The sequence below is a fragment of the Schistocerca nitens genome, chromosome 6 (genome assembly GCF_023898315.1).
Source record: "Schistocerca nitens isolate TAMUIC-IGC-003100 chromosome 6, iqSchNite1.1, whole genome shotgun sequence".
In the NCBI taxonomy this organism is placed as follows: Eukaryota; Metazoa; Arthropoda; class Insecta; order Orthoptera; family Acrididae; genus Schistocerca; species Schistocerca nitens.
Window position 1 is genome coordinate 228610728 of NC_064619.1, and position 144179 is coordinate 228754906.

General features: G+C 41.9%; 1 protein-coding gene across 4 annotated transcripts; it reads right to left on the reverse strand.

The window, feature by feature from the left end:
* Window positions 1-19843: 19843 nt before the first annotated feature.
* Window positions 19844-121438, reverse strand: LOC126262918 (solute carrier family 52, riboflavin transporter, member 3-B-like). Of its 4 annotated transcripts, none has more exons than XM_049959835.1 (3): window positions 121347-121438; window positions 28968-30255; window positions 19844-20194 (listed from the first exon to the last, which is right to left on the reverse strand). In XM_049959835.1, the coding sequence occupies exons 2-3, from the start codon at window positions 30180-30182 to the stop codon at window positions 20000-20002; spliced, it is 1410 nt and encodes a 469-aa protein (XP_049815792.1). In that variant the 5' UTR covers window positions 30183-30255; window positions 121347-121438; the 3' UTR covers window positions 19844-19999. The 4 variants fall into 4 exon arrangements, with proteins under 4 accessions (XP_049815792.1, XP_049815791.1, XP_049815790.1 ...); XM_049959834.1 differs by lacking the exon at window positions 121347-121438 and adding an exon at window positions 31536-31655; XM_049959833.1 differs by lacking the exon at window positions 121347-121438 and adding an exon at window positions 31419-31622.
* Between the last annotated feature and the right edge of the window lie 22741 nt (window positions 121439-144179).

The window sequence follows — 144179 nt, forward strand, 5'->3', positions numbered from 1 at the left end:
AATTAACTGCTTGAAATAAATTTTGTCCATATTTGCTATTTGGCTTAGTTCTTCGCTGGTTTGCCTTTGATATTGAATAATAAAGTGGTGGAGAGAGAATATCTTTCTCTTCATACTCGTGGCATTTTCTGAGATTTTGGTTTTATTTTGCATGACACTTATAAACCTGTAGCACCATCCAACTCCACCCTTGAAGTCTGTTAAGCTCCACTGTAACGCTAGCTTACGAGCATTATTTGAATCATTTTTGTATTAATTCCAGTGCCATTTTGACAGTGTTCTTGAATCTATTTCAGTACGTCATCATGTAGTTTCGGCCATTTTGCAATCAGTTGTCTGTCTGTCCATTTAGTCTTCCTCAGTTTTTTCAGTTCTTCTTTACTAGCCCACCAATCGCAAATGGTTTTTTCTGTCAGTGGAGGACCGAAATGCTACTCAGCATTTCTGTTTCCATGTTTTTCTGCAAATGTTTCAATTTATAGCCTGCATCGTACGAATACCTTTTAGTTTTTTCCATTGTGAAACTAGCTGCTAACAAAAATACTGTACTGTTACCAATAACACAAATCACTTTCAATTCAAGTTCATTGGCTCCATAGACTGCAGTGATGCATCGTAGGCTAGACAGCGTTCTGGTTTTGTGTTGGCAGGGCGGGAAGGAGACAGTGTTAGCAAACTTGTGAATCCCTGCAAGTCATGTTCATCACATCAGTGCACTGCTGCTGCTGCCAGTGATACGTGATACGTGATATGTCATTTATTCATCTCATTATGTACAATTTTCAAATCATTTGATTTGATGTATAGGAGACTTGTCAAGGTTTACAAAAGAAACTTTTTTCACTTTTTTTAAGAGAAATACAAAAGTTTACATTATATTTTACATTTCTAAATTACAGCTACACATGTACATCAAATAATACATGTAATACAATCCCTGTGTACAGACTGTGAAGCTGTCCTCAATGAATTCATCGACAGAATAGTAACACTTTTCCACCAAAAGAGCAAAGAGCAATCTTTTCAGTGAACCAAGCTCTATTTTAAATATATTACTGTCTTTTATTTTATTGGAAATTTTTTTAACCCCATATACTCTGGCATTTAGGCATAAAGTTTTAAATGATGTGTTGGAAGTTTGAAGTTCTCTCTGTGGTGAGTGCTGTAGTTGTGGTCAAAACGGATAGTGCTAGTGTATGTTGATTTTTATATAGGAACACCACCATCTCATATATGTAAAGTGAGGGGACATATAGTATTTTCAAATATTTTAACAGTGGTCGACAGGATTCCCTTTTTTTTCTTTTTTTTTCCCCAACACATATTTCTAATCACTTTCTTTTGTAATATTAGTAGCCTAGTGACATTTGCTGAATGTCCCCAGAAGATTATGCCATAACGAGGAGTAACTGACTCAAAGTAGCAGTGATAAACTATCTTTCTGGTATCCATGTTTGTGGCACCTGACGAAATACACATTGCAAATGCTAAGTTGTTCAGTTTATTTGCTAAGTAATCTATGTGTACCTTCCAATTTAAATTTTTGTCAAGATTTAGGCCTAAGAACTTCATGTGGTTTGCTTCTGTGATATACTGGTCATTGCAAGTTATCTTTATTTCAGTCCTTTCTACTGATTTACCTTCAAATTGCATCATTTTGGTTTTAGTTACATTTAGTTTTAGTCCATTTTGATAGAACCAAGATTCAAGTTTTTCTAAAGTATTTTTGGCTTTTTCTGGAATATTTTCAGATACTTCATTTTCAACTAGAGCTGATGTATCATCAGCAAATAAGACAATAGTGGTAGGTCATTTACATAAAAAAGAAACAGATAGGGACCCAATATCGAACCTTGTGGGACTCCTTGGGGAACTGTTTTCCAGTCTGATGAATAATTGGTTCAATTTGAAGTTAAAATTACTCTTTGTTTCCTACCTGACAGGTAAGAGCTAAACCATTTTAAAGCAGTGTCCCTGATTACATACATCTGTAATTTGTGGAGGAATAATGCATGGTTCACTGAATCGAAAGCTTTAGTTAGATCACAGAATATTCCTGTGACCTTTCTACCTTTATCTAACGTGGAGCATATTTTTTGGATAAACTCATTTATAGCATTCACGGTGCTTTTACCCTGTTGGAATCCGAACTGGTTTTTAAAAATTTATATCATTTACAGTAAGAAATTTATTAATTTGTTTTGCTGCAACATTTTCAAACACTTTAGAGAAGATCGGCAAGAGGGAGATAGGGCGGTAATTCCCCATATCTTCTGTCGATCCTTTCTTGAATAGAGGTTTGATCTCAGCATATTTCAATTTAGTTGAATCCAGTGTTGCATGATAGAGATAGGTTTCCCACAGCATTGAAAATATGGCCATTTTTAAGATGGTCAGAAATTTTAAGTCAAACACTAGACTTTTTATATTAATTTCAAGTATAAGAAGCACCTGAATTTTGGAGGCAATTTTTTGAAGAAAAAATGTGTCTTATAATCTATAAAATACAGTATCAAGGGGAAACTTGTTTTTTCTATTCAATTTTTTGCGCAATACAATAGTTCCAACAGCTTGGGAGAATTTTTGTGTGCTGGAAATTGCATAACATGGTTTGTGTGTTCAACAGCTTCTCCAGACATATTAATTTTTGTAATGACATCATTTTGCTCCACTTCTTCCTTTGTTTCTTCCTGATCTTATTCTGTGTTGTGAATTTCTATTATATCTGTTGCTGAAGTAAAAGTGGAGTGAGTTGACAGAAAGCCATCACCTTGAATGTAGTTGTCTGCACTAAATGAAATGTTTTGCATTTTAATAAATTCGGCTGTGGCTGCCAATATTTCTTGTGCTGCAATGACTGCAGAAATGTCTCATTTTTGACCTCCAAGCCTGCTTTGTTGAAGCACTTAGTAACAGCCAAGCCAATCCAATTTACTCCATCCAGGACGAAAACTGACCATGCAAGAGCAAACACACTTTCTGGTTCATCAGCACTAAGAATAAGAGACTGCATGACTAATCGCCAGTAACGGACTTGAATGTGTAACTAACCTCTGGCACACGGGTTGTATAAGGCTAGTAGAACCTGATGGGAACCAAGCCAGTTTCTCTTTCGATGACTAGACTTTCAGGTAGCAGGAATAGGAGAACTTGGTGATTTCTTTGTTTCCTTTTGACACTGAAAGAGCCCAGCCATTGTTCCACGAGACTACTCATCATCCATGCCATTTTAATGCTTCACCATGTTACTAAAAGCTTACTGTTGTCTTTGTTTTTGAAACAATGCTGTTTTGCCACCTCTCCACCAGTATCTTCTACATTTTACCTAATTAATGTGTTTCCACACAGCCGTAGAGTTCTTGGGCATCTTTCCACCAGTGGACTTTTTTTATCTCAAACTGCTAGAGATTTTGAAGACAGTGCACAATAAACCAGTCTCATTTCATCGGCATTGAACATGCCTTCTGCATCATAATTCACAATTAGGTTGTACAGTATTGTCTTCCATTCTGTTGCTATATTTCCTGCACATCCTTCATTCCACATGATGATGTGCCTAGCTTTGAAACTGTCCAGCCATCCTGAGGATACCTTAAAATACATTTCCAAGCAAGTTAGTGACTTTCAGAGCTCGCTCTGCAACATAGGTCCAGACAAAGTAAGTTTTTTGCCCATGCACCTTTGAACCATTCCCACACTATTTCGTTAATTTCTTGATTTCTCATCTTCATAGTCCTTTTTTTCATTCGCCTGTTACCTTTCATCTATTCATCCCACATCTTATCATTTCATTAAGTGTTAGCGACTCATACTTTTTGTTCAACATAATTTTATCTCTTAAAGTGCTACTAGTCAATGAAACTAGCTGAAAATAATGCAGATAGTGCATTTTCTAGGAATGCTTGACTTTGCCATGTGAAACCATTGTAAATGGGACAACATCCAACTCATTCACTGTGCAGATTGCAGCAGTGTGTTCGTAGATACAGAAAAATGTTCTGTTGGGCACCCACCTGCCTCAGTAATAACAGAAAACTAGGAACACCAACAAACAGAGTGCTCGCCAATGAGCCATTTCCATTGATGTGCTGAAACTGTTTAAACTTTTTCGTTGTTGCAAGAGTGGCATGGTTTGATGTCCACACCCACAGCACCATGCTGCACCGAACCTTTTATCTTGATTTTGTGCTAATTAACAGCGTTGTCAGGGCTGTACCAACCTTGTAAAATCGAGATTAACTAATGTATACTGTAATACAGTATGACTGTATAAGCTCTTTTCTGCATTATGCAATGAATTAGTAATAAAGTCTTGAGATTTACATTCTGCTTCTGTGTACGCACATTCTGCTTTATACAAAAATATTGCATATGAAATTGTACTGAATTCATTGGAACTGAATTACTTTTACAGTTTAGGCTTACTTCCGAATTATACACATTCTGATTGATCAAGTTTTACTCTGTCCGAAACTGTCTAAACATTAGAGATGTTTCTGATTATTCAGAACACTAGCCACAACTGTTCACAAGCAAAAGAACAGAAAGTATGTAGTATAAGTTCAGGGCTGTATGGAGTCTGAATGATACCTTCATGTATTTATAGTCAAACATTGGATAGTTGTCAACTTGCACATGCTTGTTGTCCCAATGAAAGTATTGGGCAGAAATTAAGAAACTGCACTTATAATAGAAGTTCCATTTTTCTCTAAAGTACTTCGGGTCATTACTAGGATGGTTCCTCAATAAAACTATTCAGATTTCTTCCACAATACAGTACTTGTTCATCTTAGCAAGCACTCTGTTTCTACTGGTCTAAATGTTAACATTACATTCTGCTCTCTTCTTGCATAAATTGGCTGAAATGTTTGTTGAAGCTGCCACAAAATGAGGCCAGAGCAGTATCCATATGTTGTGGAATTGAGTCAAATGAACTTCAAAAGTTTCAGCAAGTGAAGTTGGGCAGTTTTGAGACACTGGATTCAGATCTGGAAAGCGTGTTTCGATCCCCCATTCGTCATCCAACGGTTTACCTAAATCACTTAATGTGTGTTTGGCCCTGCTCTTGTAACACCATAAAGCCAACTCTCCCACCCTTATCAATAAAAAAAAATGCGCTTTATCTTTATTAATGTGAAACTTATTTTGATTTGATAGTTAATAACAAACTTGTCATGCACTTGTTTACATTTATCACATTACTGCACTGAATATTTGTAGAGTTCAGACTAGATGCAACAAGTTACTTGATATTTGTAATAATATATATACATCATTCAATTCTACCTGGAAATTCATCAGTGGAGTATCAGGAGATGGTTACCAATAAATATTTTAAGCTCCTCTTAAAGTGAACTTTAACTAGTGGGGAAAAATGTTTTGACTGCTGGCAAGTTATTGAAAATGTGTGTCCCCGGATAATGGATACCTTTCTGGTCCAAAGAAAATTACTTTAAATCATAGTGAAGATTTCTAGTAATGATTCCTTGAGTTGAGCTTTTGGTTTGAAAAAACAGGTATTAGTCATGACAAATTCCATTAAGGAATAAATATATTGGGAAGCAGTAGTTAGTGTCCCAAGTTCCATGAACAGACCTGTGCAGGAGATTTTTGAGATCACACCACAAATAATTCATATTCCACTCTGTTGGACAATAAAAACTGTAGTATGGCTAGATGAGTCGCCCAAAAAATTATCCTGTATGACATTGTGGAATGAAGGTACTGGTAATTGAACTATGGTAGCATTTTTATTTTTATATCACCTGTGTTGACAGCATCTCCATTGCAAATAAAGATTTGTTTAGGTGCTGCAGCATTTCTGTAGTATGGTCCTCACAGTTGAATTTCTTATCAAGTTATAATCCCAAGAATTTATCATTGTCAGCCTCTTTTATCTACTTCTCATCGTATTTTAGAGGGATTCAACCTTTTACAAGTTCTGAAGTTTATATCGTGTGCTGCTACAAGATTTAGTGACAAATAATTGGCTAGAAATCATTGATAAATGTCCACAGAAACTCCATCAACCAATCTTTCTAAAACCATACTTTATTAGTTATTTGTTACAATGTCAGTATCATTTGCAAACAAAACAAACTAGGCATCTGGTGGCAGTACTGATGAGAAGTCATTAATATTAACAAGATAAAGTAGGGTCATAAGACAGTACTTGATGCTATAATTATACTGATTAGTTTATTTTTGAAACTGAAGATTAGTTTGCCCTAATCTTTCTCAAAATTTGGTATCTTTCTGCCCCCCCCCCCCCCCCCCCCCCCCGCCCTCCCCAGAAAAAAAGGTATTGCCCTGACACTTGTAAATACTGGTAATTTCAGCTATTGGCCCAACCACTTTACCCTTGTTCTTTCTGTTGGGTTGAAGGCCATGATTAGTCTAATTCCATTACAGATATGACATCAATGTGTGACCATGCACTCAATGTAAGCAGCTGTTCCAACTCAACCTTCACTGACAGAAGAGTCCAAGCAGGTTGGTCATGACATCTCAGAACAGATATACGTTCAACACTGGTATGTTAAAATGTTGATGCTATCATTACCAGGTCTTATTTTTCTCAACTAAATTTAGCTGAATTTTCATCACTACATTCACCAACTTGACATTAGTGGTGCACATATATTTCTCATTTGTGAATACTTGTGCAAAACGATAAATACCCTGCAGTGAGAAATGTGCAGCTACTCTGCCAATCTGTTGATGATCTTTCCCCTAAAATGGCAACTGTTGTATTAACTGATTCCCTGCAGTAGGCAGAACACCTGATACGTCAAAACATGTATGCTTAACTTGCTTAAACAACAAAACTCTGGTAGATTTGCACAAGAACGTACACCATATGTCAATGGTAATATTTTTTAGCTTTCATGGGAGGTTTCTGAGGTCAGAAATAAAACTATCCCATGTCCTGTAATATTACACTCACAGCTTTAATTCTGTCAGTACCACTCTTCTACTTTCCAAAATTCACTGGAGACTTGCTCTTAAGAAATTGGAAATGCATTATTGAAAAACTCTTGCGATGCCTTTGTAGTATGAGGGTTCAGTACAAACCACAAGATAAGTAAGCATACATGCGAATGAATTGTACTTAATTGTAGCACTTTTATTCCTTGCAGCGTGTTTATCTGATGGACTTCAGTTCTTTCAGGTGTTCAGAGTGACTTCCATGTGTGACTTTACATGTTTTTTCACTAGTGACGTTAGTGGTATATGCAGAAGATGCTTGGTAAGTCTTCTCTTCATGGTTGAATACTAGATGCAAGTTGTAGGAAAGCTGCAGCTGTAATACTGCAAAGCACTGTAAGCTGTAATTCTTGTGCAGATTTGTAAATTAGCACTCTACCATTTCAAAATTTACATTGTCCATTGTGTTTAGGCTTGAAGGTAATTGTTAGCCAAGTCACTTTCCTAGCATGTTTGCCATACTTAACAAATTAGTGAAAAAATCCATACTTACTTGGATGCAAATAAAAAGTGAAGCAGCAGAAATGTGCAAATTTGTGTAAACAGAACAATGTAGGCGGTTGCCCCTTTGCTGAGGAAACGTGTTGGCTAAATTCACAGTGACTTAAATTATTGCCCACTATTCTAATTTACTCATGAACTAAATTCTGAATAATGTACTGTTATGTGTATTACTTAATAGCTGTGTTTTGCCTAAAGTGAGGAGCAAGTCTTCCTGTGATCTAAATTATTTTTAGATATATCTATTTTATGTTAATAAAACTTGTGGTGTTCATTTTTGGTGATAGAACTTAAATGGCATGAAAAATCCACCTGTTTGGTAGTGAGGAAAATGAAGAAACCTGGCTGTTCTGGGAACCAATGTAGTCACATTATTAAATAGAGTCATGCTCCAGTTAAAAAATAGCACACCGCATTACAGTGAGAGCACAAAAAGTTAAAATACCTTCACGTGGAGCCCTGACAGCTTGCTGTTAAAGTAACTAATTCAGCTTACAGTGAGGGTGAGAAAGATGTCATTCATATTAAACTGCAATTTCTGTGATTGAGCCTGAATGCAATCGCCTGGTGGGGATTTCTTTTTCCCCACTGGCAGCCGGGCGGAAAAATCGACCCTCATCTAACTTCCTTTTGGACAAATCGTAGTTCCACCTAAGTAGATACATTAATTCACAAAATAACTGTTACTGGAGTTCTGAAAAGCCTAACATAATACACAAGGCATTCCTGAATGATTAAAAACTGGGAGCATGGTGTACTATTAGCAATGAAAGAAAAATAGATCCTTTTTTCTGAGGAAACCATTAAAAGTGAATGATATGGGTGATAAATATTTTGCAGCTTTTCCATTTTTGTCTTAGGTGGGAGATAATGTGCTTCCATGACCTTTCAGCAAGATTCTGGGATGGCAGATACAGTGAATTTCTCATTACAGAAAATTCAAGAAGTGTTTCAAGATAGTTATTGCTAACAACATATCAGCCCCTCCCCCCCCCCCCCCACGCCACACACACACACACACACACACACACACACACACACACACACACACTTTTCCTGATTTAACTCTGTGCAGTTTTTATTTCTTGGGGGTGCGGGGCACATTCAAAGAGAAAGCATAAAAATTGAATCTTCACACTTCAGATGAACTTACAACTGACATATGTCAAGGAATTGCTGTCATTTCTCTGAGGGAACTGCAGAGTGTAATGAGTAATTTCGTAAGCAGGTGTCAGAAATGCTTGAACAATGAGAGAAGGCAGTTCTGGTGTCTCCGTCCTTGATATAAGTGAGTAATTTACTTTTAAGTGTTTGTTTTGTTTAGAAATACGTTACACGACAAACCGTGCTATATTTTCTGGGGTCCTCCTGTCACCGCACCATGGGCACGCTATGAAAGTGGTTGCATTAATGACTGATCACCCTATATTATGAACAATAGAAGAAAATGCCACCATTCTTTAAAAAAAAAAAAAAAATTTTTTTTTGCAGCTTTTGTTGCACAACACTGGACTTTCCGAGTAAAAAAAATCTGAAAAGCTGTTCCATCTAAGGTATTTGATTTTAAAGTTACTGTGAGTCCTTATATCAGACAAGAGAACATACTTTCAAAATGAGCATACTGAATTAAATTTATTACTAAAAATGACACATCAGCCAGTGATTCATATACACTGCAATGTGTATAAATGTTGTAAAGTGACAGTGTGCAAAGAGTATTGTCAAACAACAGTACCAGGCATTGTTTCATTGTTGTGAATGCAGAGTTTAGTTTTGACTCACTTCACTTACGCATGGTCTAGGAAAGCTGAAATCTGGCATTTGTTAAGGAGCACTGACCTTCTCTTGTTCTTTGCATTGACAAAATGCAAGAAAGTAGTTCCTTTCCTGCTGCCACCATACCTTCAAAACCTAAATCCCATAGAATCGGACAGGATCTTGCAAAGAATACAACCCATAGTGATAGTAAAGTAGATCAATCAATCAATCAATCAATCATGCTCTCTAACCTGAAAAATATAATTACTAAAACTTTTGCTGCTAATAAATGAACCTTGTGACACCTAGCCCAGTGCAGGCCTCTCGATGTAACTCTACTTTGGTGACTAGTGAGTCAGTTTCACTGCTTTTATATTCAAACAGCTTTTCAGTTGCCCCCCCCCCCCCCCCTCACCCCCTCTCCCTCCTTTTATGCAGTGGTTTAACGAATGCATATCCAGAAAAATGCCCTGTTTCTGTGAGCTACAACATATGCAGCTGAGAATCTGTTTATCTCTTGGGAACAAGCTTTTAGTACTCTGTTGGAAATGCCATCAATTCCATGGGAGCTACTGCTTTTTAGTGAATTTATTATTTTCCTAATTTCAGTAGAAGAGGCAGGCTGAATTTCGGTTTTATCAAATTGAAAAGGTATTGCCCCTTCCACATACAGCCTTGCATTTTCTAATGGGCAGCTGGGTCCTATTTTTCTCTACAACACCTAAAAAATGATTATTAAAAATATTTTCTGCTTCTGGCTTTTTGTTAACAGGCTTTTCATTGAGTTTGCTAGAAATACAGTCTTCCTGTGCTCTTGGTTATCCTGCTTCCGTTTTAACAATATTCCAAATTGTTCCAATCTTATCATCAGAGGTACTAATCTCAGACATAATGCCCATGCTTCTGAACAATTTAATAACATTTCTTAGCACTTGCTGTAGTTTTTATTATTTATTTATTTATTTTTTTGTTTGACTGTTCCTGGATCATTACTCCTTCTAGCTATGACACATCTCCCTTTTTGTTCACAAAATATTTTTATCCTTTTAGTAAGATATTGCAGTTTAGGTGGTTTTGTACAATTATGGTTTCACTTTTTTTCTTAGGGAAAAAGTTTTCAAATGTACTCACGAAGGTATTATAAAATAGATTAAATTTTAAATTGGCATCAGGTTCCCTGTACACCTCATCCAAGTTTGACTGTTGCAAGCTTTTCCTAAAATTTGCAGTTGTTGAATTATTAATTGAACACACTTTGTGGAACTATGTCATACACTGTAACTAGCTGTGCATCATGATCAGAAAGACCATTTTTAACAGAAAACGTTTTTATTTGATTAAATTTATTCTGGTTTGTAAAAACATTATCAGTGTGCTGCTTTTCTGTACTATATGAGGAGGAAAATCAGTAAGTGATGTCAAATTGAAAGAACCAAGTAATAGATCAAGATAATTCTATCCGGCTATTTCAGAAAATCTGCATTATGCGACAAATAGCAGAACAAAGAATCCAAGTTTTTCGGAAATAACTGAAAATTTCCCAATGCGGACCTATAAACAGCTATAATTATAAAAGTGTCATTTTTAGTTTAAGCTTACAGGCACGTTTCTTTATGTTGCTCTATGCAATTTTTTTTTTTTTTTTTTTTTAAAAACATATATGGCAACTCCTCCTCTCTCCGTAGTGTCTGTACTTACATGTGTTGAAAGCTTACCTCCACGTACATTTACCTTTTCTACATCTGTGACTGTATGATGTTCAGATAGGTGTAGTACATCTGTTCCGCCCTTGGTTCCTAAACCTTCTGAACAAACAAGCAGCTCATCTACTTAGTTTCTTAATCCCTTGTGATATTCCGATGCAATATAGTAACATTATTTTTCACTGTTCTTTTATGAGAATCGTGCGATAATTTAACATGTCCAGTACTTGCCTGTCTGAGCTGATATTTAAAAATTCTGTTTTAATCTCTCCGCATGTACCTTCATTTCTTTGTTTCTGTTCAGTTTTATTATTACATTCGGAGTATCGACTTTTGCTACTTCATATGGCCCTCACCATTGTGATTTCAGCTTCCTAGATCTACCACACCGTACTGTCTCACCGTATAACAATACCTGATGACCCACCTTGAATTCTTTGGGATTTTGCTGTTTATCCAATTGTTCTTTGTTAGTCTTTTTGTTGTGTACTATTGACTTTATTGCTGACTTCAGCATAGCTGTTTAGGTTACTCAGCTTATAGATGACTTGATAATCGTATTCCTCAGTCTTCAATCTCCACTTCAGGAGTGTCAAACTAGGATCCTTTACACTGAATATCTGTGTCATGGTTTGTGGTCTGTCACCACTGTAAGTCATACAAATATGGCGAGTTCTGTTTTACTGCATATACTATAGCACACAATTCTCTCTCTGTAGTACTGTAGCTCATTTCCACTGGGTTTAACGATCTGGAAGCATAAGCAACTGGTAGATCTTTGCCTACTTTCTTTCCTTGGTACGAACTGCTCCTAGAGTTACATTCCTAGTGTCCATTGTTACTAAGAACAGCTTTGCAAAATCTAGGTACCGAAGTAATAATGGATTCACTAGTTTCTCCTTCAGTTCCTCAAAAGTGTTGGTTTGTCTTTCACCCCACTCATATGCTATTCCCATCTTTGGTAATTTGTGGAGTGGCTTTGGGATTTTACTAAGCTTTGCAATCCATAGTATCCATATAACCCTTAAAAATCCTTTTAATTCTTTTGTGGTTCTTGGCTGTGGAAAGAACTTCACCTCCTCCATTTTCACCATATTCAGAGCAATCTCCTTGTCCGTAGTACTATGAATCAAGGTAATTACTTTTTTTTGTAAGAACTCAAACTTGGCCAGTTGCAGCTTTAGCTGTTGCTCCTGCAACCTATCAAAAACTAGATGGAGCTTCTCATTATGCTCCTGTAAGTATCTTCCATAACATACTATACCATGTAAATAAGTAAAACATTTGATCTTCAGCAAACATGCGAAAGTTGTGTTCATTAGTTACTGAAAACAACTGGGTTCTCCCTTAAGTCCCAATGGCATACATTTGTACTTGTAATGTTGATAGTTACAGTTGAACATCATTGTATCTCTGTTGTTCTCATCTGTCAATATTTTACGGTTTCTGCTTGCAAGGTCAACCATCGAGAAGTACTTTGCTTGCCCTAGTTGGTCTAACGTATTAGCGATATTTGGTAGTGGAAATGCATCTCCCACCATAATGTTATTTAACTGTCTGTGGTCCACTGCAAGTCGCCACAGTGTCCCCATTCCTTTGGAACAAACAATAAAGATGCATTCCACCCACTTTTACTTTTGACAATTACGTCATCTTGCAGCACCTGGTCTATCAGTTCCTTTGAAACCTCCTTCTGTGCTTCGGGTATTCTGAATGGTCCAGCATTCACCCCCTTTCCTGCACACAAAAATACTGTTGGTATTCAATGCGTTATTGTGGACGTATGGGACAATTAGTCACCTGGCAGACAGAATATATCTCCATACTTTGTGCAACTTCTTCGAACCCTTTGTATAATTTTCTGTTTAGTGATAACCATTTCCTTGTCACCTTCTCATGATATCTTTCCTTCCTCTTTTAACGCCTTACTGCTAACAGCTTACAGTTATGACTAGTACAATTGGCTTTTGGTATGTACCACTTCTTGTGATGCTGCTGGACTGGTTGGCTGCAGTACGCTGACATTGTTGCTCACACCAGTGGTGGTGGAGGTGGTGGCGGTGGCGGCTGCTGCTGCTGCTGCTGCTGCTGCTGCTATCAAGACTGTACCCTAGGCCTTGTATCTGGATTTCCGGCTTGTCAGGCACATCCTTGTGCCTGCTGTCTGCTTCATGTCAGCTGTGGCTCTGCTAGACTGTACTGCCTGTCACTGCCCTGGGTGCCACTCCTGCTCCTGATGGCGTCTGCCCACTGGGACCTCGAAACGGGACCCATTCAAACTGTTGTTATGGGACATGATTTCTATCCGGCTGCAAGTTGCGACTTGCAACTTCACACTACATTCAACAATCACCGTAAAAAAAATCACTCGGGATGCCTCCCAAAACCCCTTCTGCATAACCCCACATTTAGGCATTGGGAAAAATCTTATTTCTCTCATGTCCCATATGTGTGTGCTTTCAGAGATTGAGCAACAGGGGCTTACTAATAATGACATAGCCAATTGGCCTATGTGAGAGGGAGTCTTGACTACACTATTCCTCCTTGCAAAATAGCACGAGGACTGGAACATAGCTTGAAATGATCTCGACAAGAAGTGTGTTACAGTTCCTAGTGTATTTCCTAAATTGGCTTCTCTTCTGCTAATCTTACTGGTTGAGCTTCATACCCACAGAGAGACCAAAACTGTATACAGAGACAGTGATTTGATGGCACCATTCCATCTATACTGAATATCACTTTTAACTCATACTGTACCCACTCTATGACTAACAGAGTTCCTCAATTCTAGACCGTATTGGAGTTTCTGGCAGCTCTGACTCTAATTCTCTTGCACTCTCTCAAAGATCACCATGCTCCCTAGTTTTGTTCAGCCTTTCACCTTCATCCCAATCTGTCTCTGACAGGATGTATGCTGAAGGTGTGTGGCCTTCTTATTGGTTGTAATTTGTATTCGTCCTTAGTAACTTTCCATAGGCTGAGTAGAGGTGGGGAGTCTGTCCATATACTGTGTTTCTAGCCTGTTATTGGCTTCGCACAATCTATAGATTCCCTTCCCTGAACACCATTCCCTGTCCTCACCTAGCCCTATGCTTGCTGTTACTTCAGAAACTTTCAGTTCCCTTATTTTTATCTAGATGTGAACTGAGTGTACTTGGCAAGGATACAATGTACTGCTGCTGTGTTCCCATCCCATCCTGTGGTTGCCACCATCCTGGTACCGGCTGTTTACTCATTGTCAAGTGACATGTGGCACCATGCTGCTACTGCATTGAACCTGACTTACTTTTTCTTTGCAGGATTTGTCCTTTTTTTCTCTGTGGGTACGACAATATGGTGTGGTACGGAAAGTATAAGAGTGAAGCAGAGATGTGTGGGTAATTGTTTTAATGGTGAAAGGGATTGCACATGGGGAAATCCACTGACGTACAAACTTTGACTAAGCGCTGACTGTTCTTGCCCTGCACCTGAGAATGAGCATATCTGCAATGGAGATGATGGTCTGCTGTTTGCTTGCTATAGTTGTATCTGTGGGATGTTGTTGAAGGATGGTGAAACCATGAGTACGCAACAAATTACTGGACATCTACATCACATGGATGTTGGAGTGCTGTTCACTCTAGAAAGCCTGTGTTGCCCTGATCAGTGGCAGATCTAATGACAGATTACAATCCTAGCGAGGCCACAAGTGTTTCAAACCACACCGTTCAACCTACAGTGCTGAATATGGGGGTCCACAGTAATTACCCCTATGTGTTCCCATGGTTACTCAGTGATGTCAGTTATGATTGTTGTTGGAATGGGATTATTAGGATTTGAGTTGGATCAATGGAAATGTATCGCCTGGTCAGGTGAATCAGGTTTCTTGTACACCAGGTCAATGTTTGTGTCCACTTACACTGACATCAGATGAATAGCTGCTTGAAACATGTTTCTGTGAGACCTGCGGCAGTAATCAAAGGCACTTTGACAGCTTCGGACTACGTTAACATTATTGTGGATCTCCTGTGTCCTTCATTTTTGACATCTTCCCTAATGTGATGGCATCTTCTAGCAGGATAACTGTGTGTCATGTGGTCAGATTTGTACTACAGTGGTGCGAGGAGCATAGTAGTGAATTCACATTGGTAGCTTGACCAAGAAATTCACCTGATCTGAACTCGATAGAACACATTTAGGGTGCTATCAGATTCCAGCTGCATGTCACAAACCATTGGCCCCCCAATTTATGGGAATTACATGACCTGTGCAAAGACATCAGCTGCTGCATATGCCTGGAAACTTACCAGTTGATACCAAGCAGAACTGGTGGTGTATTGTATTCTGAAGATGAACCAAATCACTATAAGCAGATGGTCATAATGGTTTGAGTCATCAGTGTATGGTTTTTCAGAAATGTGCTAAAATTGGTATTCCGCATCATGTCTCCTGACGACTGTTTGAAGTCAGACTTCAGTGTATTAAGGAAGTACATTGTATGCCTACGTAACACACTAATGTTACATGACCAAAATTATTAAAACTTACTGTTGCTAACAGAATTAATTTGTGTAGTTCAAACTAAGTAAGCTGTTAGTGACAGCACAGTCTTAAATTGTGTGTGTCAATTGAAGCCATATGATAAGTACTGATTTCTCAAATTTTGTCTGATTAACTCTGCTCATAATAAAGTAAAGGAATAAACAAAAGAATAGGTGGAAATATTACTGATTTTTAGTCAGAATTTGTGTTTTGAGCTGTTCAGTACTAGATCTTTATTACGAATAAGTTGCATTGGCAGAATTTTATTTTAAATCTTTCAGAAGTATCATATGTGAATTACTTTATTATAGCAAAACTTTTGTTCTTGAGTACTGCAAAAGTTCATTTTGTGATACCTTTGCAGTTGATTATGTTGTGTAACTAGCACTTACTAGGTAAAGTTACAGCGCTTTACCTTTTTTGTGTTATGTCATCTGGTGGTCTTTTCATTGTTGCAGAAGTTACAGCTAAGCAGATGTAATTTATGATCAATTTTACATTAAGTGAAGTCCAACAAACAGAACAATTTCTCTGTAGAAAGATCTGGGACAAACAGCTAGTCTGTTCAAATAGTTTGGCTTTATTGTGTGTGTTAGTCTGTCCCTGTAGCCAAGCAGTCAATGTAAATGACTGCGAAGTGGAGGACCCAGATTCATGTCTTGGTACTGCCAGCGATTTTTCCTTGGTGGGAGAACTGGAATGAGACCCACTCAGCCTCATGATGTCAGTGAGGAGCTGCTTGAATAAGAGGTAGCTGTAGTGAGGTCTGTAAAGCTGACAAGGGTTGGCAGATTAGTGTGCTAACCCCACACTCCTTCATGCCACATGCAAATGATGCCATTGGCTGAGGATGACATTGCAATTGGTCAGGTCCGATTGACCTGTCTGGGCCCATAGAAGCAAAGCTTTGTTTCTCTTTTCTGTGAGCTTGGCTAGATTATGCATGCACTTGAGACTTTCATTACAGCTAGCACATTTGAAAATTGAAAGGTGCCATTTGCCATTTAGTGGCAATGCTAAGTCTTTCAACAGCTAGCAAGGATCTTTTCTTTTGCATTGTTGACTGCTTTTCATTTTGCTGTTTGTCAGCACACAAATCTTCATCATAATTGCCAACTGTAGAGGTTTTTTGGAAGCATGGTGTAGTGAATTTGAATGCCAAACAAGTTGCTGCCTTTCCCAGCCAGAATTTAATAATTAAATCGTTTGCTATAGAGATCCAAATTCCTTTTGATTGAACGAGGAAGTGGAAGTACATTTCTGTAAATGTGTTCTAATAATTTCTTATTTTACTATGTATCAGTTAGTTGATGGTCCATTCAACGACTTGTATACACTGTTAGAAACAGCTGCCGTTAGCTGGCAAAAGTTGCTCTGGGATGTTTGAAGCACAGCAGTACATTCTAGACATGGTGTATAAATGCATCCCTCCTGACTGGTGCTAAAGTGTGTTGTACAGCAGGTTGTGTGTACTAACTGTTGCTAACATATTTGTTAATATTGTTCCACAGACACTGATAATAAAAGTATTGCTATGACAAGACATTTCATGAAGTAAAAAGTTGTGGAAATTAAGTTCATGCATATATAAACATCCATAGTATCAAATACCGTGATCCAACATTCCAATAACAATTCCGAGGAGGAGTGACTAGAATATAGTATTTGGTACCCATATATTCTCAACGTAAATTACATGATGTCTTGGATAAAGTTTTTGGGGTTTTTGGCCTGCACTGCAGTGAACTTGTCAGGTACTGCCAGGAAGAACATCCAGTAAATACAGCTCTCATTACATGAGCCTAGTCTGTCAGTCACTTATGCTCCCACATGATATCCACTGTAGACAAGATTTTGTCCACACCACACTGATATCTCCATACAGCTTCTTCAACTATCAGAACATCCTGATGTAATCCTATGCTCCTCAAGCTATTTCTCTGACACACAGTTCTCACAACATTAATTAGAGTACAACACAGTCTTACACAAGCTACCATTCACTTTTTAGGACAGTTGCTGGAGGATCACAAAGATGCTGACTAAAAATGTATGGGTACAGATGTGAAGTTTGTGTACAAAATAAATACTTCGTTGCAGCAAGTTACTCATAATCTTGACATCTTTTTCACTACACTGAAAGTTCACGCACTACTTTGCAGTAATAAGCTCTCAGAGTTTCACTGAAAGGAATGTAGCTGTATTTTCTTCTTGCAGCCTTCATGTCTTTTCTTCCCTCTTCAACATCTTTTCCTCTCTCTTACCACTTTTCTTGGCACTGTTTTGCCATTTTTTGATCTCCGCTCTTCCTCCTCGACTTTTCTCTCATCTATTTCTTTCACCTGTCTTTTCCTTTTGTTGTCTTTGACATTCTTTTCCTCCTCTCACCACACCATTATTTCCGCATTTTTACCCTTACAACTTTGTATCTTGTTAAACCATATTTCTATAAGTCCTATTTTCCCAGTGTTTCCTGTGTCTTTGACTTTACTGCAGTATATCTCTGCTGCATCTGCATAGGGTATGGGAAGTTCTGGCAGAGGTGATGAGTTGACGACAGGCATGTAAAAAATGAATAAAACTTCGTTAACTTTTGGACAAATTATTTTTTAGGCTAGAACACACATACATATGCTAGTATGCATGTACACAGGCTCACCTACGTACATCCGTACAGTCACAGTGGGCCACCTGGACACACAATGACAGGGCTGTGTGTGCATATATATGTGTACTGTAGCTCAAAAAAAGATTATTCGGAAAGCTAGCAAAGTTTTTTTTCTTTTTTGTGTGCATGTCAACAATTCCATAGTTCTACTATTCGGTCAGTGGTTTGTTTACTCATAAATTATCTGATACATGTGAGTTACCTAGACCTCATATATTATCTGTAGCTTTTTTTAAATTTTCATTCTATTGCTTCTCCCTTATGCGTGGGTCTTCAGTAGTCTCACTATCTAATGCCATTTGTACATCTTTTGTCAAAAAAAAAAAAAAAAAAAATCTGATTTTAATTTTTGACTTATGTCACTTGTTAGTACTGATGATGACAGATGAGTATCTTCATTTTCCAGTCTTTATTAGGTTATGGCTATGAAGTCCTTTGCAAATGGAGTACTTGGATAAAAAGATTTCAGTAACCTTGCTGCATCAAATACAGATAAAATGCCAAGCTTTCAATGACTATCTCCTTCATCATCGATGGGGCTAAATCTGCTGTCATGAAATGGCAAGGCTCACACTTCTGTGCTCAAACAACGGTATCTGATTAGCTGGAGTACATCATGATGACATAACAGAAATAAGGGGTACTGAGGTGGTGCCCACTATGTCCAAAGATGCATGCTTCCATGCATTGCTAAGTGCATAACTGCTTCCATGCATTGCTAAGTGCATAACTTCTGTCTCTACTGAATTTTTTATCACAGAGTCTAATTTCCATTGTGTCTAATCATAGTCTAAATAGTTTGAAGCATGGACCAGAATCCTCATACGTTCAAACATAATCTTGTGTCCATTTAAAAAGCTGTGCTCAGCCACCACTAATTTTTCTGTATTCCTCTACTTCAGGAGACAGTGATTTTCAACACATCAATTGGCGAAAGCCTGTATAGACTGGCCCACGTAACTGCTGCCACACTAGCAAGAAATATTATAAATTCGTGGCTCTCCCATGCTGAGATTGTATTTAACAGCTTGCAGTTCTTTAATTTTCCTGCTTGAATAAAACATTGTCTAAGTCCTTTACTTAACCTCTGACAATGATGGGGGTAGTCTCAAAAGCTTGGGATTTTAACCGAATTGTATGTGGCATGTTTACAGAGAACTTTTTATTGGGTTATGGCTTTCAGTTTGATAAATATTTATGCCATACAAGAAGTGTTTTTTCTAAAAGTTAGTTATACGTAGTTCAGTAGTTTCCCATTGATTTAAATAAGCAAATAGGTTGAGAGAGTAGAAATGATCTAAAAATGGAGGAACAAGAAAGGAATGCAAAAATAGTTTGTTAAATAATGCCATTATATAATAAATATTAGTCTCACATATAGTTTAGTAGATTTGATACAATGAAATACCTCATTGTGTGTGGCTAATATTCTGATTTGAATGTTATTAGGTCATGGAATGAAATAATTCATTTTGTGGATATTGAAAAAAAGTTTATATGGAAGAGTGGACAGATTTCAAAACATGTTTTTTCCAATTTTTCAGTATTTGCTGGTTTGTCTCACTAGTGTGGGTTATTACAAAGAAATATCATCGGAAACAAATTTTGTAGTTTTGAAGAATTACCCATAAGAGGTCTTTTTGAAATGGTACATGTTATTGTTTCAGAGTTCTATCTCCTTGTAAATCATTAACAACAAAGTTCCTAAAAAAGAATAATTTATTTTACATGTAAAAAAAATTTCATACACAACACACTACAAAAGTCATCGCATAACCAGTCATAATACTCATACAGGCAAATGTATAATACTGATCTTTGTACAGGAGTTTAAAACTTGAGACATAATTTCAACTTGGTGTCAGCATGGGCTGTAAGAGTGAAAAATGTCTGAATAATTAACTAAGATGAAAATAACAACAGATCCAACAGCAGAACCCATTTGTTGTGCTGCACCACACCAGACCAAAGCTCGACCTTCCTCTCGGCGAAACAGAGATGCTATTGACATCTTGATATAGGAAATGCCTCCCGTGAAAAGGATCCATGAAGTAACCTGAAAGAAACGAGAGGAAAAACATCAGGCTTTTACTTAACATTACTAACTCGATACAGATATGTAACTTCCATATTACAGTGTTGTTATCTGAGTGCTGTGTGAATCAGTAAAAATTTATGCACTGCAAACCTGTCTAACACTATTTTTTTTTTTTTTTTTTTTTTTTTTTTTTCCTATACACAGTAAGTGCAGAGCATTTGTGTAGTACTGAAAATGACACGTCAGCAGTCTCAGTGTTTCATTCTGTCTGTATTGTTGACCGATTATTGTTGTGCTTAGTAGCTTAATTTCCCACTGTGGTTTTTTGCAACACAAGTCAGTATTTTCTGGAAAGAATTACTTTTGTCTGAGAAAAGAAAGAACTAGAAAAACAGTAGTTTTGCATGGGGCAGAATGGTTCCATCATATACTGATAGTTCATAGTTCCAAATCTGAATGAATCTTTGTAAATGCTGAATGTGAAAGTACTTTTTCCTTTATAACTGTTGTCAAAGATACGTAAAATAGTTATAATAAAATTTTAAAATAATGTAAACAATAACAGAGCCTGGAATTAGTGATCAATTCATTAACTATGACAATATAAATATAATTAGTCTTTATAATTACAAGGCTGAATAGGTTATAATTATATTGCTTGATAACAGGTGTATTTGCTGTGACAATAGCTGCATATAGTCTGCCAGTTTCATTCAGCATTTATACCAGAAATGTGCACCAAGTACATGGCTCAGCCTGAGCTATGAACAGTTAAAATAAAAAGATTTTGTTGGTTATACAGAAAAAAATAGAAATTTTTGAGTGCACCATCTTATCTAAGTAAGGTAGAAAGTTTTAATACCCTAGTAAGGGTTTAGTTGTGTTTTTTTATGTTCCACAGCTCATATTTGGCATGGCATGATTCTCTGAGATCTGTAATGTGTCAGTAGATTTACAAAGAAGATAAATTTTCTCTATGAAAACATTGCTATATGCTGGCCATTTACATAATTGGATTTTTTAAAAATCTTAATCTACATCAAAAATTTGATAAATGTAAGCTAACCACATACATACTGTGTACACATAAATTTGTCTATGTTTTTAAAAATTATCTGCCAGCACACAGGTGGTAAAATATTTTTATAACTGCAAACTTTGTTTCTGTCTGTGCAAGAGTACAGTTATGGGTTGTGGGTAGCGAAGGTCATTTTTATTCTTATGTTCTATTTATGAATGATGCTATTATTTTGAAACTGTGCCTGATCGTTCCCATAAGAGAGTAAATGTACTGTGAGGGTGATGTGTTGTTATGTCTTTTTTTTACAGTAGGTAGTGGGTGGTAGGGATTAGGCTGACAACCACTGCTGTATTACATGTTCCATGGAGAAGACCTTATGGAATCCAAATTATGGCTGACGCAAAATCTTATATTAGCAGATACGCACCATTATTCTTGAATACATTAACTTTTCCAAAAGTTTTGAGAAAGAAATTAATAGTGAAACAGAGCAGTAGTTACTAATATCTGTCCTCCTACTTTCTCAAAGAAGATTTAACAACGATGTACTTCAGCCTATTGTCAGAGACATCTAGTGAAAGTTACACATTAAATATAAGACTGAGTACAGGAGCTAGATCAGAAAATTGTGCTTGTAATATTTTGCTTCAAATGTTACCGGCTCCATGATTTTTTAAAAATTTTTTTAGGTTTAATTACCTTCCCAATTTTCCTGGAACAAGTTTGAGTGGCCTAAAATTGATTGAATCCTTATGACACTGCTTGTCACATATACTGTGATTTTTTTTTTTTTTTTAACCTGACCATACAAAGTTTATCAGTTACATTTAGAAAGTGATTGTGAAAATAGCTTGGTATGTGTTTGGTGTCCATGGACTATCTGTTCATTACTTTCTACAATGTAAAATTAGTTGCATATATTTGTTTATCTTGGCCATTTTGTATCACTCTCTCTCTCTCTGAACTGGTAGGTGTTTCAATGCATTTTTTTTACTTAGGGTTCCTTTCATACGCCAGTGGCACTATTATTTCAGTTTCTGCTGGGAGACATCTGTTAAAGGCAAAGAGAAATTTGCTTAGAAACGTGTTAAAACTACAATTTACAAAGGTAGATGTCTATCATAATATACTACAGACACAAAGATGGTGCCCAGTGACTAGAAGGAAGCACAAATCAGATCGATAAAACTACCAACCAATACCCTCAATGTCGATTCATCTTAGAATTTTGCAACATATTCTGATTCAAACATAATGAGGTACTTCAAACAGAATGACATCCATACCAACCAGCATGAATTCGGGAAACATCTATCATTTGAATCCCAACTTGTGCTTGAGCATGACGACGTAAACATCGTAGGTCATGGCAACAAAGTAAATAGTATTTCTCGACCTCTATAAAGCATTTGACTCAGTACCACTCTTCTGCTTATTATAGAAAGCATGATCACAATGGGTGTGAAGTGAAATTTGTGACTGCATTAAGCGTTTCTTGAAGGGAGAATGTGAAACATTATTGTGGATGGAGGGTAATCGATAGAAGTAAGTCCAGATATGAACCAAGAGTGTGTGTTGAGACCCTTACAGTTCATGTTGTGTATTAATGACGTACCAGACAATATTAAAAGTAACATCAGACTTTCACATATTATGTTGTTATTTATATTGAAGTACTGCCTCAAAAAACTGTTGAAATATTATCAGATATCAAAATAGTGCAAAGATTAGTAACTTGCCTTAAATATTCATAAATATAAGATTATGCACCTTGCAAAGAAAATCGTAGTATCCAATGACCACAGAATCAATTATTCACAATTCGAGTCCTATCAGTCTACTCATACAAATACTAGTATGTAACAATTTGCAGGGATTTAAAAGAGGATCATGACATAGGCAGAGTCATAGCTAAGGCAGGTGGCAGATGTAAGTTCAGTGGCAGGATACTGGAAAAATCCATTGTCTGCAAAGGAGAATGTCAAATCACTTGTATATCCCATCCTAAAATATTGTTAAGGTATGTGTGACCCATACCAAACAGGGCATAGTGAACACAGAAAAGGATGAGTGTCATGAATGACCATAGCTTTTTTTTGCCTCATGGGACGGCATCACAGAAATGAAAAACCTGAATTGGCAGTGAAAATTATCCCACAAAATCCTACTTACAAAATTTCAAATCCAATATCAAGTGCAGAAGCTACAGACATTATTCAGCTCCCTACATGTTGCTCTTATAACCACTGAAGTCAAAATTAGACTAATTACAGCATGCACAGGGGTATTTAACCAGTCATTCTTTCCTCACTCCATATGTGAAGTGAATGAGAAGAACCCAAACATGTCGTACCATGCTGAGTACCATCTGCCATGCACTTTACAGTGGTTTGCAGAGTATGTACGTAGATGTAGATGTAGATGTAGAGGGAGAGAGAGAGTGAGAATTACAAAATTTTCACTCCACTCATTCATATGTCACCCAAATGTGAGGGTAAGTTTCCAAATGCAAAGGTATCCTTTTGTTTACGTATCAAGCACAAGAAGTTAAAATGAGTTGCACTAAGACTGGTATACTGTAGTTTCTGTTAACTGATTTATCATCTCTCCAGAGGAGTTAAATTTGGATTACAGGGCAGTGCCCTGTCTTTAACTTTGTTAAATGTACATCTTGTCTTTTAATAGGCTAACATTTCATCCTCTAATGCCTGAAAATTGATTTTCAATCTTAACTTGTTATAATGTACTTTCAGACACTGTTGATAAATTTCTTTCATCCTCAACGATGGGATTGTATTTAACTGGGACTAGCTCACCAGGCTGAAATACATATACATTGTGAACCAGATCTAAGCCTATAAAATTTCATTGTTAAGGGATATTTATGAAATACTTCGGTTTAAGGGACTTTGGTTTCCGGTTGCTCATTACAGAGTAAATCAATGTTGTTTGATTTATTATCCCTTGTATTGATATTTCATTTAAAATATCTGCACAAAGTGCAAATGCCAACAGTGTGTGCTGTGTCTTGTTTGCAAACCAATTTGTTCTGTTCACTCACGATGCTTGCTGTCGAGAATAGTAAGACCTACTTTACTCTCGGTGCTCAATCTTGCATCCAGTACTGTCTCAACTTGTGTACAGTGATACAGTGTATTATGGTAAGTATACTGATGCCAATGTGCATCTCACCTATGGAGTCACTCAATGAATTGGGAAAGGAGCACAATGACACTACTCTCAGCTGCACCTGCAGTGATGGCAGCCACATCACAGTGGTTTTTCATGTGTACATTGTTTCCCACGAATAACCAGATACTTTTGTGGTACTGTGTTTTGGCGATTCCATATTACCCGTGTTTTCACTGTTGTGGAAGTATTTTCGCAGAAACAGTGATAATTCTGGTAGCAAATACAAATAAATCATTATTATTTTATTATTCTCTAATGAACATACCAGAGACCACAGGTCACCCAAAATATAATGCTTGTATCATTGAACACACTCCAAAATTCTGTCTGTGCAGTTCTGATTCACCCTGTATATCACCAATGCGTTGGTTTCTTCGTTGCTTTGGATTCCTACAGCTCAAGGTACCCAGCAGAATATAAATTTGCCTTATTGCTATAAACAAGAGCGTTACTATGTGGTGTACCAGTATTATTTGCTGGATACACTTTTATAGTCTGTCATACCATTGGAGACTATAAACAGATGAGATACTTATTCTTTCAATCAGTTATTCGTTCTTGTCTAGACTAGTTTGTTGAAAATCACATGTAGCACTACACATAGTAAAGTGCAAGACAAATCCAAATGGTGCGACATCAAGTGGAAATAAAAAATAGAACATAGTATCATGATGGAGGCAATAATGGTTGATAAATTTTCAAATATGTTTATTCACTGATACAATCACCAATTAATTAGTGACTGAAAGAATGTAAGAGTAATCCTCCGAATTACAGACCTATATTACTGAAGCTGTTTTGCAGTATGATTTTGGAACATATACTGCATTCAAACATTATGAATTCTCAAAGAAAACGATTTATTGACAAACACATATTCAGAAATTATCATTCTTGTTGAACACAACTAGCTCTCTATTCTTATGAAGTAAAGAGTGCTGTTGACAGGGAATATCAAATTGATTCCATATGTTTTTGATTTCCAGAAGGTCTTTGACACTGTTCCTCAGGTCTAGTTAAATTGCTTGTCTGTGGAGTATCTTCTCAGTGGTGAGATGGGATTCATGATTTCGTGTCAAGAAGTAACTAGCAGAAAGTGATGAAGTAAAATGAAAGTATAGTAATATCTGGCCCCAATGAAGTACATAGGCCTGCTACTGTTCCTGCACTCCATTTTCAGGCCACAAGTGGCCCATCGGGACCACCCGACTGCTGTGTTATCCTTTGCTGAGGTTGTGGATAGGAGGCGCTTATGGTCAGCACACCGCTCTCCCGATCATTATGATAGTTTTTTTTTACCGGAGCCGCTACTATTCGGTCGAGTAGCTCCTCAATTGGCATCACAAGGCTGACTGCAACCCAGAAAATGGCAACAGCTCATGGCAGACTGGGTGGTCACCCATCCAAGTGCAGGCCATGCCCGACAGCACTTAAGTTCAGTGATCTGACGGGAACCGGTGTATCCACTGTGGCAAGGCCATTGGCCCCTGCTGTTCCTAATCTACATAAATGATTTAGGAGACAATCTGTGTACCCCTCTTAGATTGTTTGTAGGTGATGTTATTTACCATCTTATAAAGTCATCATATGCTCAAAACAAATTACAAAACAATTTAGACAAGATATTTGTATGGTGCGAAAGTGACAATTGACTCTAAATAATTAAGAGTGAAGTCATCCACATGAATACTAAAAGGAATCTGCTAAATTTTGGTTACACAATAAATCTCCCAGATCTGAAGGCTGTAAATTCAGCTAAGTACTTAGGGATTACAATTATGAATAACTTCAATTGGAGCACTCAAATAGATCATGTTGTGGATAAAGCAAACTAAAGACTGGGATTCATTGGCAGAACACTTAAAAAATCCAACAGGACTACTATAGAGACTGCTTACACTACACTTGTCCCCCACACTTCTGGAGGATTGCTGTGTGGTGTGGGATATGCATCTGGTAGGATTGTTTGAGGGCATCAGAAAAGTTCAAAGATGGGCAGCTCGTTTTGTACTAGCACAAAAGAGGGGAGTGTTTGCAACGGATATGGTACATGGATTGTGTTGGCAATAGTTAAAACAAAGGAGTTTGTCACTGCAGCAGGACTTTCTCCTCAGAGTGTGAAAATATTTTGTTGGTAGCTGCCTACATAGAAAGGAATCGTCATAATAAAATATGAGAAATCAGAGTTCGTGTGGAAAGATTTAAGTGTTAAATTTTCCCACAGGCCATTCAAGAGTGGAAAAGTAGAGAAATAGCTTGAAGATGGTTCGAGGAGCCCTCTACCGGGCAATTAATTGAGAGTTGCAGAATAATCCTGTAGATGCAGGCAATGAATACATTAAATAATTGTTACAACACTTATTTTCTGGAGATGATCACTGAACTATGGGGTCGGTATATATATATATATATATATATATAAAAAGAAAGATATATTTTTTCCATCTTTCTTTTTAGATATATTTTTTCCACGTGGAATGTTTCCCTCTGTTATATATATATATATATATATATATATATATATATATATATATATATATATATATATATATATATATATACGCATCAAGTAATTTTGAACCGACCGACCCCATAGTTCAGTGATCATCTCCAGAAAATAAGTGTTGTAACAATTATTTAATGTATTAATTGCCTGCATCTACAGGATTATTCTGCAACTCTCAATTAATTGCCCGGTAGAGGGCTCCTCGAACCATCTTCAAGCTATTTCTCTACTTTTCCACTCTTGAATGGCCTGTGGGAAAATTTAACACTTAAATCTTTCCACACGAACTCTGATTTCTCATATTTTGTTACGACAATTCCTTTCTATGTAGGCAGCTACCAACAATATATAATCAGTGATTTTTTTTTTTTTATTGGTCTTAGTGGGTAGTTTCTCTACAAATTCTTACAGTAAAACTTTCAGAAGTCAGAAAAATATGGTTGCTATCTCATATGAAAAGTGAGTTAGATAAGTGGCTAATAATAAACAATGTGTCCCACAACATATAACATTAAAAATTAGCAGTTTCCTTCCAGCGTGATCATGTACAAAACAGAATCTGATGCAACCAATACTTGTCTAATGATAGCAAAGGGTGTGGTTGCACTCGACAAGTCTTCCACAATAGAGATGAACTCATAATGATTGACATTTCTTCACTCTAGTTTTTGTACTTTGTACATGACTACATATGAAAATTAAAACCAAGCAGAAACGTGGTGTCAAGCTAACCGAAGTATGAACAGTTCCACAACACCTGCAAAAGTTGGTGCAGCATGTACAGATCACAGGTACATGCATCATAAGTGGCAAGTGCCACAAAATGGCCATAGGGTTCTTTTTTAATTTTTTTTATCTAAATAACGAATTGTATCACCTGAGAAGCACATGACAAATGTATTGGTGATGGAATGTATGCTCCATTATTACTTTGGTATGTGATGACACTTTTCACATGTATACAAAGCTTATATATTTTAGAAAATCTTTACATATCACGTTGGCCAACAGCCTCGCTGCAGTGGTAACACCAGTTCCCTCCAGGTCACTAAAGTTAAGCACTGTTGGGCTTGGCTAGCAATTTGACAGGTCACTGTCTGGGTCTCCCGAGTGGTGTTGGCAAGCGAGGTGCACTCTGCCCTTGCTACTTGATTGAGAAGTTGCAGCACCAGCCACGAAAACTGACAATGACTGGGAGAGTGGTGTGCTGACCACCAGCCCCTCTGTATCTGCATCTGGTGATGCCTAAGGGTTAAGAATGACATGGTGGCCATTCAGTACCATTGTGGGCCTTCAGGGGCTGTTCGCATGGCGGTGTTAAATATTACGTGTGACCTATTTGGAGAAGTATGTTTTTGTTCATGTGGAAGATACTTTCTCACAGTCTGAGGGCACATTCATTAGGACATGAGAATCAAATTTTATAGGTTTTGTGTAGATGATCTTGTCCACTGAATGCTTTCTTAAATTTTTTTTTTCAAACTGCACTTGATACAGCCAATGTTATCTTGTCTTTACATTTAATTTCTCAGGAAGTGTTTAGTGTGGTTCTTTTACCAGTCTGTTTTCTCCTTTATTTTCATTGCTACAAATGTGTACGTTGTTAACATTGCTTCTTCTCCGCACTCATTGATAATCCTATATTAGAGAACATATCATTACATGCAACACAGTAGGATCAGTGTTTTGAAGATATCAATGTAAATATTTGCTAACTTTTCAAACTGTGGCACCTCCAATTCTTATTTGCACATTTACGTCAAGTAATCTAATATGAAAATAAGCTGCTTCAAGAATAAATGCAGACATGTGTTCGGATAGGGCAGATTGTTGATTGCAGGATGGATGCTGTTTAAGGGTATACTTCCAGATATTAAGCAGAGTTGTTGTTACCATTCTTGGACAATATTTGACAACACACTGTGACTAGTGAAGTAGTACACTAAGCATAAATGTTTATAACATCAGTTTTTGCCAGAAAAGAAATTTACTCAAACATTCTTTAAAGAATTAAAGAAGTTTAATTACACATATTCAAAGAAGGGATAAAAACATGAAATTAGCTTACTTACCACAAGGAATTCTCCACTCGGATATCCAACTAGCGGAGGTGTAGGGCTCATGACTGCAGTAATACCTATGTATATTGCAAAAACAGTACTGAATGCTGTTAGGAATGATATCGCCCTGATTGAGGAGTATGGCAGGAAAAATCCGAGAAAGCATGCCACTGGATTAGCCATGCTTGACAATGTGACAGACAGATGGTACGCTATGTTGCCATACGGTAAGCAAGAATATGACTGAATGCTTGGGAATATTCCATTTCCAAAAGCACAAACCCATGCCATCAAGAACATCAAACAATAATAACTACAGGGTGATAATGTTGCTGTTACTGCCATCATCTCTCTTGGTTGCTGGAACACTTCTGTTGTAGGTGTTGTACAGAGATCTTTCAATTCTTCACATGCACTTTGTTGACTTAATAGTCCATCATTAAGACCTGACTCTTCTTGTGTATCTGATGCTTTCTCTCTCTGTCGTGAGGTGTTTTTATCTGGAGAAGGAACTTTCTCATCTTTGCACGTCTGTAGATTATTCAGTAATGCGAAAGAAATAGTACTGATGAAAAGTGTTCCAAAAAGGAAGAAAAGAAAAGCTGTTGTCGAAAAATTTGGAGGTGGCGTGTATGGAACAAGAGTAACCTCTGAATTTCCATTTTGATTACTTGAATTTGTGAGAGTCTGATTCACGCAAATAGGATTTCCTCCTACCCCTTGTACTAGAGCCACAATGCTTGGTAGAAACCCACTAAGTCCTTCTCCAACAAAATAAGAAATCAAATACATTTCTTTATAGTTTCTCATAAAAGGCATAAAGAGTACTGAACTTGTACAGCCCACTAAAGCAATAAAAAATGAAAGTGCAAGCAGTGCTGTGCTGTGCTCTTCACCATCGATGTAAGTAGTCTCTTTGTAGAGGAATGGCAGTAACAAAAGAGCAACAGTTCCAATTAAGAGTATTGCATATATTATGATACTATCCCTTAATACTCCTGGAAAGGTTTTCTGCAGAATTGCATACAATAAAGGTCCAATGTTTGCAATTTGTATAATAATACATATGTATGATGGGAGATTCCATCCTTCAGGTTGTGTCTGCACAAGCAGAGGCAGCTGGACAAACAGTCCATTTACTGCAATCCAGGTTCCAATGCCAAAAAGAATGGCTAAAATATCCACCAATATCTTCCGCTCAGAAAGTTGTCTTGCACAGAACTTCATGTTGGGTTTCTGCAAGTCTGTATTATTAGGGCTGGATGGTAGAAGTGGTAGTCTCTTTCCACATTCGTTGCACCTGTGGGTTAAGAAAAAGAGCATACATTTAAATTAGTTCAAATGTTGTACAATAATACATGGTTTGCAAATAAGTAATAAGTAATATGGGGGTTCAATTATATCTCAAATCATAAAATACATAACACTTGTTCAAGCAATGAATCATATGAAGTAAATTAACACTGAGTGAGTGTCTTCTGTTTGGAAATAATGATGCAGTGGATTCATTACGATGGGATAACATACCAGTAATTTAATAAATGAGTTGTCTGTCTGAGATACCTTGCACAATGGCACTGTGTAAAGTGTTATAATTTGGAATGATGAGAGTTGTGAAATCCCACATATTTGACGTCTGTGTGCTTTACCTCACTGTGAATGTATTAACTGCTGCTAAGCTGAATGGTACAGAAATCTTGCTGAAATACACTTCTGTTGCTTACATTAAAATGAACACTCAGTAACATGGTTCTTCACTACACAGTAGGTGCATTTCCTTAAATCTAAACAAATGAATTTACGTACTGATAGCAACATCTGAGGCAAAAATTGTGCAAACATTTATAACCAGAAAATCAAGAAGTAGTGCTTCACACGAATATTTGTGGTAATAACTAATTAAAATGCTTCTAATGTTAATGTGGCAAAAGCAATGTGCACAAGATAATGTGTTACAGTTAAAACTTAATTCTATACTGAAGATTTCTAACATGTAGAAACAAAATGTTCATAATCCATAACCCGAATTTTCAGTGCCCACATTCTATACCGAAACCTGCCACCCCAAGTCATAAGAATACGTTAATTTTTATTTCTCGCAACATCTAAAAACCTTGAAAAGTCCTTCCTAGTTAAACACGACGGAGACTGAAATGCATGCAAATATCTTATTAAGGTTATTGGCAGTTCACGATCTTAATGGTTTACTCTGAAAATTTTGTCAATTATGTCAATGAACTGAATTTCAGTACCGATATTTTAAAAATGTGTTACTTCGGCACAACTTCGTTAAATAGGACACTTCGGCATAACATGTCGGTCCGACATCAGTATTATCATAACTTATGAAATAGGGCCCAGTGGTTAATAGTACAATTGCTTATTAATCAACGAAAATATATCTGTAACTTGACATGTGTAACAGGAATTTAATCTATTCAAAAAGGCGCATCACTAGCTTACGTTTGACCGATACCCGACGTGGCAGAATTGCAACTGCTTTCGTTCTGCCATTGAAATTCGGCATGGACGGGAATATTAATACTGGCTTCTTATACAGCATGACCTGAGTTTACATACGCTACGCAAACGGAAAGGCGTAGCCTAGGTTCAACATCTGGGCGAGTCTTCCATCGTTTGCTGCTATCCCGCTGATACCAGCTGAGAGTGACGTCACTAGTATGGTGAAGGTTAACTACATTGATCGTGCCAAGTTCGCCGTTATGATCACGATACGACAGCATTGCATAACAGTTGCTTAAACAATTTGGTGTTACTAAATTAGGCTAGAGAATTACTAGTGCCGCCAGGTAGGTGATGGGACGTCTATGAAATATATGAATTACACGATAGTAAGAGTGGTCAGTACCGGCATTGGGTAGAAGCGTAAGCCTGCATTTAAACAGAATTATTCGGTGCGGAAAAACGTTAAAGTAAGTTAATGATCCTGAAATAAGAAAAAGTTTTTTTAGGCAACTTATGTCGTTAACTTTTACTCTAGCAGAACGAATACGTCAACATACTTGTAGTAGCAGTAGTAGTAATTCGGTTTGATTTTGTAGTCTTTGGCTTGCCTGGGGGACCGACAGAGAACCATAAAGCGCATTAAGGTATACATGCACATACATTATCTGCGTACAACTATAAAGTGCATGGCGGAGGGTACTTCCATCAACACACAGGGTTTCTATCCATTCCATTCACGCACGGAGCGCGGCAAGAATAACTGCTTAAATGGGTCCCAATGGGAGGACATAAGTCTAAAACTTGTCTTCGTGATATGTACGAGGCTGCTGTGTATTCGTGGCTGGCTCGCATAACATTGATTATTTAAGATTTGTACGTAGGATTTCGAGAGACAGTTATCGTTTATCCTCAAGCATTTGCCACTTCAGATTTTTTCAGTACTTTTATGACACACGTCCTTGGTTCAACCAACCTGTGACATTCGTGCCGCCTTTCTGTATATGTGTCCATGCTTTGTAAGACTGATAAGGGTCCCACGCACCTCAGCAACATTTTAGGATGGCTCTCACGAATGGTTTGTAAGCCATCTCCTTTGTAGATTGACTGCATTTTTCCAGCATCCTACATCTGAACTGATGTCTGCCGAGTTCGTTACCAATGATGGAGCCTGTTTGATCATTCTGTTTAATATCTCTAAAATTGTTACACACAACCCCTAGCGGTAGGCATTAGTGAACTGAGTCCGGTGTTGACTCACTGATATTACTGTCACAGTTCCCGTTTTCTGAAGCGTAAAACTTACCTTTCTTAAGTTTCCAGTCAATGCACCACCTTTAAATCCTAATAATTTGCACCAGTGTCTGGAATTAACTTGGCCCAAAAGCCTTTAAAGAGACGTATGCAAGGACATTTTACTTGTTTGCATGTCACAACTCAGATGTACATCTACGTGACTACTCTCTCGTTCTTACAAGTGGTTTGCAGAGAATTCTTTGAATCAACATCAGACTGTTTCTTTGGCGTTCCAATCTCGAACAGCGCGCGGGAAAAAGGAACACTTAGTCGCAATTTTTTCTTTCGTTATCGGAAAACAGAGATAGGCAACGATAATCTTTAAGTTTTGTTCTGCACTTGACCGTCTTCCCGGGTTTCTGCTTCAATCAGTTACGCTGCAGCAGCAGCAGCAGCAGCAGTATTGCAAAATTGCTTCCTAGTTATTCAAAGTAAAAGAATTCCGGAAAACATCAAATTTTGAGCTGTGGGAAGTATCAAATTACTGATTTATCATTTTTTTCTAATATTTTTAAGGACAAAATTCTTCGAGTTCTATTTTATTTATCTGTTTACTTACTTACTTACACGTCTAGTTTCGTAGAGGACTCAATCTTTACGGCCATGGAACGAATCAGTACATGAAATTACAACAGAAAATTTAATAATAAATAAAATAAAATGCATTCGAATCCTTTGCTGACAACTAGCTGCTCATTATATTATCATAATCAACAATGTAACACATGCTTATGCTTAAATGCTTTCCAGGAACTCCCCGACAGAATAGGAGTGAGCCATGAATGAGGAACTGTACAGATGATGACTGAATTTTGCTCTGAAATATGCTGTGAAAATTATAGCTGTGATTAAAATTATATATACGTAAGAAATAGTAGTGATCCCAGCACTTGACGTATGAGGCATTTCCCTCCCCCGCCCCACTTAATCGCTCCAGTCAGACGCCACTTCACGGGCTTTTCATTACTGTGGAGAATGATATTTTGCTGCCTCTTCTTGAAGTACGAGAGGAATAACTGTGACTTACTTGTATTCCATAATGGTACCAAACTGATCTTCGTTCATCTTTAGGAGAACAAAAACATCAATTGCTCATACTCATTCTCTCTTCGTAGGTGCTAATGCTAAGCTGTCATATCGCTAGTATTTAAAAATGAGGTAAATGGTTTGGCGATACAGATAATCTACATCTATACCTGCAAACACTGTAAGGTACATGTCGGAAGGTACTTCCCTTTGTACCACATATTAGAGAGTATTTCCGTTCCATTCATGTATGGAGAGCGGGAAGAAGGACTCTTTACATGCTTCTGTGCGTGCTGAAATTAGTTAAACTATTTTCGCGATCTCTACGGGAGCGATACATATGGGGTTCTACTAGATTCGTCTCTTAATACTGTTTCTTGAAAACTGTTAAGTAGGCTTCCGCGGGAAGGTTCGCATCTATCTTCAGGCATCTGCCAATTCAGTTTTTCCAGCATCTCCGTTACGCTATCCGATGGATCAAACAAACTTACTACTATCCGTGCTGCCTTTCTTTGTATGCATTCAGTATCCCTTATTAGTCCTATTTGGTGTAGATATCCCACACTTGCGCAACATTCTAGCAAGGAACCCCTTGACTGCGAGATCGCAAGTTCAGTCTTTAGTAAGGCTCATTTGAAAGTGTTTTGTTAACAATTATGACAGGACAAATATTAGCTGCTAACGACTCACCATGGGCGTCAGGAGGGCACCAGAAAATGAGTGTCCGGCGGGTACAAGATCAACCTTCTACGGGGTGTAATGTATTACACTTCACGAAACGGACGTTGTCGGCATTCAAGAAATATTTAAAAGGAACCGTTAACTTGCACTATGAAAACCGAATGAAAAATGGCGCGCCACAGTGATCACGAAGTTTCACAGTATCAAGATCGAAGGCGGACTCCTTGGGAGCTACAAACCGTGCAGGAAGTTCAGCTAGGTATCCACCTTTAAAAATAATAGAATCATACTCGTGTAATGAGTGATGAGAACCGATGGAATGTGATGGTATGCAACCAAGTCCGAAACAATCTGTCGTGGAATTTATCGTGAAACTGGCTATCTTTTAATGCGTAGCTGTAGATATCGCAATAATAGGTTTTATAGGCACGGAAAAAAAACATCCAGAGGCTGAATTTGTCCAGTGGTTCCAGGTGGTATGAACTGCAATGTCACACATTTTTCGGAAGGGATACTTTGCTCTAAAGCAGTATAATTTTTATGCACATACCAGGAATCGAGCAAAAGCAAGTTTTGTTGACCAGATATTGCTCAAAAGCAGTTCTTATACCATAGTTATAGTTTTCTTATGCCCATTATCCCACTCTTGCTTGCTACCACCTAAGTATATCCTACTGCCCTTGAAGATTACGCACACGAGAAAGAATTGTAGGGAGCAGAGCACCTCCAAATTCTCGCAACTTTCCAGCCAATTTACCATCCAGATTAACAGTCGACATATTTGTACAAAAAATGTCTTAAGGCAGTGATGTTAGTTGATCTTGATACAACTCTCTTGGTACCTCTAATTTCCAGGGTTCCTTTCATATGAATTTTCTCTTCCAATCCCCACTGGTCGTAGTTGAAAATAAATTCCTTACTCAAAGATAGTAGTGGACCAAATCCGGCACAAGTCCAATTTGTTAATGCAGGTTGCCTACATCAGGGGCAGGTATGCACTCGGGGGCAAACCTATTGTTCTTGTTTGATTGACAGGTACTTAACCTATTGTTCTCCTTTGATTGACAGGTAATTCACCTATTTTTCTGCTAAAAGGATCCTTCGTTTTCATTGACAGGCACTTAACATGTTCTTTCCCAGCCCCCTCTCCCCACCCCTCAGGAAATCTCCCCGCTCACTGCTACAGGTACCCTTTCAGGTCTGAGTTATTGGAATTGCCCCTCTCACTTTTATCAATTTTATTGACTACTTAATTAAATCGATCAATTAATTAACTTAACTGCCCTCTCCTCCCCTCCCCTTCTCCAAAAATGGCGGGAAGTTCAAATTTCATCAGGACAATGCAACACACCATGGCTACCTCTACTATACTAAGAAAATGGTGGGAAAAAGGGCACTTGGGCTATCTAAGTCATCCGACCGTCACCTCTTCCTAGGAACTAGCGGGAAAAGGACAGCCTGTGCTGGATGTATATCTCTGGACGTATATCTTTATTTAAACAGTCTTTATTTAAACAATTTGAGGCAGTACCTCAACATAGTGTGCCCACTATGAGGTCTGGAGTCCAACTGACCTAGTACACAGTACTGCCACCAGATGGCACTGTTGTACCTCCTGTGACTTAATCCAAGATGGCGGCTTGGAGTGGGGGAATGGTGGGAAAATGACTCAGCCTTTCTGGGCTGCTGGAGAGAGAAAGGAGTGTACTTTATTTATTTCAGAACAATTTATTTAGTGACGGATTTGACACAGTATATTTATTACACAGACATAAAACACTCACCCTGATGTGCTTGAGGTCGCAGTAAATAGTCTACAGACCTGAAAACTACTCGTAAATAATGCAGTACACTGATGTGCAGAGATGCAAACAACTCTGGGGCAAACATCTTGCAGAACCCAATGTTCAGAACTGTACTCTGGGTGTCTTTATGTAATCTTTGGCCCTTTGTCAGAACTTAACCTATTGTTCTGTTAAGTGGTTTTCCATGTCACCCCCATTTCCTTAAATTATTGTACTGCCTTTGATACCAAATTATTAATGTCCTCCCACCATTTTCTGGTACACTTTTCGTATTCCAAATGCTTTCGAACGTCATTTCTGGCGCATTCTTCTTTGTCACCCACGCCCTTAAACTATTGTAGTGCATTTTACATAAAAATTGTTCAAATTAACATAGTGTTCTGCACTTAACCTGCTGTTTTGCTCTATGTCACTCACCAACACACATCTTCCCCTTTAATATTGTACTACTGAAACCACTCTGATATAAAAAAATTATGCACATTAATTAACTTGATATTATTCACATATATTGGGTAGTCTTTTCTTAATTCATGGCATCCTATTGGTCGGTGAAATCGATGGAATATAGTTTAAACAAAAGATCACTAATAAAAAACACATCCTGCCACCCAACGCCCAACACCAATGCCTGAGTCAGGGTGAAACGGCAGCTGCCGCAAAGTGACAACATGGCCGTCAGCTGCCAAGCCACGCACAGGTGTCAGTTCGGGTCCCACAAGGATGATGCGGCAGCATCTCTTTGATACATAACACCTGAGAAATACCTGTCGAAATACGTGTTCACGTAGGCACCCGAGAGAGATGTTGCAATGCTTCCCAGAATAGCACAGGGTGCATTCTTCCTAGCAATCCTAACAGGACAGCCCATCTGTCACTGAATTTACCTGTCAAACTGCTGGTGGTGGTGGTGTGGGAGCACTGTCCGCCATTGTTTTCTGCAGACAAGGCTTTCAGCAGCAAAAAATTATTTTGTACATATCGCCATATTGCACTGACAGTTAAACCCCTCAAAAGTTGTCTATAGATCATCAAATACACACAAGAATCACAAGAGTATTGGGAATCAGGAACATATTTACTTGTGTAACTACAATTAAATGGTGGTGGTGGTGGTGGTGGTTAGTGTTTAACGTCCCGTCGACAACGAGGTCATTAGAGACGGAGCTCATGCTCAGGTTAGGGAAGGATTGGGAAGGAAATCGGCCGTGCCCTTTCAAAGGAACCATGCCGGCATTTGCCTGAAGCGATTTAGGGAAATCACGGAAAACCTAAATCAGGATGGCTGGAGACGGGATTGAACCGTCGTCCTCCCGAATGCGAGTCCAGAGTGCTAACCACTGCGCCACCTCACTCGGTGACAATTAAATATTACGATTGCTGTTGCAGTCTGACACTGATCGATGTACAGGTAATGTCTCCTCTTGATGGCTGTGGTTCTGGAATGAATCTCAGTATCTATAGTGCACATAATTTTCGACGTAAAAGAAATCTCTCATACCCTTGCGGTTATTGATGTGCTTAATCTATACATCCCTCACGATAGGACACACACTCATTTTCTCTGGTCATGCCACAACATAAGCCACAGTAACATTACACTGCAGTATATACACATTTTACACAAACACTGCAGTTACCTTTTATATCTGTACAGCACCCGAAAAAGTTATGGTATACCTACACTCACACTGGCTATATGTCTCGATTCTCGTCAGTCCTAGGAAATTATCTGACAAAGTCTTGGAATCAGTGATTCTGGAAGATGCTGTATACTGCCAGGATTCTCTCAAACAAGTGTTATGAAGGACAAGCGTCTGGCACTATGTGATAATGAATACCGCACCAGTGAACGTAATGCTTGGAAAGACATCACCGACATGGGTTGGTGTACTGTAATCAACACTTATTATTATTATTATTTTGAGCTTTTCCTCATTACAGAGGCTTATCTCCAACACAATAATTTACTTGGAAATTACAATACAAACAATAAACGTTCTTAAACTATATTCTCAAAATATTCCTCCAGGTGTTTCGATCTTGTGTCTTCTTCCTCTGCGCCCATTCTCCTCATTGTGTGCTGTACATTTTGGAGCCAGGTGGTCATAGGTCGTCCTCTTCTTCTTCTCCCCTCTGGTTCCCACTCCAGTATCAATTTTGGTATTCTGGTTTTCCCCATTCGTCGTACATGCCCGTACCACTGTAATTTCTTCCTATCCATTACGTAATATATTCTTTCTATCGATAGAACAACAAGGAAAATGCGAGGGTACGTTTGGGGGTGCCGATGAGGGGTGTATTGTTACAGCCGTTTTGCCCGTCCTTTTTGTACACTATAGCAGATCCAGTTGAACACTTGCATTGCTATATTGTGCAGCTGTTTACAAAATGAATCTATCACCACTTACGTTCGGATATACTCCACAGTGCGTTGAAACCGCAATTCACAATGTCCAAACTATTCTTCCATTACGACTACACATATGTAATTATTTTGTTTTTACGTGAATATCAGTTTGATTACTTTGCATAAACATGTCAGAATATAAACCACGGTACCTTTACGTTCAAGCAGCAGCATAACGTTCCTGAGTATCAATTAAAGGTGTATATAACAAAAAATTGTGGTATGTCCACACTTGCACCAGCTGGTTGTCATTTACACACTGCAGAAAGGCCTCCCACCATTACGTATTTGTCGATGAATAAAGGATGTAATTACAATTAGAAAAGCCGTAGACTCTTTTCGGTGTATCGATTTTACACTTCCACGAAATCTTTTGGTATTTCTAATACTTGTAAGTCCAGCCAACACACAGTTTCAGACTGCCAAGTTGGGGTTTGTGTCAGTGCATTCCATCCATAGATTCCACCACCCAGATCAAACAATTTTGCCCTGACTAAAAAATCATTGTGAGCCATTGAGTAACTAGAAACTTATCCTGTCTGCGAAGACCTTTACGTGAAAACTCAAAAAAATAGAGGAAACTGATATTTCCACTCACGAATACCAATGCCGGTGATATAACAGATTCCAAATCATCCTTATAATTTACAAAGTCAACTAAGATGTTTCTCATGTTTAGAGAACCAGCAAACGTGTCCTCCACCTGTGTACCTGCTAGATGCACTCGACGCACACCACAATCGATCTTCTCTCAACCAAATAATGACAGGAAATATGAAGAAGCAGGCATTCAGACAATTCCCACGGGAGGGAATAATGGTCCAGTGTGAACACATGTCCATATTGACTATTCTCAAATTTCCACGTGATCACGAAAGCTGTCCAACACATACTAAGTATTAGTATGCTATTCGGCCATCTAGAGGACGACATGGTTAAGTCAACCACATTCCTGCATCCCAAAAGGCCTTCAAGTATATTTCGTCAATAACTGATTGCTAGCGATACGAAATAATACTGACCGAAAATCAACGATGGATGGACGTGTCTCCTAAGTTTTCTTGTGAGTGGTACCACTGTGTCTTAGATAGAGAGGCGTAATCATCTTACAAACTGCCTGATGTTAAAAAACACAACCATATTATCATCACAAGCAGTCTTGATTCTACAGGTGCAAACAAGTATCCATGTTAAAAGCTATACTGGCTTTATAAATCTACATATGGCATTACCTCTGAATGATGTGGTTTTTTCCAGACAAATTCCACGACACTGAATATAGACAGTGATCGCCAGAGTGTATCAGACAAACAGTGCAGTTACACGTCGCCGACATTATGGAGAAGTCCTTTAATGATTTCAGCCACAAGTTTATCATATTTCTAGCCTGTCATATCTCGAAACAAGTCACCTTTCTCGAATCTATCTGCTAAGTAAAATTCCAACGTGATTTTAGGTGTAGTCCCTATGCATCTTGCAACAGCTGCCATTTCTGCAGCTTTACGCGTATTATCATTCCAATGTAAGCTGGAACTGAGTAGAAGTCAGAGAAAGCTGTATCTACCGCCTTCTGCAACCCATGTAGAAACAGGCTAATCTGAGTTACTGCGGCAGGACTGTCTCTGCCAACTGTGCATGCTGTGTAAGGTAAGTGCCAAATGAAGCCTGCTCCTGCAACTCGAGATAGTATGAAAGACAGGGGAAGGATGTGGTTTTTGCTACTGCATTGTGATGCTACTACAAACAGGTACTACAGATCCGCATCCCTCAGGGCCCATTCACGTCTATCACCCTAACATATTATTCTGTACCATCCAACAGAGAAAAGTTACAAACTATAAAAGCTCCATTAACTTCATCCGATAGAGAACTCGATAAGACTTTTACCACATCTCTTTCCTCCTATATATCGAAAACAAATACCGCATGCATGCCGGCATCGAGCACATGTGACGATCCTATTAAATATAAAGGTATTGAACAACTGCACAGACCAGTTTAAAGTTTCATCACCTGTACTGTAGGGGGACGATCGTATCCCGCAGACCATACTGTAAGTCGCAAGAGAAGCTCAATGTGACCGTGTCTCGTTGTTTGAAACACTGTTCTTTTTCTGCTGTAACACGCTTTGTACACTGCCATACATTTTGTATTTCCGCCACGACTTTGAGGTGTGTGTCTGGTTCTAAACTGACATTAACACGTTCTGATCCACTGTCTCTCGCAGAAAACTAGACGTAGCTCAGTATAAATCATGTTGTTACTGCTGCTACCATAACACACCACATACAATGGATGATTTTAAATAAAAGACAGTTACAACATAAAGAAACTGGAAGAGTTTGGTGGCATTGTGGAGAGTTTCCAAACTGCAGTCCGAAGGTGATTCGCGACCTCTACATTTAAACTCATCATCTGTCACAGTGATGGAATTGCTGATGGCTCTGCATTCCGTTTCGGCTGATTCCTCATACTGCAGTCATGTACGTGATTACAGTTTTGGTGATAGCCATCCCCAGAAGGTGTTGCCCCTCCACAAAAACTCTTTCTCCAACTTAAACAAGCAATGTTAGTCATTATTATGTGGTAACCAACAGTGTGCCAGTGGACGGATGGAATGGAAAAAGACACCGTCGATGTACTGTAACAATAAGCATCAAGTTGATAGTGCTTAAAATTTTAGCAGTTTTACAGTAATTTCAACACTACCCAATGACGCGACAGCATGTTTCCTAATTTCAGTGTCATAGCTAAACCGCCCTTTCTCTACTTTGCGAGTATCATTGTGAATGTAGATAGATGACTGTGCAGTATGTCCATTCATTGTTAATTCTAGAACACATACATCATCAAAGTATACCAGACAGCGCTTTACATTATTCTAACACCTCGAGCATAGTGCTTAATCTACGCTCTATCTCTATGCGGATAGGAGTCACAGAGCATCCCCGGAGTCTTATGATAAAATTACAGACTGAAAGACCCCTCGCACTGTCTTTAACCAGCCTGCCCTGCAGCACCATTACCGATTTCATCTGCAGCTGACCAGAATTAGACCGCTACATTCCGTGTCTCGTGAATGAATGGAGCTTGCCGAGTCCTCGCCCATCCGAGTGCACAAAATTTCTCCAGAAGCGCTCATGTCGAGGAGGTTAGCACCCCTTATCGGTGTGTAGTAACAGATTTAAAAGTGTTGTGATGTAATAGCAGAAGGTTAAGAAGAACAAGAAACGGATGATTTTTATGCATGGTGGAGCTCCAGGCGGATGGAGTTCAAAGCATTTTATGTAAATCAACTACGCTATCCATTTTAAAGTGTTGTTCTAGTGTCTGGGATCAGTAACAGGAGGGTATTGCTAAGATAGAACATAAACACACCGACTTCTAAGGCTACACAGTTCTACACTTAAAACAGGCTATAATGTTAGGTCGCTTGAGTTCCCGACCTATCAGTCATGCGGAATGCAGCGCTGTCACTATTCCAATGTAAGAAATATATGTACAGCGCATGACATACAGCCTTCTTGCAGGTTTCTCTACGATAAACTATGGTAACAAACCATAAAACGAAAAAAAATTCCTTCCTTAAAACTGTTGCTCTGTGTGATACATGCACAGTGTATCTCTCCAGAGATCTATAGCGTCCAGTGTTCACATCCGATCACGGTTCATAAATTATACTACGCTCGCATCAGTCCTATCTCCGCCCCCGGTAGCTGAGTGGTCAGCGTGACAGACTGTCAATCCAAAGGGCCCGGGTTCGATTCCCGGCTGGGTGGGAGATTTTCTCCGCTCAGGGACTGGGTGTTGTGTTGTTCTAATCATCATCATTTCATCCCCATCGACGAGCAGGTCGCCGAAGTGGCGTCAAACCAAAAGACCTGCACCAGGTGAACGGTCTACCCGACGGGAGGCCCTAGCCACACGACATTTCATTTTATCAGTCCTATATAAAATGATTGTTAGTAACGGAGAATACCTCTTACAAAGAAACAGATAAACACATAGCAGCAGCATCCGACATGTGAAATTACACATCATACCGCCACTAACTCTGTATGCAGGACATCTGTCAAGCAGATGTATACGTGGGGATCGCAGTGTCTCACAAACACCTGTCGCTAACTTAGTTATGAAACTCAAGTATCGATTTCACACCCAAGATGCGACAGGGGGACGGAGTACATCGCATAAATCTTCGTTCGTTTAGAGGAATGTGTCACGTTTCATCACACATGAGATGGAAGTCCTCTGATGACCCAGAGGTTTACTGTTAACGACCGCAAGTAGACACTGCTCTCAGTCAAATACAGTACATGCATTTGTACACGAGTCGAGTGCAGGCTATGTCACACAACTGATGCATCCTGACGGAACATCAGGAAAAAATGGTCAAATGACATGCAACAACGCCTCCCTCTCTCTCTCTCTCTAGAATGCATCATCAGTCTACCATTAAATCCTACCTCGTTACAACTCCATCTCAACCGACACTCCATCCACTCTGTCATCTTTTAAAGCAGATGGTTCTCTGTCTTCGTGAAAAGCGTCAAATATAGTAGCCAACTCGCGTGTATCACTGTTACCTCGATAGACATACAGTAGAATGCTGCCTCGAAGGAAAAAAGTGACTGTTTCCCAGGTTCCTTCGCTTCCATGTCGACGTTTTCTAGGCTCGCTCTTGCTGTAGCATACTTGTCCCCATATACAAGTTGTTCCGCGCCATCCACAAGACACGCAAGTAATTCGTCAATTTCCCCGCATTTCTGTGTATATTCCCTCAATTTACAAGTATTTTTCGCAATTCTATCGATTTTTTAAGTTACTTCTACCCATGCGATCATGACATAACCTCTCGTTCCGTGTTCTAAAATTAATTGTAAATGTATTTCAGCTGACAACACCTAGCGAAAACGCACTGTTCGGGAGGCACAGTACAGCACAGTACTCGATCGTATCTAGTCGCCTCCACACCACATATTCCACATTTTCAGAGCGTCCGGTCTGTTTTCTGTATGTCAGTGTATGTGCATGTGTCGCGGAGGAGATACAGAGAGGCAGGGTGTTTCTTATTCATTTAAGAGAAGTCGGTGTTATTTATTACAAATAATGTAAACGCTGCAATCTTTGATGCAAAAGCCAACGACTACAAGTTTCCCCAGTGGCTTGAAATAATACATACGTACCTATCTTTTGAGTTTGTGGACTACCTCATGTTTTTATCTTGTTGGTAAATGTCTTTTTCAGTGATGGTGAGCAGCTTAAAAAAAGATTTCCTCTACCATTCAAATAAAAATTACGAAACGATTCTACATCTAGAAATGTGTGTGATGACATTCGTTATTTCAGAGTGACGGTAGTCAATGCAACATCAAGAATGTGGATACTGTGCATGCGCAAACTGACTTTAGATACTGTAACTATATTCAGTTTAAGACCGAAAATGGGACGAAGATCAATTGAATTAACGAATAACTTCTGCTAGTACGTATGTTAGATCATTATGCAGCATTATCCGCTGCTGAAGTCATCGACGAGTCCAGAATCTTCTTCTCGATTTCCTCCAGTGGAGGTAATCACACATTTAAGTTTCCGATTTAATTGTACTGCGTATGGCAAGAATTTTATTATCATAAATAAATAATAAATCTCGTTTGGCTCACAACTTGCAGTACATCTTTTCATCTGACACCTTGGCGTGTCAGTTTAAATTAGTGCTGTCACCAGTAATTGAACCTTTATAACCTTTATGCTAGTGAGGGGATTGTTATATTTATGACACGAGCAAAATGAGTGAAATCTCAGGGAAAGGCAACCAACGTCTGAGGGAAGGGAAGGGGGGGGGGGGGAGGACACACAAAATGATACGTCACTTGTGTGGAAAAACGTTCTCGAACAGGCCATGTCCATAAAGCATTAACATCTGCAATTCCTGTAATAGTTGGTGTTAGCGCTGCAACATTTTTAGATTGAAGTCAGCTGATAGGTACACCTGCTTAGAGGAAGTCCCTGTAACTAAAGGCTTACATTCAGAGGAAGTCATGTTTCCAAGTAGAGAAGGAATTTGCATATGTCAACAAAATATAAGAGGTATTAAAGATAAACTTAGTGAACTGCTTATAGATGTTGACTCTGAAATTACTGGTTATCGGAGCAGCAGTTAAATAATTTGACAATTCAGTGGCTTCCTTTACCAGGATACAGATTAGCTGGCTGTTTTTCGAGAATTTCCTTGCAGGGTGGAGGAGTGGCTATGTGCATAAAAAATAGTATTCCATTTGAGTTAATAGACGTGTCACAGCACTGCACTGAACAGATATTTGAATGTTGAGCAGGGGCAGTTGAATTCAGTGAACCTAAACTTCTAATTGTTGTTGTTTATAGATCCCCTAACTCTGACTCCAGTTGGAAGCGCCGCTTTGGCAAAACAAGTCATCATCAAACCAATATAGATTCTCGACATTTTTAGTCAAAGGAATCTCAGTCTGGCAGCCACCATCTGTGAGGAGGGTTCTACGCTGGTCGATGGGGCAACATGTTTCTATAAGCAACCATAATGAGTCTGGGCCTCCATCCACTGAAGACTGAGCGCCTTCCAGTCGGTGGATCATCTCCAGGCTCACTCCAGCCGCAGTCAGCTTTCTGTCCTGGGAAAAGGGGGGGGGGGGTGCAGAAGGGCAGCCGTTCAGCCATTCACCATTCACGTTTGTTTGTGCGGGCATACTGATGCTGTATACCTTCGCTCTCAAGGTGGACATCACTGCTGATGGCTGTCTCCCACCACGAGAATCACAGTGGTTTTCCGCACCTTCCGACGCACCCTGCCGTGTGCTGCAGAGCCTCACCAGTATGGTACAAGTGCTGCCGTGGACTCCGCGCTTCAACATTCCTACCCAGCTCCTGGCATCACAGGAGGCCACTGGCTGCCTGCTTGCATCAGCGTCTCCACACTCGCTGTCTTCAGAACGCACACAGGGGGACAATGCCACCACAGAGCGACGTTAGAAGTGTTGTAGTGTGTTCTCCAAAAGTGGTTCAAATGGCTCTGAACATTATGGGACCTAACATCTGAGGTCATCAGTCCCCTATAATTTAGAACTACATAAACCTAACTAACCTAAGGACATCATACACATCCAAGCCCTAGGCAGGATTTGAACCTGTGACAGTAGCGGTCGCGCACGGTTCCAGACTGAAGCGCCTAGAACCGCTCGGCCACACCGGCCGGGCAGAGTGTTCTCCAATAAAATTTATGACTAATAATGATATTTTCTTGAGAAACCGGTGATCATCATCCTGACAACACGCCACCGCCCCAACTCAACCCTGTCACTGTATAGGTCATCCGCCTTGAGCCTATATATTTTATTGTCAGGTACAGGATCGACATCTGTAGCTGGACTAGGAAACATGTCTCCAGCCGCAACGTGTAGCGCCAACATGCATTGCGGTGAGTGCAGTTTTTTGTGGTTTTGTTTGACTGCAAATAGCATGTCAAGTCAGTGGATCTTTTGCCAGATGTTTAATCGTATTTGTATATTAAGTATGTGACAAGTGACTTCAGACAGTGTCTGGTAAAGTGTAAATATAGATGTTGGTTTTTGCCTAGTTAATATGGGCAATATGTCTCATGAGAAAGGGTTGTGGCTCGTTATCAAGAAGTGTATCGGGTGTTAACCGTGTGTAGCGGTTCAGGAGGTGAAGCTGAATATTGTCGAGAAGTATTAACATCGTATTATGTTTAAGTATACTTGTCGTCATTCTGTTTTGTGCTCGTCGTTTGTTTTTGTTTGTATAATTGGTATAAGTTTAATCATGTCGTTGTCAATACCACAGCCGGCCGCTGTAGCCGAGCGGTTCTAGGCGCTTCAGTACGGAACCACGCGGCTGCTACGGTCGCAGGTTCGAATCCTGCCTCGGGCATGGACGTGTATGATGTCCTTAGGTTAGTTAGGTTTAAGTAGTTCTAAGTCTAGGGGACTGATGACCTCAGATGTTAAGTCCCATAGTGCTTAGAGCCGTTTCAATACCACAAGGGGCTGCCGTTGAGGAAGCACTGCAGACTCCGGCAGTTGAATTAGCTTGATCTGTTGAACAATGCACTTATATTGAAGTAAGAAAAGAGTGAGGAATGGAACATAGCTTTACGCAGAAGTAGCTGCAGTGCCAGATGAAGTACGTGTGTGCTGTACTGGAGTAAATGAGTGTGTGGATAGCAACGTGGATGGTTTAAGTGCAGTAGTGTGTATCCCACTGGGTGATAATGTGAGCTGTTTAGAGACAAAGGGCCCAATGTACAGGGAAGTGCATGTGCAGATGATTATTGTGTTGTGTAGAGTGGAGCTGCTAGCAGCAATTTTACTGGAAATACTGTGTAGGATGGACAGGAAGTTATCGATAATATTGAGTGTCTCGCAGATGTGGTGGGGTTTGAATTGGTACAGATGCATTTATTTCCGAAGACGCAGATCTATCGTCACCTGTGGCGGCATCGCCTGCTGAGGAAAAGGAAGAGGATAGGAGAAGGAATAGGAAAAATGTTTGTGGGACTCCTGGGGGGATAGACAAGGCTAAATCCTCTCAAGAATGTGTGTCTGAGGTCGAGAGGTTCACGAAAGTTATGACACTTGCTGTGTAATACACTGTGCAGATAAGTGTGTGTGTGGCGGTGAGGGGGGTGGGTGGGGGGGTGGGGTTACCATGGAAAAACTGACCTTCGGTGACGTTGATAGAAATCAGGGGACCAACGTACAGCTGAGGGAAGAGGTTGCCAGTAAAATACTGTTACAAGGTTCGTCTATCATGAGGGGAAAAACAGTTGAACGTGGACAACATCACTAAGATTCAAGCTGTATGACAGCGAACCGATAGTTCTGTACTGACAAGTTACTCTGTAACTGCAATATATGATCTGAAGATGGGCAGCTAGCCTGAAACCGGTCACTGAAAATAAAAAATAGCGATCAAAGACTGAAATGCCATATTTTTATTTAATGAACGATCGCGGAAATCCCATTAAGACAATCATGTCTAGTTTTGATAAATAAGGATTCAATCTGTGATTAGCTTTACAGTGAGGGAAATAAATGGAAGTAACTGTCATCATATACTGTATATGGTTTATGTATGAGCATAGTTTTAGGGGGGCATTATCTGGTAATACATAAGGGAAACTTTTGTCGCTGGGGCAACGTTCTGAATTACTTGCCAAAACAGCAGGTGAAGAAACCACCAGATAGACGAAAAAGCATGCCAAGCATGAGAGATCAGTGGAGACAGAACACTTACTGTTAAAGATGAATTGTTAAGGATAATTAATTAAGAGAGGAGAGTCTTCCGGTATTATTTTTATTTTACTGAGTGTAGAGTCAACTAGGTCAATAAGGAATATGTTCCTATAGGTGAAAAAACCTTCCTGACCGATTTATTATTAAGGAGTTAGTAAGGTATGATAAACAAGAGTGAAGAATCTGGTAATTACTCCCCTAGTTTATAAGTGGACATTTTAAGCTGTCATTGGTCATGGAAAAATGTGCAAAGTCAGTGGGCTAATACCCCAGGTTAAATACGCAGTTAATGAACCTTGTGGTTTAAACTTACTAGCCTTAAGGAAAACGTACTGTATACAATTCTCGGTTTGAGGATGTGAGACAAGATCTACAAGTAGGAGAGGTTTGTAGCACTGCCACTATTTTACAACGCTGCTGAATAAAACAGCGACGCTGCCACGACTGTTGCAAAAGGCCATGAGCTCGGAATTGACCAATACTGTTAACGTCAGACACAGGGGCCAAGACCACAATAACGATGGCCCAGCAGAAAGGCAGGGCGACTGTGGCATCGTTACGGTGGCTGCTATACTTCCAAACTGTGGACTTATTTTGGTGTACGTGGTTGGAAGCGGCGCTTGACCAAAACAAGTAGGCACTGAAACAGTTTAAATACCCGTCATTTTTTTTAAAGGGATGTCAGTCTGTCAGCCACCATCTACGAAAATGGGTCTATGCCTGTCGAAGGCGCGACATGGTTCTGCAAGGAGCCACCACGAGATTAGGCCTCTATTAACTGCGGGCCTACCACTGGCTACAGGTCCGCAGCTGAGGACTTAGTACCTTGCAGCCGGAGGCGCACTTCTGAGCTCACTTCAGCTGCAACCAGCCTTTTTCCCTGGAGCGCAGAGTTTCGAGACCAGGGCAGTGCAGCTACTGAACCAGCTATGTTTGGGTGGATATACTGACGCTGTATGCCTCCGATTACAAGGATGGGCACAACTGTTGTGGGCTGTCTTCGTCCACAAGAATCACGGAAGGTTTTCGCACCTTCTGGCACGTCCTGTCCTGAGCTACAGAGCTGTGCCCATGTGGTACCTGTGCTGCTGCAGACTCCACTTGTCAGCATTCCTACTCAGCCATTGTCATCACAGCAGGCCACTGACCGCATGCTTGCATCAGCGCCTCCACACTCTGTCTTCAGCACGCACCCAGGTGGGCGTTGCCACTGCAAAGCATCATTACGAGTGTTGTATTTTGTTCTCTAATAAAACGTATGACTATTAATGATATTCCCTCGAGCAATCATAGGCGATTGTCCTCAAAACAACCCGCTGCTTTACCTCAACCCTGCGTAGAGGTCATCCACCCTAGGTCTCTACACTAATATCACTATTAATATTTTCTGCAAGGCCATTAATACACAACATGAACATCAAGGGTCTCAACACACTCTCCTGGGGCACTACCAAAGTTAACTTCTACCCCTGTTAATGCCGCTCCATCCAAGGCAAGAAGCTACGTAGTTTCTAAATCCAGACACAAATTTCGCTTGATATTCCATACGATCGTACTTTTGATGTGTTCAAATGTGTGTGATATCGTATGGGACTCAACTGTTAAGGTCATCAGTCCCTAAGCTTACACATTACTTAACCTAAATTATCCTAAGGACAAACACGCACACCCATGCCCGAGGGAGGACTCGAACCTCCGCCGGGACCAGCCGCACAGTCCATGACTGCAGCGCCTAAGACCGCTCGGCTAATCCCGCGCGGCATACTTTTGATAATAAGCCGTATGTGTGGTACCGAGTCAGATGATTTTCGGAATCGAGAAACACGGCGTCTACCTGACTGCCCTGATCCATGGTTTTTAGGCTGAGATGTTAGAAAAGAGCGAGCTGGGTTTCATGTGATTGACGTTTTCGGAATACGTGCTGGTTGGCATGGTGGAGATAATTCTGTTCAAGATACCTCATTACGTCTGAGCTCGGAGAATGTTCCAAGTTTCTACAACATAAGGATGTAAAGGATATTGGACAGCAGCTTTGTGGATTGCTTCTCCTACCCTTTCTGTAGACGGGCGTGAACAGTGCTTTACCCAAGTATTGGAGATGGTTCCATGTTCGTATGATCTACGGTAGATTGTGTTGGAAAGAGGGGCTAATTAAGCCAAAAATTTGGTGTTGGTATAGAATCTAATAGGGATGCCATCAGCAGCTGGAGCTTTGTTCAGTTTTAGCAATTTCGACTGTTTCTCGACACCACTGATATTAATATCTACAGCCCTCATCCTTGCAGATGTGCAATAATTAAATTGGGGCAATATCCCTGGATTTTCATTTGTAAATGAATGTTCGAAAACGAAGTTTAGTGTTTCTGCTTTTGCTTCGCTACCCTCCAATGTCGGTCCCTATCTCTTCCAGGAGTGTCTGGACATTCACTTTGGTACTACTGACAGCCTTTGCGTATGGCCAGAATTTCTCTGAGTTTGTGGGAGATGTTTCCAAAATATTACGCTGCAGTAGTTGTTGAAGCTTTCACGCATTGCACTCTTAATAGTATCTCCCGATCAATAGCGCTATGTGTTGTTTTACACGTGTTATGCAGCAGTATTTACAGTGACTGTATGCCATAGAGGGACCCTCCCATCATAAATTGTTGTAACTAGGTATATATCTAACAAGTGGATGGTCAACTATTCTTTTAAACCTGAGTCACATTTCTTCTACATGGTCTTCTCCAGCGCTAAATGTTTCTTGTTCCGTATTGGGATACGAAACTGCTGGCTCTTTATATAGTTTGCTGAACATATAAATCCTTCTAATAGTTTTAGTTGTCCTTTGTAGTTTGATAATCATTGTTGCTACAACTGCCTCACGGTTACTGACACCAGTTTATAAATGGACATCTTCAAAGAGGTGACGTCGTTTTTTTTTTTTTTTTTTTTTTTTTACTAGATTCAGTGTATTCCCATCTGCTCTAGATAGCTTTCAGAAAGCGCATTTAGCAAAGCTTTCGCATGACGTCTTACCACGACCACCACTTACAAAACTGTAACTTTGCCGACTGATAGTTGGATGTTTAAAGTCTCTTCCAATGATGACAGTATATTTGGGGAAATTATGTACCAGTGAATTTAGGTTTTCTCCAAAGTTTTTCGTTACATCTGGAGGTGAGTGTAGTGGTCGATATCAGGTTCCAGTTAAAAGTTAATGGCCGTCCCTGATGCTGAGTTTTGCATAGACAATCTCTTATGCAAATTCCTATCTCAGTGGATGTGAGTTTATCTTATACTGCGGCAAATACGTGACCTCTATTTACAATCAGCTTATCCTTTTGATATATGCTTAAATTTTCCCCAAATATCTCATTGCTATCAGTTTTGTGTTTTAACATGCTTTCGGTACTACTACACTATTACGTGAGACCCACAGCTTTTTAGGAGCGCTTCAAACGCAGGCACTTTGTTTCGAATGCCTCGGCACCCAGTCACTAGGATTTTAATACTCTCGCGAAAGATCTTTCGACTTTACACCGACGCTTCCTGGTCTCCTACAGCTATCATTACCAACACGGGATGGACAGGAGCCTAATTGAGAAAGCTTCGTGTGAATCCCACACACAGTCAGCTACTTGGATAACAGTCCCTGATGTATACACTGAGGTGATAAAAGTCTTGGGATAGCGAGCTGCACATATACAGATGGCGGTAGTATCGCCTACAAAAGGTGTAAAAGAGCAGTGCATTGAGGAAGCTATGATTTGCACTCAGGTGATTATGTGGAAAGGTTTCCGACGTGATTGCGCCCCACAACGCAATAAACAGATTTTGAAAGCTGAATGCATGGGACATTCCATTTCAGAAGTCGACCGAGTAATATGGGTGACATGTAATACATTAACCGATATTGAGAACAGAATAAAAAATTTGGTTTTCAGCACGCACTCGTACTAATGCCTCTACTTTATGACAAGTACCTACTGTGTACAATGTAATTAACTTAGAGTGTAATTTGTATGAGGTTTGTACATAATGCTTTTTTTTGTCAGGGAGGTAACCTTCAGATACGAATATTTCCTGCTTTCACAATTTTAGAAGTTTTTAACAGTGGTTACTAAAATAACAAAAATGGTTCAAATGGCTCTGAGCACTATGGGACTCAACTGCTGAGGTCATAAGTCCCCTAGAACTTAGAACTACTTAAACCTAACTAACCTAAGGACAACACACACATCCATGCCCGAGGCAGGATTCGAACCTGCGACCGTAGCGGTCGCGCGGTTCCAGACTGTAGCGCCAGAACCGCTCGGCCACCAGCGGCCGGCACTAAAATAACAGGAACATCGCAGACCGAAGGCGTAACGCTACCGGAAGCTTCTAGTAAACCAGAGTGATCTGGAATTTACAGTTGCTAGGAGAACAGAGGAAAATTTGATATTTCACGACAAATGGCTCAGGGCATACTTGCTATTGGTCCGTTTGTATGCACTGTCCTTTACTTTCCAAACTGATACAGAATTGACGGTATGAGGTTTAAACCACTGAAAATACAAATATTCATTTGCTTTACAAGATAATAGTATATACATACAAACATAAAAACAATACTGAGAAGATAGCACATGTCGCCTCTTTTTCTTACCGTTGTCTAGTTTTTCCTCTAATTGTCAAACAGTGAAAAAAGCTGTGGTTTTTCCTCAGCGGGACTTCTTGTTTCACCGTTGCACCAGTTTTTATAATAAAATACTCACATGGAATATAGTTTTTGTTCTTATTTACATACAATGTAGGCTTTTTTTGTCGATGTACAATAAAATTTGTTTTTTTTTTTTTTCGCTTTCAGATAATGGTATAATGTTCTTTCGAAAAATAACAAATCTCAGAGGACCTTCGCAGTGTGTTACAAAAGTAAAGAAGGCAATAGATTAAAATTTAAGAAGAGGTAAAGCACAAAATCCACTACCACAAGACAAGTAAGCGCGGCGAGAAGTAAGAAGACAACGCCACCGTCAAAACTTTCTTCCAGTGAATTCTTGACACTGACATTCCACACCGTTCTGTACAGTTTATTGTTGGTGTGACAGGCGCCATTTGCAATAAATAGCGCAATGTTTCCACTTTGGCCTACGTTTGATGTGTATCTAGCCCAATACGCCAATATCGCGAGTGGTGTGCGAAGTAAAGTGAGAGCGTAATTGTATCTCTGAGCTGCATACAAGACTTCTCCTGAAGTCTTCAGAATTCAGTATCGCCCCTCCTGTCTGAAATTTCAGCTTGTGTGGTTTATGTTATTCGTACCGTAACGCTGGAAATAGTGCGAAACGGTTACAAAAATGGTTCAAATGGCTCTGAGCACTATGGGACTTAACTTCTGAGGTCATCAGTCCCCTAGAACTTAGAACTACTTAAACCTAACTAACCTAAGGACATCACACATATCCATGCCCGAGGCAGGATTCGAACCTGCGACCGTAGCGGTCGCGCGGTTGCAAACTGTAGCGCCTAGAACCGCTCGGCCACTCCGGCCGGCAAACGGTTATAGAAAATATTCCTGCACACATGCTGTTCCTGACGTGGTCTTGGATGGGCGTAACGAAACTGCAAAATAGGTATAGTTAAGCAGATGAATTGAGCTATTTGGTAGTGTATTAGATACTGGATCGTTACTTTGCAAGCCGTGCTTTGTTCAAAACAGTTAACGCAGCTAACCACAGCGGAAAATGTTCAGCGCAGTTTATTTTTGTTTTGTTGTAGGTATAGATCTGGTAGAACAGTGTAAATAAAGATAACAGTAATTGCGAAAGCTGTGCAGTGAACAATAGTCGTCAGTTCCTCGAAATCGCCTTTTGTGCTAGACTGACGCACTAGCTAACAGCTGTGGCCAGATGTTCGGAAAGTAGAAGAAACGCTGATTAGCAGCTTACAGCGAACGCAACAAGTGAAGTTTGTATTGACGGCTCGGCTTTCATTTTGTTTGCCTGAGATGACGCAAAGCAGAGCCATGTTTGAACAAGTCAGGTGCGCCGCATACCGTAGCAGTTGGAGCTGCTCAGACGTGGTACTGTCTCCCTCAAGAAGCCCCTGCTTCTACTAGCAATGTTTTCCCATACTCACAAGACGAAATTAGAACTCTCAGTTACAATCCAAAAAATGTAGACGAGCTATGGACAAAGCATGAAATACCACTAATCTCGCTCTAGATAAATACGTATTAAGTGAAGTGCAGTAGGCCGGCCGTGGTGGCCGTGCGGTTCTAGGCGCTGTCCGGAACCGCGTGACTGCTACGGTCGTAGGTTCGAATCCTGCCTCGGGCATGGATCTGTGTGATTTCCTTAGGTTAGTTAGGTGTAAGTAGTTCTAAGCTCTAGGGGACTGATGACCACAGATGTTAAGTCCCATAGTGATCAGAGCCATTTTTTAAGTGCAGTAATATAAGATGGCAAAGACTTGCCGTGATACAGTAGTACCATTTGGAGAATGTTGCGAATGCCGAGCATGCTAGACTCTGACTATAAAAGTGATTGTAGCGAAAACAATAAATAAAACTTAATTTCATGTGAGCCTGTAAGAAGACACAGAGGTGAGACAATCCTAGTATCGTGCCGGACCTCCTTTGGGCCGGCGCGGTGCAGCAGCAGTAGACTCTACAAGTCGTTGGAAGCTCCTATAGAAATATTGAGCCATGCTGCCTTCATAGCCGTCCATACTTGTGAAAGTATTGCCGGTGCAGGATTTTGTTCACGAACTGACGTCTCAGTTATGTCCCATTAGGGCAATCCAGGTGGCCAAATCATTCATTCGAATTGTGCAGTATGTTCTTCAAACCGATCGGGAACAATTGTCGCCCAGTGGCATAGTGAACTGTCATCCACAAAAATTCCATCGTCGTTTGAGAACATGAAGTCCTTGAATTAAACCGGCCGGCGTGGCCGAGCGTTTCTAGGCGCTTGAGTCTGGAGCCGCGTGACCGCTAAGGTCGCAGGTTCGAATCCTGCGTCGGGCATGGATGTGTGTGATGTCCTTAGGTTAGTAAGGTTTAAGAAGTTCTAAGTCTAGGGGACTGATGACCTCCGATGTTGTCCCATAGTGCTCAGAGCCATTTGAACCATTTTTGAACCTCGAATTAAAAATGGTTCAAATGGCTCTGAGCACTATGGGACTTAACTGCTGAGGTCATCGGTCCCCTAGAACTTAGAACTACTTAAACCTAACTAACCTAAGGGCATCACACACACCCATGCCCGAGGCAGGATTCGAACTTGCGACTGTAGCGGTCGCGCGGTTCCAGACTATAGCGCCTAGAACCACTCAGTCCTTGAATTTCTCGAAATGGTCTCCAAGTAGTCGAACATAATCATTTTCAGTCAATGATCGGTTCAGCTGGACCAGAGGGCCCAGCCATTCCATGTAAATTGAGCCCACACAATTATGGAGCCACCACCAGGTTGCACAGTTGACAACATGGGTCCGTGGGTTCGTGGGGTTTGCGCCACACTCGAACCCTATCATTAGCTATTACCAACGGAAACCGGGACTCATCTGACCAGGCCATGGTTTTCCAGTCGTCTAGGGTCAAACAGAGATGATCACGAGCGCTGGAGGCACTCGCGTCGGTCGTCTGCCGCCATACCCCATTAACGCCAAATTTCGCCGCACTGTCCTAACGAATATGTTAGTCGTTCGTCCTACATTGACTTCCGCTGTTATTTCATGCAATACTGCTTGTCTGTTGGCACTGCCAACTCTACGCAAGCGCCTCTACTCTTGGTCGATAAATGCAGGTCGTCGGCCTCTATGTTGCCCTTAGTGAGAGGTAATGCCTGGAATTCGGTATTCTCGGCATACTCTTGACGCTGTAGATCTCAGAATACTGAATTGCCTAACGATTTCCGAAATGGGATGTACCATGCGTCTAGCTCCAATTACAATTACCCATTCATAGTCCGTCGATTTCCGTCTTGCCGCCATAATCTCGTCGGAATCCATTTCACATGAATCAGCTGAGTACAAATGACAGCTCCGTCAATGGAATGCGCTTTTATACACTGTGTATGGATGCTAACGCCATCTGTAAGTAGCTATCCCATGACTTTTGTTACCACAGTGTATGAAAAACATCACCTCAGCCGATGTTAAGATATACTTTAATTTTCAAGAGAGATTACCTTTATTGAACATCGTCGCGTAACAGGTCCCCAGGGTACTTGGGTATACATGAAAACAATTTCCCTAGCATGTGGTTTTATCCCAAATCTCATGTCAGAATACTAAAACTATTATGGAATTTAAAGCATTTTTTAACAGCAGCTGAGTTGTGTTTCGCATGTACGTTACATTATTAACAGCTGTGGCTATGCATGCAGCCTACATTAATTTACTGGATAAGATCCATCGGAAAATCAGAAAGATCTGGTCTGCGCAGTCAGTGAATGGGATCAAATCTTCCATCCAGTCTCTCGTGGGTCAGACAGTTCTTGAAACTAAAGGCAAAAGACAGAAGGCCGAACTACTAAATTTCATATTAAATAATTTGTTGATACATGAGGCTGCTGCCATAATAGTTTGAGCAAAGTGTGCGCTCACAAATGAGACTTACTGAAATAAGCACCCCTATCGTCGAGGAACAGTTAAGGCTACTCAATGCGAAAAAGGCAAAAAGTGGTGACAGGATTCCCATTATACTGAACCTCTTTTCTAATCCATAATTAACAGTAATGTCTCGCGCAGCGAATAGTCTCGTGTTACGAAAGGAGCGCAGGTCACTCCTGTTTACAAAAAAAGGTTAAAGAACCGATGCAGAGAATCACAGATTAATATTGTCGGCGTTTGTCTGTTTCAGGGCCACACAGCACATTATAACCTCAAAAGTTATGAGGTTTCTGGAGGAAGACAAGCTTCTCTCAAGAAGTCAGCATTGCTTACTTTATTGACGAAAGATGTCTTGCAGATAGTAGATGTAGACAAATAGGCAGAATCGGTCTTCCTAGGTTTTCGAAAGGTTTCAAATCTGTACCACATTTTCGACAGACAACGAATGAAATGAGACTAGCTCGAAGAATTTTAAGCTAACAGAACCAAGACCAAGTACGTTATATTGGATGGCAAACATTCAACAGAAACGAAAGTAGCATCGGATGTGTCCCAGTCAAGCGGAAAACGAAAGATAATGTTTTCGCTATAATATCCACGCCTGCAATGCTGTTGTCTACAGGGGCCGGCCAGAGTGGCCGATCGGTTCTAGGCGCAACAGTCTGGAACTGCGCGACCGCTACGGTGGCAGGTTCGAATCCTGCCTCGGGCATTGATGTGTGTGATGTCCTTAGGTTAGTTAGGTTTAAGTAGTTCTAAGTTCTAGGGGACTGAAGACCTCTGCAGTTAAGTTCCATAGTGCTCAGAGCCATTTGAACCGTCTACAGGGAAAGTGTCACGTTGGATCGTCGTATCGAAATGCAGTAGGATGTGGCGTAATGAATGGCCACTCTCGTTGAAGGTGCTGTTCACATGAATGCGAAACCACGTACAAAACGGTGTTGTTGTTTTGTTATTGTTGTGGTCTTCAGACCGGAGACTGGTTTGTTGCAGCCGTCCTTTCAAATCTATCCTGTGGAAGCCTCTTTATTTCTGAAACCTACAGAAAACTTGAATCTGTGCTGTAGTCAAGACTTGGTCTCACAGTACAATTTGCGGACCCATACTCCGTTTTCAAACTGGCTATTGCTTGATGATTTGGATGTATCCAATCTCCACTTTTAGTGATGCTGCGCCATAATTTTTTCACTCAGTTCGATAAGTACCTCTTCATTAATTATCAGATCTACTCCTCTAATCGTCAGCATTGTTCTGTGGCACCACTTTTCGAAAGCTTCATTATGTCTTTGTCTGTGCTGTTTATCGTCCGTGTTTCAATTCTGTACAAGGCTACACTACTGAAAAATACTTCCTAACACGTAAACTTATTTTATATTTTAAATTACGTTTCTCTCTCAGCAGGCGTTTCTTGCTGTTGCCAGGACATATTCAGTTATTGTGTTGTTCAAATACCAATACGCATTTACTACTTTTCATGTGTCATTTTTTAATTTAGTTCACACAGTATCGTTGATTTAACTCATTGCTCTTGTTTACTGTTCTTGATTTTCGTCTTATAGTCTCTTTTCAAGACACTTTTCAACTGATTTACAAGTCCTTTACCGCTGTTTGACAGAATTACAACATCGTCAGAAAATTTCTAAGTAGTTATTTCTTCTATCTAAACTTGCTTTCCAAACTTCTCTTTGATTTTCTTTATGGTTTGCTCAACGCGCAGACTGAGTAACACGTGCAACCAGTTGCGGAATACCGCTCTGGCGTTTGAAGTCCTTATCATGAGGACATGGCAACAGACATCGAATTTAGAGACGCGCTGTTAGCGCCCATACAGTAGTTTGCAGGGAATTCCGACCCTGTTAAAGACCTACGTAATACACTCTTTTAAATCGTTTTCTCTGCTTGCGAAGGACACCGAGGTTGGCATGTGCACAGGAGCATGAATGTTAGAACCATGGAAAAACGTTGCCTAGATTGATGCGTCTGAACGATACCGGTGGCAGAATATGAGAACGTCACAGCGGCAACGACAACCGTCACCAGAGGTCGCCAGATAACATCGGCTGACCGCTTAAGTCACAGTGCGTCCGAGCTATTTCGCCAGTTTTTGGACGGAACAAGGAGATTCTCTCGAAGAAGTTGCAGTTTTTTCTTATATGGTGGGTACCATACACTCTTTCCTCAGTCACCGGGATATTCAGACAAGTTTTACAAGTATATGACTTGAAGGAAGAAACATTCTGTTACATACTCTAGATGATTCGCGGCGACTTTGAAAAGCAAGATTACAAACACACTTCAGTGTTTCAAATAAACTCAGAATTACAGAAATGTGTTAATTAACCTTAAAAAATGGTTCAAATGGCTCTGAGCACTATGGGACTTAACTTCTAAGGTCATCAGTCCCATAGAACTTAGAACTAATTAAACCTAACTAACCTAAGGACATCACACACATCCATGCCCGAGGCAGGATTCGAACCTGCGACCGTAGCGGTCGCGCGTTTCCAGACTGTAGCGCCTAGAACCGCTCGGCCACGCCGGTCGGCAATTAACCTTCAATGACCATCATTCAGCATATGCATGAAAGACTAGTATAGATTTTAGAATAAGATACCCTTCACACCTGAAGCACTGACAAATGGAAACATACACCACAGCTGAAAACCACTCCACGTAACAGGATCACCACCCAAGTGGCAGGAAAACACCAGTAACCAGTAAGCAGTAACAATAATTCGTAGACATTTAAGGTCCGTGTAACACAACAACAAAAAAATAATGGAAGGAAGGTTAGTGTTTAGTGTCCCGTCGACAACAAGGTCATTAGAAACTTGCCTGTGGCGATTTAGGGCAATCACGTAAAGCTTAAATGTGGATGGCCGGACGCGGATTTGAACCATCGTCCTCCCGAATGCGATACCAGTGAGCTAACCTCTTCGCCACCTCCCATCGGTGACCAGAAAAAAGATCCAATTCAGTAACTTTAAGCATACACCGCCTTTCTCACTTGAACACACTGTTTTATGAGGTTATACGGTAGACCTAAAATTTTCGATACTGATTGTGCCAGTGCTGCAGACGACATACTGCTTTTTAAGAGCAAATGTGAGGCTGAAATAGCCAGATAGCCCACAATGTGTATAATGTAATACAAGTTAACTCTCAATTAATTATTATTCAATTTTTAAGTTTTTCTAAACTTGTGATTTCCAATACAGTAGCGGTTTCAGACCAAAGATACCTGTTATATTTCTCATTCTCAGGACCTCTCAAAACCCTTAATTCTTGTACCAAATTTAAAAGTTTCTCACGATCCGTGTTTTGCGTATAGCAACGTCGGCCACTTCGAGCGAAGAAAACAAACTGATTTTAATTTCGCCGACCGTCGTCCGATGTCTGTACTTTTGGGCGTCGTGATCGGTTGCACTGAGACAGGTACTTCTGTATCCCCTTGTTAGAGGTTGTTCTGATTGGAGTGGTAGCACACCGTTTGTGGTCTCCCAGCTCTGAGCTGTGGAGTGATACCCTGTTCTGTGGCTTGTCTCTTCCGCGTTACAGCTGTCATCGCAAGGAAAATGTCGCATTTCTTCCAAGCATTCTTTTTTAAGTTCCCTTAGCATCTCAGACTTCCGTATAGCTTATAATTAGCTATTACGACCCTATCAGCGCGTCTCTAAATTTAATGTATGTTTCCGTGCCAACCTGATAATGACTACAAACGATATAGCAGTGCACTATAATTGATTGCACATATTAATCATTCTGCACGCTGAGAAAACCATAAAGAAAATCAAAGAGAAATTTGGAAAGGAAAGTTCAGATATAAGAAATAAGGACTTCGTAGTTTACTAATGACACTGTAATTCTGTCAAAGAATGGTAAAAGACTTGTAACATGAAGTTTCTTGAAAAGACGCTATAAGATGAAAATCAACAAAAGTACAACAAGGGTAATGAATTAATCAGCGATGCTGAGTGAATTAATTTAAAAAGTGAAGCACTTAAAGTAGCCAATGCTTATTTTAATCTGGGTTCAAATGGCTCTAAGCACTATGGGACTTAACATCTTATCAGTCCCCTAGACTTAGAACTACTCAACTGCCCGAGGCAGGATTCGAACCTGCGACCGTAGCAGCAGCGCGGTTCCGGACTGAAGCACTTAGAACCGCTCGGCCACAGCGGCCGGCTGGTATCTGGGCAGTAAGCACTGATTTAAAACCATAGACTGTATTCGGCAGATATTGGTCGGCGGCGGAATGCCTCGACCTCAGTGTCTCGGTGACTGTAGCCTAGAAAGACGACGAGTCCAAATTGCAAACAGGCAGCTAGTAGTTAACTGGGGCCTTTGGTATGTCTGTCATCAACTCTCGCCCGAGGCCAATAGAACAACCAACTGTCAGATCATGTACATCTGTTTCTTATATAGCAGCACACAGAAGACGATCTGCACCTTCAGCTGGTCATTGCACCGTCCCATCGTTCCTGAATTTTGTGAGGATAGTTTGTGGACCTCGTGGAATTTGTGCGGCATCCGGGATCACCTTGATCTCTACTCCAGTGAGCATATCCAGTACATCATCAAGCTAGATATGCGCGTCTTGGACCAATCTCCGTGAACTTTGGCCAGAGGTTGCCAGAATCACGACTGCCCTGTAATTTTTTTAGTGTTCCACGAACGTATCGACTGGTGTCCATGGCAGTCTTACAGTACATTCCTCTTCTTCCTAACTTCGGTTTATGGCTTATATTCTAAATGTGCAGTCATTTGTAATGTTTCGCGTTGAATTTTGAACATAGCTAGACACGTGTACACTACCGAATGACCTCGTCTGTTTCTAACAGGAAGAAAAGCGAATTGCACTGCTAACAAGTAAGCGCCGTGCGCTGGACATAAACAGCCTGGCAGTCGTGCGAGCTTGTTAGATAGCGGGCTTCGGCTATCCATAACTACAGCGTTGCATTGTTTCCCGTTCTTACAGGAAAGTATGAGCTCTCGAACGTTTTAAAGACATGACGCGTATATTAAGGCAGTACGAAATGGAGTGTTCAAAACTACGTTGGCATAAACCACTCATTACACTGGCAGTGCTATAGAATCTGGGTGCGTGATAACTAAATGTTTCTCAGTTTGAGACCCAAAGAAAAAGAGTTGCCATGTGTGTAAAGACAAAATTATATATTTTAAGCCTGTATCAATTTATTACTTTATGACGGATGTATAACACAATACAGTAAATTATAAGAACTGGATCGTATTATTGATTTTGGTTCTTTACTCTGAAGACTGGTCTGATTCGGAAATATTGAACCTGACGACACCATTGGTCTTCTTTGACATCATCAAAATGGAAGATACAAAATACCTATCGAAATCCAATTGGCGCAAAGTACGTGCCATAAGAAAAATTGAAGTTATTCCCATGACATAGCATCCGTTGGCTTGGCCAACTGATAACCTGATGGTCACCTTTCAAACTAGCCTGGACCTAGGTTATGCTATAGATCCGTCTGTCACCCCAACCTACATTCCAAAAAATGATATGGAGGCGAAATAATTAATTTTCAGTGTTCCTTTGTATTTCTGTTGGTGCAAGTACGACATTACACGCCACATCATCATGTATGGTGTCGGTAGGTTCAGTACATCCTTTACTGCAGCTGTACACGCTAGTCTATCCTTTCCAAGCCTCTTCATCCCTGCATAAGTACTACACTCTACGTCAATTAGAATCTTCTTACTGTATTGAAGTCTTCATATCCCCATACAATTTTTAGCCCCTCATACTTTATTCCATTTTTAAATTAACTATTCCTTTAAGTCTCACGATGTACCTATCGACCTATCTCTTCTTTTAATCAAGTCATGCCGTAAACATCTTGTAATTGCGGCTCATGGTAAAAATCGTTTTAAAGTCAGAAAGGAGTATATATTGACATAGATAATTCATTATTCCCGTCGACATAATTATCATTATGCTACCACCACCATTAGGTGCTTCAGTTGGACTCAGATCTTGACTGTTGCTTCTCTGTAATGAACGAAGGTATCCATGGTAGATAGTAGTTTCAAGATACCCTTCTTCCTGGCGATAATAGAGCTCCATTTACCATGCAACCGTCACAGACCTGAATTACTTCAGGTGTCCCTCCTCGTTTATTGTTTCAGCTCAAGTTTACTGGGAGCTTGGTAGTCAAAAACTTGTGGAACACGATATGTAGGTCGAACGCTCGTAGGGGATCCGATGAATATGAAGACAGTCTGTTCTATTAAAGACATTTCTAAGTTCCTTTGTTGATATAAAATCATCCTGTTCCATATCGCGAACACCAGATTCATTTGAGCTTCGATCCTGTCAAATTGTGTCGTAACAGCTGGAAAATACATGTAGAACCTCAGGGCACGTTTAAAACGTCCATCATATATGTTATGCAGCAAGTACGAATTGCTAGAAGTAAAAAACTTTCGATCCACCATTTCTGCACGAAAACTACTCTAGCAAACAATCTACATCCATCTGAGTGAGACTGTTAAGGTTGTTTATTTTGTTCAGTGCATTACTCGCTATAAGCATGTCCTCTTGTCATGTACGAACTAAAAGAACTAGACGTGTACAGCAGATCTGGCCGGCCGCGGTGGTCTCGCGGTTCTAGGCGCGCAGTCCGGAACCGTGGGACTGCTACGGTCGCAGGTTCGAATCCTGCCTCGGGCATGGATGTGTGTGATGTCCTTAGGTTAGTTAGGTTTAAGTAGTTCTAAGTTCTAGGGGACTGATAACCACAGCAGTTGAGTCCCATAGTGCTCAGAGCCATTTGAAGCAAGCAGATCTGTGTATTTACAAAGTACGTTCAGTCACTGGTCCTCCCCTACCAAGCAGGTCCCATTGGGGTCCAGACACATCTACATTCGTTGCTTCCACGGCGCACAGTATTCCGGCATGGCCTGTAAGTGACACTGGGCAAGAGGTCCGACGTTTTTGGCTTCCGGCGGAGCACGGGAACACATCTGTAGTAAAAAAAAAAATGGTTCAAATGGCTCTAAGCACTATGGGACTTAACATGAGGTCATCAGTCCCCTAGACTTAGAACTACTTAAACCTAACCTAAGGACATCACACACATCCATGCCCGAGGCAGGATTCGAACATGTGACCGTAGCACCAGCGCGGTTCCGGACTAAAGCACCTCGAACCGCTCGGTCACAGCGGCCGGCCATCTGTAGTGAACTGCTCGCGTACCACCACTGACTTGACCCGACAGCTTTTGATGCAACCTGTCGTAGACTAAAGACACAACAGAAAGTCGCAGAAGCAACTTATCCACACACTACTGATGTAATGCCCGTTGCCCATTATCGGTCGGCCGGAGTGGCTGAGCGGTTCTAGGCGCTTCAGTCTGGAACCGCACGACCGCTACGGTCGCAGGTTCGAATCCTGCCTCGGGCATGGATGTGTGCGATGTCCTTAGGTTAGTTAGGTTTGAGGAGTTCTAAGTTCTAGGGGATTGATGACCTCAGATGTTAAGTCCCATAGTGCTCAGAGCCATTTGAACCGTTTGAACCCGCGGCATTTCGCCAAAAGAACAGACACCACACATATAATTTAGGAGAGGACGGCGAATAATCCTCTGAATGCGGATGCATTACACGCTCCAACTCTAATGGGAATCAACAAAATGCCGGAGGTTGGTTTACACAAATCCTGAACAATTATCATTGAGAATATACGCATCGCGATTAAAAAGGAAACGCAGTAGCTCTTGGGGTATCAGTGCATGATACGCCCAGTAGGTGCGGAGCCGTGATACGAATAGGAAGCGTGTAGCCAAATGCTGCTATGCCTCGCCGATATCACAGGGTGGAATATTGACACATGAGTGCATTTAAAGAGGTCAAAACGATTGATCTAGAGGGTACAGGTCTGTCGTTCCGTGACATTGTGGCTCGCACAGGGCGCACTCCAACAGAGAGGCGTGTGTGGAATCAGTGGAGAGGAGAGGGCCGTACACATTGCCGACAGGGTACTGGACAGGGACCGATGACCTCGTAGTTTGGTCGCTTTCCCCCTCTTTTAAACCAACCAAGCAGAATACTGGACGAAATAACGTGACCACAGCGCGAGATGACCACTATCTCGTCCGCTTTGTCGTAAGGGGCAAACAGATTCGTCCACAGCGTTGACGCGACGTTAGAGCACTGCAACGGTTTTGGACATGCCCTGAGTTTTGTGTTAGCAGAAGAGCCAACACCGTGTTACGATTGGAGGCCGAAATTCACGCGTTTTAGCTCAAGCAAGCTAGCGTGAGGAGGGAACAATACTGACGTGAGGTCTGGAACATGACAAGAAATGAGAATTCAGAAAGCGGACGTAATTAGTTTGATACTTAACTTTAATCCATTAATGATGAACGTCGCTCTTGACGGTACAGGACTCACAATATTATCTGTTCAGAATACATTCTTGAAGTAATTATAGTAACTGAATATGGCACCTTGCTAGGTCGTAGCAAATGACGTAGCTGAAGGCTATGCTAACTATCGTCTCGGCAAATGAGAACGTATTTTGTCAGAGAACCATCGCTAGCAAAGTCGGTTGTACAACTGGGGCGAGTGCTAGGAAGTCTCTAGACCTGCCGTGTGGCGGCGCTCGGTCTGCAATCTCTGATAGTGGCGACACGCGGGTCCGACGTATACTAACGGACCGCGGCCGATTTAAAGGCTACCACCTAGCAAGTGTGGTGTCTGGCGGTGACACCACACTGAGAGTGGCAAAATGTAGTGTTTTCGGACGAGTACCGCTTCAACTTGTCCTGCAGTGATGGCCACAAACACGTTCGACGCCGCCGTGGTGATCGCAATGGGCAGACTGTATTGTTGAGCGGCATAGCGGACAAACGCCAAGTACAGGGTTAGCCAGTGAAACGGGAATATTTAAATAAGTAACTAATTCCTTAAGAAAATTTATTTTTTTAATTTAATGGTTATAAATATAAAGTACAATAAGTGAAAAAATTATTTTTTGAATGTAACATCTGCCAAATGTCCTCCATTGGAATCTGTGCTCTTCTGCAGCCGGGTCTGGAAGTTTCCCATGACATTTTGCAGCATACTGACTGGTATTTCTTCAGTTTCGTTCCAAATTCGTTGTTTTAGGGCTGGAATAGTTCTGGGTGGATCGTTCTGAAAAACTCTTGTTTTTAAGTAACCCCATAGAAAAAAGTCGCAGGTTGTCAAATCTGGAGAGCGAGGGGGCCAAAGGATATACCCGTTTCGGGAAATGACGCCGCCTGGAAACAAAGCATTCACAGCATTCGTGGCAACTCTTGCAGTGTGGCTCGTTGCCCCATCTTGTTGGAACATTGTGTGTTCATTCACTGGAAAACTGGCGAGTTATGGCGTAAGAAAGTTCTGGATCATTGCAACGTAACGTACAGAGTTAACAGTCACAGCACTTCCATTGATATCCTCGAAGAAAAGTGGGCCTATGATTCCTCTTGCCGACATTGCGCACCAAACCGTCACTTTTTGAGCATGAAGAGGCGTTTCATGAAGTGCGCCAGGGTTTTCCTCCGACCAGTATCTGAAGTTTTGTTTATTAACGAAGCCAGAGAGGTGGAAATGCGCCTCATCGCTCATCCACAAGTGGTTTACTTGGTCGTCATTTTCTTCAAGTCTTCTGGTCATTTCCTCACAAAATTGTAATCGTTTCTGATAGTCACTTGGTTTGAGAGATTGCACAATCTGTATTTTGTATGGGGGAAATGTAAATCTTGACGAAGACTCCTTCTCACCGAAATGTTACTTATTCCAAGACGAAGAGCATGTTGTTTGGCAGATGGGCGTGGACTTCTGAGCATTGCCTGTTGAACAGCAGCGATGTTTTGAGGTGTTCCAACGGTTTTTGCACTCCCACCTCGTTTTTTAGACGTTGATCCAGTTTGTTCAAGGTTGTTTATCCACGAACGAATTGCGTTATCCGAGGGAACAGGCCTGTTGCGCGGTATGTTGAAATGGCGCCGAAAAGCACGTCGCGTTTTCACCAAACTCTCACCTTTCGTATAATACGCTTTAACCGCGTAGCCGCGATGTTCAGCCGTCCAACGATCCATCGCAACTAAATGGCAGGACATGCAGATAGAACGGAGCCGGCCACCATTACCCCCACCACTCACATTCCAGCTGTCAAGGCCATCTCCAATCTGCCCGTTTCACTGGCTAACCCTGTATTATGGATTAAGGCATCTCTGCCTACAACACGCGATATCGCCTGCTATGTCTTGAGGGCAATCTGCACAGCCCCTTCTGCAGACCGTTCCATGTGCCATATTTCAGCAGGACAACGCCCGGCCGCATGTGACGAGAAATATGCAAGCCTTCCTGGAAAAATGATGGGTACCACTGCTTCCCTGACCAGCCTGTTCACCTGACATGTCGCCCATCGATCATGTCTGTGTGATGGTCGATCGGCTACTTGTTCGTTCACGTCTTTCTGCAGCCACAGCTGATGCCTTATGGATGCGCTTACAAACCACGTGGCAAAGTATTCCCCAGCAGCATATTCAGGTGCTCTTTGACTCCATGTCACTACATCTAGAAGCTCTGACTGGAGCACGTTGTGCTAGTTCATACTGAATTTCCACAGTCACAGTGCATGAACTAGTCTCTAAATCTAATCATTTGTGTAGTCTCTTGCCCCTCAACGGAGGAATAAATTTCATTGTGATCACATCTCTCTGTCTTGGTGTTTCATTTTTTGTAAGCAGTAGTGCAGATTGCATTTTTATCAGGCGAATCAACAGGATGGCTTCAGAAGTGGATGTAGTTCAATGGACAGTTTTCATGACGTGAACGAGATTGTAGAACGGATCAGTTAACATAATTGACTGTTTTCTCTGGGATCCTTGGATTTTGACTTAGCTTTTATGTTACTTTCGACAAAATCTGCGTTAAATGTCCTTCAGAAACAACGGATCGACACAGCCTCTGTCAGTATTCCGAAGAATATCTTACAGCTTGCACTAGGCTATCATCAAGTTGGCGAGATATGTAGATCTGAAATAGGCGCCAGGCAAGGAACTTTTTGGAACTTCGTGGGATCAAACTGCTGAGGTCATCGGTTCCTAGGCTTACTCACTACTTAATCTAACTTAAACTAACTTACGCTAAGGACAACACAAACACCCATGCCCAAGGGAGGATTCGAACCTCCGACGGTGGGCAACCGCGCGAACCGTGACAGAACGCCTAAGACCGCGTGGCTACCCCGCTCGGCCCAGGCAAGGAGATTATATATTATCAAAACTATTCTCAGCAGTCCTTTAGGAAGTTATCAGTTTTCTAAATAACATACCAAATGGGCATCCGTGGAACAATGACGTCGTTCGTGTTGCATAAATTTAGAGAATCTGTATTCAAAGAAGTAGGTGCGACCACTATGCTGCCACCTTCCTGTATGCCGCGTAGGGATCATTAGAAAGAGACAAGAGAGATTAAGGTCCTTACAGAGACATTTAAACAGTCATTCCTCCCTCGCTCAAAACGCGAATGGAACAGCAAAGGAAATTATGATGTTGGTGCCATGTACCCTCCGCCGTGCACTGTATAGTGGCTTGCGGAACTCTGGGTGATGCAGCTAAGACAGTTTCAGAATCAATAAATATACCGAAGTGCGGTTTTCGGCAAGTTATAGCGGGAAATAAGGCGAATTTCCTGACGTTCTGACGTTCGCTATTATTTTTATCGTTCATAGTCGGTGGATCACGACAGCGATCTCGTATGAAGATAACAGCGCTGCAAACCACTGTCCCGCCGTCAGGTGAACAAGTTCCACAAACGAGTGCCCCATTACACCAAATGTATAAGCAAGCATGTGCCTCAGTTACTGTTCGTGTGTTTGTTAGCCGGCCGAAGTGGCCGTGCGGTTAAAGGCGCTGCAGTCTGGAACCGCAAGACCGCTACGGTCGCAGGTTCGAATCCTGCCTCGGGCATGGATGTTTGTGATGTCCTTAGGTTAGTTAGGTTTAACTAGTTCTAAGTTCTAGGGGACTAATGACCTCAGCAGTTGAGTCCCATAGTGCTCAGAGCCATTTGAACCATTTTGTGTTTGTTATCACAGCTGTTGTACCAAGTGCTCAGAATGTTGACCTTGAGCTTTGCTACACGCCGTAAAGCGATTTCAGAAAAACAACGCTGCACGCTGAATTTCATCTGGAGTTATCGGCAGAACAGGCTACTGTTATAAGGCATTTCTAGGCTAAGCGCGAACTGAGACGCGTATGGCACGTGTGACGCAACACGGCACTACAGCGCGACGCGCACGTTTCGCACGTGTCGCGCGGATCCAACGCTTATTGAGACGCGTACACGTACGAGGGGGGACCCAAAAATAACCGGAATTTCTTTCTAGAAAGCATATACGTTATTGTTTTCAAATACTACCTTAATCTCCTTCGAAGTACTCTCCATTAGCATTAATACACTTGTTCAAACGGTCATTCCATTGTCCGAAGCACCTTTTAAATTCGTCCTCTTTGGTACCTGCTAGCACTTTCATGATATTACGTATTACGTCTTCTACATCCGAAAAACGCTTCCCTCTCAAGTCTCTTTTCATCCTCGGGAATAGGAAGAAGTCCGAGGGTGCTAAATCCGGCGAATAGGGTGCGTGGGTCAGGGTTGTCGTCTTCGTTGAGGCCAAAATTCCAGAATTCCACAAAGCCGGACGTTTTCGCGACAAACTTCTGCGAAGCCGTTTCATAACCTCCAAATAGAATTGTTGGTTTACATCCCTTTGACGTCAAAAAAACAGATCAACATCGTACTTTGCACGCACCGGTTGGTCATTCAGTCTCACAATGTGCTAATGTAATGTAAATACCACACGCGCCTTAGGTCTTAGGCCTATTCCGACTGCTGCGTACAATGCAATGCGAGAAACGACCTGTGATCCTGGGACATTTGATAGGCTTTCCGCCTATCCTTCCAGCTAATATTTCCAGTAAGTGAACCCTGATGATGCCACTGCTTCTTTATTCAATCAGCTCCTCATCTGGACTTACGAGGCTAATTTTGGATGTCGTTCGAGAGCTCCCTACCTCATAAAAATTCTAGAAGGTACCGGGAATCGAAACTGGAATGTTCCCCACTGAAGGCAGCCATGTTAACCATTCGGTTGCAAAACCGGTCCATCACGGTGTGGTTTATTGAGCGTGCTTTCTTAGAACATTCATCAAGTACATTGATTCCTCTTAATTATAACTCACGAAAAGTCGATAAAAATTGAAGATATTCAAGCTCACGTGGAGGCTTTCTATTTGGGAACCATTTGCGACTGGCACAGGAAAGAGGGGAAATACCACTGTCGCAAAAAGTACCCACAACCACTCAACATAATCAAGCTTGGGGAGCATAGATGTACGTAGATGTTGCTGAAGGCAGTAATTAATAGCGAAGTCTAAGAGGCGGTCTTAACTTCCTGTCAAGTGACACCAACTTCACATGTTTCTAAGAATGTGCTTAGGCCATCGTAAAAGCTACACAGAACGCTCTGTAGGTAGAGTCTGACTACCGTGAATGGAGACTGACGTAGAGTGGAATACTGGTCTTCCGCTGTCAGCCACATCTATAGCGGGCGTAACGAGCGTCCAGGAACGGTGTTCAGGGTACATTACTGCTGATGGTAGGCTGATGCTTTTCTGTCTGACTACGCAGCGCAACTTCAGTCTCCATTGTTCTTTGCTTTTTCAGGGTTAGCAGACGCCAGCGATAAGCGAATTTTACGCGGACAGTACTGTGGTTTCCTGTTCTGAAATGGCTGGTTTCGTATGGCCTTAACAGGGACGCGGCCTATCCGTTTGCTTGCCGCCTTGAAGCACCAAAGGCATTCGGAGTTCTTAGTTTTATTCACTAGCCGTAGACCGACTAGGTGTGGCTGCAGAGGAAGGAAGGAAAGAAGGATAACGTCCAGGTGATCAAAGGCAATAAACAATCAAAATGGACTAGTAGGGAGCGGGAAACTGCACAGCCACGAATCCAAGGGGAGGGGGGTTGATGACTATCCTCCAAAAGCACATGTTATTAAAAGCGTTATACCACGAAAAAGACAAAGCATTCCAGAATTTTTAGAAGCTGTGGTTTACGCAAGATACTTTCCAGTTGTTTGCCTGAGACCTAGCCTTTGTGGCTGGACTTGCAGCTTGACCGGCAGCAGAACTCGTTACAGTCAGCTGAAGGCGACCATTCACAGGTTGACCGCACCTGTTGTCAACAACAAACCAGACTCGGTTCGTGGGTCCAGAGGTGGAAAAAGAGAAATACCCTCCACTAAGAAAACAGTTACGAACAGATTACCCGGAACACAGGCGGAAAGAAACATCATTCCCCCCATTTATATTCATATCCTGGATATTATAAAATATTTTTAAATCGCCTCGTGCGTTGAGCGGCAAATCATTTATACGTAAAAGAAAGCAGTAGACTGAGAACAGAAACCTGTGGGATTCTCTCCCTGCTTTTTGTGTGGTACCACAACAATATTCAGATTCGCCGCCAGTTTCTGACATTGGCGAACAACTTTCTCCTTGTTTTTTGAAAATGTGAGGATCTTTGGTAAGATCTCTTTTGGTTCCAGAAAGCTCCGACTTCGGGGAGCATAAGGTGATCCACCTTAAAAAGTGCTTTAATGGCCCAACTCTAAGGACATTCATGACATACCAACTATTCCATTCCCTGAGGCGAGCGGCTCTACTACTTGGCAGGTAATTCTTATTCACGTGGTCCTTATCGGGCGAGAGTTTAATTAATCGAACTGTGAATCACTATCCTTCAGTTTCGCTCAGCGTTTCTATACTTACTGATTACGGTGACAACCTTGGAAAAATTCCATGCTGGGTGGTTACAAACTGCTCACAAAGCATTTTTTACTATCCGTATTCCCAGCATAGTTTGCATTTATTATGTCGGAAACCTCTTTCGAGATACTCTTTTAACCATAGAAAATCGCTACGTACAGACAATTTGGTGTTGGAGGCGTAAGTAAACCTGCATTCTCCGTTCAGTTTAGCAACTCGCAATGTTCTCACTGGAGTAAGCGACAACTCTGTGTATATGCTCGTACACTAAACTTTTAACCACGACTCCAGGGATCATTTTAGGTTTAGATCGTGCTTGCATTGTCACTCTATGGCAGGTACTATACAGTAATGTGATCAATGCAAACAAGTGTCGTAAACTGCTTTCTGTTTGATGATGCGTGGCTGTAGTAGCCTAAGAGTTATCTTATTCGTCTCAGTGTATATAGATTTACATGTTCGTGACAAGTTTTGCTATTACCTCTTAAATGAAAACACACTTTTTAGATTTTATACTTTTTCCAGCAGCTTTCGCATCTAAAACACCAGAGGTTTCTGTAGGATTCGGCAGGACTAATCCGAGGATATAGCTCTAAAAAATTATGTTTCAGAGAATCAGGCAGAAGGCTACCTTTCACCAGTCAAGAAAACTGTATGGGAATAGCACGATATTTTCATGAACACCTTAACTGCTCCGCAGCCCTTTTCACTTCCGCCCCCTACTGCTCAAGATTCCCAAAGGAAATCTCCACTTACACCCACGCCGAATCCCTGCCACCCTCACAAGGAGAGATTAGCAGGCATGTCTTCAGTCTTTTTAAAAAATGGTATCACTGCAGAATTGCTGAAAAATCTTGGACCAAATTCCCTCGAAGAACTCACGCAAATCATTACAGTGATATAGCAGACGGAAAAACGGAAAAACTACTGAAGGACTGGAAATGTTCCCTCATTCACTGAACTCACAAAGAAAGGCAATCAAACGGAGTTAAATAACTGTAGAAGAATCTCGATTATTTAAGTTATAAACAAAATTCTGTCAGAATACCTGCACACCGCCTCGTCCTTCAGGAGCCACTCGACCAAAAAAGTGTCGATCACCAAGCGTGCTTGCCTAGTGATCGAAATTGTAGGGAACAAATATTCGATTTAAAAACAACGTTAAAATACAGTGCGGTCCAGGACAGCCCTTCATATGCTCCTTGTTGCCTTCGAGTAGATGTGATTCAATCAATCGCCAGTCCCTCTTTCTCATTCTCGAAGAACAAGGATTCGACCCAAATACCCTACACATGATCAAAGAAACTCTCACCAGCACGACCTCCAAAGTAAAATTTATGGGTGAGGAGTCAGAATCATTTTTGATGAAAACCGGTGTTCGGCTGAGTGATTCTGTCTCATATTCTCTTTAATCCGATTTTGGACAAAGTCATCCGAGAGTGGGAAAAATAACCTACAAATAAAAACTTTTGGAAACCTATTCGAGTTAGAACACCTAAGAATGACGCCCAAATTTCTTGCCTAGTTTTTGCAGACGATTTGGCACTACTAGCAGGCGACGAGGCGACGGCAATCGAACAGACAGAAACTATCAGGGAATAGGCTGAAAGAGTTGGCCCCCAAATGTCCTTCCAAAAAACCAAGTACATTTTCTCAAATCATCCTGCTCGAAAACTGATCACAAAATGTGGACACTCCGAAAGAAACTTCCCGGCAGATTAAAACTGTGTGCCCGACCGAGACTCGAACTCGGGACCTTTGCCTTTCGCGGGCAAGTGATCTACCATCTGAGCTACCGAAGCACGACTCACGCCCGGTACTCACAGCTTTACTTCTGCCAGTATCTCGTCTCCGCTGTATCCTTTCTTTCAGGAGTGCTAGTTCTGCAAGGTTCGCAGGAGAGCTTCTGTAAAGTTTGGAAGGTAGGAGACGAGGTACTGGCAGAAGTAAAGTTGTGAGGACGGGGCGTGAGTCGTGCTTGGGTAGCTCAGATGGTAGAGCACCTGTCCGCGAAAGGCAAAGGTCCCGAGTTCGAGTCTCGGTCGGGCACACAGTTTTAATCTGCCAGGAAGTTTCATATCAGCTCACACTTCGCTGCAGAGTGAAAATCTCATTCTGGAAACTCCGAAAGAAATTCATTTCAATTATTTATCCTTAAAGCTAGAGGGGTAGGGGAAATGGTACAGAAAATTAGCATGCAGAAAACTAAGCTGAGCTTACGGTAAAACTTTAAATATCTAAAACAAAAAATATATATTCATACATATGAAACTCGGGCTCCACGACACATTTACCACGCTGAAGTCTTGTACGCGAGCGAAACGCTTACACTCCTCAAAAAAGGTGATCTGGAAGATATCCTGAGAGTGTTACTCGGCCCAAAAACAATAGAAGGTGGATACAAATTACAGTCCCTAAAAGCAACCTAAAGAGTATAGAACATCCTGACAGGCATCAGACTAAGAAGACAGAAATTTTATGCACATATCTAAAAACTCCCAACAACTAGATTCGCTCATTTAGAATCGTAATATGGCGGCGATTGCAAAGTGTGATGCTACATATTGGCACTGGAACTGCCAATCTATTAGTAAGACTGAAACATAAGAGCTTGATTTGAGCTGACGGGGTCCTATCGCATTTACGAATACTTTTCCTTGCAATCTCTCCACTCTAAGAAAGGGACGTCAGCATATCTCTTTTTTGTGAATATGCATTATGTAGTTACGTTTTATAGCATCTTCTACATCATTGAACACCTTCTCACTATAGATCAATGGAGTAAAAGTATATCTAATCTAATCTAAGAAGGGTTGTCAGTTCGAGACATTACTTGCTGAATTGGCGTACCCTACGGTGACGCCATTCGAACATTCAGCTGCTATCATGAGACGCAAAATATTGAAGAACTGCCTCGTAGTGGTCGCACGCGGTGGAAGATAATCGCTACCTACAAATTATGACTCGTCAGTACCCCAGGACACCGAGACAGTGTTTGCCTGTAGGCAACAGGGAGGGGAACGTTGAACCAGAGTGTACGCAACGGTCTACATACGATCAGTTTGGTAGCAAATGGAACGTGGCTCAGTGGCGTTGGGTTCTCTTCACCGATGAGTGCAGGATATCTCCGACTCCTGGTTATCATCGCAGAAGACTGTGGAGGCAGACAGGTACCAATGCACGCCTCAGGCATGTAGTACCACCTGATCAGTCATAATCTGGACACCTCGCATCGTTTTCGAAATTGATTTGAGCCTGTGCAGTATCTGGACAGCGTCCTCCAACCTACTGTACAGCCCTACACTCAAAATTACGACGATGGGTTCGTCTTTCAACAGATGATGTTCGAGCGCACTGGATCCCACTGCACCTTCCTTAAGGAGGCAGGAATCAACTGAACGCAGTTTCCTGCGATATCAGTTGACACGAACCGTTTGCGTGTGCTTGGGACCAAATGCAACTTACAGTGTGTCGTCACAGGAACTCTGCTTACACACTGGGCGTCCTCAGGAGGGTCGCCTACGAAGAAAGGGACAGGCTCTGACAGCAACGTCTCAACCTCCTTGTGGACAGTACGCCACGGGCGACTGCGTTAATTTTGGTTATTGTCCTTATTTGACGATGAGGCTATTTTTACTAGTTTCATAAGGGTTATTGTGCCTCCTTCATCGCTTGAATCTAAGTCCACTCACTTGACATTCGAGATGGTGCAAAATTGCTTTTGATTACAGAATGAGATTTTCACTCTGCAGCGGAGTGTGCGCTGATATGAAACTTCCTGGCAGATTAAAATTGTGTGCCCGACCGAGACTCGAACTCAGGACCTTTGCCTTTCGCGGGCAAGTGCTCTAACATCTGAGCTACCGAAGCACGACTCACGCCCGGTCCTCACAGCTTTACTTCTTCCAGTATCTCGTCTCCTACCTTCCAAACTTTACAGAAGCTCTCCTCCGAACCATGCAGAACTAGCACTCCTGAAAGACAGGATATTGCGGAGACATGGCTTAGCCACAGCCTGGGGGATGTGGTAGAGCACTTGCCCGCGAAAGGCAAAGGTCCTGAGTTCGAGTCTCGGTCGGGCACACAGTTTTAATCTGCCAGGAAGTTTCATATCAGCGCACACTCCGCTGCAGAGTGAAAATCTCATTCTGGAAACATCCCCCAGGCTGTGGCTAAGCCATGTCTCCGCAATATCCTTTCATTCAGGAGTGCTAGTTCTGCATGGTTCGCAGGAGAGCTTCTGCAAAGTTTGGAAGGTAGGAGACGAGATACTGGCAGAAGTACAGCTGTGAGGACCGGGCGTGAGTCGTGCTTCGGTAGCTCAGATGGTAGAGCACTTGCCCGCGAAAGGCAAAGGTCCTGATTCGAGTCTCGGTCGGGCACACAGTTTTAATCTGCCAGGAAGTTTCGTTGCTTTTGATTAGTTTATATGGCTGACATTAATTGTACTCTTGTATATATTTCTCTGTTTTACACAAGCTGAAGAGGATCATTATTGATTGAAACTGGCAATTGGATTGTATTGCTGCTAACAAAGACTTGAACAACGAATCCTTTCAACTTTTCTGGATCGCTGTTGCTATTATAGTCATGATTTCTACATGTGAAATCCCTCGAACTGTTATTAAAAGAACCTTACTTTATAGACAAATGCAATGTCACTTCTGATACCGCAGAGGTCCGTACCCAGTTGTTAACACTGTGGAAAGCCTATTATTGTCTAGAGTCTGTCATAAACACCTGCATTCATTCCGCTCTTCACCAAAGAAAATGGCCGGAAACAAAACCAGTGAAATCAGCTCAACCATATTTAGCTGTAAACTCTCAAGTAAAAGCTGCCCTCCTGTATTCTAACCAGAAGGTCTGGAACACCCTGTACTCCTAACACTTTTTTCCGTTTTATTTACTGTGTACTCATCGCTGATAAGTGACCTAACTTCGTCCATTCACGTATATTACATGTGAGTTCTTGGAATAACAACTTCCCTTTCCCTTCCCTGTAGACAGATCCAACATCACTTGCAGCAGAAGTAACGAGTTTGTAGGTTCCTGGAAGCGGTTTTTATTTCCTGGATGGATAGTGACGACGGGCTCCTTTTGTAGCTGCAGTGGAAGGCTGGCACCACAAACAGCTGACAGAGTTGTCGTCAGTATCAATACTGTAGTTACAGATGCTAGTGCAACCAGATGGCACACGTATTTCGGGAACTTGCTGCTTGCATCATACTATCTGTGGCAACGATTATGATATCGGACTTCTTTTGTGGATTCGCGTTGTTAACATCTCAGTCTGCTCATGCTGAATTAGACGGTTCTTCAAAAGGACGAAAGACAATTCTTTCTCCCACACCAGTACCACATCTCTAGTTATTTCTATTGCGAAAGGACACTAAAATCTAAGAGTATGAAAAGAACCGGCTGGTTACTTAAATACTGAATTAATATTTGAAATTCATTGCGATCAGTTACCAAACCAATCTTTTTAAAACAACAGGCAGTTATCGTGCTCGACGTATTGAGCCCTTTGAGAAAATGTAGTCGTTGACGTCCTCTCACCATGGGTCGCGTCGTGTAACATTATTCAACAAAATCAAAACAATGTAGCAGAATTCAATCAGGTGAAGCTGAGGGAATTAGATTAGAAAATGATGCACTAAAGTAGTACATGAATTTTGATATTTGGGATACAAAATGACTGATGACGGTCGAAACAGAGAGGATATAAAATGCAAATTTATTATTTTATTTACTGATACCTCGGTCTCTTCTGGTTTATTGCAAAGCACAGCACAACCGTTTTGCATCACAAATAAATCAAATAAATTAATATAAGATTCAGAATTGCGTCGTTAACAGTAAATGACCTACCTTTTCTCTACTAAATAATGCCTGTAAACAAAAAACGAAGGGACAAAAGGAAAGAAACAGAAAATAAGACTAGCTGTTACTTGGTTACAGTTTGGTCAATAATTTTGTAACTTTCACGTTCACAATAGATCATATTTACAAAATGTACTCGAAATTTGCACCGTTTGCTCGAATGCGGGTATTAGATCGCTCAATCATCCCTTCACGACGAAGCCCAACTGCTACACGTGCGTTGAGGCATGTCATCTGGTGATGTGACGTGTTCAGCATTTCTCATCCGTTTCTGGGGTATTTCCCGACATTTGCGACCCCACTTACAACAAATTACTTGTCTCAGCGTCATTTACGTCGCTTCGGATTTTTTAAAACTTCAATAAGAATCACCCTGTATAATGACGATTTTGTCTGTGATTTCATTTATTTTCTATTCTTTCTCTTTCTATAATCAAAACTACATGGATGGGAGCTGTTAGAACCACGGGTGTGTTTAGATAAAGCAAAGAATTTACTACAAACGTTGCAACTATACTTGCAACCACACAACATTATTTTCATTATTTGTTTTGCGGTCACTGCTTCTATTTTATTAATCTCACCATATTGATACACGTTTCAGACATTACACATACAGGATGATTTTGCTAAAGATGACACACTACAGGAGGCGATCGCTGAAAGCATAAGAAGCAAAAAATCTCATATGGACATATGGCCGGAAATGTGTTCTACCACCATCTGAAGGTGGAGATAAAAGACCTTTTACAGTCTAGGTTTTAATTACTGAAGACACACGTGAGAACACACCAGGCAAGTAGGGGCGTTCTGCCCGTTCTAGTGTTTTAGGGTAGATGTTGTCGAGATGCCTCCACGCGGAAATGCGGAAGTAAGCTGCAGCACCATGATGTAGCAGCACATTATCCTTCGTATTGCAAAGGCACGTCTTCCAGCAGGGTAAGCATGGTCGCCTGCAAGAAGTATTCTCGAGCAAATGAAGTTGACACTCGGTGTTGTGGCTGATGGAAGCGACAGTAAAGGCATATCCAATTTATAGCCTATCTATAGTCGCTGCCATCAGTCACAGCGCCAAGTGTCAGCTTGCGCGATATGCCTCCCCTGTGAGGTATAGTGGGAAGATGACTGGACCAGCGAGGCAGTCGCAAATAATCCCTGCCCACGCACTGAACCGGTGCTGACAGTTCACTGCCACCATACCACTAAAACACCTGTACAAACAGAAAATTTCCACTTTCCTGGGGTGTTCTCACGTGTGCTTTCATTCATTGAAACCTAAACAGTCAAAGGTATTTTATCTTCACCTTCAAGTGGGTGTACCTCCCGTGGAACTCATATCCTGCCATATGTCCATATGAGCTCTTTTGCTCCTCATCCTCTCAGGAATCATTCCTGCAGTTTGTCCCCATTTAGAAAAATCGCAGGGTTTGTAAAATGGCTCTGAGCACTATGGGACTCAACTGCTGTGGTCATAAGTCCCCTAGAACTTAGAACTACTTAAACCTAACTAACCTAAGGACATCACACACATCCATGCCCGAGGCAGGATTCGAACCTGCGACCGTAGCGGTCGTGCGGTTCCAGACTGTAGCGCCTTTAACCGCTCGGCCACTCCGGCCGGCACAGGGTTTGTACCACAGGTCTTATACCCCTTACCACAGACTACATTCGCGTTAATGTAATGTGACAATCTGTTAGAGAACGTTGTCCTAGTGCAATGAACATTAGGTTGCAAGATGTTCAAAGTTCCATTGATAAAAGCAGAGGAAAACGAAGGAATGGTTATAATTAGGGCTATAATATGTACCACGAAGGAATTATCCGAATGGGATGGAAATTGGTAGACGTTATGTACGCGTACAGACAAACAAAATAATTACAATTTCAGACCAACTGGACGATTTATTCAAGCAAAAGAGCTTCACATTTTGGGCAAGTCAATAACGTGTTGGTCCACCTCTGGCCCTTATGCAGCAGTTATGCAGTTATTCGGTTTGACATTGTTTGGTAGAGCAGTTGGATGTCTTCTAGAGGGATATCGTGCCAAATTCTGTCCAACTGGCGCATTGGAGCGTCAAAATTCCGAGTAGTTGTAAGACACGGGCCATAAAGTTCCAAACGTTCTCTTTCGGGCAGAGATCCGGCGACCTTGCTGGGAGAGATAGGGTTTGGCAAGTACGAAGATAAGTACTAGAAACTCTCGCCGTGTGCGGGCTGGCATTATCTTGCTGAAATGTAACACCAGGATGGATTGCCACGAAGGACAACAAGACGGGGCGCACAATATCACTGACGCTGAAGGATGCCGCAGATGAAAACTAAAAGGGCCTGCTATGAAAAGAAATGACACTCCAGAAAAAGTCAGGTTGGTCTCCCACTGCTGTCTGGAGCGTCTCTAGTTACATATTCCCCTGTCATCGGGACTCATTTCGAAGTGGCACTCATCACTGAAGACAATTTTACTCCAGTCAGAGAGATTTCAGGCCACCGAAGACGTATCTGCAGTCTCTCTAGACAGTGGTGGGTTATCAACCTGTCACCCTCCATACGACCCAACAACCGGGAGACGTGATCTGGGATGCCATTCTTTTCATAGCAGGACCCCTTTGGTCGTCATCTGTGGCACCCTTACAGCTCAGTGGTACATCGACGATATTCTACGCCCCGTTTTGTTGCCCGTCTTGGTAAGCCATCCTGGGCTTACATTTCAGCAAGATAATGCCCGCCCGCACACGGCGAGAGTTACTACTGCTTATCTTCGTGTTTGCCAAACCCTACCTTGGCCAGCAACGTCACCGGATCGCTCCCCAATTGAGAACGTTCCGAATACTGTGGGCAGGGCCTGCAATTGGACAGAATTTGGCACGATGTCCCTCAGGATGACATCCAAGAACTCTGTTAATCAATGCCAAGCCGAATAACTGCTTGCGTAAGGGCCAGAGATGGACCAACGCGTTGCTGACACGCTCAATTTGTGAAGCTCTTTTCTTGAATAAATCATCCAACTGTTCTGAAATTGTAATTATTTGTTTGTTTGTACACGTAGATAACATCGATAAATTTCCGTCCTATTCGTATAATTCCTTCTTCGTGCCCTGCTTTTCTTTTGTCGTAGAGCATAATCATAACACGGTAAGATTTACGAACGGTAGAGAAATAGAGTGAAAGTGTCTCAATGAACCATCTGCCAGGCACTTAAGGGTGAACTGCAGAGTAATCATGTAGATGTAGATAAACAAAAATAAGTAACATTTTGCGGCAATACGAGGTAAAACAGGCGTTCTCGATGACAAAACACCTATAACAAAAACTTAGACAAAAATACGTGGAAAACCAGTCTCTCACAATCTGTAAAATAGCATTTATTCGCTGACCTGTACGGTATATAGGACAAATAATGTGTGAACTCTACTAGAAAAGCGATGAACATATTCCAGACTAGGACAACAATGTTCGGATAAACGTAACTGCAATGAAAATATAAATGGAAGTACAACAAGAACCGTCAAAGGTTGAAAAATGGATGTATATGAATAATTAACTTTTATACTATTTCCAGAGAAAAGATTACAAACTAGTAAATAACATTGTTATAATTAATCGATGATATTTTAGATGCTTTTCAAATATTTCAACGGAAGGTATGACAAATGAAGTATCTAAAAGTTGCACAGCTACAATTAGCTATAATCTTTGCCAAAAACCGTAAGACTTGTGGAATAAACTTTTCAAACGAAGCAGCGTAAGTGTGATTTGATCTCTTTTTCTAATAATTTCCGGGTATGCAGCCGGAAATTATTAGAAGAAGAAATACGCCGGGAAAATTTCAGAAGTCACGTGATTTGATCTGTTTACACGACTACTGGGTGCTTAGGACGGACAAAGAGAGATGAATGTGATTTCGAGAATGACTTCGGGAAAGAGTGAGTAAATCAACTAAATTTCATACACGCTGTTTACTGTAATAACAAAAATAAGATGATGAAACGGCAGAAGTTTAAACAATAAGGTCCTAGTTGGACACTATGAAGATAAACATTGTTTCTAATAAAGCAAAAAGTGGGTGGTCACATTAACTAGAAAATATCTTTGTGAACGTGACGTGTGTGAACAGCGAGTGCGAATGTAAGCGCATGGAAACAGCAAGGAAAACACAATAATATTCTGTTTCTGATCGGTGTGGTTAAGTTTTGTAGTTGTGATTTGGATTCCATATGAGAGGACCATCGAGTCGTTTTACAAATAAGTTAAAATGTTGTTTCGTGTTACACTCGAAAGAGCGATCTGTGGACATCATGTTATAAATTTCGACAGTCGACCGCTCTAACAACCGAACTATCTAATAATTTGAGGCATAGTTGAATAAAACGACAATTTTCACTAGGAGTTTAATTTCGTTGAATGACGCTTTAAATTAATGTTAACTTCACAGTGCAACACATTTGTAATTAAGGTAGTGAAATTGTGCGTCGACGTTGTGGCAACTTCCCAGTGCAGTGCAACCACATTTTACGCATCTTCTCATTCTCTGGAACCCTCAAAAACTACTTTTCAGGAGCTTTTATAGATGTATTTGTACAGTATGTTTCTACACACCATTTTTAACCCATTTTCCGAAACGTAAATTCCAAAACAAGACATCGCTGTGAATTAGCATTATGACAGAAGAACCAGCGAGCTAGTCAGTGACGTCACAGGCATCATATGATTCGAATTGAGTGTTTTAGCGGGCTTTCAAATTATTTGACTATCATTTCTGTTTTTTTTTTTTTTTTTTTTTTTTTTTTTTAGAATACCGCAATTCAAGAGGAAAAGGAGCATGTTAGGAGCATAAAATGATATATTTAATCGTTTAAGATAATTTCCAAAAAACAATCAAATATCCTATTATGTTGTGATGGTCCAGGCTATCTTTGTTTCTAGTATCTCATTTATGAATGGTTTTATTAATTTCAAATGATTCTTGATTTTTCATAACAATCTTAACAAGAGAGTGAACTGTTGTCATGCTCTTATTAGCATGCCCACTTTTTTTAAACCGTTAACTACCTATATGATATTCGAATGTAGGCTCCAGATGATATTCTGATAGCATATTTCCATACACTGAATAAATTCTTTGAGTGTATGTCTCGGATTACCTCTGAAAATTTTTTCATGACATGAATGAATGAAATTTTGCAAAGTAAGCGCCTTTGAGAGATCTATAATATGTGATTTCCAATTAATGCTCTGATCAGTATACACAACCAAGAATGTTGAACAATCAGACTCACGTTATTTCCTTTCTCCTGTGCTATATTATTATTGACTATGGTACATCTTGCCTTTAACAGAATTAATGAACTGTGCTTTTCCTAAGTTTAGTGACAGACCATGTACTGAGAACGAATTAATAATACATTTGAGTATTTCATTTATTGTTCGTTCTGTTGTTGTCACTCTGTTGGGCTACTTCTGTTACATCAGCGTAAGATGGTAATTTATTTACATACCAGCGACAGACCATGTACTGAGAACGAATTAATAATACATTTGAGTATTTCATTTATTGTTCGTTCTGTTGTTGTCACTCTGTTGGGCTACTTCTGTTACATCAGCGTAAGATGGTAATTTATTTACATACTATATAGCAACCATACTAGTGGCCCTACAATTGTGGAACGCCGTTAGCATTCGTTCCCACTCAGCAACAAGTTAACTTTCTTTTTTTTTTCTTTTTTTTTAACAAAAAAAAAGGAGCCACCTACAGACACTGGTTTCCGGTAACATCTTCTCCGGGAACCAAGCATGAAGTGAAATTTGCCAGCAGAATTGCGTTACGTAATGCTAGGTTGCGTATATTCTGTTGCAAGCGTCTGTAGAGAGACAAGCGCTATCTTCCATGTACTGCTCTCCTGTCCCCTAACTTTATCTGCTTGACTTCTGGGAAAGGTAGGAAGTTCTCTGCAGCGGAAGCGTGTGAAGGGAACGACGGTGCAGCGCTTTTGGCCTTCCCTGCGTCAGCTTTGACAAGCTGCGCGTGCTTATATCTGGGCAGTCAGCATTAACCGCTTATGAGTCAGTTTGACGACTTTCGAGCAGCCGAGTTCTACACTGGTCGTGGAGGAGGAGGACATCAGTGTTTAACTTCAAGAACGAGGTCATCAGAGACGGATCCATGGGTCATAATCCATGGGCCCGCGGTCAGTGGTGCCTGGGACGTGGGAAGAAGTCAACCAAGTTAATTTAAATTGATTTAATCGCAATAAAAGACATCAATAAAAAATACAAGAGACTATATTATTAAGTTGCAAATTAAACTCGTAAAATAGAGAACCATGAATTTAAGTTTTCCTGTCAAGATACTCTTCAGTGGAGTAGGAGGAGCTGCAGGACAGAAAGTTCTTTCCTTGTCTTAAACTATACCACATTATCTACGTGACATTTAATATAATGTGCGCTGATATATTGTTATATACATGTGTACCCATGTATCTCACTCTTTTCTGTGCTAGTGATAACACCTTGACGTCTTTGACGCTGGTTCAAAACTGGTTCAAATGGCTCTGAGCACTATGGGACTTAACTGCTGAGGTCATCAGTCCCCTAAAACTTAGAACTACTTAAACCTAACTAACCTAAGGACATCACACACACCCATGCACGAGGCAGGATTCGAACCTGCGACGTAGCGGTCGCGCGGTTCCAGACTGTAGCGCCTAGAACCGCTCGGCCACACCGGCCGGCATGACGCTGGTGTTTTTGGTCCTAATGTTATCTTCGTGCTGTTTTGAGAAGAAAGAAACGTTGTTACTGACGAAGGACATTATTGAGTGTATAAACTAACAAGATTCCCATGTCCGGAAATGTACCGTTTAGATGTAAAACAAGTTTGAAGATGGGATCACTTTTAAATCTCCCGGTCCACGGTAGGCACAGAAACAGACAAGGTGGCGACGTCGTCAGTTCCCGTTGTAATTATGACAATACATACCATTTTCGTCCGATTGCAACAACGGCTGGCATAAACTGGTGCGTTCGCAACTAAGATGGTTGACTGTGGTGAACCACGGATGCGCCGCACTTTCGACTTTGAAGAGGACGTCTTTCGTCACGTAGAAAAAAAACTGGACTACGAGAACTCGAAACATTGCCTGAGCCATGGGCTTTTGTTGAGCACATTAGATCAGAACTCTTTGACTCCGATCTCCAAACATATTTTACATCTAAACTGTACATTTCCGGACGTGGCTTCCTTTTCAGAACATTAGTTACTAAGTCCCGTCTACAACCCCTAGATATTTCTCACATGAATTGTGCAAAACAATGTATAGTGAGTGGTTGTGAGAATATCAAGTTGTCTGAAGAGGTCTCCGCAGGATGTATTATGATTAATATCAGATACAGTTCTTATACACGCTGCCGTTAAGTCTTATAAAACGCTTCGGTATTTTTAAAATACTGTCCTTTAAGTTAAGGTCCTTCAAAAAAGATACGTTACTCCAGCTTACAGGTAAAAAGTTTTCTAAATAACGTCACTAGCAGATAATGAGATCAGACTAACGAAATCATCCGGGTGAACTGATGTTTCTTCTCTTTTTCTCAATTCGTGGAATAGTCGACATTGTATCTTCTTCTCCAATCCTCCAGCCCTCCCCTCCCCTCCCCTTACTTTCTGCAAGTATCTTCAGTTCACACCACGTTGTTGATTTTAGGTGCTGTGTTATCCGCTTGATACGTTGATGTCTTTGATTCTTAGTCTTCTTCGCGCATCCTATCCTGACATTTTTCATTCTTCTATTTACACCATGAAAAGACAAAGTGTGTACATGTGTTCAGTGCATCTGTCTCCCCGATTCTTGACAGTAATCCTAACGGTCTTTTCTCCAGTATATTACTGAAGATTTCTTCGTTGGTCGTCTATCCGTGGGACCCCTATCGCACCTTTCCAATACTGTACCCAAGACCTGTAGTCTTTTTATTGTTTGTTCTAGCTCTCCTATTGTTTATGTCTGCGACCCACAGATGGCAACGATCTAAACAATACATTTTATACACCTTTTTTCAAGTGATCCCATCCCGCCCGCAACTGTCTGCTTTTGGTTTATTTTCTGTGTTGTACAGTTTCAGCGTTAGGCCATTTTTAAGTTGTTAACTGCATTTGTTGACAGTTTGGTTATCAGCTTCTGTGTTTTTACCGGAAGTACAAGGCTACAGACATGATCCATATTTGGTAAAAAAAAAGATAGGGTTATCAAAACTAAGCTGCCGATGTGTCTAAAAAGGAATATTGGCGTGTGTTGCCAGTCTGCCTTGGACAATAGGACATGGACTTTAATCCGAAAACTATTCAAAAGCTGATGGTAGTTCAGCGAGCAACTGAAAGGTATTGTACACTCCTGGAAATTGAAATAAGAACACCGTGAATTCATTGTCCCTGGAAGGGGAAACTTTATTGACACATTCCTGGGGTCAGATACATCACATGATCACACTGACAGAACCACAGGCACATAGACACAGGCAACAGAGCATGCACAATGTCGGCACTAGTACAGTGTATATCCACCTTTCGCAGCAATGCAGGCTGCTATTCTCCCATGGAGACGATCGTAGAGATGCTGGATGTAGTCCTGTGGAACGGCTTGCCATGCCATTTCCACCTGGCGCCTCAGCTGGACCAGCGTTCGTGCTGGGCGTGCAGACCGCGTGAGACGACGCTTCATCCAGTCCCAAACATGCTCAATGGGGGACAGATCCGGAGATCTTGCTGGCCAGGGTAGTTGACTTACACCTTCTAGAGCACGTTGGGTGGCACGGGATACATGCGGACGTGCATTGTCCTGTTGGAACAGCAAGTTCCCTTGCCGGTCTAGGAATGGTAGAACGATGGGTTCGATGACGGTTTGGATGTACCGTGCACTATTCAGTGTCCCCTCGACGATCACCAGTGGTGTACGGCCACTGTAGGAGATCGCTCCCCACACCATGATGCCGGGTGTTGGCCCTGTGTGCCTCGGTCGTATGCAGTCCTGATTGTGGCGCTCACCTGCACGGCGCCAAACACGCATACGACCATCATTGGCACCAAGGCAGAAGCGACTCTCATCGCTGAAGACGACACGTCTCCATTCGTCCCTCCATTCACGCCTGTCGCGACACCACTGGAGGCGGGCTGCACGATGTTGGGGCGTGAGCGGAAGACGGCCTAACGGTGTGCGGGACCGTAGCCCAGCTTCATGGAGACGGTTGCGAATGGTCCTCGCCGATACCCCAGGAGCAACAGTGTCCCTAATTTGCTGGGAAGTGGCGGTGCGGTCCCCTACGGCACTGTGTAGGATCCTACGGTCTTGGCGTGCATCCGTGCGTCGCTGCGGTCCGGTCCCAGGTCGACGGGCACGTGCACCTTCCGCCGACCACTGGCAACAACATCGATGTACTGTGGAGACCTCACGCCCCACGTGTTGAGCAATTCGGCGGTACGTCCACCCGGCCTCCCGCATGCCCACTATACGCCCTCGCTCAAAGTCCGTCAACTGCACATACGGTTCACGTCCACGCTGTCGCGGCATGCTACCAGTGTTAAAGACTGCGATGGAGCTCCGTATGCCACGGCAAACTGGCTGACACTGACGGCGGCGGTGCACAAATGCTGCGCAGCTAGCGCCATTCGACGGCCAACACCGCGGTTCCTGGTGTGTCCGCTGTGCCGTGCGTGTGATCATTGCTTGTACAGCCCTCTCGCAGTGTCCGGAGCAAGTATGGTGGGTCTGACACACCGGTGTCAATGTGTTCTTTTTTCCATTTCCAGGAGTGTATATATTGGCGCTACTAGACAAATACCATAAGAAGTAAGTGGATCAGAAACAGAATATAGTGGTAAGTGTGATTATAATCGTAATAAAACGAAATGGGGACAGGCGGGATATTTAGCCAAGATTGACCAAAGAAGCTCTTTGCTGGACTGCAAGAAATAAGAAAAGACACAGACGAAGTCCTGACGGAAAATGGGTAAACGACACTAGGACTCAATCAGGAGTAACACGGATGCGTACAGCTGAGAATCATAAAACACGGATAATTCTGGGGGAAGACCTTTATCCATTAGCGGGCGTCACTTGACCGAGCATATAAGCAAATAATTGCGCGACGTACTCTGCTACGTCTGCTACATTACTAAACGGCTGCAATCACCGCATCTCAGTTGCAGACTGCCTATCTAAAGGCTTCAAGGGGAAACAAAAGCTTGACTTTCAGTATTTTTCATACGATTATTGACTGAATTTAAAAATTTAGAATGTTGTCATAATCTGCTCGTTAAGAGGAATAATCTTACGCTAAAGATTTAATACAGTAAGTCAAATATTAAACTTAGAGACTGTTATATGTCTTCAGGAAGCGTAACGCAAGGCGCGCAAATAATTATTACCCAGTACGTATTTGCGACTTCCAACAGACTTTACAAAAAATTTCAAATCTTTTCGAAACTTTTTCTTCCTGACACACCCACAAAATAATGAAAGGGAAAAAGTTTATTGCTTACTACTTTTTTGTTGTTCATCCAGTAAAACTTCAGTCACCAGACATGACATTTTAATTCATTACTTCTTGACTGGCAGTTCCATTTGCAATCCATTTTGCAGACAGTCTTCACGTAAATCAGTTAACGTACCTACAAAATAATTGTACGACACATAGTCCAGGAGAAATGACGTCATAAACATCGAGACTGGTGAGAAAGTAACCAGGAGTTGGAAACTGTTTTGTACATGGGAGTTAGACTCTTTGAAGAACAGGGGTAGAGATTTTCCTGTTGCGGTATTGGCGATATCGCACCTCTGTTTAGTAGCCTTATTTCGGCAGAATCGTTAGCTTAAGCTATCACAGAAACCTGGAAGCTGCATCATGATACTGGCGTTGTCATATATCATTTCATGATTATAATGATGTTACGAGAATCTAGTACCTGTAATCAGTTAAGACGATCTCAAGCTGATGAGGTTCTGATTTCCGGCACTGAGTGTATGGAATATCAAAGGGAGTAAAGGCACTGGGAGCCGAATTCGCTTATAAATACGGTTCTTGAAATCTTACTATCACACAGCCAACCAATCAAGCAACTGAAAGCTAAATAACATTGAATTTTTACAAATTGTGGTCAGTGTTGCTCCGTTCAAACGTAACAGCAGACACGGCACTGACTGTGTGACAGTCACGCTCTGCGTGGGCAGCAGCAGTGAACATTCTGCCGTGATAGCTGAGTCACGCTTGTACCGCCGGCGGCGGCACAGTGATAATGCTGCTCACAAAGTATTCTTCGAAGGTTCAACTTAGTTTGCGAGAATGCTCACTGGTTCATAGTGCACGCTTCTAGAGAAAATTGTTAGGATAATGCGTACATTCCACTGTCGTCTGTAGCTGTCCGTCGAATGACGAATGCGTTCCATTCGATGGCGACTCAGCACTTACTTTCATCAACGAAGATAGACAAGTAACATTTCGTATTCTGCCTAATCTGCATCTACGAACACTATCAGCAATCCATTAGACAATGTACTGCGTAGGGCACATTGCACCACTGTTGTCAATCGCAAATGGAACAAGGGAAAACCAATGCTTGTATGCTTTTGTCGTTGCTGTTGTCGTTGCTGTTGTGGAGTTCAGTACGAAGACTGGTTTGATGCAGCTCTTCACTTTAGTCTATTCTGTGCTAGCCTTTTCATCTGCACATAACTAGTGCAACCTACATCCATTTGATACTACTTGCTATATTCAAGCCTTCGTCTCTCTCTGCACACTTTTCCCTCCCACACTGCCTCCCATAACCAAACTGATGATGCCCTGATGTCTCAGGATGTGTGGTATAAACTAGTAATCCCTTATTAGTCAAGTTGTGCCATAAATTTTCGTCTTTTATCGATTCAATACCTCGTAATTAGTTATCTGATCCACCTATTTAATCTCCAATATTCTTCTGTAGTATTACATTTCAAAACCTTCTTTTCTGAACAATTTATCACCCACGTTTCACTTCCGTATAAGTCTGCACTGTGTACATCGTTTCTACTCAGGCCATGGATCTGCGCCTCTGTAGGAACCTAATAGCCTTTCAACTGTCCTTAACGTTCTAACATCGGATCGTCCTTGGAGGTAATAGAACCGTTACATCGTCTCTCACAAATACTGGTTCTTTACACTTCCTCAGTACCATTTCACGTAAGATTTCTCTCTTAGCCCTCTGAGCACTTACGTAATACTCTCATAGTGATCGAAAAAATCTCTAACAAGTCTATCAGATGAATCTCAATTCCTTTGATATCCTGGCAGGGGTCCCAGCACTAAAGAATGAGTCGTGTAAGTGTTGTGTACGTGGCCTCCTTTATAAGAGCGCCACACTTTTCTACAACTCTTCCAAAAAGTCGACCATTTACCTTCTCAATATGTGCTTCGCAACGTTACACCTAGATATTTAACCGACGTGACTCAGTCAAGCACCATATCATTGACATTGTATTCGAACAATACAGTAATGTTTCGCCTACCCAATCGCATTAACTTACGTTTACGCTTAAAGTAAGCTGCCGTTCATCGCAAAAAAAAAAAAAAAAAAAAAAAAAAAACACATAATCGCCGCTCCGTCTTAGACATTTGTCGTAGCGTTGTACCAACTTTCCAATACCCTCGTCACAGAAGGCGGCCGAGTATGCTTTCCGTCAGTTCTCTACGATGGTCTACAGCTCGTTGTCTGCGCCAAAGATTGACTTCATGGCTGGCGGTTCGTGTGATCAGAGATAAAATTCAGGAGAGGTCAATTACGGACAGTACAGAGGGTGATCAAACACTTCTCGTGGAAAACGCTGTAGGAGCATTCTCATTGCCCCTGCAGAGAGCGGCGGAGAAATGGCTTGAAGAATGAAACGCTTGACAGTTATGTTTTGAAAATAAAATGTCGTGTGACTAGGGCCTCCCGTCGGGTAGACCGTTCGCTGCGTGCAAGTCTTTCGGTTTGACGCCACTTTGGCGACTTGTGCGTCGCTGGGGATGAAATTATAATGATTAGGACAACACAACACCCAGTCCCTGAGCCCAGAAAATCTCCGACCCAGCCGGGAATCGAACCTGGGCCCTTAGGACTGACATTCTGTCGCGCTGACCACTCAGCTACCGGGGGAGGACAGTTATGTTATGTGGCTTCGTGACATCAGGTGGAATCTCTCACCAGGCCCTCATACCTGGCGGAAGACACTATTGTTCTAAGTATCTTTACGTCCTCACTGTGCGCTCAGAACTGAAAGGGGCGAAGTAACGCGATCAACGGGTATACTAGAGATACTGCCCAACACTCCCGTTCCAGGCTTCATCAGATTTTCACTGTGGTTTTCATTTAGCGCCCGATCGGATCTTACTTTCCGACGATGAGGTCATTAATGTTCGGGTTGGGGAGCGATGGGGAAGGAATGACCGAGTTCTTCTCAAAGGAACCTTGTATCTGTATTTATCGCGAAAAATCTAAATCTGAATGGCCGGACGTGGCTTGGAGCCACCATCGTCCGGAATGCGAGTACACTGTTTTGCAAATGCGCCACCTCGCTTGCTTCCTAGCCCGCGGATTGTATCAATGACACCAGTGGATCGCACCAGTCACATTCCTGGCGTGATATACTGTAAGCCATTTTTTATTTACTTAAATGACCTCTTTTCATAATCTTGCTGGATAGTAAGAAACATGGCATTAGCTTGGGGCCCGCTATCTGGTACAGTTTGCTAGCTCACAGGAATGGTGTGGAGACCCTCGTAAAACAGCAGATATTCCATCCACGGGTCTCGTAATGTATCTCCGTCCTGACAACGCTTACATTGGCTTCAAGGGCGCTACTGTTTATCTGAACGTTGTGACGTCACCATACGCACTGCGCTATCTTCTCGTAAGGCGACAAGCTTATCACAGGGACTTCTTCTACAGGAGCTAAGATTGCTACGTTTACTTACTATTTCTGAGACGATAACCTTAGATTACGTCACGAAGAAGATACTGTACTGTCAATAAATGTTGGTAGAAGCGACCGGAGATAATTACTTCTGCCAAGTCATCATTACAGCAACGAATGTACCGTTGCCATTGCGACTCACCCAGCAGCGATGCTCGTAATTACTTAAGTATACGCGCTCTACTGCAGCGAACAGGATTTGGCTAAGTAACCTGTACACCCTTTATATTCATATTACGACAGAGATATGAAAAATAGATCTCAACAAAATGTAGTTCGAAACTGACGAGTATTTTGCTGCGTGGCAGCGACTGCAATCAAACTCACTTGCAAACAGACGAGTAATTTGCAGTGCGGTAACGACTGCACGTTAACTTATTAAAAATCATGCTTTTTTCAAAAAAAAATGAGATTGGATAGTGTACATTTCTCTAAAGGCGTTTCGTAACTGTTGAATGGAAGAGGCCTGGTTATAGTCCAATGTAGAATACAAATAGCAACACAACTTACAGCACTTCAAGAAAACGACTTGGTTTGACATCGAAATATACTGTGTATTAATTGGAATCAACAAGTTGGATGAATACCCAAAAGCACACCATTTGCCTCTTAAGAGTCTTAAGGATATCAGAAGAACATAAATCCAGGTAATTGGACGGGGATTTGATCGCCGTCAACCTGAATGGGAGACCAGTGCTTCAAACTGTCTCGAGTGCCATAGAACTGGAATTCATTACATCATGTTGTCTCGATACTGCTAATAACGCATGAAAATAAATGCACAGTATAGTATCGTTGTTCCACAATTCCTGTTGCACTTCTCTAGACGTTGTAGAATGGTCTTAGCTTAACATTTGCGACTCTGACGAAAAGCCAGAGACAGGTGAATCAGATGGCCACGCCGTCCGATAAACAGCCGATAACTATTCGACCGCGGCTCACCGATACCTCGATTTGTCCTCCACCGAAATTTCACCACTCCCTCTCGAAATCTTCACATGCTATATACTTTACCTCACCTTCCATACCATATCTCACTAGCACCCTGTATTAATTTACACTGTTTGACCAAAAGTCTCCGGATGTACCTGTGCAGAGCGAAATTGACTACTGAGGATGGTGCAGTTAATAGAGAATCAGAACAGCAGAATGGCTTGGTAAGGAAAGCTCAGTAACTTCGAAAGCGGACTAGACATTGGATGTCAACTGTGTAAGAGAGCCACAAGGGATATTTCGACCCTCCTAAAACTGCGCCGGCCGCTGTGGCCGAGCGGTTCTAGGCGCTTCAGTCCGGAACCGCGCTGCTGCTACGGTCGCAGGGTCGAATCCTGCCTCGGGCATGGATGTGTGTGATGTCCTTAGGTTAGTTAGGTTTAAGTAGTTCTAAGTCTAGGGAACTGATGACCTCAGATGTTAAGTCCCATAGTGCACAATCCCATTTGAACTAATCCTAAAACTGACCAAGTCGTCTGTTGGTGGTGTGATTGTAAAGTGGAAATGCGAATGAGCAACTACAGCTAAACCAACAGACAGACAGTATGTACTGATGGATAGGGACCATCGAGCTTTGCGAAGGGTGATTGTAAAAAGTATCATGAAATCTGCGGAAAGAATCATTCGTAAGTTACAAAATGCTACCAGGAGTCTTGATAGTACAAGGTACGTATTGAATTAAAAAGAAGGGGTACAATGGTCGAACAGCGCCTTATAAGCCGAACGTTTATGTAGACGATGCTAAACGACGCCCGGCGTGATGGACAGAGCCACACAACTGAACAGTGAAGTAATGTAACCGAGTGATTTGGAATGGTGCAAAACCCTGTGGAAATCCGATGGAAGGATTTGGATTGGCGGATGTCTGTAGAATATTACCTGCCATGATGTATGTGTAGCGTCAACAGTGAAGCACGTGGAGGTGGTGAACGGTAGGAGAGTGTTTTTCGTTGTCTCCTTACTGTGCGTAAGAAAACACTTGATGCGGAAGGATACGAACACATTTTACAGCATTGAGTGCTGCGTACTGTAGATGAACAGTTCGGAAACGATGGTTGTTTGCTTTAGGATGACAAGGTACCCGTCATAAAGCAGCATCTGTGAGGCAACTGTTTGAGCATAAGAACATTATTGAAACGGACGGACCTGCACAGAGCCTCAACCTGTACCAAATGGAACATCTTTGGGTTGAGTTAGACGGTCGACTTCGTTCCAGACCCTAGCGTCCATCATCACTACCTTCTCTGGTTTCGGCTCTTTAGGAAGATCCCTCCACACAGAAGATTTCGCATTTTGAATGGCTGGAAAAGTGTACGGTTAAAGATCAATGCTTCCTGTTTCGAAAACACCTCAAAGAATCAGCTCTGGTAAAATTTGTGCTGCAAAAAGGAAAATGATTACGATAACATGTATTGAATAAACTGTAAAAAGTCACGTCATATGTGTGTGTTCGTACGTGGGTGTGTGCATTGGTGTGTGCGCGGGCGCGTTTCTTTGTTGAGTGGGTGCTGTGACATAATGCGATGCCTGGATGCAATTCGTAGCTGTTAAACTTCTATTAGTTCCCGCCTCCGTGGCTGAATGGTCGGCGCGGCTGACTGCCATGCGGAGAGACCCGGGTTCGATTCCGGTACTGCCAGGGATTTTTCCTTAGTGAGACGACTGGAAAGGAATGCACTCAGCCTCGAGATCAGCTGCTCTACTGAACAGTAGCGGCTACCTGTATATCACGAAAACTGACAACGACTGGGAGACCAGTGTGCTGTCCCCATCCCCCTCCATATCGTATCCAATGGCGCCATTTACAGAGGATGACACGATTGTTGGTCGGCACCGATGGTCCCGCCTCGGCGCGTTAGGTAGCTGGGTTAGTAAACTTCTGTCATCAGACGGAATAATTGTGGGAGAAGGTAACGCGAATGATTGCAATTGTTCCTCAAATTTTATGACCACAGTACCTTCCTAACAGAAGCTAATAGGTATGGCCAGTTAAGGTTTCTGTGTGTAAATTTCACCAGCGTGTAGCTCACAGTATCGCTAAATTTCGTGGTTTCCTCACAAAGAAGGTTATCTGAAGGTAATTACAGTGAACGTAAACATCATAAAAACTCCGCTAATGGTACACAGTACGTTGCTAGGCAAAATAATTGCAACACGATGAAAGAGCTACCAGAAATTATGCCACCAGTCTATAATAGCGACACAAACGAAAGCATTAAATTATATTACATCTAACTTCTCCAGAGCTGCATTCAGAAGTACTTTACTTTGAGCCATCATATCAGGCGGGCTTTTGAAGTGTTACTGAACTATTATAGCGGTCACGTTCTTTCAGTCCGAATCCGCAGTTCAGAGGTACTGTTATCGTCTAACCTGTAGCCCAACAATATCAAAAAAGCCTGTGCAGCTAAGGAGATGCTCATACTCTGGGAAAAAAGCGGTCGGACATTCTTGTGATAAATGAAGAACAAGTGCAAATAGAACCAAGGTAATGACTTTGCACTCTGTAACTTCCAAAGGTTCATTTATTGTTCGTAGCAGCTGAAATCCGTGATGATAAAGAAGAAACTGTGCACCATGCACCGCACCTTTAAGTTCGCCATTCGTTTGGAGAAACGCTCTAAGGTTTGCGCAGGAACATTACTATCACTACCCTTGTCGTTGCCGCTATAAGCACAGAAAAGCGAGGCTTGTTCACCAACGCGGCCAGTTTCCGACCAGAAAGTCATTGAGTATTCAAGGGCCCATTGTATTTGAACAGGCGACGGTCAGGGTCATTTCATTGCGTACGTTTGGTACGGTCACTTTGGAATAACAACGGCGTTGATAGCGCGGGCACTGTCGATTACACTGTGCAACAGTTTTTCACTGAAAATTTGCAAATTACTTACGTTTAGAATTTGCACTTTTGCTTAGATATAATACCATGAAAAATAACCATTAGAAGAAATACTTACTACCAATTTCAGAAACACTAATCCTTTTTTTTTATAACGCCAGTACATACGCAATGTATTTACTGTAATAGCAGTTCATTTAGAAATGTGTATTATATGAAATTTGTTAGTAATTCCGAATCCCCGAAGTGAATAATTACTCAATTAATATAAAACACTCGCAGTGACAAAATTCAATTAAGAAGTCACAAAATTTACTTTTTTAAACCAAAAGAAACTAAGGAACGTTTCGTGTTTTTACATTTTCTTGTAGAAAGTGACGAATATACACAAACACTCCATGAATTTATAATAAATGAAGAAAAAATAGTGGATACTGATAGAGTACATAATATTCAGTATTTTAAGCACTTTTACTACCATCAGTAAGGTACCGATGACCTTGTAGTTTGGTCCCTCTATACGCGAAACCAAGCAACTACCATCAGTGTTCTGACCAGACCATTCGAAGAATTTTGGAAGAAACTATAAATCGTCTAAATCTTTCCAGTTGGCTTACCGCTTGTAAGTTATATTTGGAGTATCCCTAGGAATTGTGCAGTAGTAGTTTACCAAAATAACGGATGGCCACTGCTCTAAAAATTTTTTCTCAACTACTGCAATATCCTGATTAAACGACCCGGTATGTTCGCCAGAAACCGCAGTTTATAGGTAAAAAGTTTAGGGTATGAAGGAAGTATGTTTTGAGACACATTACTGCTAAAGTTTTCGTAACATGACAACAGTTCGCATAGAGTCTCCTTATGAATTTGTGCTCTCTTATTTTCTAAGAAAATGAAACAAACATTTTACAGACTCTCCCAGGCAGCTTGCTCGTTGCCATGTAACATTTCATCAAACTGCTTGCATCTAAAAGCTCTGAAATTAGTGGGCCATGGAATATACCATGTTTGACTTTTAATTAGCTCAGACATGGAAATTTTTCCCTCAAGTGGTTATAGTTCGTACCTGCGTGATTCGTTTTCTTTACAAAACTGTTCGTGAGTTGTAACAAAAATTTCTTTATTACGAAACAGAAGGACAAATTACAATCACTACGATCTAGAAAACTAACTGAAGCAAGACACTGAACTGGTAGGACCTAAACGTTGAATAATATCATTATGACGTTGTTTCATTCTTGTCATATGTAATAATTATTTACGCGTTGGCAATAAAGTTTTTCTATTTTTGGGTATGGGACTTAACTTCAGAGGTCATCAGTCCCCTAGAACTTAGAACTACTTAAACCTAACTAACCTAAGGACATCACACACATCCATGCCCGAGGCAGGATTCGAACCTGCGACCGTAGCGGTCACGCAGTTCCAGACTGAAGCGCCTAGAACCGCACGGCCACACCGGCCGGCTCTTCTATTTTTCCTTTGTTGAGGAAACACTTGTAAAACAAAAGCCACGAGCTAAGTTTCAGTTTTCTTTGCGATTTTCGTTAACAGTACAATGGAAGTGACAAGAATTAACTAGTTCCATGCACTTTTCACGGGGTTACTTCAGACTCGCACCACTGCTACGAACTGCAGATAGGCGAACACCAGTGTGCCTTGGATATTATCATTAATATCGTTCCCTAGATTACTGGTTTTCCCAATTTTTCATTCGTTCACGACAGCTCACAGCTATGTCATTGTTAAACTCTCCATGCTTTTATTATGGTAAAGCAGGAAGTGCTTTTTCTTGGTTTATCTGTTTACCAGGCAGAACGAAGAAAATTAATGGTCAAAGATTTCTTTTTCCCAACTGCTCCAGAAATTCTGCGAGACTGCAAGTACTAGCCATACGATAACTTGAATTGAAGCAGCCCATCAAGCTATGTGTTCAGAATAGTGGTCTTGGTGTTGCATGTATTTGAACATAGAGTAAGTTTTTTTTATTGATTTCCTGTAATAACGCTGTTGTTACGTGCGCTTTGGGAAGTTAATTAAATGGTGATGAATTTATTTGCTATACAGTTTGGGAAGAAGATGTACATTAATCTTATCTATTAACTGTTATTAATTATACACAATTCCACATCAGAGCACCATTTAAAATATACGTAAAAAGGGGATTAGGTGTGCCAGTTGCAGGAATATAATTAAAACTGCTTTTGTTTCCATAAAAAATTATCTAATTCTAATGTGTGTGTGTATGTGTATTCCTAAGGGACCAAACTGCTGAGGTCATCGGTCGCTAGACTTACACATCAGTTAAACTAACTTAAGCTAAGGATAACACACACACCCATGCCCGAGGGTGGACTCGAACCTCTGGCGGGAGCGGTCGTGCAAACAATGACGCGGCGTCTCAAACCGCGCGGCCACTCCGCGCGGCATCTAATCCTAGATCACAGCTAAACTGATTTACGAAACTTATTATGAAATAATTAATATTTTCATATTAAAAGGAAACAAAAATTTTTCTGTTGTATTAGTATTCACCTCAGGATCTCTTGATGTTGGTCATTGCTTCACAAAAACACAGAATCGATATTAATGAACTTCATTACCAAATGATGCGAGGATGATGTGTTAATGTTATGACGCTTGTGGTGCTACGCACGTGTGACGGCAGCATTGACAGGTGATGAATGGGAATGCAGCGAGCGGACTGGGCTCTGCAACTACCTGACATCACGTGGACCACAGACGTCGCTTACACTCGGAACCAAAGTCTTGAGGAACGTCACAGCAGATGTTACAATCGCTTCATATCTGATGTAGCATTCAGAAGTATTTTTCAATAATAGTAATGCAAAATTTTCTGGACATGTCCTTATATCTGACTGGAAACATGAGATTCTTCAATTCGCCAATCGAATTATTTGTTAGTATATTCCGCTTGCTGTTTCATAAAGCCCTCAATTCTCACTCTACCTTTACTTGCCAGGAATTTTCTGTTCTAAAGCATTCCAGACTATTAGTCAATATCTATAAACCGAATGTTCCCTTGTCTCATAAATCTTTTTGAGCCTTGGTTCCTCCATTGTCCATTATCAGCCTGACTTAAAGGCGAAAACAGTGGTGGGTGCATACAACGGCGCTCCCTGAGGCTACCCTAGAGCTCGGTGTCCGGTGTCCCACTTTCCTTACCGTGCATAGGATCGTCCTTTAGGACTCTCGTGCAGACATATAACATGCTACAGTAGTAATATTACGTAAAGATTTCGGTGACAACTGCACCTGGTGATTCAGTGCAGTTACTCTAGTTTGATAATAAACATCTCCTAAAAAGAATCAAATTACAGCAGACTTACAGGGTGTGGTAGATAAGTAATGAGACTGGCCGCCGCGCGGCGCCCCAGTCGCTCGCAGGGCGGTCTCCACCTGTACGTCACGTGGTAGGGGATCTGAGCTAACAATAGAACCGATTCGCAGTCGCATCGGAGCTCTGGTGCAGTGAGGGTCAAGCTTGGCGTATTACGTTGTTTGTGTGCCCGTGACACTTGTGAAAACGCTGAAGATGGATCGCTCGATAGAACAGCGGTATGCAATCAAATTTTGCTTTCGCTTGGGCAAAACTGCTTCAGAAACTTTTGCTATGATTACGGAGGCCTACAAAGAAGACTCCCTATCGAGAGCTCAAGTGTTCCGGTCGTTTAACGAATTTAAAAACGGGAGGGAATCCGTTGAAGACATGGAACGATCTGGACGCCCTTCAACGAGTCGTGTGGATGAAACGGTGGCCAAAGTGAAAGAACTCCTGGACTCCGACCGTCGTTTAAGTCTCAAAATGATCGCCGATGAGGTCTCCGTGAATAAATTTACGGTTCACCAAATTGTTACGCAAGATTTGATGACGAGGAAAGTTTGCGCAAAATTGGTTCCCCGAGTGCTCACCGCCGAACAAAAGCAACAACGAGTCGACGTTTGCCGTGAGATGTTGAATGATTTGGAAAATAATCCACACTTTTTAGACAACGTAGTAACAGGCGACGAATCGTGGACATTCCAGTACGACCCGGAAACGAAAGCCCAGAGCTCGGAGTGGCACACACCGGCATCCCCGCGGCCGAAGAAAGCGAGAATGTCAAAGTCCCGCATCGAGACAATGCTGATTGTGTTTTTCGACAAGCGGGGGTTAATTCACAAAGAGTTTGTCCCTCAGGGGAAGACTGTCAATGCCGAATTCTACAAAGAAGTCCTTCAGCGATTGCACAAAGCCGTCAAACGGAAGCGACAGGACCTTGCTCAACGCTGGCGCCTCCACCACGACAACGCTCCGGCGCACACAGCGTTCCTCGTGACCTACTTGACCCGAATTGGAGTTGAAGTTTCGCCACAGCCACCATACAGCCCTGACTTGAGTCCTCCTGATTTCTTCCTATTTCCGAAGGTCAAAAGATGCCTGAAGTGTCATCGTTTCGACGATATTCCGAACATCCAACGTGCTGTCACGAAGGCACTGACTGGGATAACTCAAACGGACTACAGTGGGGCCTACGAAGCTTGGAAAACGCGCTGGCAACGTTGTGTCGACGCCCAAGGCGAGTACTTTGAAGAATATTAACGTTTTGTACAAATTGGATCAATAAATTTGTTTTTCTAGACTGAGTCTCATTACTTATCTACCACACCCTGTTTGCATCAAAGAACACACATGTAGTGTTTTACAGTTTATCGATACTGTTCTCATTCACCACAGTCACATATACTCTGATGAGCCAAAACATTATGGCCTCTGCCCACGCCAGGTTGTATGCTGGTGGTGGCACTGAGGGCATGTGACGTGGTAAGAGATGAATATGAGCGGATCAGAAACGAATGGGGAATCATTATAGTGACGACAAGTGGCGCAAATGTGGAAATCCGCTGACTTAAGCGAATCTGACAAAAGCCAGACTGTTGCATCCCAGTCCCTGGGAGCGAACGTATCGGAAACGACGAAGCGGGTCGGCTGTTCGCGTGCTAGTGTCGTGAGCATCTGTGGAACGTGGTTGAAGAATTCTGAAACCACGAGTAGGTGACAAGAAGTTGGACGTCCGTACCTCATCACACAACATAGGGATCGCAGGCTTGCCCGCTCCCTAAAGCAGGACAGGCGGCGATCTGTGACAGATCTCACGACAGAGTTCAGTGCTGGCGAAGGCACAAGTGTTTTGGAGCACAGTGTTCAGCGCACAGTGTTGGACATTGTGTTCCGCAGCAGAGGACCCCTACGTGTCCCCACGTTGACTCAAAAACATCGTCAATTATGAGGCACGTGATCATAGAGATTGGACAGCGGATCAATGGAATCGGGTCACCTGATCGGATGAATCCCGTTTATTGTTAAGCCAGGTCGACGGTCATGTCCAGACACGCCGTCTTGCAGGGGAACTGCTGCTCGGAATATGCAGCCCGCCACAGACGCAGGCCGGTGGGAACAGTATTATGTTATGGGGGACATTCACCACGGCTTCCATGGGACCTGCGGTAACAATCGAACGCACCACGACAGCTGGTGACTACGTGGACGTTATTGGCAACCACCTTGTAACCTCGTATACTCGATGTCTTCGACAACAGTGGTGGCATCTTCCTGCAGGATAACTGTCCGTGTCAGAAGGCCAAAGTCGTGCTGTAATGGCTTGAGGAGCGTGGTTGTGAACTCACGTTGATGTCTTGGCCAGAAAATTCGGCTTATCTTACGATGAAACCTAACTGGGACGCTATCGGGTGCCGGCTCCGCGCCCACAAACCAACCGCTCGTAAATTACGGTAAGTCTGTGACCACCTGTACACAGGCATCTGGTGCCACAAACTTCTGGAAACATATCAAGTACTTGTCGAATCCATGGCACGCAGAATCACTGGAACTGCGTTCCAGAGGTGAACCATCACGCTTTCAAGAAGGTGATTATAATGTTTTGGCTCACCAGTGTAGAAGACCGTTACAGTTAAGACAAATTATGTGCATAATGCCCAAGTGGCATCAACAAGAAATATTTCTTTGAACCAAACGATTAAGCAAAGAAATCTCCTCCAACTACATTCACCGAGCAGGCTGGCGACGTGGTTCACACACCAGTCTTGTAATCTAAAGTACCGTGGTGCAAACGTTTGACCAGCCACCCGATATAAGTTTTGATTGTTTCTTAAATCACGTAAAAAGTAAGCAGGGAATTGTTCCTTCGAGAGGTCACAGTCTTTTTCAATTCCCATCGTTCTCCAGCTTAGCTAGTGCTACGCATTTACTGACTTCCTTCCTTCTGTTAACCACAACCAGTAGCCTTTGAAAATGGCATTGTTAAGGTTGTTACTGCTCGGAAACAAGTAATTAACTATCTACTTCTACAGATTTCTCCGCTCTAAACAACCCCCCGCCCCAACTCACTCCCCCTCTTCCCCCCACCGCGATATATGACAAGTTATTGTGTATACAGAGTTTATCTTTCCCTGGAAGTACAAGTCTGTCTTTGGGTGCCTCTGGATTATGAAGGAACAATATCTCCACACGCCCAGGATAGTCTCACCGTCTATAAGTAGGCTTAGGAGACGTCTTCCTCCACAACCATTACTTACGTGAGAATTATTCAACTAGCAACGAACAAATCGACTTTCGGCTATAAAATATCTTACCTGCTATGTTCCATCGACGGGTTGTTCTTATGATCTTCTTCAGGCGAAAGAAAACATTAGTTAGGGTATATGTTCTCAATACTTTTAAATCACTGAAACGAAACAGTTTTATCGGCGGACAACAGTTTGGTATTTTGACCGTCTTTAGGTGATAGCGGGCAGTAGTTAAGACATGTATTCTCAGTCAGTAGTTAAAACATGTATTCTCAATATTTTCAACACTGTGAGAAGAAACTATTTTATCAGCAGTCACCAGTGTCACTAGTTTGGCGTTGTGGCCATACTCAGGTGATAGCAAGCAGTAGTTAAGACCTGCATTTGCATACTTTAAGCACACTGAGAAAAAAGAATTTTAATAGCGATAATCTTCCCGTCGCTAAGATACGAGTAGAAAAGATGCGGCAATAACATAACATTTGTTGCTTCAAAGTTACTGTATTTGGTAAACTTGTTGACAGCGTGCTGAATTTCTTTGTCATTACTCTGAATGTGAAGAAAACACCTAAATATTTGTAAGTTCCACAATAAACTGGACAAGGCATAGGGCCGATCTAGGAAACAGTTGTACTATTGAGGAGGAGCAGGAGATTAGTGTTTAACGTCCCGTCGACAACGAGATCATTAGAGACGGAGCACAAGCTCGGATTAGGGAAGGAAATCGGCCATGCCCTTTCGGAGGAACCATCCCGGCATTTGCCTGAAGTGATCTAGGGAAATCACGGAAAACCTAAATCAGGATGGCCGGACGCGGGATTGAACCGTCGTCCTCCCGAATGCGAGTCCAGTGTGCTAACCACTGCGCCACCTCGCTCGGTAGTTGACGGAATCCGAGCACCAGAATAGATTGAGAAGTCTGGTATATTCAGTAGAAATAATAAGAACTTTTTCTAAAGGGAGTGGCAGTTGTGAAACGTCTACTCACAAGTTAAATGGCCCACATGTAACAGGTATAATTACAGGAACTTTTACTCTAGTTTTGCCTGCATTAAAATAAGAAACAAACATCTTGTAAACATCATTAAACGGAAGGTACCTAACTATACAAAATAAATACAGGCAACTAAGTAATGAAGTGTCTTCTCCTTACTAATTTTCCCTCCGGGGTGTCTGTTTTTCTGTACCATGTAATATAAAATTTGTATTTTTGACGTTACATTAAGGTCCAAGATTGCATACTTCATACAAGCGGAAAGTGAAGCAAGTAGTCACCTTAAAGGTAAGTTGTGATTAAAGCAGTTTGTTGATGACTGTTCATAGTTTCTTTTTATCCTCCCTTCTCAGTTCATCTACAGCGTAATGTAATCATATACGTGACAGTTTATACGTTTATACATTTGCACCCAAACGTCATAGTCGAAATCGTATCGTGAAACTGCTACCGACGTCGTATCTGTCCCATCACTTGAGGCAGTCTGTAGCCAACTATAAATACAGGCCTGAGCGCAAGTGTGCGACGTCAGCAATGTAGTGTTACTGCCAGCCGAAACATACGCATTAGTCTGAAGCCCGTATTACACTGTTAAACACTTTGACGAAAATATTTGTCAAAGATTTCGTCAAACTGCTTTGACTAAACTGCTTCACGGGAGCTAAATTTTTCGTCAGAGTTATTTGGGAATGGATGCTGGATGGTTAATAGCCTGTGAACAGCGTATTTTGGCGGCGAGCATATTGCTTAAGAGGAAAGAGAAATGGAAATAACTGTGGGTAAAACCGTGGATAGCGAGAAGTGATCACCAGAATTTTCTTGGAGAGGCACAGTGCGAGTACATAAAGAACAACGAAAGTTACTTGGGGATGGGTGATACAACATTTCTGTTTGCCGTAATGAAAGTGGCCCATCATATTTGCATACACGATCCTCATTTAAGAAATGTTATTTCTTAATTTCATTCATCATAGTCGATGTTTCTGAAAGGCTGCAACTGTGTCATTTATGAATTAAATACTGGAACAATGCATATTTTTTCATGCTTAATATGACGCGTTTCGAGATGTTATTTTCATTATCAAGCGGAAATATTTACACAGGTATTTAATGTGGTGTTTGTATGAGTGTTGTTCTGCCTCTCTTGCCGTGCAGTTGTATTTTATGGTCTACTGCAATCGGACAGATTTCTTTTGTGCGATTTTTCAGAACATCACATAAAATACATACGTAAATATTTGTACTTGATAACAATGACGAATTCTCGCAAAGCATTGAACAAACCGTGAAAAAATACGTAACCGGTTCAGTGTTCCATTATTTAAATGCTGAATATTGTTTCTGCTAAAGATTGTCTCATAGTTAGGTTAAGATTTTTAGCAACAGATGAAAATTATTTCAGGTTACAATATAGTACTCGATTCCCACAGTGTACCATTTTACATATTATTCCAGAAACATGTGGACCAATATATGTCACATAAGGTTCAAATGGCTCTGAGCACTATGGGACTAAACATCTATGGTCATCAGTCCCCTAGAACTTAGAACCACTTAAACCCAACTAACCTAAGGACATCACACAACACCCAGTCATCACGAGGCAGAGAAAATCCCTGACCCCGCCGGGAATCGAACCCGGGAACCCGGGCGTGGGAAGCGAGAACGCTACCGCATTACCGCGAGCTGCGGACGTCCCATAAGGAAGAATATATGAATGTTAAGTTATGTTATTCAGAGTACAAGTAAATACATTTGTTTCACTTATGGCTCTGAGCACTATGGGACTCAACTGCTGAAGTCATTAGTCCCCTAGAACTTAGAACTAGTTAAACCTAACTAACCTAAGGACATCACAAACATCCATGCCCGAGGCAGGATTCGAACCTGCGACCGTAGCGGTCTTGCGGCTCCAGACTGCAGCGCCTTTAACCGCACGGCCACTTCGGCCGGCTGTTTCACTTATGTACGCTATGAACACACTTTGCTTTCCACATCTCCTTCCACATATTTTATTTCTATACGTACGTTTAACATCATCCAAGTACAGCCACTTCGAATGCAGCTGATTGCTGCAGTTATTTCTTTATAAGATTCCAACAGCTTAATACGGTTTTTGTAGTCGGCGCGCTTTGTGTTATAAAAAATTTCGTATTCTTCATACTTAGTAATGATCAGTGTAGTGCTAGACACGCATCAAATATACAGTCTGTACATAAAGTCCGGGAACACTTTCAATTATTTATTGCACAAGAACCAAACATGGTACAGATATCATACAAATGTCATTTTGAAGAGAAGCCCTGAAAGTTTTTTTTCCATGTATACCGCCATAGCGTAGTTTCGTAATTTGGCGATGGTCAGCGCTAGTCACAAACATGGCGATGGATCGGCCGCGCTACAGAAGGGGACAGCTGTTTCATGGAATGGCCAACCCCGATCACCAGATCTCACTCTGTGTGACTTTTTTCTCTGGGGACACATTAAAGCTCTGGTGTACCGCCTCCACCACGTGATGTAGCAGAGCTCCGGGAGAGAATACTGGAAGCGACTGACAGTCGACGTTGCCATGCTGGGGCGGGTACGGCAAAAATTCGATTATCGTATTGACGTCGGCCGGGTCACTCATGGTTCGCATATCGAATGTTTGTAAAAAAAACTTCCAGAGTTTCTCTTCAAAATGCAATATGTGTGACAGCTGTACAATGTTTAGTTCTTGTACAATAAATAATTGAAAGTGTTCCCGGACCTTATGTACACCTTGCAATTCTTCATTTTATAGCTTAAATGTACTAAAGTAAGCGAAGCGTCATGTATACAATGGCGAACTTTTATCAAAGTTAGGGCCTCACTGTAAGTTTTATCAAAGATCTTTGATAAAAGCTGCCCTACCACACTGTCAAATATTTAACAAAAGGGCTTTGATTCAAGATGTTTGAGCTCTTGCAACAATGGCTTCCAATGTCAGCAGCAGACTGCTGAAATTTTTTCTTCCAAAAAGTATCACACTTTCACCGCACTTCGAACACGCTCTCAGTAGCTCAAGAGCCCTACCTTGGAAATGCTCGTTGGCCATAGATCTACTTCGCTCACGACACATTCATAATGGCCGCCTGTATTTATCATTGGCCACGAACACCACACTAGGCCTACGAGAAAGACAGGCCGCGGCGCGTACATCACAGCACGTGACTCTGCAGGTCTTACGAGTGCCAGCAGCCGTCTTCGACGTTGAGCGAGTAAATATTTCAGGCGAGTTTAATAATTACTGACTATGTGTTTAAATGCATGCAAGTTCTCGAGAGCACAGGACAAAATTAAGACCTTTAGTGGGTACCTTCTCAATTACACATTGCTGTCCCGTCGGCCCTGCACGGAGCCGAGCTTTCACCAAATATGGCGGACAAGACGACTAGTGTGACGTCACAAGTTTGTTGCAGGACCCGTATATCTCGTTGGCGACGAACATTGCGTTACTGACACCACAGACATGTGTTCAGGTCTTATTTACCATTGGCCACGAAGGAGTCGTAGGGGCCATTCTCACGTAGGCCTCGGGTAAATTCCTGGCAGTCGCAGTCCGCTCTGAGACGCCTCAGTGAAGAATCGCGCCACAAGGAAGTTCAAAGGTGGTATGAGGTATAATCAGGATTATTTCAGAGCAGTAGAGGAAGTGGAATGAGTCGTTATGTACAGTGGTAACTATGAAGGCAGGCACAATTCATGCATACCCACAACCACTGCACCTTACACTCAAAAAACCTAGTGAGGATTACCATGCGTCAGCAGTCTCGTCCACACTGGATATCATAGGTTAACTACGAGTGCAGCTGGCGACAGCAGAATCATCATGCAGTCAAATTGTGATTTGATGGGAAATACTGCAGCAGAAGAGCCCGTAGAAACTACCTTTCGCAACAACCACAGAGGACAAGTACTTATCAAATCAACACAAAACAGACTACTGGAAAACAGTCATGATAACCGTCTTAAGCTGCTCTGGAAGAATATTTATTTATTGATATCCGGTTTTGGACTCCATTATCAAATCAGCCAAAAATATAAATCTTGTGTCACACCAGTCATATAAGCAGAAAACTGGTCATAGGTTAATAAGTGTGATAGCAGAAAACGTGGCCTCCACATGTGCTCATCGCTATCAGAGTGAATGAGCACATCTGGAGGTCGCGTTATCCACTATCACACTTATTGATTTCACGCTCAATTTTCCGCTTGTGTGACTGTTGCAACGCAAGACTCACATTTGTGGCTGATATGATAATGGACAAGCAGTCCTAACTGATCATCAGTTAATAAATGTTCTTCCTGCGCAACTTAAGACGGTTTTTATAATGGTCTATGTAATCAGAGAGAGACGACCGGGGTGGCCGAGCGGTTCTAGGCGCTACAGTCTGGAACCGCGCGACCGCTATGGTCGCAGGTTCGACTCCTGCCTCGGCCATGGATGTGTGTGATGTCCTTAGGTTAGTTAGGTTTAAGTAGTTTTAAGTTCTAGGGGACTGATGACCTTAGAAGTTAAGTCCCATAGTGCTCAGAGCCATTTGAACCATTTTTTGTAATCAGAAAGAAGTTTCGGATCGATTCCAACCCCATCACGCTGGAGATGCAGGACAGACTATTCGTTATGACCCCAAATTCACGATTAAGTGGCATGTTTACAGGTTTTGTTGAAGAAACAATTTCCATCTCTAGCGGATTTATGTTAGGAAGTCCTCTGCCACCTTCCAGAATCTCAACTGTTTCTATACATGGTATTCAAATACCACAGCTGCACTTTGTCTTTCACCTGTGACCAAATCAGTGAAAAGACCCTTGCCAGAAACTTATCTCAGTGCTGCCTGCTAGATCGACCTACAGTAATGCTTCCATAAACTGCGGTGGAGTAGGCAGTGTACTCTTCGACAGTATGACGCCACAGGGAAAACAAATTTACAATACCGACAGTAGCATCCATCCTTGCAGCTGAACTCACAACAATCCTAGAGGTACTCAGCTAAACGAAAGGGTTCTCGGAGGATACAATATTGATGCCATCAGACTCATGATCGGCTCTGATGATGTTAAAGAACTACAACAACACAAACAATTATCTTGCGTAGGGCGTCGTAGAAGATGCACAGTAGCTTTCAAGCCAAAATAAAACCATCATCACATTCTGGGCGAAAGGTCACGATGGAATTAGGGGCAATGAAGAAGTCAATGCCTCGGCTCACAAAGCCGTATAGTCTGGATCAATGAAATGTGACGGACAGTATAACTTTCTCTGTACTGTCAGCACCCAAATTAAAAATCAGTGTAATGAAAAGCTACACGCATATTGCGTAAGTAAAGGAAAAGGTTTTGCAGCAGTATCCATGCAATGACAAAAGTGATTGCAACAGCAACTTCCAAGTGACAATATCGCAGGTTACATTTATCGCTGGAGGTTCCGCCATTACTTTTATCGACTCAGAATGGTCCCATCTCCGTATTGTGACTGCTGCGTCGAAGAAGACCTTCACCTGGTTCTCTTTAGTTACCACCGAAGACAGCAAAATTCGACAAAATTGCAAGAAATGGTATCTTCGGCATACTAACTCTCTCCAAATCACGGCGAAAACCTTGTCAGCGACAAATGATATATGATACACAGGCACCTATACAACTTCTTAGCAAAGAATCAAACAAAGATGTACACAAAGTTTCAGCTACGTAAATCGGCTGATGATTAACATGTATCTAAATAATCATACTTTACTATGACATTGCATGTAATAACTGTTCTACTAATTGTACCATGTTAAATAAAAATAGTGAAACACAGTAATAAATACCATTGCAAGACAATATATAGAAGCACATAATGATCCCGTTTATCAAGATAGATACTCTCCGTACGAAAGTATAAATACTATCTGGAAGTCCTATAGCGTTATCTCTGTTGATTTCATTTAAAAACATCTATGTAACTGCTTGTTCATGTGCTACTGCTATTTTCATTGCGTATTGTGCACAGAAATTTGTGTGTGAAGTTTAGTATGTTTGAGTTTCCGCACAAGTGCGGCACAAGAAAACCGTAAGTAGAAGTTCTTTTAAAATTTCACCACTAACTCTATATAAAGATCGATCACTAATTAAATTGTGCATATTTTTATGTATAATCGTAAAGACAGCAGAACACTGCAGTACCTCACACTTCCGAAACATCAAGAGTAAATGGCGTAGCACTCAGAACACGCACTTGATAATGGGAATAATTTACGAAACGCGTCGTGCAAAATATAATTATAAAGAAAGTCTTGACTGGTAGCAGAAAAGTTATTTCATAAAAAATCCTACTGTTTATATAGACGCAGGCTTTCACCAACCATTTGTAATGGAAAAAAATGGCTCTAAGCACTATGGGGCTTAACATCTGAGGTCATCAGTTCCTTAGACTTAGAACTACTTAAACCTAACTAATCTAAGGACCCCACATATATCCATGCCCGAGGCAGGATTCGAACCTGGGACCGTAGCAGCAGCACGGTTCCGGACTGAAGCGCCTAGAACCGCTCGGCCACAGCGGCCGGCTGTAATGGACCAAATCGAATTATACACAATGTCCAATTATCTTGACCACCCCAAATAATCTTTTGTTGAGAAGCAAAACAAAAAATTGTATCAAGCAAATGTTGTTTAACAAAAAGATGTTTCCACCATTTGACTCTGTATAATGAGTGGATTTCACTATCTAGATTTCGGCCTTAGGCCATTTTCAAGTGTTACAACGTCAAAAATCGTCTGACTTGTGTGAAACACAAGTCATTGTCGAAATTTTTTTCTTTATTGTTATTTTATCCTCCTCCCCCAGTATGGGCTGGGGGGGGTGGGGGGGGGTGCTGTCAGTGGATACAATTTGACGCTCTTCAGCCACGTGAGAATAAAAAATTTAAAACGTAGGATAAAAATTGGACACAGTGATTGACAAAAATGAAGGTTTTGCACAATAAAAAGACAGATGATCAGCTGCATAAATAAAAGTATAAAAGTCTGATTCGTTGTCTAATTAAAATATAGATACAGATGAACGGAAAAGCTGTGTTTCATGCGAATAGGTAAAAACAGACGGCCAGTTGCGTAAGTTAAAAGGTAAAAGGCCGATGAGGTGAATGATGAAAATCGATAAATGGATGAGTGAAGTGACGAGTGGATGTAAACTGCCAGGGATAAGGGTACTGTGGGAACATAGCATCAAGGGTAGTGTGTAGGAGGGTTTTTATGTGGTTGAATGTTTGGAGGAAGGATTTGAGAAGGTGCAGTTGTGGGCCAAGCCTTAGGATGTGGGCAGAGAAGAGTGGAGAGGAAGCTTGCAGGGACCAGGGGAGATGGGGTGGTTTCCTTTATATCTGGTAGGACGGGTATTCATCAGGATGCAATTCGTTTGGAGAGGACGTGGACAGTGTGAAGGTGTAGTGCTGCGGAAGCATGGTGGAAGGGGCTCGGTTGGGTATCAGAATCACTGAGCTGGTGAAAACTAATGGGTGGGCAGTTTCAAACTTACAGGTAACGCAGAATACTCGCAAGTGTCAAGATGTGGCAGTAGGGTGGGGAATTTTATATGCTGACAGAGGATTCGGGTGGGGGAAGGTAAGCAGACCCGAAAGGCTAGGCTGAGTGCATGGCGTTCGAGGACGCAGGGGTCGTGGTGAGGGAGGAGCCGAAGTCTTAGCCATATTAACTTACCAGAGGGTCGACTGATTGTCAAATTTTTTTTCCTTTATTGCCATTTTATACCTTATACAAGGTAGGCCGGCAGGGGCAAAACGACACCGCTCTTTGGCCACAGACATTACAATTAGTACAGATGAAGAGATAGAAAAGCAAAAAGAAAATGATGGATAACAAACAGTAGACACACAAAGTAAAACACATGGAGCCGTTCACAGGCGTAGCGAAATAAAAAAAAAAGTTCAGTACTGATACACGAACATAGATGACAGAAACGACACATGTGAACGAGGAGCAGAGGTGCACGGACGGTGAAACACTAAGGCACTAACACGTTGGCACACAAAAAACCGATGGCGATGATCTCTGGTGCCCGATGTTCACTGGTCGTGTACGAGTCCTGGGACCTGCCAAAGGGAAAAGGTGGGGGAGGAAAGAGAGGGGAGGGTGTAGATCACAGTGGCAGAGGAGAGGGGAGGGGGAGGAAAGAAGGTAGGGGGTAGGGGAAGCCCAGGGGAGGGGAGGGAGGGAGGAAGGGGGAGGAGGGTAGGGACAGAGGGTGCCCTTGGGAAAAAATACAGGGGGTGGAAGGGGAGGATCAAAGTTGGTAGGAGGGGTAGATGGAGGGGATGAGGGCATCATCAGGGAGGGGAAGTTGGCGGAAGCCACCTTGGCCGAGGGTATGGAGAGTAGAGAGATGGAGAGCAGGTGGGACGTGGGAATACAGGCGCGGCAGTGGACGGGGATGGAAGAGGATGGGAGACACAAGTGGGTGAGGGGGATCAAGTTTGCGGGAGGTGTAGAGGATCCGTATGCATTCGAGGAAAAGGAGGAGGTGCGGGAATGGAATGAGGTCATACAGGATCCACGTGGGGGAGGGGAGGCAGATGCGATATGCGAGGCAGAGGGCATGGTGTTCTAGGATTTGAAGGGATTTGTAAAAGGTAGGAGGGGCGGAGATCCAGGCGGGATGGGCGTAACAGAGGAATCAAAAAATACGTAAGTAAGCGTGAGAACATATCTACGATACATAAAAAGCCTGGAAACTTATATGACTGGCAAGTGCAGTGAAGCTGTGATGTAGATTAGACGTCCAAAATAAGGGTGTAAGCTTCACTTCACTGCATCTGAACATCATATAACGTGAGCATAAATGAAACGATCGTTAAAGATGATCACAGTGTGCCATTCACGTCAATATCCGTTGTTGAACTCGTAACACTAAACTGACACCCCTATACTAGCACACAGCCCATGTAACCACAGTAACGTAGCTCGTCCACTTGCTAAATTTGAAAGTAAACATATGGAAATATGTGGAAAATGCGCACCAGTCATTCGGGCAACTGTTTTCGATTGAAGGCTTAAGTTCTTCTTTGGTGTACTCACATAATCGTTCAACAGAAGGGTTGACTGAGTAACCAGTAAGCGTTTTCCATCCGTTTCCATATGCTTGCTGTCAACTCTCGCAAGTTACCTCGGATGCTAGAGCAGGAGAGTCAGTTTGGTGTTAAATGTTTAATAAAGTCATGTTTACGTGATTAGCAAACTATGATATGGTTTTGAAAAGATATTGAGGTGAGAAAGTGGATTACCGAATAAATTTTATAAGGTTCTATTTAACGAAGACGTGCTACTTTTCACATCTTCGTAACAAACAGAGTTACAAGAAAGACATTCATGATCATGGTTAATGCTGTCCTGGTAGCTGCAGAACATTTGCTTGCTACAGTTTTTATTTTGCTTCTGAACAACAAGTTATATGGGGTGGTCAAGATGTATGGGACACTCTCCATGTCTTTTCAGAGACACACTAGGGTATACTCGAGTAAAGCACGCAAAGATGCCAAAAATATGCACACAACCACAGACATAATTCACTAACGTCAATCTCTCACGCTTGCATACAGTGAGACAAAAAATCTGCTTTGCGGGTAACTCGGCTCGCATATTTTGTCAACGAGACTCATAGGATTATTCGTAGAAAACACCGACATATTAACGTATTGCTCGTTGTCGTTCAGACGGCGTCCAGTATAGTTTCACACAGTCGTTTAGGGAAAAACAGACAAACTTTAGCAATATCGGACCGTCTGTATTCAGAACACCCTATCACACAGACCTAAGCACGTTGTTCCTATTGGGGCGAAGTCATCAGTTATAAAAATACGGTAACTTTCGGATTACCCCAAGGCAGAGTTATAGGAGCAATACTATTCAGGATATATTTAAATGAGGTGCTGAGAACCGTAAGGAACTAAACTACACCATCGTCGATTTTGAGACTGTAGCATGTATGCATGGTCTTGACATGTGTTGATCTTACGGTGAGCCAACTTAGTGCTGTACTACTACTACACTGTATATACGAATATTTACGAAAAGCTGTTTCACTAGTTTCTCTGATGGAAGCTCTTGAAGGCAAGCCTTATCATAACCCCACGTTCCACGGTTTCAGGATTGCAGTCTTTAAAATGGACAAGATCTCAGAACGGTTAGGAGCATTACCGATCTCTCTATCAAACCAAAAGTTGAAGTCTGTGGAAAAATGTACATATTAGAAATTGTACTATGCTGAAGTTTTTAATAGATTGCCATGAACTGCTGTTTAAACGTACTACTGGGCGGAGCAGGTAAAAGTAGCCCGCCTTATCTTTGAATGCGAATGCAACTTTTCTACTTTTGAAACAGAGTAAACAGCTACAACAATAGAAAATTTCGCGCAATAGTCGACTGCTAGCACTTTTCTGTCAGCATTTCAGTTTATTTTATCAGTGAAGTTAGGCGTTTCTCTTTGCGGTCTGTAAAATGACTTTCTCGACAGAAGAAACAATTGCGGTTGTGGAAGCATATGTGAAAACAGGTTCAATTAAGGAAACTCGCGAAGTTTTCGGGGTCAAATATCCGGATAGAGCACTATCTACCAACAAAGAGAGCAATTGAGTCTGTATAAAAATTGATGAACTTAACAATCTGTGAAAAATGTAAAACGAAAAAAAAAAACCTTCAGGTCGCACACCAGAAGTTACTGCAGACTTTCGCCGAAGAATTGTTCAGAGCTCAAAGACGTCTACACGTAAACTGGCCCAACATGAGCATTAAGTAGGAGCTGCCAGCGGATATTGAAAAGGCTTAACTTGAAGCCATATCGTGTGACGATTGTGGAGCAATTACGGGAGAATTACAGTCAGGAGCGTGTAGGTTACTGCACGCGGCTTTTGAATAACATCAACCATGGTTTATTAGGCCCTTTCCATTACATCATGAGTGATAAAGCATGGTTTCATCTTTCCGGTCATGTGAATTCACAGAACACGAGGTACAGGACAACGGAGAATCCTAAGTTGTCAGCAAACACTCTATAATGAAAAAATCGGCGTTTCGTGCGGTGCAGCTGGAACACACAAATACATCATTGGACCGATATTTTTTTATACTTCCCTCAACACGGTTGCATATATGAAGACTTTTGATACATTTTGTGCTCACCTTACTGAATATGAAAGACAATTGCTGCTTGCAGCACGATGGTGCGACATGCCACACGTCTAAGGTACCCTGTTCAAATGTTCACATGTGTGTGAAATCTTATGGGACTTAACTGCTAAGATTATCAGTCCCTAAGCTTACACACTACTTAACCTAAATTATCCTAAGGACGAAAACACACACACCCATGCTCGAGGGAGGACTGGAACCTCCGCCGGGACCAGCCGCACAGTGCACGACTGCAGCGCCTGAGACCGCTCGGCTAAACTCGCACGGCTAAGGTACCCTGGAACGAGTCCATGATGTCCTCTCTGAGGGTGGAACTTCAGCTAACATTTATGGCCACCACGTTCGTCGGATCTAACAACATAAGATTTCTTCCTGTGTGAACAATTGAAGAGCAAGGTCTATGAAAGAAATCCACCCACAATTCACGAACTAAAAGACAACATCAGCCGTGAAGTTGCCGCCATAGATATTTAAACTTTACACTAGGTGTATCTGAGTCTGTTTAGACATGCACAGATGTGTAATGATATTGCAACGGGTCACTTTCAGCATCTTCTATAAATGCTGTGAAAAATACTTCACAGCATTTTTCAATGTTAATAAATGATAAGTCCATTTCACATCTTTGTCTCTGTAATTTCACTCATTTCCTTTACACTTTAGGGGCTACTTTCAGCTTTTCCGTCCTGTATTTTCTGCAATCGAGTCGTGGGAGACGACCATTTTCGTCAAGTCACACCGATGGAGACTACAGTTTGTTATTTCTCTTCAGTTTGCAAAGTCTAGTGCTCAAATACATAGGCAGAAGCCAAATATCAACTTTGAAATACTACTGGATCAAATATGAAACACAAACAATTAACAAAACTATTAGATTTGATATTTGAAGTGAACAGACAACTTTATCTGAACCCCAAACCAGAGTATGTTTTAATGAAGATGGTCATAGCGAGGACCATGAAGTGTTGGGATAGGTCACAGTTGCATGTGTGGTGCATTAAATATCTGTTCTCCATGTTCTAATTCTACTTTAATATTAATTATAAACTATACAATAATCAAAAAGGCGCTATTGCTACAAGCCTATCTTTGAAAATTTCGTAGATCAACATTGATAATAATAATTCTAATAATAATTCTAATAATAATCAGAACTTCGAAACACAGAGTGGGTACACGATTTTTATAGGAAATGTAGGGTGTTGAGACTTGGTTAAAAAAACAAAGTCAGACCAGTGACACTGGTGGTTTGCTTGCGAATTTGATCTTCACAAATATCTATTTTTCCAATTACAAATATCTATTTTTGCCAGTTACAAATATCTATTTTTATCAAAACTTTGTGCTTTGGGCCCTTATGAGTCCCAGTGCCTCAACTGATTTGATTGACCTGGTGAGGATATTCGCGGATGATGCTGCTGCATATAGGAAAGCTGTAACGCCTGAAAACTCTAACAAAATGCAGAAAGACCTGCATTCCTGTGCATTGTTCATAAACAAGCGGAAAGGCCAAATAATGTTAGATTACACTGCTGGCGATAAATCACAGGAAACAGTAACAACCGCAAAATATCTATGAGTACCTGCCGGTGCGAAATTAAGTGGAACGTCCACGCAAAAGTGGTGCGGGGTATCAGATGCCTGGCTGACGTTCACTGGAGAAATCCTGATACTACTGAAGCACGACAGCCTCATCAGTACAAGCGGTTATCTTGTTTATCACGTATTAGAAAAAGCACAGAAACTTTCGAGGACGAATAAGACCACCATCATGAATCGAAGTGGAATTAAAGCCATGAAAGAAGTCGATTCTTGGGCTAGGGAAACAGCGTACAAACGCCAAGACCTAAACTAGAAGTCAGTGAAATGACAAACTACACCTATCTTAGGCGCGCGGAGTGGCCGCGCGGTCTTGGGCGCCATGTCACGGATTGCGTGACGCGAACCTCCCGCCGGAGGTTCGAGTCCTCCCTCGGACGTGGGTGTGTGTGTTGTTCTTAGCATAAGTTAGTTTAAGTAGTGTGTAAGACTACCGACCGATGACCTCAGCAGTTTGGTCCCTTAGGAATCCACACACATTTTGAATATTATGAACACCTACACTACTGGCCATTAAAATTGCTACACCAAGAACAAATGCAGATGATAAACGGATATTCATTGGACAAATATATTATACTAGAATTGACATGTGATTACATTTTCACGCAATTTGGGTGTATAGATCCTGAGAAATCAGTAACCAGAACCACCACCTCTGGCAGTAATAACGGCCTTGATACGCCTGGGCATTGAGTCAAACAGAGCTTGGATGACGTGTACAGGTACAGCTGCCCATGCAGCTTCAACACGATACCACAGTTCATCAAGAGTAGTGACTGGCGTATTGTGACGAGCCAGTTGCTCGGCCACCGTTGACCAAACGTTTTCATATGGTGAGAGATCTGGAGAATGTGCTGGCCAGGGCAGCAGTCGATCATTTTCTGTATCCAGAAAGGCCCGTACAGGACCTGCAACATGCGGTCGTGCATTATCCTGCCGAAATGTAGGGTTTCGCAGGGATCGAATGAAGGGTAGAGGCACGGGTCGTAACACATCTGAAATGTAACGTCCACTGTTCAAAGTGCCGTCAATGCGAACAAGAGGTGACCGAGACGTGTAACCGATGGCACCCCATACCATCACGCCGGGTGATACGCCAGTATGGCGATGACGAATACACGCTTCCAATGTGCGTTCAGCGCGATGTCGCCAAACACGGATGCGACCATCATGATGCTGTAAACAGAACCTGGATTCACCCGAAAAATGAAGTTTTGCGTCTTTGAGTACACCATCGCAGACACTCCTGTCTGTTGTGATGTAGCGTCAATGGTAACCGCAGCCATGGTCTCCGAGCTGATATTCCATGCTGCTGCAAACGTCGTCGAACTGTTCGTGCAGATGGTTGTTGTCTTGCAAACGTCCCCATCTGTTGACTCAGGAATCGAGATGTGGCTGCACGATCCGTTACAGCCATGCGGATAAGATGCCTGTCATCTCGACTGCTAGTGATACGAGGCCATTGGGATCCAGCACGGCGTTCCCTATTACCCTCCTGAACCCACCGATTCCATATTCTGCGTCATATGATCTCGGCCAACGCGAGCAGCAATGTCGCGATACGATAAACCGCAATCGCGATAGGCTACGATCCGACCTTTATCAAAGTCGGAAACGTGGTGGCCCTGCTTACACGAGGCATCACAACAACGTTTCACCAGGCAACGCCGGTCAACAGCTGTTTGTGTATGAGAAATCGGTTGGAAACTTTCCTCATGTCAGCACGTGGTAGGTGCCGCCACCGGCACCAACCTTGTGTGAATGCTCTGAAAAGCTAATAATTTGTATATCACAGCATCTTCTTCCTATCGGTTAAATTTCGCGTCTGTAGAACGTCATCTTCGTGGTGTAGCAATTTTAATGGCCAGTAGTGTATCATAACGAAAATAACGGGAAATATTACATTTATTAGTTGTAGAAAAACCAAATGCAAGACTGATTCTTTCGAAAAATCTACCTCCTTTTGCTCGACGTAGTGCAGCATCTCGACACGGCATGGACTGAAGTTGCTGGAAGTCCCCTGCATAAATACTGAGCCATACTGCCTCTATAGGCGTCCATAATTGTGAAAGTGTAGCCGCGGTGGGATTTTGTGCACGAACTGACCTCTCGATTGCGTCCCATATATGGTAGATGCTATTCATATCGGGAGACCTGAGTCGCCAGATCATGAGCTGTAATTGTCCAGATGTTCTTCAAGCCGGTGCCATGGTGCACTGTCATAAATAAAAATTCCATCGTTGTTTAGGAACATGAAGTCCACGAATGGTTGCAAAAGGTCTCCAAGTAGCTGAAAGTAACCATTTCCAGTCAGTGATCAGAGGATGCAGTGCATTCCATGTAAACATAGCCCACAACAAAGTAAAACATTTCTAGCCGAAAGGAAAAGAAAATTTGCGGCCCAAATATAAAACATGGGGTCCGTGGGCGGCAACAGGCAGTAAATGAAAAAAGAAGGGAATTGAAGAGCTCGTTCCCAATGATTGTCTCCTTTACATGTGTCTTAAAAATGAACTGCTTTTCAGTGTTTGCATACTGATGAAGTCGTGAAAATTACAGCGCTGGTGTGATGGGAAGACCAGGCTATGCAATTCAGTACGGACGGCTTAAAAAGCTTGTTCCTCGTTATCAAAAAAGTTCGGAGACTAATGGTGAGCAAGTAGAAAAATGAGAAGAAAGTGGATGTATGGTACAGTGATTTTCTACCTAATTAATGCGCCTGTTAGACGAACTAGGTGGCGCGATCTTTAAGGCAATAGACTCACTTTCGAGACGGGAGCAGTTCATTCTGGTTCAGATACTGTGTAGTTTTCCTGTGAAACGAACACAGCCAAATTCCTTCACCATGCCCCGTCCTGTGAAAACGTGTGTTGTCTCTAATGACCTCCTCGTCGACCTTCCACCTACAGCTTCACTCGCACTAAGCAAACTACAGCGAAGTGCATGGTAAGGGTACTTCGTGCACCACCAGGAATTAAGATCTCTTTCGCCCCTTCTATAATGTTACGTATCCCTTAGTATCAAAATGTTAGTAGATGTACAGAAAGTAAATATCCTAATTTGAACTAACTATTTAGTGATATCAACGTTTGTTTAATTTCGTAAGGGCAGAAACATTGTACTAGCAATAAATGTTTCGTATCTTGCTACGGCTGTCTCGTTGTCTAGGATGTCGGTTCCTGTTTATGTTTTACAATTAACGGGTCCAAGGTTTTTTTCTTTCAGTAGAAGTCGCTGGAATATTGTTGCTTTTTCACATCATCAGTATTTATTCATAAATTTTTGACAGTTCATACAACACCACTTGTTAAGTAAAGGCATTGTGCAACTTTTCAATACAACTAAACAATTTTGGACCGCACGAGAATTTTGTGACCAAGTTAATTTGGATGCTCATTTGATGTTCCCCATTATCTTACCAATGAATCGATGTCTGCCATCTGTTTTACTTATGACTGAGCCTATGTGATCATTCCATTTCATACCCCTACACACTGTAACACCCAGGTATTTGTACAATTTAACTGGTTTCTACTGTGATTCGATGACATTGTAGTCATAAGATATTAGTTTTTTTTCGTTTTGTGAAGTGTACAATTTTACATTTCTCAACATTTACTTCAAGTTGTAATTTTTGCATCACTCTGAAATCTTATCAACATTTGACTGAATATTTGTGCAGCTTTTCAGACACAGCACTTAATTATACGCAACTACATCATCTGCAGTCTGAGGTTACACTAGTACGCCATTAATATGCAACAGCAAGGGTCCCAACAAACTTAACAGGGACGTTCCTGAAATTACTTGGACACCTGTTGATGACTCGTCAACCAAGACAACATGTCGCGTCCTTTCTAGCAAGAAGTCTTCAGTCAAGTAAGAAATTTCGATTGGTAATCGCTATGATAGTGTTTTTGTTAATAAATGTCGAAGAGGTACTAACTAAATCTTGTTCTGAACTTATGCGCGTGAGAAGTCAGTGCGTTTGTTTCCGTCACAATTTTAGTTAGTGAGATGTCTAGAACGCGGTGCACTCAACCTTGTGACGAATAAATAAGGTGTTACTTTCGGAAGTTCACGGCCCGTATAGCAGTGTGCTAATCTGCCGGCACGGTAGCTCAGCGTGTTCGGTCAGAGAGCTGGCTGGCCTCTGTAATAAAAAAACTGAGTGAAAGGATCAACAAAGAACTTGAACGGATGTCATAAAAAAGAATCAGTTTTCTCCATAGTGGCACCCAATAAAGCCAATGGCAGAGCAAGACACAGCAATCAGCTACAATCGCGGTTCGCTTAAGGGCTTAAAAAGTCCGCGCTAGTTTTCCAGACACGCCTCGTACTTGGCATGACTTGCACATCTGATAACATTTTCTTTATCGAGTGGCAACGTGTTCTGTCTTCCGAGGTGCACTTTAAACTACATTGGAACATCTAATATTGTACTGAAGAGATCAAATATTTATTTCAGCCGGCCGGTGTGGCCAAGCGGTTCTAGGCGCTTCAGTCTGGAACCGCGCGACCGCTACGGTCGCAGGTTCGAATCCTGCCTCGGGCATGGATGTGTGTGATGTCCTTATGTTAGTTAGGTTTAAGTAGTTCTAAGTTCTAGGGGACTGATGACCTCAGATGTTAAGTCCCATAGTGTTCAGAACCATTTGAGCCATTTATTTCATTTTAAGCAACGCAATCAAGAAAAATAAAAATAACTGAGCACTGTATTTTCGATACCGTTAGATTATAGTTCAGTAGTTGGATTTCCTTCTGAAAAACACATACTGTGCGTTGAAAGTTCGATGCAGTATACAGTTGTTTCTAGGGCAAACCTGCTTTGTTTTCAGTGTCTTCTTTAGCATTAAAATTTCAATAAACTGTTTGACATCGTCCATCGTTTCATTCAGTTCGCCATTCGAATGATCATATAAATAGGTGTCCATATTTTTCCCGATGTTCTGCATTTATAAGGTAGTGGAAGTGGGACTGCAGTGTTGATTTTATTGTCAAATTCGTTATCATCAAGTATATCGACGCGATCTTCCGACCTCTGAACGATCTCGAAATGTCTTCTGTCATAACCGACGCTACAACTCAACACCACCGTTTGCGACGAAGTCGTACAGTGATACTGTAGGACAGTTTAGTAAAGTAGGAACTTCTTTGGTTACTCAGCCGTTGCACATAAAAACAGGTTCACAGTAGCTGTATTTAAAAATGGAAACACTAAATGATTTTGATAATAAATTTGCTGATTTTTGACGAACGATTAACCGACTCCAACACACCCATAACCGAAATCGAAAAGTAACTGAACTGTTTTTTGACAATGGCTTTACCCATACGCAAGCGATGATATACCAACAGTGCCAACCGTTGTTCAGTCTCTTCGGTTTAACAGAAAGAGAGATAAGCCACTAAATCTTTGTGACTTCGGGAGTGCTGAAAGCAGGTACACATGTTCGTCGGAGAAACGAAATTTTTCGTGTCAAACGATTTTTATTTCGTGTTAAATGAATTTCATTTCGTCTTAAAAGAAAAAAAAAGTTGTGAATTATATCAGTATTTTGTCAGGAATGAAGTATTATTTTGTGATAAACAATTTTTCGTGTGTAATTTTGGTTGTCATGGTTATCACCACATACAAAGTCGTGCATAGTAAAGGCTCCGCGGTCTGAAACTAACCTTGTTGTTCACAGAGCATCCAAATTCTAGCTGTAGTGGGACTCGTAAATCAGCGTTAAGGGAAGGAGCTTGCTGCCAAACGTGACGCAACCCGGCAGACCTATTCGCGTGCAGTCGTGGCCAACCGCGAGAGGAAAATTGCACTGAATGGCTGAAGCACGTGGTGCCGGCTAGCGTGCCGCTGACGCAACTTGAGTTGGGAGGTGGTGACGTAGCGCGCCACAGCCCGCGCATGCGCTGTGCGCGTACTCACCTCTGATGCGTGTGGTCGTCACGGCCGCCGCAACGCGACTGCGGCTGCCCGCTAGTCCCTGAAGGTCCCCGCTGCCACACAGTCAAGTCGACGCTGCGAGCAAAAAGACTGGCGTGAGTTTCTCTCCCCTCCTTCGGTCACGCGACTTCGCTTCCCCCGTTCGCTCCAGTCGGCAGTCTGCCACCAGCACGTGCTCGCACGGTCATTCTGCCTGCTTTCGCAAGAAGTGTGGCCCGTGCTGACAGGGGATATTCACCGAGCAAGGTGGCGCACTGATTGAGACACTAGGCATGTGCTCAGGGAGTAGTTGGATTGGAATGTAGGATTACAACAAAATCCGCGACCCATATTTATCTTGCAAACTATCTACTTGACGATACAGAAACTATTACAAAGCCAGAATGATAAGTGATCTCAGATTCTAAGGGTTCAGAATGACGCATGATCTCTGACTTTTCCAGTACACTATGTAACAGTCAGAGCTTCTAAAACTCGAGAAATGGTGTAAAAACTTTCCGAGAAATCGTATAACAGCGACAATCACGCGCAATCTACGCAAGTACGGAATGACTGGTAGAAATCAATTTAGCAAAAGATCTTTTGAGGTTCAGGAGAAATGCAGGAACATGCGATGCAGTATTGGCCCTTTGACTTACCATAGATCAGGGGTCTACAGACTTCGTAGGATTGCGGGCTTCTGACCCCTCACTACGATTATGTAAGGGCTCTGGTAAGTTTAAAAATAACATGCCGCGAGATAAGTTGTCATTCCGAGCTGTGATCCTCTTTCTCCAATTCCAGGTTTCCAAACTGCGCTCATAACAGCCAAATTCTACAATGGCCCGCTCTTTCATTTGCGGGAAGGAGTGAAAGATGGGTAAAGAAAAAAAAAAAAAAAAAGTACAAGAACGTACGGTGACGGGCCACGGTCTGTGCATCCCTGCCTTAGATCGGGGTTTCGCAAACTGTGTTCCGCAGGAGGTGGATAAGTGCTCTGTGAAACACTATCAATAACATGGCGGTCTTTTTAACGGCACCAACTGAGCTACCCAAGCACGACTCACAGCTTTACTTCTGCCAGCGACTGCTTCTACCACTGGCAGAAGTAAAGCTGTGAGGACGGGGCGTTAGTCGTGCTTGGGTAGCTCAGTTGGTTGCCGGCACGGTAGCTCAGCGTGTTCGCTGAGTTAATGGATCAACAACGAACTGAAACGGGTGTCTTTCGACGTCCGCCCAGTGCAGATACAACGAACGAAAACGAACAAAATGAGATTAAAAAAAAAAAAAAGTTGGTAGAGCACTTGCCCGCGAAAGGCAAAGGTCCCGAGTTCGAGTCTCGGTCCGGCACACAGTTTTAATCTGCCAGAAAGTTTCTTATTAGTTATGATTTGAAATTGAAGTAATCACTGAATGAAACACGTGTTTGCAATTTATTAAAATTTTTCAATCTTCAAAATAAAGTGTTCCATTAAATTGCCCGTACTCTCAAAGTGTTCTGCCAAAGGAAAAGTTTGAGAACCCCTGCCCTAGGTGATATCCTGAAGAAAGGCGGACCAACGTTTACAGCAGTTGCAGAGTTAGAGAAAAACCTTTCCACATTGTTGACTGCAATACCCTGTTTGGAAACGTGAATTGATTGAATTTAGTGACCTTTACGTTAAACAATATAGCCGGCTTATAGTTACATACATGTATTGAAACTTAATTACTGATACAATATTTGTTTGCTTGCACGCATCCACACACGATGCAGAGGGAACATATACAGGATGATCAGAAACAGTCTGAAAAACTTTTGAGGATGTTGGGCAGGGAAGGCTGTGCTGAGAAATGACTGTCAAGAAAAAAGTTCAATACCTTGCGCCGTTTCCGAGTTAATTAACACTGGGATTAGCCAGTAAGGCAGTTGTGCGTTGAAATTCAAGTGGCCCTCCAGAGATCCTGTCGCTAAATGTGTCCTTCGTTTGATTTCCTAAAAGGGAACAAGAGAGCGATACACAAGCTGGGTATGGCAGAGTAGTAAGGATCGAACCCGAGTCAGAGTTTGAGCAGTTTCGTGCGCTGTCATCTACGCTGTGAGAACAAGTGAATTGCGTGTGCAACAGCCTGATTGGTTAACTTCATTGCTAGTTGACTCGAAAACCATGCAACGTATCGAATGTTTTTCTTAGTAGTCATTTCTCCGCACACCCTACTCTGCAACGTTCTTATAAGCTTTTCAGACTATATCTGACCATCCTGTATACTTACACATGGAGCGATACCATACAATCTTTGTACAATAAAATGTTATAGAACACTTTTGTGCAGTCTGTTGTCAATGATATGTTAGATGAGGATGCCTGCAGCCCACACTGACTCTGTACATCGCGTGGAAAGTCTAGGGTCCTGTGCTGCTAACAAAGCCCACATACAGGTTGGCAATGGATGACCAAGCTTTCCAAGATCTTGTAAAAGGATTGGAGTACTTCTATGTAGGCTGGGGCACCCAAAGAAAATATGATCTTTGTCCTTTTCTCCCTCACAACGGCGGAAAGATGTCTATATGATGTACGGCCTATGAGGGTATTTACGGAATTTCCCGTGGTAAAATTTAAGTCTTGGTGTGAGAGAGGCGAGCTGCCTAGGCACTGAATTTGTATGACATTTCGTGGAATAAGGGACCTTCGGGTGAACTGTTTAATACTCGTTGCTTTTGTGTCTTCTTGTTTCCTTCCAGTCCTATTTCCACGGAGCGGTAGGTTATCTGCAAGTTGTAAAGTGTCCTAACATTCGAAGGACAAAGGTATACAGTAACTGAGAAGAGTGAGAGACGGGGTTGTAGCCTATCCCCGGTGTTGTATAGTCTGTACATAGAGCGATTACTAAGGAAAGTAAGGAGAAATTTGGAAAAGGAATTGAAGATCAGCGAGAAGACATAAATTCTTTGATGTTTGTCAGTGACACTGTAGTTTTGTTAGAGGTGATTTTAATTTACCATCGATACGTTGGCGAAAATACACTCTTGGAAATGGAAAAAAGAACACATTGACAGCGGTGTGTCAGACCCACCATACTTGCTCCGGACACTGCGAGAGGGCTGTACAAGCAATGATCACACGCACGGCACAGCAGACACACCAGGAACCGCGGTGTTGGCCGTCGAATGGCGCTAGCTGCGCAGCATTTGTGCACCGCCGCCGTCAGTGTCAGCCAGTTTGCCGTGGCATACGGAGCTCCATCGCAGACTTTAACACTGGTAGCATGCCGCGACAGCGTGGACGTGAACCGTATGTGCAGTTGACGGACTTTGAGCGAGGGCGTATAGTGGGCATGCGGGAGGCCGGGTGGACGTACCGCCGAATTGCTCAACACGTGGGGCGTGAGGTCTCCACAGTACATCGATGTTGTCGCCAGTGGTCGGCGGAAGGTGCACGTGCCCGTCGACCTGGGACCGGACCGCAGCGACGCACGGATGCACGCCAAGACCGTAGGATCCTACGCAGTGCCGTAGGGGACCGCACCGCCACTTCCCAGCAAATTAGGGACACTGTTGCTCCTGGGGTATCGGCGAGGACCATTCGCAACCGTCTCCACGAACCTGGGCTACGGTCCCGCACACCGTTAGGCCGTCTTCCGCTCACGCCCCAACATCGTGCAGCCCGCCTCCAGTGGTGTCGCGACAGGCGTGAATGGAGGGACGAATGGAGACGTGTCGTCTTCAGCGATGAGAGTCGCTTCTGCCTTGGTGCCAATGATGGTCGTATGCGTGTTTGGCGCCGTGCAGGTGAGCGCCACAATCAGGACTGCATACGACCGAGGCACACAGGGCCAACACCCGGCATCATGGTGTGGGGAGCGATCTCCTACACTGGCCGTACACCACTGGTGATCGTCGAGGGGACACTGAATAGTGCACGGTACATCCAAACCGTCATCGAACCCATCGTTCTACCATTCCTAGACCGGCAAGGGAACTTGCTGTTCCAACAGGACAATGCACGTCCGCATGTATCCCGTGCCACCCAACGTGCTCTAGAAGGTGTAAGTCAACTACCCTGGCCAGCAAGATCTCCGGATCTGTCCCCCATTGAGCATGTTTGGGACTGGATGAAGCGTCGTCTCACGCGGTCTGCACGTCCAGCACGAACGCTGGTCCAACTGAGGCGCCAGGTGGAAATGGCATGGCAAGCCGTTCCACAGGACTACATCCAGCATCTCTACGATCGTCTCCATGGGAGAATAGCAGCCTGCATTGCTGCGAAAGGTGGATATACACTGTACTAATGCCGACATTGTGCATGCTCTGTTGCCTGTGTCTATGTGCCTGTGGTTCTGTCAGTGTGATCATGTGATGTATCTGACCCCAGGAATGTGTCAATAAAGTTTCCCCTTCCTGGGACAATGAATTCACGGTGTTCTTATTTCAATTTCCAGGAGTGTACATGTTTAATTCCGGAGGTACGCATAAAATATCATCCGAAATTGTGCTAAACGCATTCTCTGAAAATTATTTGGAGCAGTTAGTTCATGAGCTCACGCGAACAGTAAAGGGTTGTGAAAACACACTTAACCTCTTAGCAACAAATAATCCTGAGTTAATAACGAGTATCAAAACGGATACAGGGATTAGTGAATGCAGGGTTGTCGTAGCGAGACTGAATATTGTAATCCCCAAATCTCTAAAAATAAGCAAAAAATATACCTATTCAAAAAGAAGATAATAATTCACTTGACGCCTTCCTGAGAGAAAATCTCCTTTCATTCCAAATTAATAATGTAAGTGTAGACCAGATGTGGCTTTAATTCAAAGAAATAGTATCGGCAGCAATTGAGAGATTTTTATCAAATAAATTAACAAACGACAGAGCTGATACTCCTTGGTACACAAAACGGGTTAGAACACTGTTGCAGAAACAACGAAACAGACATGCCCAATTTAAACAGACGCAAAATCGCCAAGATTGGCGATCTTTTACAGAAGCTCGAAATTTAGCACGCACTTCAATGCGAGATGCTTATAACAGTTTCCACAACGAAACTTTGTCTCGAAACCTGGCAGAAAATCCCAAGAGATTCTGGTCAAATGTGAAGTATGTTAGCGACAAGAAACAATCAATGCCTTCTCTGCGCGATAGCACTGGAGGTACTATCGAAGACAGTGCTGCCAAAGCAGAGTTACTAAACACAGCCTTCCGAAACGCCTTCACAAAAGAAGACGAAGTAAATATTCCAGAATTAGAATCGAGAAACAGCTGCCAACGTAGAAGTAAATATCCTCGGAGTAGTGAAGCAACTTAAATCACTTAATAAAAGCAAGTCTTCTGGTCCAGACTATATACCAATTAGGTTCCTTTCAGAGTATGCTGATGCATTAGCTCCATACATAAGAATCATACGCAACCGTTCGCTCGACGAAAGATCCGTACCGAAAGAATGGAAAGCTGTACAGGTCACACCAATATTCAAGAAAGGTAGTAGGAGTTATCCACTTAATTACAGGCCCATATCGTTAACGTCGAAATGCAGCAGGATTTTGAAACCCATATTGTGTTCGAACATTATGAAATACCTAGAAGAAAATTGTCTATTGACACGGAGTCAGCTTGGATTTCGAAAACACCGTTCTTGTGAAACACAACTAGCTCTTTATTCACATGAAGTGCTGAGTGCTATTGACAAGGGATTGCAGATCGATTCCATATTTCTGGGTTTCCGGAACTCTTTTGACACTGTACCACACAAGCGGCTCGTAGTGAAATTGCGTGCTTATGGAATATCGTCTCAGTTATGTGACTGGATCTGTGATTTCCTGTCAGAGAGGTCACAGTTCGTAGTAATTGACGGAAAACCATCGAGTAAAACAGAAGTGATTTCAGGCGTTCCCCAAGGTAGTGTTATAGGCCCTTTGCTGTTCCTTATCTATATAAACGATTTGGGAGACAATCTAAGCAGCAGTCTTCGGTTGTTTGCAGATGACGCTGTCGTGTATCGACTAATAAAGTCATCAGAAGATCGAAACAAACTGCAAAACGATTTAGAAAAGATATCTGAACGGTGCGAAAAGTGGCAGTTGACCCTAAATAACGAAAAGTGTGAGGTAATCCACATGAGTACTAAAGGGAACTCGTTAAACTTCGGTTACACGATAAATCAGTCTAATCTAAAAGCCGTAAATTCAACTGAATACCTAGGTATTACAATTACGAACAACTTAAATTGGAAGGAACACATAGAAACTGTTGTGGAGGAGGCTAACCAAAGACTGTGTTTTACTGGCATGACACTAAGAATATGTAGCAGACCTACTAAGGATACTGCCTACACTACGCTTGTCCGTCCTCTTTTAGAATACTGCTGCGCGGTGTGTGATCCTTACCAGATAGTCCTGACAGAGTACATCGAAAAAGTTCAAAGAAAGGCAGCACGTTTTGTATTATTTCGAAATATGGGAGAGAGAGTCACAGAAATGATACAGGATTTGGGATGGAAATCATTAAAAGAAAGGCGTTTTTCGTTGCGACGGAATCTTGTCACGAAGGATTTCCAATCACCAACTTCTCCTCCGAATGCGAAAATGTTTTGTTGACGCCGACCTACATAGGGAGGAACGGTCACCAGGATAAAATAAGGGAAATCAGAGCTCATACGGAAAGATATAGGTGTTCATTCTTTCCGCGCGCTATACGAGATTGGAATAATAGAGAACTGAGAAAGGGGTTTCGTTGAACCCTCTGCCATTCACTTAAGTGTGATTTGCAGAGTATCCATTTTGCTGTAGATGTAGAACTTGTGAAATTAATTGAACAGAATGTACAGGGCGTTTCATAGTTCCTATAACACGCTTTTGCGGGTTGTAGAGGGGACCTGGTAGCTGAAGTTTCTAAAGGAAGCCATGTCTGAAAATGTACCGTTTGGGTGTAAAGTAAGTCTGAAGAGCGGATCACTTTTAAATCTCCCGCTTCACGCAATGCACACGACGGAAACAAACTATGTCTGAGTTCTGTACTCGACAGGAGTCCATGGCATGGACAATGTTTCAAGCAGTTGTCGTCGAGCCCTCTTGTACGTGACGAAGGACATCCTCATCAGAGTGGAGAGTGCGGAGCGTCCGTGGGGCACTACAGTTAGTCCTCCCAGTTGCCAACGTAACCAGTTTCTCGCAGCTGTTGGTGTAGTAGGGAATTATAACCGGACATCATTCAGTGTTGGTCATTTGTGTATTTTATATGCTTACAGAATATAAATTGCAAATTTTAAGTAATAAAAATTAGTTCGTCGTGTAACTTCTGTTAGAGTAAGTACAGTATTAGGGTGCACAAGAACCAAACGTTGTACAGATCACACATGTTTCATTTTGAAGAGAAACCCTGAAAGATTTTATCATGTATACCGCCACAGCGTAGTTTGGTAATTTACCGATAGTCAGCGCTAGTCGCAAACATGGCAGTTCAGGTGCGGAGCGAGCTTTCTGTGTGTTGGCATTCGACAAAAACAAGTGTACTACAGCTGTTCAACGAATGTTTAGAACCAAGTACGGTAAGAAGGCATCAACAAGGAAGGCACAACAAATTCGTTACGACGGGTTGCTTGTGCCCGGCAAAGAGAAGCGGACGTCCCAGTGTGAGTGAAGTGAATGTGGAGCACGTACGAGAGACATTTATAAGGAGCCCTAAGAAATCGGTGAGTCGTGCTTCCCGTGAACTCGAAATGCCTTCAACGATAGTGTGAAAAGTCCTGCGACAGAAGTTGTCTGCGAAACTATTCCAATTGGAGCTAGTGCAGAAGCTCAATGACGACGACAAAGACAAGCGTTTTGAGTTTCGTTCGCAGTTGCAACAATTTAATGAAGATGGGAATGGCATTGTTGATCGCTTAATTATTAGCCACGAAGCCACTTTTCACACTAATGGGAAAGTGAACAGGCATAATTGTCGAATCTGGGGCACAAAGCATCCACACGAATGCATTGAATTTGAGTGTGATTCCCCAAAGGTAAATGTTTCTTGTGCCTTGTCACGTCTAAAACTGTACAGGCCATTCTTCTTCGCCGAGAGCAGTGTCACTGGATGTTCCAACTTGGACATGTTGCAGCAATGGCTGATGCGTCAATGCAGTCGGACTCTCCGTTCATCTTTCAGCAGGATGGGGCCCCACCCCATTTTCATCGTGAAGTTTGTGGATACCTGAACACGGAGCTGCCGCATCGATGGATCGGCCGTGCTGCAGAAGGGGACAGCTGTTTCATGAAATGGCCTCTCCTATCACCAGATCTCACTCCGTGTGACTTTTTTCTATGGGGACACATTAAAGATCTGGTGTATGTACCGCCTCTACCATGTGATGTAGCAGAACTCTGGGAGAGAATACGGGAAGCGACTGCCACAGTCGACGATTCTATGCTGGGACAGGTATGGCAAGAATTCGATTACTGTATTGACGTCTGCCGGGTCACTCATGGTTCGCATATCAAATGTTTGAAAAAAAAATTCAGAGTTTCTCTTCAAAATGCAATATGTATGACATCTGTACGATGTTTAGTTCTTGTGCAATAAATAATTTAAAGTGTTCTCAGACTTTATATACACCCTGTATATAATTATGTTGCACTTAATAGAACGTTCTTCATCATGGTCAAAGGCAAGAGTTTCCTGTCGTCGTTGATAAATGTGTAAAGTGGTTATGAGCAACATAAATATCTTTTATATAACTTCGGCGGAGCACTGAAGCGATGTCTGATGTATTTTTGTTTTGCAGTTCTATTTATTTTATCTTTCTCCTAAGGAAATAGCGTTTTCTAGAGCTATATGAGAAATCTGTATTGTTTTCTTTAGTTTTATTATAACAACCGTCTGTTTCTCATTATATATCGATTATTTTAGAACAAAACCTGAATTAAACATTGACAATTTCAAATTTGTGATAAATACTGTTTACTTTTAAGTGACAGACAGGAGCATAACTATGTAGAACATAAAAATCCCATAGGTTACCTGGCCCTTTATACATCTTCACTCACTTACTAGGCAGTTCACCGCTTCTGCTTTTTGGGGGGGATCTAGTAAGACACTGACTGCATATGTGAAGAAAGCGATCTCTATGAGGTAACACCCGATATGTATGCAACACACCTAATGTACATATAACATGAGTACAATCAAATCGACTAGGAAAATGACTGTAGTCTACACTTACTCACCTGTCTATGGTAGCCTTTAGTAGTTATACAACTCAAGCCATTTATAAATACCGTTAAGTGCTTTATTAAACACTATGGAGAAATTTAGAGAGTGCCCTCGTTACTGAGTGCACAAATGGATGCAGGCACTTCATCTTCATAAGGATACAACAAAAATCACATGCTTGCCTAAATATGCAGGGTGTTACAAAACTATACCAACGAACTTCTATGAGTTCTAGAGTGTGCCTTGAGGAACAAATTGAGTGTAGAAACACCTGTCTGGAAACGTCATCCAATGCTGCTACCGAGCATCGAAGCTATAGGCGCCGGCGCCTGCCACGGGGGCCACACTTTTGGCAGAAAACGTGACTTTGTATACTGACAGACCTCAGGCGGAACGTTTCGCAACGTTGCTTGTTATTTAATAACTGTGACTGATTGCAGCGATAGGCAGAGGAGAAGATGAAGCTATCTGGTTCATAGGCAGGCCTTCTCTCCCAGGAATGCGATGCTCTGTTGCCTCTGTGGATGACAGTTTCGGACATGGGTTTCCATCCACAGTTTATTTTTCTACTGTATACCAAAAAGCATGGCAGATTTTAGATGGTTGCAGGAAAAAAATAAACTGCAGCGGAAACGTGTTTCAAAAACCATCATCCACCAAGGCAACTGTACTGGTTTAAGCTCTCGCCATCACACCTGTTGGCAAAGAGGCTACAAGAAGGCGCTGAATCAAGTGCATCTCTCAAGAGAGAGGCCAAAGACAGACTCGCAAGCAACGAGCCGCCAACGCCCTCACGACCACAAGTATTGAGACTGCCGCCACAGACCGGAGGCCCCGGTCAGTCACATACAGTCAGCCCAATCAGGCACAGTTCCAGTCATTCAGTTAGCCGAGTCAGTCACTATTCCAGTTGGTATCTGTCAGTTTACATCACTGGCTACGAGATGTAGTGTTTATAGCAGAACTTGTACTTCACCAGCGGCAACGACATGACACGAAAGCAACAGCACATTGCATCCCTAGGAGGGAAGGCCTATCTATGAACCAGCTAGCTCCATCTTGTCCAATGGCGAGCGTGGCAATCAGTCGCATTCATTGAATAGCAAACAACATTTCGAGACCTTCCGCCTACGGTCCGTCAGCGTGCTAAGGTATGTTTGCTGCCGAATGGATGGCGTAGCAGCAGGCGCTGGTGCCTATAACTTTGACGCTCTGTAGCGTCATTGGATGACGTTTCCGGAAACGGTTTCTTGTCCTTAATTTGTTCCTCAACACACCCTCTACAACTCCTCGAAGTTTGTCGGTATCGTTTTTTAACATGCTGTACATGGCATGTTCGAGAAACCTCGGAATAAGCACCCAGGAGCACCACATTCACAAGGTAGTTTCTTTTAATGGTAAATGAATGGAGGTATTTGGCAGCTGAACAACTGACTACGGTAGAAGTGAAGGGGCTGTAAAGTAATACAGACTGACAATAGTAGATTATGATAAAAAATAAATGTGTTTCGTTAGAATATAGATGTGCTGGATAGTAGTTATTGAATATGTTCGTTTGGAGTATAATCTTACATGGAACTCAAAATATGCACAATAAATAGTGTAGACAAGATGAGAATAGAAACATTCGTAATGTAGCATTACAACTCGGTGTTTAGGATTAGATTGGTATATCGAGTAGCTAATGGAGATACTATAAGGGGCGATAAAAACTTTACGTTTGAGGGCGCCACTGCAGCATACATCCAACGCACCGCATCTTCAGTGTGGGTGTATAAACACCGACATGTAGACAAGGCATTAGTGTGACATTAGTGGTTTTATGACGTACGTGCAGTACTTGCGGAAAAGTGAATTATGGCGATGTTATTACCAAACGCGTCCAAACAGGATCAACGTGCTTTTATTCTTTTCTTGGCTGCCGAAAGGCAAACACTGGTAGAAATCCATGGAGAATGAAGAATGTGCAAGGATAGCAAATCTGTCAACAACTCCCGTTGTGGAATGGTGCTGCTGCTTCATGATAACGCATGTCCATATATCTCAAATCTGACGCCGAAGTTACGTCAACTCAAGTAGGAGACTTGAGCATCCGCCCAGTAGGCCTGACCTCTCCTCAAGCGATTATAACGTCTTGAGTCCTTTAAAAAGTTTTTTTTTGCACTGTCGACGATTCCCGTCGGACGAGAATGTGCAGCAGGCAGTCACGGACTTCTGCATATACACCCATGCTCATAAATTAAGGATAATTGCAGAATGTGGTGCAACACAACATGGCACTACACAAAACTGGAGCTAATAGCATAGGCACATAGGGAACACACACGACACAGATCTGTAAGTCCATGGACTTGGTGATAAGTTGAGAAAACCATCCAGAAACACACGTGATACTAAACGACACTGTTTCCTGCGCATGTACCCTGACATCAATATGGGATATGATCACACAGGCCGCACAACGGGTTGACATACTCCGGATCAGGTAGTCGAGCAGCTGCTGGGGTATAGCCTCCCGTTCTTGCACCAGTGCTTGTCGGAGCTCCTGAAGTGTTCTAGGGGTTTGACGACATGCAGCGATATGTCGACTGAGAGCATCCACAACATGCTCGATGGGGTTTAGGTCTGGAGAACAGGCAGACCGCTCCATTCGCCTGATATCTTCTGTTTCAAGGTACTCCTCCACAATGGCAGCTTGGTGGGGTTGTGCGTTATCATCCATCAGGAGGAAGGTGGGAACTACTGCAACCCTGAAAAGGCGGACATACTGGTGCAAAATGACGTCCCGATACACCTGACCTGTTACAGTTCCTCTGCCAAAGACATGCAGGGGTGTACGTGCACCAATTATAACCTCACCCCACAACATCAAACCACGACCTCCATACAGGTCCCTTTCAAGAACGTATCTGGTTCCTGGTTCACGCCAGATGAAAGCCCACCGACAATCACTGTTCAGACTATACCTGGACTCTTCCGTGAGCATAACCTAAGACCACTGTTCCAATGACCATGTGCTGTGTTCCTGACACCAGGCTTTACGGGCTCTCCTGTGACCAGGGGTCAATGGAATGCACCTCGCAGGTTTCCGGGCGAATAAACCGTGTCTCTTCAGTCGTCTGTAGACTGTGTGTCTGGAGACAATTGTTCCAGTGGCTGCGGCAAGGTCCCGAGCAAGGCTATCTGCAGTACTCCGTGCCCGTCTGCAGGCACTCATGGTGAGATTTCGGTCTTCTTGTGGCGTTGTACACTGTGGATGTCCCGTACTACAGCGTCTGGATACGTTTCCTGTCTGCCGGAATCGTTGCCATAATCTTGAGATCACACTTTGTGGCACACGGAGGGCCCATGCTACGACCTGCTGTATTTGACCAGCCTCCATTCACCCTAGTATCATACCCCTCATAACGTACTTAATATGTTTTCTTTGAGCCATTTTTACACACAGTCACCATTAGCACGTCTGAAAACGTCTGCACACTTACACGCTGCACCGTACTCTGACATGCACCAACACACCTCTGCAGCCAGCGCCACCGTGCGACGAGCGCAGGTCAAATGCACCGCATTGTCATACTCCGATGTGATTTAAACCCGGAAACCGCCCACCAGAGCGTTATTTCACCATGTATCGGCATTATCCTTAATTTAGGAGCAAGAGTGTAGTTGGAAACGGTGTTTTACAAAACAAGTATCTCCAACTTGGTGCGTCGGTGGAATGATTACCTCATTGCTCACGGCGATTTTCCCTGATTCTGAACGGTACGGCCTTCGTACGGGAACTTTTTGACCCCCCCCTTTTACAAGAAAAGTCAAATGAAAACATATGGCGAAAATGTGAATAAACATTCATTATGTCAGAAGTAATCGCAGTAAATATTAATTTACGGTCAAGACCTTCATGGAAAAATGTTTGCGGTTGCCTACGGAACAACGAGTGTATCCAGGCGTGCACCTTTTCGTACGAAGCAAATCGAAGATCATAAATATCTTTCTTCAGTGCTCCCAAAATGTTGATATCGCATGGGGGAAGATCTGGAGTGTATGCATGATGTGCAAGGGCTTCCCATCGAAACTTCTGCAGCTTAGTCCAAACGACATTGGCAACACGAGGACGGATCTGTTGCCGTTCATCCGTGGTTCACTGGACATCGTGCGAGAAAAGGGCAAGCTGAGTTTTGGCACGAGCGAAGCTTTCTAAATCCGTGCTGATTTATAGAAGGGAGCCTTCTCGTCTCAAGCAAATTTATCACTAGGCTGGTGCATATTTTGGTAACGTTTTTGTTTTGCATGTTGCTAAGAGTTTATTTATCGATTGTTGTTTTTAATTTGTTGTTCGCTGTTGCTATTGGAGTTTAAATATTGTCTCATTTTGTCACTTGGAGGTAGTGAGTGGAGCTGCGGGCCCTAGAAAGTGCAGTGCTAAGTGGAGAAATTGGAAAAATTTCCGACATATTCTTCTGTTTGGTTTCAGTGGAGGGACGACGGCAGCAGAGGCAGCCAAGAACATTTGCGCTGTGTATGGGGATAATACCAGTGGATAGAGAACGGTAAGAAAATAGTTTTCTCGTTATAAGGAGGATCGTTTTGACGTTAGTGACACTTTCTACGTTCAGGAAGATCTTTGGCGTTTGATCAAAATCGCTTAAACGCATTAATCCACAATGATATACGTCAGTGTACTCGACAACTGGCAAGTGTGATGAACTAAGATCATTCCGCCATCGTGCGACATTTGCATGCAATGGGGAAGTTTCAAAAATCGGCTGTGTAGGTACCTCATGCTCTAAGCCAAAATCTCAAAAATCAGCGGTTGGCCATGTGTGCATCTCTGCTGGTTCGTCATCAACTGGCTCATGAACAACACAGACCATTCCCATCCTGACGAGACATGGTGTCTTTTATGCTAACATAAGGAAGAGAAAGGAATAATTGAACCCAGACAAAGGATAACTCCCCGTACAAAAACCTGCGCGCATCCTCAAATGATAACGTTAATTATCTCGTAGAACAGCGACGGTGTGGTGTACTACCAACTGCTTTCCAAGGTTGCAACCATCACAGTTGACATATTGTCAATAACTGAGACGTCTTGCAGACGCAGTCCAAGAACAACGACCAGGAATACTGTGTGAAGTGATGCGGTTGGGTTGGGACGTCACTTATTCACCCGATTTTGCTCCCTGAGATTTTCATCTTTCCTGCTCTCTATGGAACAACGTCCAAAGAAACTCCATTCCGGATGAAAATATGCGCCGAATAAGGTACGACGAGTTCTTCGCCTCAAAATCACGCAATTTCTACATTCGCTGAATCGAAAAGTTTCCCCAGCGTTGCACTTTGTTGTAAATAATGAGGGAGAATATATTATTGACGATTAAAGTCTCTGTTAGATGTATCTTTTATGTTTATTAAACGTATCCGACCTTATGTATCTACCCAATACATTCGAACTCAGAATACGTACAAGAAATCTGCAAGAAACCAACATTAAGGAAACTGGTCTGTAAATCATGAAATTCTGCTAGACTAACTCAAGTATTGTGGCATGAGTGGGACAGTGCACAAATGGTTTAATTCGTACCTAACTGGAAGAGTGCAGAAAGTTGAAATAAGCAGTTCTCATAATATGCAAAGATCAGCACATTTCTCAAACTGGGGAACTATCAAGAATGGGGTTCCACAAGGGTCAGTCTTGGGTCCTTCGTTGTTCTTAATATATATTAATGACTTGCCATTCTATATTCATGAAGAGGCAAAGTTAGTTCTCTTTGCTGATGATACAAGTATAGTAATCACACCTGACAAACAAGAATTAACTGATGAAATTGTCAATACTGTCTTTCAGAAAATTACTAAGTGGTTCCTTGTAAACGGACTCTCACTGAAGCAGTACAGACACAGACACAGTACATACAATTCTGTACAGTGAATGGTATGACGCCATTAATAAATATAGACCTTAATCAGAAGCATATAGCTAAGGTAGAATATTCCAAATTTTTAGGTGTGTCCATTGATGAGAGATTAAATTGGAAGAAACACATTGATGATCTGCTGAAACGTTTGAGTTCAGCTACTTATGCAATAAGGGTCATTACAAATTTTGGTGATAAACATCTTAGTAAATTAGCTTACTACGCCTATTTTCACTCATTGCTTTCATATGGCATCACTGAGGAATAAAGTATTTATTGCACAAAAGTGTGTAATCAGAATAATAGCTGGAGTCCACCCAAGATCATCCTGCAGACATTTATTTAAGGATCTAGGGATATTCACAGTAGCTTCTCAGTATAAATAATGGTTCAAATGGCTATGAGAACTATGGACTTAACTTCTGAGGTCATCAGTCCCCAAGAACTTAGAACTACTTAAACCCAACTAAGTCTCGCGGTTCTAGGCGCGCAGTCCGGAACCGTGCGACTGCTACGGTCGCAGGTTCGAATCCTGCCTCGGGCATGGATGTGTGTGATGTCCTTAGGTTAGTTAGGTTTAAGTAGTTCTAAGTTCTAGGGACTTATGACCACAGCAGTTGAGTCCCATAGTGCTCAGAGCCATTTGAACCATTTTGAAACCCAACTAACCTAAGGACATCACACACATCCATGCCCGAGGCAGGATTCGAACCTGCGACCGTAGCGGTCGGGCGGTTCCAGACTGTAGCGCCTAGAACCGCACGGCCACTCTGGCCGGCTCAGTATATATACTCTCTTATGAAATTTGTTATTAACAACCAAACCCAGTTCAAAAGTAATAGCAGTGTGCATAACTACAATACTAGGAGAAAGGATGATGTTCACTATTCAAGATTAAATCTAACTTTGGCACAGAAAGGGGTGAATTATACTGCCACTAAAGTCTTTGGTCACTTACCAAATAGTATCAAAAGTCTGACAGATAACCAACAAGTATTTAAGAAGAAATTAAAAGAATTTCTGAATGACAACTCCTTCTACTCCAAAGAGGAATTTTTAGATATAAATTAAGGAAAAAAACACAAAAAATAAAAAAGTTGTTATATTAACTTAAGTATGTTGTTAAATTAACTTAATTATGTCATGTATTGGAAAATTTGACTCGTTCCACATCATTACGAAATATCGTATTCATGATCCATGGAACTAGTATTAATCTAATCTAATCTAATTGTGCGGGTCCGTTCTATTACTTTTCTAAAACATACGAGCCATCTGTCGCTTGAGACTTTGCGCTCAATCTTGCTGGTTAATCTGCGCTCTGCATCTGTGACAGCCCCTACACTGTTATAGACGTCCCCCAAGGCTGGATTCATCTGGGTAAATCTTTTTGAGTGTTGCAGTTCTCTCGGCATAATGTGATACTCTGCATATATTATCACTTTCGAATCTGGAAAGCACTAAACGGCCCAGCATTGCTCCCTTACTATTACTATGCGTATCAAGCAGAAATTCACCTACGCATACAGAAAACGAAGGTGAAATGAACTGGCGAACACACATCATAAACTGATGTTGTTAACAACGCCTCTAAGATGAAATTACAAAGACTGAGTAAAGTACTACTATAGTTCAATTCTTTTATCTTGGCGGCTCGCGCATGCCCGCCTAGACGCGGGAGATTGCTGCGTTGCCAGTTGCACACGACGCACGCGCCAAGAGAAGCAGCGCCATAGTATAGCATAGTTCGCAAGCTTACGTTTAGGGGGGAGCGCGCAGTTCATGAAGTAAAGCCACCACGGCCGCATTAACCCTTTCGCTGCTACAAGGACGTGCTCCCTGCATTCCGCGCTGTGGGCGATTTTGTCACTGCACTGCTCGCCTGTGCAGACGCATTGTGTTCCGACTGCTTTGACACTCTTTTATCATTCGATTCCACAAAAACTATTTGGCTCAAAAATTATATTTTTACCTATCTTCTTGACTGATACCTTCCCCCCATAAATGACTTAATTTTGTTTCGATATTCAACGCAGTTATTATGCAGCATTAAATATAGTAAACCATTGCACGAAATTTTGAAGAGTTTGCAGAGGTAAAGTCCATAGAGTATACTTTCCGGATGGTCGATTTTAGTTGCCACAATGTTGAGAATGACATGTGGACAAGATACCTATATATTTCATTTAATTTAAGTACCACTTAAGTGTCGTATGTAATATTGAGAAATATTCCACCTTTCGCGACTGTAACAAAAGTTTTACTTACACTGGGCACGTTTGGCTTTATTTTAAAGCACTTCAATCAATCAAATGGAAGTAGACAAAATACATTAAACAAAACTGTGGACTTACAAAAACATTAGGACTTGAATATACCATCTGTCAGTGAAGTGCTCAGAGCTATGTCAAATATAATTTTGTGTGTGGCACACACAAACAGCATTTATTTGCTAAAACACTGATGAGCCAACACAAACGCTGAATATTGTACTACCGCAGCACAAAACTACGAAAGGTGACTTGGCAATGGATGACACAAAATACAGCCCTCTTATGATGCTTCAAAAGAGAGAAACGCGTCTGGTCTAAATAAGTCGCTTATTACAGTTGCAGAAGAGGGATATATTTCAATACCATTGGTAAAACTGCGACTGTGGAACAAAAACAAGAAATAGAACGTGCCCAGTGTAAGTAAAACTTTTGTTACAGTCGCGAAAGGTGGAATATTTCTCAATATTACATACGACACTTATGTGGTACTTAAATTAAATGAAATATATAGGTATCTTGTCCACATTTCATTCTCAACATTGAGCCATACCTTTCACCGATGGAAGTGCTTTAAAATAAAGCCAAACGCGCCCTGTGTAAATAAATCTTTTATTACAGTCGCGAAAGACGGAATATTTCTCAATATTACATACGAATGGTTCAAATGGCTCTGAGCACTATGGGACTCAACTGCTGAGGTCATTAGTCCCCTAGAACTTAGAACTAGTTAAACCTAACTAACCTAAGGACATCACAAACATCCATGCCCGAGGCAGGATTCGAACCTGCGACCGTAGCGGTCTTGCGGTTCCAGACTGCAGCGCCTTTAACCGCACGGCCACTTCGGCCGGCTATTACATACGACACCTATGTGGTACTTAAATTAAATGAGATATTGTTATACAGTAAATATTATATGAAATTTAAGTATCTTGTCCACATTTCATTCTCAACATTATGGCAACTAAAATCGACCATACGGAAAGTATACGCTATGGACTTTTACCTCTGCAAACTCTTCAAAATTTCGTGCAATGGTTTACTACATTTAATGCTGCACATCAAAACAAAAGTCATTCATGGGGGGAAGGTATCAGTCAAGAAGACGTGTAAAAATCAAATTTTTTGGCCAAATAGTTTTTGTGAAATCGAATGATAAGTGTGTCAAAGCAGTGGGAACACCATGTGTCTGCACAAGCGAGAAGTGCAGTGATGACAAAATCGCGCACAGCACGGAATGCGGCAGCACGTGTCTGCAGCAGCGAAAAAGTTGATGAAGAGGCAAAGCACTAGAAATTTCATTCAGACAAATAAAATTCGTGAAGTAAGGCACTCCAATATTGTTTTTAAATAAAGAAAATATGAAGCACTGCACAAGGTTTGAACTTATAACCTTTCACTTGGCAGCCCAACACCTTAAACATTCCGCTACATCTGCTCATCGAACAGTGTAACTCCATAAGGACTCTAACACCTCACGCAACTACTTATAAACACTGTTGGTATGACTATGAATTACTCACGCTTCGTCGAAGTACAATAGGAAATAAACAATTACTGCTGTTCTTTATTGCGAAAAAGCAGTTTGTGAGATTGAAACAAACACCTTTCCTTGCTATCGCCTGAATTAGGAGTCTTATTGCTTGTTTGGTTTAATTAATTAATAGAATATGAAGCAATTGGTATAAAGAATGCTTTTTCCAAACTTTCTATAAAAGAAAGTCTGCTATCAAGACATTGCTTTTGTTCTATTACTTTATTTATGACTGAACGTTTCTAAAACTGAAGACACTCGTCCGTGCTCTGCACTGCAGTCGAGATCTGGCAACGTCGTTCTCTGTTCATTGGCTGACTGTGTTTTGTGACGTCAGATGCGCAGAACGAACCTAAACTCGGCCGCCAAGATATATGACGCGCACTTTAGTAACAGAAGAAGAAAACTCATTAAAGATGAAAGCACTTCTTCAACAAATTGAAAACTCCAAACCAACAGATGGGTGGGATTGCCACCTATGGTTTACAGCCAGGAGCTGGATTTACGCCAAACAAAACCCATTTACTGAATCATATGTCTTGTCCGTTGTTTTACCTGTAAAAGTAAAGTGTTTCTCGGCTGAAGCCGTCCCAGGAAGTGTCCTTCAGCGGTTAGTTTCTACGGAACAGTGCTTACGTCACCAGAAACCAACATTTCCGGGTTACTGCTTCTAGGCGAATATCTTCAGAACTGTCTGCGGCACAGCCATAACTAATCGGAAATGCTGATCTTCGTTGCTTACTAATTCGATGAATCATTTAACAGAACCATCACATTAACTAGTTCAACATTGAGCTCCAAAATCCAGTTCCTGAATAATCAGTAAAAAGATCCACTTCGATAACGTTTGCGAAATTCTGTTGTAGCTACCCGGTTTCCTCGTCTACCATCGATTTTAAATCCCATGTAAATATTCAAAAATTTTAGAAACGAGCTTGAATCGTCAGGTTCTGTCTTGCTTTTAAAAATGTCGGCTACTCTGGACGGAGTGACCTTTCCTCCAGTGAAGGAGAACTAGGAATATTAGACTAAACAAGAAGTTATCCACTTCCTGCATTGAATGAAAAGAAACGGCCATTGTACTGACTAAACCGGAGAACGAAATAGCTAGTTTCCAAGGTCCGTTTGTGTAAAAATAAGAAAAAAATGAAAAAATGGTCAAATGTTTTCAGAAATGATCTGTCTAAAAGTAAGAAATAACAGATTAGATTAACATTTGAATGACGCTCGAAATAAGGCGCGTCAAATGTTTCTCTAATCTATTTTTCTTACTTTTAGACAAATTATTTATCAAAACATTTGACCATTTTTTTTCAATCTTTTTAAATTTTCAGGTTTTGTTCAGAAAGCATGAAATATAATATATTTAAATATCAGTCGGTGTTCTATTATTATTAAGAGCAAATGGAACAAGAGAGGACAGAGAAGTTTCAATTTATGCTGTAATTTGATATTTCTTTTATTTCTTCAACATGAAAGAAAAAAATGCACAATTTCAACTCCAACGTAATACTTTGTACGTGATGGATGAAGACCTGTTCGTAGAACACTCCAATTCCTCACGGTACACTAATTTAGTTGTTTATGTCTCCTGATTGCTTTCAAGAAATTAAATATCTTTTTGCAAAACTAGACCTCGCATTGGCCCACTTGTATCCCATTTGTCCATTTCTCACCCTTCGTTTGGCTATGGAAATTCGTACAAAACCCGTTGTATAATTTTCCCGTAAATAAATAATTAAATATTTCTTAGCTACCCCGATTAAATTCAAGCAATCAAACTTTTTTCCAAATAAACAAAAAATATCCAGTTTGATTATCCATTTGGCTATGAAATTTCTGACAATAATCTGTTGTGTGTTTTGTAGGGAGTCTTTTTTCCCTCGCCTTAAATATGTGACAAAAAAATAAAAGAAATAAACACTGGGATGGGAAAACCGATATTTGACCGGGCTAGTAAAACCTATTCAGGGCTTAACATGTAAACTCGTCAGCGGAAATTCGTTTCTGACATTCCATTTTCGTCCATCGGCAGTTGTGTTGCACATATACGTAGTACTTGTTTCTGTTCATGCTTGGGTTTTAGACTGACGATCGTGGACACCTGTGCCGTAACGCGCGGTCCTAATTCTAGCCGTTAACCTTTCCCCTGTGACGGATTCCACGGTACTGAGCAACCAATCTGGCCAGACGCCAGCGCCGGCCGAGAAACGCATGAGCGATGGTTCCGATCGAAGTGCGAACGTGGCTCGTTGATCACAGGTTGTTCGACACTTACGCAAGTGACTGCATATGTTTCACAATGTGTTCGGATAACTTGTGTGCACTGAGAATAATATCTGTCCTAGAAAATGACTGCGTGATCGGACTCTTTTATTTATAAGTATTGCAATCGTGACGCCAAGGCGTTGGCTTTTCCAGAATTTTACCATTGTAACTGGTAGGTCCAGAGTTGTAAAACACATAGCGCTACGAATTCGCCTGCCTAAACAGTATACCACGCTGGTATCTCAGTTCATAATTCCCCTCGCGAAATGTTGCGCTGGGCACAAGATTCCTTCACGCAACTAGCTCGATTACTAGTCTGATGACCTTTTGCGTTACTGCTGAATCAGAGGACAGAAGAATAGATGAAGGAAGTTACACTTAGTATATAGTATATGTGAAAGGAAAAAGAACTGATAAAGCACGTAGTACGATAAAATCACTGCAGTATGAACCTAGTATAAGTAGTACTGTGATAAAAGATAAGACTGGATAACTTCTTACTGATAGTTAAGATATCACAGAACGCTGGAAGAAATATCTTGACAATTTGTCTTACTATGAACGGTTCGAGATAACAGACTGTTTTGAACCTAAGCAGTTAGCAGAAGAAGGTAATCAAGGACCGAGGATCACACAGTAGAAGGATTTTATCTAGCACTTCAGCAGCTGAAGGACAAGAAAGCAACAATAGGCGACAGACCAGCAGAACGTCTGAAGGGAATATAAGAAAACAATCGAAACACGAACCGTATAACATCATTGTCAGAAGCCATTACAATGGCAGATTTGGGGAAGATTTACCAAAAGTAGGCCAGTCGCCTTACCGCGGAAACGATACGTCACTTAGCGTTAACTATAGAACACTATGACTCATGTGACCTGCATCGAAAATATTGCTCATTGTCATTAAGAACTGGATTAAAAAGAAAACTGAACAACATACATCTCCAGACCAGTTTGAGCTCACATCAGCTGAGATAATTAGAGAAACTCTCCTAGCAGCAAGAAGTATTCTAGAAAGAAGACTGAGTGTTAACAGGAAGACATACATTGCAATCGCGAAGATAAAAAAAGCTTTCATTAATGTTAACAGAAACCACGAAGAACATGGGATTGAATAGGAGAAGCAGAAGACCCATTCCACACCTGTACGAAAACCAAAGTACAGGGGTAGATGTGAATGAAAATGTAAAGACTGCATCCATTAGAAGTGGAGTAAGGTAAGGTTGCGCACAATTCCCGTACTTGTTCAACATGCTCATGGGGTAGGCGGTATCCAGATTTAAGAAAAAGGACCAAAGGCATCACAATGAACGGACGACAAATCCATCCCATAAGGGTTGCGGATTAGTAGAAGGATCTAAGTAAAACGAATCGAGTTTTATTATCAACACTAAAGGAAGCAAGCCTGAAACCGAACATTTCAAAAACCAGAGCAATGATTGTCAACAAAACCAATGAAGAGACGCAAACGTATATCGAGACGGATGATGAAACCATACAACAGTGCAGACAATCCTGCTACTTAGGAAGCATTGCCACCCAAGGCGATAAGTGCACCACGGAAAGCCGCGCGGGATTAGCCGAGCGGTCTAGGGCGCTGCAGTCATGGACTGTGCGGCTGGTCCCGGCGGAGGTTCGAGTCCTCCCTCGGGCATGGGGTGTGTGTGTTTGTC

Bases quoted from the DNA above. Each gene is read 5' to 3' on its own strand.
- LOC126262918 (XM_049959835.1), bottom strand. From the start codon at position 30,182: ATGAAGTTCTGTGCAAGACAACTTTCTGAGCGGAAGATATTGGTGGAT. The intron at 20,195-28,967 runs GTAAGTAAGCTA...CGTTTCTTTCAG, and splicing joins CGAGTGGAGAATTCCTTGTG to GTTACTTCATGGATCCTTTT.